The sequence below is a fragment of the Myripristis murdjan genome, chromosome 16 (genome assembly GCF_902150065.1).
Source record: "Myripristis murdjan chromosome 16, fMyrMur1.1, whole genome shotgun sequence".
Taxonomy (NCBI): Eukaryota; Metazoa; Chordata; class Actinopteri; order Holocentriformes; family Holocentridae; genus Myripristis; species Myripristis murdjan.
Genome location: NC_043995.1, coordinates 3173516 through 3317694, shown reverse-complemented (window position 1 = coordinate 3317694; position 144179 = coordinate 3173516). Strand labels below are relative to the sequence as shown.

General features: G+C 40.9%; 6 protein-coding genes and 1 long non-coding RNA gene across 9 annotated transcripts in view; 5 read left to right on the top strand and 2 right to left on the bottom strand.

The window, feature by feature from the left end:
- The window catches only part of wdr26a (WD repeat domain 26a), a 16925-nt gene extending 1754 nt beyond the window's left edge, over nucleotides 1-15171 (top strand). The window contains exons 2-14 of the mRNA XM_030072220.1: nucleotides 1-47; nucleotides 294-350; nucleotides 1640-1776; nucleotides 2262-2359; nucleotides 3840-3996; nucleotides 6240-6378; nucleotides 6516-6656; nucleotides 8566-8685; nucleotides 9439-9584; nucleotides 10621-10699; nucleotides 11029-11158; nucleotides 11743-11937; nucleotides 13359-15171. The exon at nucleotides 1-47 is cut by the window's left edge and continues 53 nt beyond it. Coding sequence (XP_029928080.1) covers nucleotides 1-47; nucleotides 294-350; nucleotides 1640-1776; nucleotides 2262-2359; nucleotides 3840-3996; nucleotides 6240-6378; nucleotides 6516-6656; nucleotides 8566-8685; nucleotides 9439-9584; nucleotides 10621-10699; nucleotides 11029-11158; nucleotides 11743-11937; nucleotides 13359-13381 — 1469 coding nt within the window. The 3' untranslated portion in view covers nucleotides 13382-15171. The remainder of the gene's footprint in view (nucleotides 48-293; nucleotides 351-1639; nucleotides 1777-2261; nucleotides 2360-3839; nucleotides 3997-6239; nucleotides 6379-6515; nucleotides 6657-8565; nucleotides 8686-9438; nucleotides 9585-10620; nucleotides 10700-11028; nucleotides 11159-11742; nucleotides 11938-13358) is intronic.
- Nucleotides 15172-15947: 776 nt separating this feature from the next.
- Nucleotides 15948-22290, bottom strand: cnih4 (cornichon family member 4). The gene is made up of 5 exons (XM_030072681.1): nucleotides 22145-22290; nucleotides 20735-20803; nucleotides 20444-20556; nucleotides 20147-20287; nucleotides 15948-17823 (listed from the first exon to the last, which is right to left on the bottom strand). Exons 1-5 carry the CDS (start codon nucleotides 22211-22213, stop codon nucleotides 17796-17798), a joined length of 420 nt encoding a protein of 139 aa, XP_029928541.1. The 5' UTR covers nucleotides 22214-22290; the 3' UTR covers nucleotides 15948-17795.
- A 4480-nt stretch (nucleotides 22291-26770) lies between these two features.
- stx12l (syntaxin 12, like) lies at nucleotides 26771-38055 on the top strand. Of its 2 annotated transcripts, XM_030072378.1 has the most exons (11): nucleotides 26771-26878; nucleotides 27451-27584; nucleotides 29311-29380; nucleotides 29513-29612; nucleotides 32661-32798; nucleotides 32941-32984; nucleotides 34346-34454; nucleotides 34557-34629; nucleotides 34771-34853; nucleotides 36716-36843; nucleotides 37691-38055. In XM_030072378.1, the coding sequence occupies exons 2-10, from the start codon at nucleotides 27485-27487 to the stop codon at nucleotides 36806-36808; spliced, it is 810 nt and encodes a 269-aa protein (XP_029928238.1). In that variant the 5' UTR covers nucleotides 26771-26878; nucleotides 27451-27484; the 3' UTR covers nucleotides 36809-36843; nucleotides 37691-38055. The 2 variants fall into 2 exon arrangements, with proteins under 2 accessions (XP_029928238.1, XP_029928236.1); XM_030072376.1 differs by having other exon boundaries at nucleotides 36716-38055.
- A 173-nt stretch (nucleotides 38056-38228) lies between these two features.
- LOC115373805 (uncharacterized) lies at nucleotides 38229-40335 on the bottom strand. The gene is made up of 2 exons (XR_003929565.1): nucleotides 40211-40335; nucleotides 38229-39643 (listed from the first exon to the last, which is right to left on the bottom strand). It is a non-coding gene; the product is annotated as an uncharacterized LOC115373805 (long non-coding RNA).
- An 11057-nt stretch (nucleotides 40336-51392) lies between these two features.
- Nucleotides 51393-56536, top strand: popdc3 (popeye domain cAMP effector 3). The gene is made up of 3 exons (XM_030072375.1): nucleotides 51393-52134; nucleotides 53766-53874; nucleotides 54276-56536. Exons 1-3 carry the CDS (start codon nucleotides 51632-51634, stop codon nucleotides 54552-54554), a joined length of 891 nt encoding a protein of 296 aa, XP_029928235.1. The 5' UTR covers nucleotides 51393-51631; the 3' UTR covers nucleotides 54555-56536.
- Nucleotides 56537-59004: 2468 nt separating this feature from the next.
- popdc1 (popeye domain cAMP effector 1) lies at nucleotides 59005-67227 on the top strand. The gene is made up of 7 exons (XM_030072374.1): nucleotides 59005-59257; nucleotides 60903-61027; nucleotides 61516-61703; nucleotides 62127-62235; nucleotides 62549-62716; nucleotides 62953-63094; nucleotides 66915-67227. The coding sequence occupies exons 1-7, from the start codon at nucleotides 59005-59007 to the stop codon at nucleotides 67046-67048; spliced, it is 1119 nt and encodes a 372-aa protein (XP_029928234.1). The 3' UTR covers nucleotides 67049-67227.
- Nucleotides 67228-69920: 2693 nt separating this feature from the next.
- On the top strand, nucleotides 69921-106501 carry hace1 (HECT domain and ankyrin repeat containing E3 ubiquitin protein ligase 1). 2 transcript variants are annotated; one of them, XM_030072339.1, is made up of 25 exons: nucleotides 69921-70218; nucleotides 72034-72088; nucleotides 73060-73149; nucleotides 73684-73788; nucleotides 77366-77441; nucleotides 77609-77740; nucleotides 80868-80950; nucleotides 82830-82926; nucleotides 83060-83161; nucleotides 84930-85036; nucleotides 85295-85445; nucleotides 87352-87426; nucleotides 91814-92124; nucleotides 95262-95330; nucleotides 95526-95613; nucleotides 97172-97283; nucleotides 98155-98252; nucleotides 98475-98562; nucleotides 99510-99659; nucleotides 100448-100644; nucleotides 101167-101298; nucleotides 102380-102478; nucleotides 103217-103287; nucleotides 103425-103538; nucleotides 104095-106501. In XM_030072339.1, the coding sequence occupies exons 1-25, from the start codon at nucleotides 70128-70130 to the stop codon at nucleotides 104195-104197; spliced, it is 2796 nt and encodes a 931-aa protein (XP_029928199.1). In that variant the 5' UTR covers nucleotides 69921-70127; the 3' UTR covers nucleotides 104198-106501. The 2 variants fall into 2 exon arrangements, with proteins under 2 accessions (XP_029928199.1, XP_029928200.1); XM_030072340.1 differs by lacking the exon at nucleotides 87352-87426.
- The last annotated feature ends 37678 nt before the right edge of the window (nucleotides 106502-144179 follow it).

Here is a 144179-nt window from a genome sequence, read left to right as displayed (position 1 = left end):
CTGCCACCAAGTTCCGCAATCATGTTATGGAAGGAGAGTGGGATAAGGTTGAGCCAAGTTATCTAAATACATAACCATATTCCTCAGAGACCCATATGTCAGTAATCTAATTCCCTTTATTTAGGCCTAGTAAAGAGGGAAGATGGCCATATGCCCTCAAATATACAGAGACAAATATTACTGTTGTATGATATACTTCACTTGAAATCAGTTGGGCAGACTGGGTCTGGTAATGAGTCAGTATGCAGTATATTTCTTCTTAATCTGTGCTATTTATGGTCTTTTTTATTTAGGCTGAGAGTGATCTGAATGAGCTGAAGGCATTAATGCATTCTCCAAGCGCTATAGTGGTAAGTTCAAGGCCGGTAATATTGAGACTGGTTAATTTTTTTTTTTTTTGTAGAACTGCTGTACTATAGATGATGTGTGATGGGCAAACCAGAATGGTCCAGTATTAAGTCTAAGCAGTAATCAGCTGCAAAGAAATGTACATTTTGCTCCCTTCTCTCATCAGTTAATACAACACAACAGTTGTTCAGTATATGAAAGCTTTTACATTTTCTGTGCTAAACACTCTGTGTCTGTTTTCTGGGGAAAAAGAAAAAAAAAACTAGCTCACAGGAAGTGATGTTTTTCTTGTTTCCTGTTTATTTGGAATAAATAGAGGAAGAACAGCGTAATTAGCATGAGCAGTGACAGCCATCATGGAAGAACAGGTAAAGAAAAGAGCACCACCAGCAGAAACTCAAACTTTATGGACAGAAAATAGAAGGAAAAAGATATCACAGAACTGGACACTGTTTGACTGACTGGTGATTTGTGGGAATTGCGGTGCAGAAACACTACAGCGATGGGTGCTTAGCACCAAAGCAAGAATCTTACACTCAAATACATAAATAATTTTAAAAAATCTATTGTTATATCAATGCAAAAACCATCAAGCTTTGACACAGAATAACTAGATTTTTTTTAACCAAAGGCACCATAAACTCTACATCATTATAGTGACTTTAATTGCTCCATGAATATTTGGAAATGCAGTGAGACTAAATGACATAATAAATCAGTAATTTGAGTAAAACTGGAATAATGTCAAATGCAGATCACTCATTTGTTACTTCTGTTGTCCATCTTTGTCAAGTGAAATAGTTCCATCTTTGGCTGCTGGTAGTTTAGTGTCAGGTTCAGGTGGACTGGGATCCAGTTCCAGATGTTGGTTGGATGCTGTTGAATGTTTTTAGCTGTCAGGCTCTGACTGCTGCAGTTCACTGTCAAGAGCCAGACTGATGCTCTCTCTAGTTCAGACCTTCTGCTTCCAGTCTGCATGTTGATGCACTCCAGAGGTGACAATGAAATGGAATTTCAGCTTGCAGAACACATTTGGTGAAAGTGTCAAACACTGAGAAAATTAAAAATCTAAATCAGTCTCTCACAGTAGTGTTGAAGAAGTATTGAAATTGTAGTTATTGTGACAAGCTGAGTGTGTATTGCCTCTGTATTCAGTCTTCATCTCATTTTTGTGGATAATTGTTCCAGAACACACACAACCTGTGATCATCATTATGGCTTCTGGTCATTGCTTGTCACTTTAGGCATTGTGCATTTGTCCTCTTAGTCTTTGCACCTTTTCCCTCTGTAGCGTATGAAGTTCTTGCTGCTGCAGCAGAAGTATTTGGAGTATCTGGAGGATGGGAAGGTCCTGGAGGCACTACAGGTTCTCAGAGCCGAACTCACGCCCCTCAAATACAACACAGAGCGCATCCATATACTGAGCGGGTAAGATGGCAGCCTTAGAGCTAATACATATTCTTGAGCGTTGCCGTGAACAGCTTACATTATTGCACCAGTATCCAAAACTTCAAACCTTTTCAGGCTCATGCCATAACTACAAGGATTCAGTGTTTCCCCCAGAATTGTATTCTTGTGAGGGTGGAGAAACCTCTGAAACAACACTAAGATCATCATGGGGCACCAAAACTCTCCACTGAACCTTGGACTAATGAAATTGTTAGGGAGATGCACACCATCTGGTAGGGAAACTCTTGGATACATTGATTTTACAGAAACCATAACTGAACAATAAGTAATGTGTGCAAAGAAAATAAAATTTAATTCCAGGATATACAGACAGTTTCAATGTTGCTGTGGCCAGTGAGTAACCTCCATCATATTAGAGGAGGACAATTTCTCGGTCTAACAACAATTTAAAGGCAAGTCTGAGTTTTATTGTTTGTAGGTGACTAAAATGTCTTTTTTTGAAGGTACTTGATGTGCAGCCATGCAGAAGACCTGAGAGCCAAAGCGGAATGGGAAGGCAAAGGCACCGTATCCCGTACAAAGCTTTTGGACAAGCTACAGAGTGAGTGGAATCTATTCTATATCATACATGAAAATAATTGTGTCACCCAGTTTACGGCCCCATAGTACCTTCACTGTCATTTTTGTCCATTTGTTGACTTGCAAGCGTTAAAAGCAATGGGTAACCCTCTTATATTGTTTGCTTAAAATGTGGCTTCTCCTCCACTCACTGTAATCCTCAAGACCACTTTCCATTTGGCATTAACATTCATCTCCTGTGTGGATTGTGTTCAGATATAATTTAGTTGGCTTATATTTACACCTGACACTAAAGTGTGTCTCTGGTATACAAATTGAATCAGAGTTTTCTTTCTCTCACCAAAACAAAACAGATAATATTTACATACATATAGTAAAGAGCTTGTTGTGCTTATTCCAAATCCACCTATGTTTCGACAGTTCATTTTTGGTATGTTTACTGTCTGAACTGCATGATGCCTGTCTGCTCTCTGGTTGAATCTGTATGTGGATTGGAGAAATGTTGAATTGATACTTTGATGCTGATGTGACCTGGTGCTGATGTGTCTCTGATGACCTCCAGAGACTGGTTTCAGATGATGGATCAGATCTTCATTTTGTCTTCAGTGCGTTTACACATGGATTTGATGCATTCAGCTCATTCCAGTGACAATCCAATCACATAGGATGCATGTTGTTGCAGGTGGAAAGGGGTCTCTCTTACCTCTTTTCAACCAAAATAGATCTCGTTCTTGAATCACTTCTGTTCGCGATTCTTGGAACCAAGGTGCTTACTAGAAAACTGTCCCATGTTTGCACCAGTTTGGAGTGGAACCATTGTGACTGAGGTCTTGCTAGGTTCTCCAACTCTTAAGCAATTTCAATGCAATTTACTGTCTCTAGTACTTCTTTCCATCTTTTACCCGAAATTCAGGAGGTTTCCAAACTGAAAGCAGTATTTAGTTTCTTCTGCAGACTACTGCAAGCTCTTCAGTTTCTCTGCTGACTCCACTTTTCTTTGTAGAATAATACATGCCTCCTCTTGTTGTCATTATGGTTACCACTTCAGGTCCTTATAGTTTTTTGTTCCAACTGCAAACCAATGTTTCATTTTCCAAACCAATTTATTGTTGGTATAAAAGCTTAAAGCCGTTCAAAATTAGGTTCACAAACTGGAATAGAATTAATTCCTTGTTGGTCGAAAAGGCCTGTTTAAGATTATAAAAAACTTATTTTATGTTCATGGAGATTTGAGATCATTCCATCAGCAAATAGTAATATTAGCAGCAAGAAAAGGAGAATTATAATAAGAATAGAGTAAATGGAGGTATTAGCATATCACAGCTGACAGTTTGAACCAGTCTAAATCATATTAAGTACAAACATGTACAGTGCTATGAGGGTGTGCAAAGATACAGCAGTAAAAAATACAGAGACTAAGAAAATGAAAAGTTATGCCCAATATAAAAGTACAAAACACATGTATTTTGAAATAAGTAGAAAATCTTCGATCGTGTGTCCAGCATACCTGCCTCCATCAGTGATGCTGCCGCCTCGCCGGCTGCAGACTCTGCTGAAGCAGGCAGTGGAGCTGCAAAGGGAACGCTGCCTCTACCACAACACCAAGCTGGACAGTGGCTTAGACTCCGTCTCTCTGCTGCTGGATCACGCCTGCAGTCGGTAAGCACCTGTTTATTCTAGGGTTATATGGGTTCGCCAGTTAACTGGGACTATGTTGATTTCTTGTTAAAAAACAAGGATAGTGACCAGTGGATGTTTCCCATCAGCATTATGATGGCATTTGATTACATACTTTATGTCAGGTTCTGAAATTAACACTCACCAAATGCCAAATATTGATAAAATATTGAAGTGAGTCACTTGGCACACTGACTGTTTTGGTTTTAAATAAATGATTTTGATTGGTAAGAATTCATCCTCAAATTCAAATGTAGTCTTTATCTATTCTATAATAAAAATGTAATCAATTAAACTATTATATCCATCATTTTAGCAACGGTTTTGATTGGTAAGCATGTATCCCCCTGTGCTCCATTGACATGCACAGTGTTTAGTTTTGGGTCTTATTTTATTTTCATTGTTTACGCTTCCCCATGGGCAAAATATTCTTGGCTTTGATGGTATGCTGTATCACTGCTATGCAGATGACACACTAATCTAGCTCTATAAGTCATTGTCCACTGTTAACATATTTTCAGATACTGTATTTTTGAGGTTCATGAAATATAGGCTGTAATCATCAAAACTGAAACAAAAAAGGCTTGAAATATTTCACTCTATGTGTAATGAATCTAAAATATATGAAAGAAGTTAATATTTATTTATTTTTATCACATCATGATGTCTCAAAGGATTTTCCAATGATTGAACCTACCTAGATTTAACTCCTCATCCATCACTTATAGAGCAGAATGATGAAAAACAAATACAAGGAACAAATTAAAGCATAAGACACGCAGGCAGTAGTGGACAGTATATTTACTTAAGTACTGTAGTTGAGTACATTTTTTGAGTATCTGTACTTTACTTGAATTTTTTTTTTTTTTTGGAAACTTAAATTATTGTTTACTACATTTCAATGACAAATATTGTCCTTTTGACTTCGCTACATTTCTATAAAGCTTTCTGTTACACATTACATTTAAGCATAACTTTGTAGTCAGCTGTTGGATTTTTTTTTTCTTTTCTAAAATGCGACTGGCCGCAGGCTGTGTTCCTCACTGGAGAAAAAACAATCACAGTACCCGCTCTGAGTTGGGTTTGATGTAAAAGTGGAAATACTTAAATGGCTAACCCAGCGTTGGTAGGTACATTTGTGCAGCAAAGTGGTTCTACAAGCAAGTCAGTGCATCATTAGGAGTTATGAGGTTCTGTCAGTTCATTGTGAAAACAATACAGCAATGCGTTGATATTAAAAAGAAAACGTACTTTTGAATATTTAAAGTATTTTTAAAAGCAGCTACTCCAGTACTTTAACCAGTACTAAGTAAAAAAATTGACTGAACAACTTTCACTTGTAGTGGAGTAATATTGGACCAGGAGGGTCTATATTTTGACGCAAGTAAAGGGGTTGTGTGCTTTGTCCACCACCTCAAGCAGGACATAACAAGCTAAAAGGTAAGATAGCCTACACAGCCTAGCCTATGCACCAGGTTTAGATCCTCTGTGCATACAAGGAAAACCCCCCAAGAAAGAAAGCCTTACTTGGAAAAAAAATGGAAGAAACCTTTGGCTGACCAGGTGAAAGAGGGATTCCCCTGGGAACGCTAAGCATACAACAGGTGCCTGGATAGTCAACTGGTCTGTAAGATGTGCAGTGACACTGACATAAGAAATAGATGAGACAAGACAATAGATAGATAGATATACTTTATTGATCCCAACCAGGGAAATCCTGGAAAATGATGCAGTGGAAAAATTAGACCACAGATGGTGCAAATGTCCACCACAAAAACAAGGGCAGCTCCTGCATCCCCTGCCAGATAAAAAAATAAATAAATAAATAAAATAAAAAAACGCATCCAAGATGGGACTATTTCCAGCACTAATGACTACAGAGGCCAGAACAGCACTGACCACTGTAAGAAAGAGACACTACACAGGAGATTGGACAAGGGCTGATGCTAACATCCTTAGAGGCTAGAACAGTACCAAAATACAGCGGCTGAATAGATGTAATGTAGTCAAGTTAAAGGTTTTTAAACACAGTAGTTTGGTATGCCAGAAAACAGTACAGTACAGTAAACAGGTCGTGATGAAACAAAAGCGTGCAATGCCGGTTTCAGCATCAGCAAAAGACAGATTTGTGTGATGTTGAGAAGGTGGCAAGATGCTATCAGATGAAGATGGAGCAGAATCACGTTACATGGCTGCTGTCTGACATTGATTCTTCAAATTTGCAGGAAACAGTTTCCCTGCTACACTCAGCAAATCCTCACTGAACACTGCAATGAAGTCTGGTTCTGCAAGTTCTCCAATGACGGCACCAAACTGGCCACAGGATCCAAAGATACCACAGTCATTGTGTGGCATGTTGACACGGTACTCAACTATTCCTTTATTACAAATCGTGTTTCAAAGCACAAAAACATGAAGAATGGATGTGCAAGATAGAGTTGAAGTTAAAGGAAGTCTGCCTTTCAACTGGTCCTTTTGCTGGTTTTGCTGCTGGTTGACAGGAAACCCACCAGTTGAAGTTGATGAAGACTCTGGAGGGTCACGCTTATGGTGTATCCTACCTGGCCTGGAGCCCCGATGATGCCTATCTGATTGCCTGTGGTCCAGACGATTGCTCAGAACTGTGGCTTTGGAATGTCCAGGTAAAATTATATTGCTAAATATTGTGATCATACTTATTAAAAATAAAAAAAAATCAACAGGCTCAGCTGCGACTCTCAGGCAAACTGTACATTAAAATGTGTACTTAGTTATTATCATCTGGTTTAAAATAAAAGTATATGCAGTTGATGGAAGTTGATTCACTTTCAGGGGCTATTTTCAGGAATTCACTCTTTTCCACTTTGGTCATCTCTGTGTTGTTCCAGAGACAGCTTATGTGAGGGTTCTCTGCCTGATTCTCCATCTTAATTTTAGTTTTGGTCACATGGGTGCACACTGCACATTGAATGGAAGAAGCTGACATAATAATGACCAGCTGTCATCGATCAGCAAATGGTACTGATGTCCATCTGTCAGACACTTAGCAGAAACTCCCACAACACAGCCAGCGAGTTTCATGCTGACTCTTTATGATCCGAGTAACAACTCCTACCAGCTCTTTATCCATTTACATTTCCAAACTGTCAGCTGCCCACAGAGTGAAAACTTGCTAAACCCTGTAGCTTCCTCCTTGTGATTGGCCAACTCACAAAAATGTGAGATGAAGCAGTTGCATTTCTCCCAAGCTGAACTTTTCTCAGCTTTATAAAACACTCCACTTTGTCTAAAATGACACCAAGCTCAGTGTATTTTCCCATCCACCAGGACTCCCACTCATCCTAGAAAACCTGGAAATTTATAGATTGGTTTTCAAGTCATGGAAAACACCTGGAAAAACAGATCAAAATGTCCTGGAAATTACTTAACATTGCATGTTCAAGTGCTTTCCTCAGCTCAGATTGTCCATTTTTAGCCACTAATTCACTGTCAGTGTCCATTCAAACCAAGCTGTCGTGTATTGGCGCACTGCAGGGTGTATGGCTCTTTGATCAACACGTATGACTCTTTGCTCAACAGTGTTTGCACATAAACAGGTTGTTTGCACATTGGCAATCCATTTGCACATTGTTAGCATGTTTTTAGCTTGTACGTTTTTTAAAAATTATTATTTTACATATTTTTTTTTTGGAATTTGATACATCGGTGTCACACTGTTTTGAGCTATTTGGGCACTTTATCTGTTTTGAATTGTTATAAGGTGACCTGTGACTAACACTTAACATGTACGCAAGCTATTGAATATGTCCTTGAAAAATACTGGAAAACTATTTCTATAGTGGGAACACCATTCCATTCCCCGTTTCTATTCACCTTGCTGTCACTCCACCTTCAATTTCAGGAAAAAAAAGAGCGGACATTTTTTTTAAAAACAGAGCAGTGTAAGTGCACCCTAGGTCACCAGTAGGCTAGTCTTTGACTGTCATCTGGACTAATAATAATCCATTTCGACTGATACTATGAATAAGGCTGCAGACATGTTGCATGACTTTAAGGCCGATTTTTACCACGTTTCAACATTTGAACTTATTGACAAGATAGGTGTAAGCCTGCGCTAATTGGTTATGGTCATCCAGATATTCTTGTGGTGTGTGGATCTTAACTTGTGGTGTGTGTGCTCTTGAGGACTCAAGATCCAGTTAAGAGCACCACCATTTCTTTTATAAACAGTTTAGAGCTGCACAAGTCTTAAACCCTCTTGTCCTGTTGTGTGCTCAAAAAGAAATATGTGCCACCTCTACTTGTTTGGTCGTTTTGTAGTTTTTTGCATTTTTGTCAGATTTGGGGGTGCATGATGTGAAAACCCATGAAGCATGTGTTCTCCAAAATCACTTGATCATGAAATCTGTATCATACCACTTTTATGCAAACAGAAAGAAATCTGTGAATGCCAGTCATTCAGTGTGTGCTGCGCAATCTTTGTGCAGGCAGTTCAGCTGTGTCGTGTTGTGTTTCCCAACCCTAAGCTGTGTTTCATTTCCATCTCCCACACCTCTTGGCTCTGATGTCCAGACGGGGGAGTTGCGAACAAAGATGAGCCAATCTCACGAGGATAGCCTGACCAGCGTAGCCTGGAATCCAGATGGCAAACGCTTCGTCACCGGTGGCCAGAGAGGCCAGTTCTACCAGTGTGTGAGTATCTTTCACAGCAGAGTGGGCTGAGTAAACTGATGTCGAGGCCCGTATCCACACAGGATTACATAAATCTCTTTGTTTTAGACGAAAAACGTGTAACAGAGGTGCACTGATAGTAGTAAGAACTGGAGTCAGTGCCAATTCAAGTTCCCACGTACTTCTATTCTTTTTGGCAAATGTGGTCATATAATAGAATAATGACAGGCAGTGTGGTGAATAGAAAACTTTCCCCTGACTGAAATGCTGCTTGTTAAGAAGAGGAGAATTAGCCGTATTGGCTAAATGACATTTTGTTTTATTTGCTATAACCTGCTGCACTGTTCCTCATATTTTAACCGATTCTGAATAGCATGCTTTTGAGAGTTCATCATTAAAGGAATAGTTCACCCATTCTACTTCACAATGGCAGGAGGCTAACAGTCATCATTTGGAGCATTGTGGGTGGGGTGAAGTTAATATCACTATATTTAAAAAAGTAGGTGAACTATCCCTTTAAATGTGACCAGCATAAGAAAACATAATAAAGAGAAGCTATATCATGTAATTTGTTTTATGCAGCCTATTTTATATATTATCATTGTCATTATCATATTATCATTCTGTATAATCTGTACTTAATGAAAGTACTCAGCGCTCCTCACTTCCTCAGCATAGTTCTGTTTAATAATCCAACTTGGTTGCCTTACAGTGGCATTCTGTTTGACTAGATGTTGTAAATGGTTTTCACTCTTGTTTTGTCCTGTCTCCCAGGACCTAGATGGAAACCTCCTGGACTCATGGGAGGGAGTTCGGGTGCAGTGCCTGTGGTGTTTGAGTGACGGCCGGACCGTCCTCGCATCCGACACCCACCAACGCATCCGAGGATACAACTTTGAGGACCTGACAGACAGAAACATGTGAGCCAGTCACACCAACATGAATAAGACAAAAAACCTTAATGTGTCAGATAGCAGTTTGTGACTTCAGAATTTCCTTTAGGACCATAAATTATTAAATACTGTAAATGAAAAGGAAGCCAAGCAGGACACTGGAATAGCTTGGCCAAGCCTGAATTTGACATGACATCATTTGTGCCTAACAGCCAAAGCGATTCGTCAGACAAAGAAACCTGTTTAGTACTGGCAGCATTTTTTTCTGGAAGATGGGACAAACATCTGTTTCTCTGGGCTGTTTGCTGCCTTCACCAGCACTATGCAAGACAAAGGCTAGGAAAATTCTATTTGTGACACAAAACTGCATCTGCAGGCAGGGTAAACGGCAAACAAGGACACCACTGGCAGAGCTTACGGTCATTCTCCTATTGAAAACATGAATCCATGCCGCACTCCACTGGCTGACCTGGTCAAAGGAATGAAAAACATTTTGACAGATTTTTTTTTCACACTTAACAAATATTGAGCATCTTCAAAGCAAAACTACAAAATCTCAAGTTGCCTCCAAGACATTTCCACCTAACATCAACAACATTCCTCCCTCCTTTGAGTTGGTAGGGTTGTATTTTAATTGTGGGTTTGCACAGCTCATGTACAAATTTGCTTTTATTTATTTATTTTTTTAATGTGAAGAAGCAAGTTTCCTTTACAACGTGGCCTCCATATAAGCCTCCACGTGTTAGAAGGTCTTTTAGTATGTTTGCGCCATAAAATAAGTCATTTTGTTGCTATAAAAGCCCTTTTAGAAAGGTTTTCTACATAACCAGGTTCCAGTCGTTCTACATAGCATCTTTATGGTGCTGTAAAGAATCTTCAAGAGCAGATACCATTTTCAAATTTTATTGTAACCATTCTGACTGTGGTATACCCTAACCAGAAGAAATACACAGAAACATACTGTACAAATGAAATTTGACTTGATCACCAGGAGCTGCATAGAAAACCCTGCCCAGCTGTGTTGGGAGTGGTTGTGCTTGACGCTGTGTTATGTGTGTTACAGAGTGCAGGAGGACCATCCCATCATGTCTTTCACTGTTTCAAAGAATGGAAGGTTAGCTCTGCTGAATGTTGCAACTCAGGTGAGCAGCTTGTGTGTGAAGGAAATAAGTGTGTATATATATACTCCCCCATTTTAGCTCCACATCATATGCAACCCATGCAGTTTAGAGTTTTGCCATTAAATGCAAGTTTTCGGTGTGGTGCCTAGCAATATCTGAGCTGTAAATCGCCAAGTAAACTGTTCACAGTCCAGGATGAACACTGTGCGATATTAAATCCATATTAAAAATTATTTCTTGGAATTTTTTTTACTGCTACTACTACCACAACATCTTCAGTCGTCTTAATGCCAGTGGGAGGGTTGTGCAGTGTGCTGTGGCCGGCCACACTAACCACTGAGTTTTGGCAGGGAGTGCACCTGTGGGACCTGCAGGACCGGGTGCTGGTGAGGAAGTATCAGGGTGTGACCCAGGGCTTTTACACCATCCACTCTTGCTTCGGAGGACACAATGAAGACTTCATCGCCAGCGGCAGTGAAGGCAAGGCCAGCGCTCAGAGAACTTCCTATAACATAATGTCCAGCACAAGCCTGAGCTGCTTCTTTCCTGCTGCCAGCTGCTGTTATTTCTGGCAGCCATGTGATTGGTTATTTAACTGCCCAGAGTTTACAGAACATCGTTTCTGTACCCGCATCCTAATGCTTCTGTGGAGAGAGGAGACTAGCTCTCTGACAGTTGAATGTTATCCTGCATAACTCGGGCAACAGAATGACCTTTTCCAGATTGTGACATTCTCTTGGTAAATTATGATCCATCAAGCAGCCCTTTATTTCAGTAAAATCTTGACTTTTACAATTGGTTCGCTGCTCACTACCGACCTCTATGATGTATTTTGGTGGAAGAAGATTGTGGGAATAAGTGGGACCAGTTCTATATGTTGAAATTTTATGAAAATATGTGCAGCTTGGTACGCTGGATGTATGCCTAACTGAAGAGCAGATTTTGTCTTAAGTTGTGCTCTAGCATGTATATAATTAGAATGTTTTGGCCTTCTGTACAAGGGAGAATGACATATATTGGGGCTGCGTGTTAATATGCCAATCACCTCCTGTGTCCCTTCACAGACCACAAAGTTTACATCTGGCACCGGCGCAGTGAGCTGCCCATCGCAGAGCTGACTGGTCACACCCGTACAGTCAACTGTGTGAGCTGGAACCCAGTCCTGCCAGGTCTGCTGGCCAGCGCCTCCGACGACGGGACCGTCCGAATCTGGGGACCCGCCCCTTTCCTGGACGTCCAGGATGCCGAGGGGCTAAATGGTATGAAAATGAGTTCATCCTTATGCTTTATTGTCACAGGAGTGATATAATCTGTTTATCACCAGTGCATTCATTTGTAATACAGCTGCATTTACGGTTTCCTTCTCAGTGACAGTGAGGCTCGTGGCTCTATGAGCATTTTAGGGTAAATGACCTTGGAGACAACAAGATCAAGAAAAATTGAACAGTTTTGAACAGGCCTGCCTGGCCTTTCTTTTATAATGTTACATCGTTTTGAGAAGTTAACAAAGCTAGCTAGCAAGTACATAGTGAGCACACTGACGCTGAGCTGGTAGCTAGTCTCCATGACTAGCTGTTCTGTGAATGGGCTAAAGCAAATTACAAATCTTCTAATTACACTGTGTTCAGACATTACAGTTCTGATTGTTTTATTTGTTAAAGTCAAGAAGGAAAATACATCATTTTTTCATGAGTTTGAATCTATTTATTTTAGAAGGCAAATTTACTGAAAATATTATTTAATAGTCAAAAAATTAGGCTCTTGCATTCAATAAGGTTTGATTCAACAGAGGTATTGAAAAAGTACCCTTTTGGTACTGGTAGTGAAAATATTCAAATGACATATATGCAGGGCTGATAGCATTCCGGCGCCGTGCCGGATCTCCAGCGTACCGATGTGACTGTGAAAAAAAAAAAAAAACAGGGGTTTGCTCAGATTTATCTAACAGACATTTCTCTGGATCCAATAGAAGCGCAGCTTTCGTTCTCAACCACGCTAACAATAGGCCTACTAGCCAATCAGAAGTAGGGCGGGGCGGGACTTTGGTGTTGACAGTCAGGCGCTCCACGTGCTGTCGAAAGTGAGCCTCATTAACCTTTAGTGACGCACTGCAACCCACAGGCTGGACTGCAGGTTCATGAAGCCCAGGGAAGACAGCACAGATGTTGATAAGGGCGTTTAGAATAAAAGCACTGGGCTCAGATAGAGGAGAATGGGAGCAATGTGGCAATAGATAGTTACAAGATAGTTAATAGGGTTATTTTCAAATGTATATATATTATATGTTGAATTGTGCCGCATACATTTCACTAGAACTCAGGACCAAATTATCAACAAGTTGAAAAAGGAAGGAGTGCAGAAACGAGGTAATATGGGGGAGGATTATGAGCTCCCTGATGGTGTGCTGGCTCACAGAGCAGCAGTGCTGGAGTCAGGGGCCTCCCAGCACACCAGTCACACTGTCATTCAGGTCCATGAGTCCTGAACGGAACCGGTTCAGAGAACCACAACTGTTTCAGTGGAAAAGAAGCAGTGAGAATGTAATATGAAGCAACTACAGAGAACAGGTCAACACTGTGGGTGTCAGGAGAGGGGTGGTGATGCATTTGCACCAAAGAGTCCCAGCTGCAGGTGTGATGCACCCAAATATGAACCTTTGCTCCTCTGGTTGTTGTTGCAGAATGTTGTAGCATGGACAGCTGATGGTGAGCTGGCCGCTCAGGACCTGCTGTACTTGTGAAACTGCAGAGAATAAGACTCTAATAGACTCTTGAATGGATGAAGCGAAGAACGCTTTCTGAGTTTTGACGGCTGCTTCCTGGAGACTGGGCCACTGGTGCTGTCCGTCAGGATGTCACAACACAGATGTCAGACTAAAATCACACTATTGAAACTGGGCCCAGGCAGACGAAGCCGGGCTCCGGGACCCTCAGCATCTGACAGTCATTGTTGCACCTCCTCCTGTATCTGGACCCATCCTCTCACCGCCACGCCAGGACCACCACCCTTATGTTATTTATTATCAGCATTATTTATTCTCATTATTAGTCCATTGAATAGTGATAGGCTATGAAGTAGCAGCGCACGGTGAAGGGCGTGTTCTATTCCTCCTGTGACGCACTTGTTTTCGTTAGTTTGACTCAGTGCTGCCTGAACCGCGCAAATGAAGAAGCTCAAATTTCTTTTTTTTTTTTTTTTTTGTTTCACCTCCTGAACCTTTTAAGAGAGATTTTAACTGCAAGTATATTTTATCAGAATTTAATGGATGTATTACCCACCGAAGAGAATCCTGGAAATGCTAAATACGAGGTTATCTTGTCATTGTTTTTTTCTTTCTTTTTTTAAATCAAGTACATTTAACTTTGAGTGTGTGTGTGTGTTTTTTTTTTCCTGCTAGTTTCAGCTTGTTTTCTTATGGTGAGAGACAGGATATTTGACGGGCATGTTTCATAGGATTGCACAGGACTAAATAGTATTTTATTATGCTGTGGTTCACATCGGTCTGTTCCCGCTATGCCTATGTTGATTTGTTAGCTGCCGTGTAGCAGCTACAGTGAGGAAAGATCTAGAGTTGGAGGGAATGATCTGTATGTGTTTGTCGTGGCTGTTCGACCTCCTTGCCTTCAGCGTGTTTTCCTCTCATGTTACATTTTATTTTGCTGTTTTGCTCTCGCTTTGTCTTTTCTTCCCCCAAGCTGTGGTGAACTGTATTGATTTATTTCTAAATCTTGAGTGTTCTCATATGTAATTTATTCAAGCTCTGGCATAAATACATCAGTCATTCACTGTTAATATGGACTGTTTGGTTGTTACATGTGTTGGGTTTCTCGTATCACTGCAATCATTTTGTCTCGTTTTTATTTGCTACAAGTGGAGCTCTATCATTTTAATAATTGCTGAACGTATAACACATTTGTACACAAATGTAACATACGATTATAAACTTGTACAAAGTGTTTCTTTTGGAGAGTCATATAAACAACCTTGCCTGATACTGTATGTTCTATGTAATATGTGCTGTATATTTCTATGTTATGGCATGTATTATGAGGCTGTGTACAAACAGCAGACAGGATGATTTTTTTTTTTTTCCTGCCCAGATGCCATCTCCACCATCACCAGCTTAAACGATGTCATCACAGAGCAGTGCATACTAGTGGTACACAACAAGTAGATGTACACGCACACACACAACACACACACACCTCTAATACACATGACAATATGAGTCAGTCACAGATGTGGTGTTCTAGTTTCTGCTTCTGCAAGGTTTTTGTTTACTTCTGAGTATTTTTGGGGCTTCTTGTGTTTCTCCTCCTCGCTGTAAGAAGCTGAAGTAAGAAATCTGTTTGCTTGCAGCCAATTTACAAGAATCCATTTTACATTTTAAATGTGCTATTACAAAAAGTGATTGTACTGTTACGTATTGTTGTGTAGGAGAAGTGTTATGTATGCATATTTTCAATAAAGCATTCAGGGTTTTAAAATGTTAAGTAATTATTTTGGTCTGTACCAAATACCAAGATGGAAAACAGCAATATGCATTTTTTTTTCCTCTTGTATGATCCAGTTTAAAGATGGGGACGAAATCCTTTCAGCTGCACACTGCAGTTTTTGTTTGTTTGTTTTTTGTGTTTTTTTTTTTTTTATTTTGCCATGCACCATAGTTTGTGATTAAATTACATTTAGGTTCAATTTTTAAAACTAAATCACATTTAAATTGCAATAAATTTTTATTTTTACCAGTTAAATTTCCTCAGCTTTTTACACATTAATTACATTCAATGTAAAAATAAAGTCTAAAACTTCCCTATGCAGCAATATTGAATTGCAATTATAGAATCGCAATACATATCCAATCAATATCATCCAGATATTGTGAATTGAATCGCATCAGTGCCCCTATTGATTCCCATCCGTAATGCAGTTTAATTTTCCATACTTTCAGTATATACAGTATTTCTACTTAACAGTCTGTTGTAATTGTCAGGTTAATATCCATCACTTTCCTCATTTTTTTCTTCATTGTATCCCACAGGCTTCATTAGTTTCACCTGTACACCAAAACGAGCACCAGATAGTGGTCAGTGGGAGAGCAACCACTTCAACTATCTTGTGTAGGTTTTTTTTTTTTTTTTTTTTTAAACTAATTTCCCCTAAAATGCTTACTTTTACAGTGTAGTGTCGGAGAAACAGTCTTACATTCTGTGCTGGTTTGCTGTCAGAATACTTCTTGCAATGAAGAGTCATTTCAAATAAAAAGACAACACACCTTAACTTTAAGTTTTATTTATGAAACTCCCCAACAGAAAAAAATAAAACAGCTCAAGACACGAACTTGTGTGTTAATCAGACATGAATTTCAAGATCAGCAGCCCTCCCAATTTACACACCACTGAAGAAATACGTAGAGGACATGAGCAGATGTGGCTCTCACAGCCAGAGAACTTGGATTCTGTCAGTGCTGGCGCAGGCTTGGTGGGTTCATCCTGTACAATCACTGTTGAACTGTCCAATTACTCAGGTACCAACCAATAAGCAGGAATGCAGAAGCATGTGTTCCCCTGAGAAACCTCTCCACCAATCAAAAATAGGAGCTTTCTGGCAAACGGGAGGTGAGAATTTTACTCTGTACTGTACAATTATCGACCAATGTAAACAAAAGTGGATTTAATCTACAGTGCAAGATTGAGTCAATCAACCATCAGCTCACTCGGGTCAGGTCACAATGTAAATGTAACACACAGCAGCCTTATGCTTTGAAACCTGTTTCTAGCCACTTCCAGATGAACTGCAAGTGAAATGACTCCAAGCATGCTGCGGTCGATATGCAACCTGACGTTCCTCCAGCGCAACAGTAGACTTTGGCCGATATATGGCGATCAAGGACAGGTGACTCAGATCTGACAGGTTGGAAACATGCTTGACAGACAGCGAGTACAAACAGTGATGAATGGCTCAGAGCAGAGGAGGAGTTAGCCGTGCTGCAGGTTTACACATCCAGTCAGTGCGATTGTCATTCCTTCTGCCAACAGGAGCACTGGCCTGCTGCCGCTGACCAGTCACACTGAGCAGTGTATGTAGTGCACACACACAGACATGGACACAAATATCAGGGCAGCTTTGAGGGAACTGGAACCAATGTCCATTTCTGTGGGAGGGGTGGGGGTGCTGGACCATGGCTGGAGACTCGGTAGTGGAGTGTGATGCTGCTCCGATTGGAAGGCCTCGTATGCAGAAAACCTCTCAGAACACGACTGCTGATGCACCATTATATGATAACTAGTGCTGTCACAAAAACCAGAATTTCAATATGACTTCAACACTCAAGACTGAATTTATTCTTGGGACACTCAGTGTTACCTTCAACAATGTCCAGCAGCCACCACACCTGGAACTGGCTGACCAAACTGGTGCCAGGAGCCAAATATAGAACTATTTCACTGACAGGGTTGTTGACCAGTACCACTGCCTCAAAACTTAATGGCCGGGTAATGACATTTCTGGCATTCAAAACCTGTACTATGACATTTTCAGCTGCTATGTACTTGTATTCCCATCAAGGCTTTTTCTTAATTCTAAATTAAAAACTGCTAGATGGAAACAGTTGTTGAATACAATTCCAAAATAACAACTAAAAGTTTATAAGCTCAACTGAGGTGGAGAACATTTTTATTTTTCTTAAAAAGAAATGTGATAATTTGCAACAGAAAATGCATTTGCTGAATAAAAACAGGACACGGGATATAATTACATGACTAGCGGCTCTTTGACCTCTGACTTCAGACAGAGCTGCTGTCATGCCAGGTGTCATGCCAGGTGTCATGCCAGCTTCAGGTGTACTGAGGAAGAAATCGGCGTACAGCGGTTGTTCTGGGACATCACTTAGTGTTTTCTCTAGTCTGTCTGGCATTCCCAAATCCTGAAATCAGCATTTGAACTTGAAACTCTGGTATCTTGGCAGCACTTAAGACCACATGACAGCAAACTCCTCGTCTTAGCTCAGCATCTGTATTCTGAAAGGTTTTGTGCATACGGGACCAGGACATGACGTTCAAAACAGCGTACCCAAGAGTTTGGAGTTTGGCGACTTGGGTTAAAAAACTTTCTGGGTGGGTCAATCATTGATCAGAGCCAGGATCATGCTGTAAAAGAAAAGAGAAGGAACATTAAGAACCCAGCACTGGCAGTCATGGATGGCAATCTGCAGATTACAGAGTGGATTAGACTAAATGTAGTCCAAAGTGTCTCAACATGAGCCATCCAAAATCTTTCACAAAATCTGAAACTCAGCGCACTGCAAGCAGTGGCTGCTTGACAATGTGATCTGAGGCCATGAGTTACTCTGTTCAGTTCAAACTCAAGTCAGACGTGAAAAAGACACTCAAGAGCAGGACCATCTCTGACACACAAAACTCCAAGTCCAGTGTGAACAGCATCCTAATATACAAGTTTGTTAGGTTGTTTGATCTCAATATCACTCTCATGGTGAAACTTGATCCACCCTGCTGGAGTTTTAACATTGAAATTTAACTTCTAAGTATACAGATTTCACACCAACCTGTTGTGTTTTCTATCGAGGCTTTGCAGTTATTTTGCAATGTTGAGATAAACACACACCAAAAAAAAAAAAAAATATATATATATATATAGAAAAGAGGAGACAAATGTCCCATCAACCATGTCTGGCACCATCATCGAGGTCCACCAAAGTCCAAAATGCTTGAATACATTACTATATTGTATGAAAAAGAGACCCCTGAAAATTTTTATTATGGTGCGTCTGTAAATGCACTCAGTGATGCTCTATCCAGACAAGGAAGATGTGTTTCCAAACATAGTTTACTGTGACACGACATCGTCTGTAGCTCTAGTCTCTGTTCCACAACACTCTTAGTTGTAGCTTGTCAAGAGTTAACCTGAACAAACTTAGGTTATCTTATCATCTAGCTAACAGTAAATGTTGGCTTATGATTACTTTCCACTTCCAACAGTCAGTTCTAATAGATACTGTAGCTGATGTGCTAATCCTATATGTTAACAAGACTGTGATGTTAGCTAACCAACAAGCTGATATAGTCTTAACTTGAAAAATACTAGATTTATCAGTGATGAAAAAACATTTTTCCCAGCAGCCATTTTGACATGAAACAGCAGGTAAACACAGGAGTTACTAATGATACTAATTAATATTTCATTCCATTCAGCTCCAACCGAGCCAGAGCCCTGCTGTTGTTCATGCCTCTTGCCACACATGTGCTCCACATCTCCAAGTAACACTCCTACTCAAGTTGTAAGAAAAAGCAACCAAATGTCAGTGACATCAGAGGGTATTTCAGAAACCAGGCTTACTGACTAACTTCATGATGTTAACCCAGAGTTAAATGATTATTCCGGCATTTTGCAACCTGGACCCTATTTTTGGGGTCCAAACGACTGATCAGTACAAGATTTTTTGGAACTGGTCCAGTATTGAGATTGCTTCAGTCGACAGCTGCAAAACAGGTTGCAATGCACGCTAACAGGGCATTACCCGCATCACATTACGTCCAGTAAAGGAGCTTGTTTTTGTCACTGACAGGTTCAGCACTCAAGGTTCAGTCCTTATCCTACAAAAATAGTCTCCTGCGCTAAGATTTTGCTGCCATATTTCAGACATCTGCAAACACAAACCATTTCTTTTTAACTTTTAGATAACCCTTAGCTACACTTTCTGTACTCCAAAACAACAAACTCTTCCTGATCAGTCCAACTCTCGCATTTTCACTGCTGTCTTCCTGCAGCAGTTCACCTCACATGAGATTTCAGAGCCAGACTTCCCCTTGAGTCAGACTTCTGTTAAGGTGGTACACACATCTATTCTGTGGAGCATCAGACACTTAAAATAACAATCTGAGTCTGTCAGTGACAAAATAAGCACCTTTAGAAGACAGAAACTGACGGACAATCTTGCCCTGTGTGGTCACACTGCAGCCCATTTTGCGGCTGCCAGCTGAAGCGATCTAGCTCCATACTGGACCAATTCCAAAACTTTTGGACCCCAAAAGGTGGAAAAATAGGGCCCAGGTTGAAAAATACTGGAATTATCTGTTAAGAGAAAGCTGATTTTCAGTTCAAGAAGTGAGATTAAACTCAACTTGTGCTCTGACACTAACCTGCTGGGTAGCAGCTGTACCTCAGCTTACTGCTGAGACGACCTGTTGAGCCTGCAGCTCCACAGGATAGTTCTGGACATGGCATGCCCTTTTCTTGGCAACCCGTCCACATTAAAGCCTAAATTATTCACAGTTAGCAGTTTTTTAGTTGAAAACTGTTATCAGGTTTGGCTTGACCAGACCACCGGTTGACTTGGTCACTGTAATGGGCTACACTGAAAGCAAAAACTCAGGGTACGCCATGTCAGGTTGAGGGTATGTTACGGAAATACCCCCCTGGAGGGTCACTAAATTGCAGCTTCATGTCTCTTACCTGTACAAATAAATGAAGAAGCAGAGCAGATGGAAGCCCAGTTTAATCATGGCTTCCTTCATATGGGACTTCAGCTGGCCCCGGTTGTGGATCTCGGTGGGGTCAAACACCCCCATGTTGCCCATCGGAACCTTCACGTACCTGCAGGGTTGACCGTTATCAGAGGAAATCCAGCAGCCACAGAGCAACGTGGTGACACAGACACAAAACCTGTGCTCTTCTTGTCTTATGGACAATGAGTGCCTCCAAAGCAGTCTGGAGACACAACAACAGCATGAGTGTGTGCAGGCTGCTCACCTGTAAATGTTCCAGGCTGCTACTGGCAGATTGAGCAGGAAAATGAACCAGTGCATGGAGACCAACATCAGCACAGTAGACAGACTCTGGCCAACCAATTCTGGAATGATCCACTAGACAGAACCAACATACCAGTAAGTCATGTGCTATAATAATGCCAATAAACCATTCTTCTGTAGTATTTTTTAAACTGACATTACAAACTGCTTTCACGATCAAACAAAAGCAAATATCAAACTCAAGCAATAACTTAAAACACCACCCAAAAGAAAATGGTTCATTTCAACTTACTTTGTTGAGCTTGGAGCAGCAAGCTCTGGCGTTTATGTAGTCACATTCTAGGTCAGACAGTGTGATGATCTGTGTGGTGAGTTAAGGGTCACTCTGCTGAAAACAAACTCGTTAAGCTGCAAACACACGGCTCAATCAAAACAAGGACGGCCAACGATGGAAATAAACAGAATGTTACTTTCGGTAAATCTGTGATTTTGGGAAATACTCACTAGCTTTATGGCATTTTTTTTTTTTTTTTTGCCAATTTTCTAATAGTTTTTTGAAATATTTTTGGTAATATTCTGGCAATTTTTTTAAAAAAACTTTTGCTAATTTCTTGATCATTTCCAGGTAATTTCTTGCGCATTTGTTTAATCTTTTTTCACCTTTCTGAAAGTGAAACAAGTGGATTTGCTCCAACAGAACACATTTGAAATGCAGGGTTTGTGGCCCAAACTGCATGAGATAAGCTTAAGGTGAGCATGTCTGCAAAGGAGAGAGCTGTGGCTGCCCATTTTTAGTGAAAAATGATGGACCCACTGTCTGTTCTGGGCAACCTCCTGTGTAGTGCTGGAGTTTACGTGACAACAGTGAAGGCAGCACGTTGGCTGTCAGACAGTGAATGTAACCTAGTGATGGAGGACAGGCAAAATCTGGGGCTTGAGTCAGGTTCAAAACAGAATGCCTGTCGGCTTGGGTTAGTATACTCTCGGGCTCGAGCAAAAATATGCATTCTGGTCTGCACTCCAGTGCCCGCATAATCTAATGTGATTCAGACATCTGGAGGTCAAAGGTCAATGGCCATACCTTTTTTCCCTCGCCAAACTTTGGCGCAATTCTTTACTCGCGTCAGTATTTTAAAAACTCGATTACAGATCGCGATACTTCAAATCAAATCTCCCCCACCCCAACTATAAACATCTTTTCCACAGCCTATGTGCCACAGAAGCTGGGAGAGCCTGCCGTTCTGTGATCAGTCTTGGGTCGTGCTCTACAAGGTGGGCCAGTTCAGCGGCTCGTCAGAAAACAAACCAGCTGAGATGTGCACGGGCTCGCGCTGTGTTCTCTCTGTACACGGGCACGGCGCGTCTCGACACCAGCTAGCTAACTTCTCTAATCCACAGTTAACACCTAGCTGTGTTAGGTATCTCCGGCTGTGGCTGTACTGATTTATGTCGACTTTTTCACGCACTTTTCACGAACCTCTAGACATTCTCGCCACCACCCGCCATACCTCATTCCTGAAAAGCAGGTTGGTCTCGGCTCATTCACGGTGTGACTGACACTTGTAGCTAGGCGGCTAACCGGTTAGCTGGTAACTTAACCCGCTAATTCGCAGAGACCTGAAGCTTCACAAACCTTCCGCCAGCCAGAGGCTTTTACAGACAAACTCCTCGCCGAGGCAGACACTCTGTGGGAAAAGGATACGAAATACACTGACAGAAAAATCAGTGCACAGCAGTCGACAAGTGACAGGATAAACACCGCAGCCTCCATTTTTGCTCTCCCTTCGCTGATTTGTTTTCAATTCCGGCCAATTACGCTCTCGGTCGTATCGATGACCGGTCGCTTTGTCTACCGCCACCTAGCGGCTTGGAGAGCACACAGCCATTCAACAATGGATTTGCATGCAATGCATTTTTTAATAGCACAAGGACATTTTACAAAACAATACATAAACGAATATGTGATGAATAATACATAAACTATAACCATTAATGTACAAATTGCAGGATAGAATTCAGTCAACAATGGTGGAAATGATGTTGCTACACAGTCAACAACACAGTAAAAAAAAAAAAAAAACTACTCTAGTACATGTGGTTAATCTCACACTTTCTCAAATCTCAAATTTCAAGATGACATGCAAATTTCTGAAGAAAAAAAATAGAGTTCCTTGTGTTTCTGAAAGAAAAAATAATTTCTACCTCTGTATAGAAATTTGAAAGCAATCAAAATGTTGACAGCCTTTGATATACAGCTGTTGTATTCTCTCACTTTTTTGTATTATGATCTACAATTGTACCTCTACTCTAACTTTGGTTATTGTAGTTCAAAGAAAGATCTTTGGACTTTAGATTGAAGATATCAACTAAATTAACTTACAAAAAAGCAATGCTGAAGACTGACAGTGCAACCAGTTGCAGAAAGTGAGAGTGACACTTGTCTGTTCTGGTTGTGCTCTAGAAACAGAAACTCCCCACTGTCACATGGGAATTCTTCACCACTCATTTGTAACAGTCACTTCAAATGTGAGAGTGCCCAGTTTTGCAACATAGACAAAATTACATGTGTAAAATCACAATAATTTTTAAGAAATTATTTCAATAGCAATATTAAAAGGTACACATTAAATATTCAAACTGATGTTCATCACTTTTGCTTGCAGGGTAATATCAAGATCATGAATGGTAATGTATTTCAAATCCACATGATCCACTGTGTAAGAAAGACAGTTTCAGAGTTGCTGGAAGGTTTTTGTTTTGTTTTGTTTTTTACTTTGACAGAGCCAGGCTAACGACTCCCATAGATGTCAAGTCTTTATGCTAAGCTAACAGGGAATGTTTCACACAGGAACTGAACCGCTGGATGCTCAGAGGTGAAATGGTATCCAACATCTGGTCTCAGTCTGGGGAAATCAGAAAAAGGGGATTTTGCCCAAAACATTGGAGTATTCCTTTAAGACACTTTGGAAAGAGGATTCTAGAAAACCTCCCAGTTTTGGAAAATTAGAGCGACACTCTCAAGCAGATACCTGTCCCTAACTGGTCCAGTAACAGCCATGTGTTTAGTCAGCACCGAGGAGCAAGAAGGGAGGAGCATCCATGTTTTGTCTGTGGAAAACCACTCCTGGGAGTTTAGGAGAAGGCAGAGCTCATTCTGTTATTGGGGATGTAAAGTGCAGCATCATCAGCACAACAGTATTGAGCCTTGTGTGGTCCACCACAGTCCAGTGTACAGTGATGTGAGTAATGTTATATTGTTGTTGCAGTGCAACACGTGGGTTAAGTGGTGATCCTCAAATGCCAGTGTAGTCAAGACAATTTCAGATGGCTGATTGTGCTGAAGGCAGCACTAAAGAATGTTGCTTTGGCTTTGGAGTGTGTGTTTGTAACTCTGTAGCATCGTTACGTGCAAGATGGAAAACCTTGAGTCTAGTCATTTACTCTCTCTTACAGGAGGGCTGTGGGAAAGGTCAGCAGTGTTTCCATTCCAAATACATTTGAAAACATGTGGAGCATCATTTTTGTCCTTGTGTGATCTTGACCAGTTGCGTGTCTTGTGCCAGGCTACATTCTGATTATTCCTTAGTCCACCTCAGAATCAAAATGTGGTCATTATCTGCTCAGTGTTTTGTCAGTCAAAATCCCACTGAGGTTCACAGGGCCACCAAATACACAGCGGTTTAAGCCCTATATTTCCATCGCAGCTTCACCCAGCGACTGAACTTAAAACAGAACTGAACTTTGGTATGTGTTAGGTTGTATAGGGGCATTCCACATAAAAACCACCTCTTCAGAAAAAAATCCCTCTGTCCCCCTCAAAATCAGCTGATTAGTTTCTGCAATATCTTTTGCATATTCAGTGAAGCCGTGCAAAACGTTACTATGAATATTTTGTGAGTTACAGGTCCTCAAAGTCCATAGAGGTAGCTCAAAATTTTGTGATTTTCTATTTATGTCATTTTTTTTTTTTTATCCCCCATAACTTCATTCACTGGTCTCAAAATGGAGCTAAAAATGAGACCTTTCATGTGCCGGAACTAAAATCAACCACCTATCCCACATGGTGATGACCCTTTAAATGCACTTTTTCAGGTTTTCTCTGATGAATTATCAGAAAACATATGACACATCCAGGATAGCAATGCATGAATCTATTACACTGTCATAGACATTAAACTGGTGCAGTTTTGCTAGTGAAACTTTCATTTTTCCCCAAGATATTGATGCTCCAAGTTGGTTACAGAAAAAATTGTGTTGAAGGAAAAACTGATTTTGGCTTAAGAGTGTGACACCTAGGATATAAAACTGATTTGGGTGCAGTTTTTAACAGCTCAAGTGTGTTTTTCTGCCCTGAAAATTTCATTTGTCTGTCTCTATTAGGAATGAAGTTATGAGGCTCAAAAATACTAGAAAAAAATGTCATGAATTAATAAAGTGTGAATTTTGACACACCCTTTGAGGACCTGTAACTCAGAAAATATTGACAGTATGAATGTAAAATTTTGCATGGCTACACTGAATATGCAGTGGATGCTGTAGGAAAAAATCAGCTGATTGTGAAGGGGTCAGGTAGGAGGCACCTGAATGTCAGTGTCCATGGCCTTGGTGTTATGAGTCCACATGGTGGTGAAACATCCTTAGCAGCTGCTCCGTGCTCCAGGAACCTCTGAGGAGGAGTCCAGGAGTGAAAAGTGTTGAATGTAAAAGATGAGACAGCAGAGGCAGCGCTCACTAGCAAAATGAAATACAACGTAGCATTTTCATAGAATAGAAAAATATCACCAACACTGCTTCTAGCTCAGGGTCAGCTAATGTCCCTTGTTCAATTTAAATTATCTTGGTCCTCAATCACTTTTATCTTTGTTTGTTTAAGCAACATTTTGGTCAGATGTTAAAAAACATGTATTTTTTCTCAGTAAGAGATTTCATATATTTATCATAGTGTAAAATAGGGGATGGGGGTGGGTCGGTGGGGGATCTGAAGCAAATGTGGAAAATAAAACTGACATGTTGAGATGGAAAATGTGTCTGTGGAAGAAAAGGTGAAGGAAGCCTTTTTTTAATTTTACATAAATCTGTTGCAGTGAATCAGTTGCAATGGTAGGATACAATTTTAGGACGAGGCCGAATCAAAACTGTCATCTTTTTCCCTTTTATAATAAATTCCTAGACAATATTTCCTTTATGTATGTGGCTTTTCTCTGCTACTCTGTCAGCAGGAATTTGTAAGTAGGCTCTGGAGGGTGAAATAGTGCGGGTCTGCTTAAATAATGGTATTGTTGAGTGTCATGTGAGGGCAGCACACTCCATGTCTGGAGCTCTTATTAAAGCCAATGTGAAAGTCATGGGACCAGCACACGTTTCTTCATCCCCATCTGAGGGAAACTTTGAGTGATAGCTGCCTTTATTTTAAAACAAAATCCATGTTAACGTCTCAAATTGCGCTTTTACTTTCAGATGAAGCTTCTAAATTATTGAAGCTCGAGTTTGTATCAAAATCTTTATGTGAAACTTAATTCAAAAGCACATTTTAAGGCCGAACATAGGTATTAAGCTGCACGGGAGCGGTGACGGAGCAGCGCCGCGCATGCTGCCTTCAAGTCCCGTGGGAAAAAACACACACGGAAAAGACGTGTCGGTTGATAGGAAGGGCTTTGAAGCGCTGTGATCATTTGAAGCCGTCAGAAGCATAGAGGCCTGCACAGCCTGAGGCCTCTCCTCGTCTAGCCTGCTGGAGCTTTATTAGAAGCAGTGGATCTAAAAGCCCACAAACGCCATTGTGGAAGTTTTTTTTGTGGACTTTGGTCGCTTCTTATCGGCTAGAGACTCACAGGCGCTGCCTAGTGAGTAAAAGCCATTTTTTAGTCAGGTGTTTACAGTGAATATTAAATTTTAATGTGATCCGCACACAACCGCAAAAAACCCAGAATTTATTCGTTTGTTTTCTTATTTATTTACAAATTTTTATGTGCCATTGTGCTAGAAGGTCTGTTGCCACCATCTATAAAGAATCTATTATAAACAAGCATTCCCAGTTTCTATGTATTTACTGTTGAAGTTGATCATGACCTCAAATGCACTGTTTCTTGTTGACAAAAAGGGCAACTGAATTATGAAAAATGAAAAAGCTCTTGTTTTTTAGTCAAAGCTCTCAAATGTAGGCTAATTGATCGGCGTTTCCCCATTTATATATTTATTTATTTATTTACTTACTTAACTCACTTTTCCAACGTTGAGGTGATCGTCACTCTTTGGTCGAAAAGTCCCCGTCTCCCGTCTTTCCCAGGGATCCTGAACGCTGCATCGCGCCCCACGTCGGATTTACTGTTTTCAACGTGTGACGTCACGCACGGGCTGGGTCTGCGAATCTAATTCCGACATAGGAATATTTATTTGGAGCTACAAAAACACCTCCGTCGTCAACCATCCCTGCCAAGTAAGAGCTTTATGGTGCTGCGGGCTGCCGGCGTACAGAAATGAGCGGAGCGGTGCTCGGTGTGCTGGAGAGAGCCGCTCATCTCACAGATCTGGGCTCAAACAGCCACTGATGCGAATCTAGAGACACACTGCAACCTATTAAGACCGCGGGATAGCGCCCGGAGCTGTCAGGAGACTGGGCTGTGATTGAATTCTCTTTATTCTGGGCCAGATGATGCGTGTCAGAGCTTTATTCTTGCCATAGGTTCTGTTTCTGCGGCTTGTTGACAGCCTTTCCCATTTAATCTGTTGGAAGGTTAATCCACGTGATTACTTGGGTCTGGCTCACGTTGGCCTTTGTTGTTTCCCCCTTTATTTATCCTTTGCCAGCCGGTTACATGGTGATATCTCCTGGGAGACGCAGCTCTCAGTGGCAACACAGCCTATAGTGGCTGCTTGTACGCACAAGTGGCATTTAGAGCCTTTTGAAAATCTGGTAAAGTTTGTGAATTTGGTGAAGATTTTACAAATGGATGGCAGTCATAAAGTTGAATGCGGACTTGATAAGGTGTGTTGATGTGCTGTGTGCAGGCCCAGAGCGTGGTGCTGAACAGCTGCAGCCGGGATGTCCTACATGAGAGCAGACAGCAGCCGGTCTCAACCACGAGACTTCAGCAACCTCACCCAGACATGCAGCAGCAACATCCAGAAAATCACCCAGAACAGTGAGTGCTCACACACACACACACACACACACACACACACACACACACACACACACACACACACACACACACACACACATCAAACGCTTGGCCCCGTCCTAGCCCTGTCATGCTTGAATGATTAAATCATATAGGAATCATTTTTATCTGAGGTTTTGTTTTACTTGTAAATAAATATAAAATAACCAAAAAAAAATCTGTTTTTTTTATTTTCAAGTAGTTCATGTTTATCCACTGTAGTGACATCATGCATAAATGGTATATAAGCTTCTAAACAAAATTGTATAACAAATGAGTCAACACAACATTATACCGTATCACCTTAACGGCACTTAAAGATATTGTGTATTGTAGAATTATTTCATAATTATAATCGCCACTATTGAGAAATTATGAGAATATTTTGAGAAATGAGAAATATTTTGCTGTGTAACAAATACAGTAGTGCATGGTTTGGTTTAGAGGTATAATCCAGTAGTCACAGACATACCTAATTATGCATAGTTATTTATGATGTGTAGGTACTGAGGTATACCTAAGTGGGTACAGTTAGGCAAGCAGTGTGATCACACAGTGACACTCTGGAAAATGTGGATTACTTTGGAATTACATAGTAACACACTGGAATAAAAACATAGCAAAGCTAAGTGTAGCCTAAAGAAAACATGTGCTGATGGGTTGAAAAGGACTATTAATTAACAAATCCAAGTGAAAATGACCTAATTATTTGATAATGAACCTCATTATGTAGCTAAATAAAACACCAATGGGTGAATGCATATCAGACCCAAATAGGCAAAATGCCACTACAGTGGGCAGATCATTTTTCAGCCATGGACAAAAAAATGAGAGGAAATGTGTTATGAAAATCTTGATAATCCTCTGCCTTACATATTATTTATCTGACAAATATCTATCTGATTCTCTGTGTACAATAATTAAATGGAAATGTAGACTATTCCCCAGTGAGCTCACCTAGTGGTGTTCTGGGTGTGGTAACACCAGTCGAGATAGTTAGAATGACCTTTCAGTGTTTGTCCACTGTAATGACATCATGCATAAAAGGGCTAGACTGGAATCTATTTAATACTATAACCATGTCACTGGTTCACTACTAAACCCTAAGCCGTGACAAAGTCCCTGCCTGTATATAACAACAAACAGTAGAGTGCACATGCTCAGAGAGGTGCAAACTCTTGATATTAGCAAACTTAAAAAAAAGACTGGGGGGAATGAAAGAGGAAATGTTGATGCATAAAGTATACGTCTCACATCTCAAAAACAGAGTGCAAATGTAGCTCTATTTCTCAGATGTCCCTGCACGTACAGTTATGTGGCATCAGAGCCTACAAACCATAGGAATAAGTGGGGCGATGACTGATGATGGAGCAGATATTATTGTTTTGCTAGTGAGATAAATTCTTACTTGTAGGTCAGCAATCTATTCAGTAAGAGAGAATATCCCTCCTGAATGCTTCGGTGATATTTTTAGATATGGCCTCTTGAGGAATTTTTGCTTGAACTTTGCTCTCCAGCATGCTGATAAAAGCCAAGCTAATATATACCCATTCTGTACATCATAAAGTCTTTATTACTGGGTATTCTATGTGCAGGTTATCACCATCACACATGAATGAACTGCACTACCATAACATGCAGACGGTAAGGTGTTGTATCCTGTTCTCACTTCCCCAGAGACTGAATGTTTCACTGTTTCTCTCTCCAGCTGGGCAGATCAAAAATATGCTGTACCAAATGGGGACAAGACAGGAAACCCCAGAGCTGCAAGAGAGACTGTAAGCACTGGCCTGTACTTCATCTGCACCTCACCAAATGCCACCTGGTTTCATTTTTTTCCACCTACCACATAAGTAGCATGTTTTGTGTTGAAATTTTGAGCAGAATTAAAATGGTCATTATCCCTCCAGTCAGCAGCTCCAGCACTACACCAACCAGCTGGCTAAAGAAACCAACAGACACCTGAAGGAGCTGGGTTCACTTCCCTTACCGCTCTCTCCATCAGAGCAGGTCAGTCTATTTCCACTTTCAGTTCCCATCACGCAATATTTTGTTTAATACATAACTTGCACGTTCAACACAGCATGCTGTGCGGCTTTTGTTGTGTTTGACCAAGCTAGAAAGCTTGGCCAACAGAAATGTCCATATGCAGTTTTAAAAACTGTATGCATGGCTGTTGAGGCTGGGTTATGATTAATGGATGCTTTGCTGCTATACGTCCATTAACCCAGCTAAACTTAACTCTGTGCATGCCCGTGAAAGCTACAGAGAGACCTTCTGCCTTGTTGTATCAGCCAGTAGATGCACAACTCCATGGAATTTCAGACGTAATGTTAAGAGGAGGAGCTTGTTAAACTAAGTAGACACTCGACTTCAAGATGAGAAAAATAGTTTGAGAAGTGTTTCAGGTTGTGCTTTTGGTGGCATGAGAGCCACTGGTGACAGAATAGTAATGGTAGCCACAGATACGTTCCATTCTACATGAGCAAATGTACTGGAGCATCAGACAATGTCAGTGAAAGATGATAAGCGATGTTTTAATTTTTGTGCCACCAACAAATGGCATTTGTATTTACGATCTGCTGACAGTGGCATAATACTGTTGTAAACAACACCTCCACATTGACTCGTACGTTTTGCAGCACTTGGCCAATCAGCATTTGAGACGGTATGGTTAAAAACCTCTGCTCAGCAGGTGCTGAAATTGTTTTGACAATAATCCCGGATACATTAACGATATTGCATTATATTTCATTAATGGTATTTCATTTGAAAAGGTAGTTCTACCTGCTATATCGAGAAAAACACAAACAAGTTTTTATTGAAGAAGAGTCATCTTCCTACTTGAGCAAATGCTAGTGGCCCACTGTCAGCTAACATGTATGCTAAAGTGTTAACATGGAGCCAGTCAGCATAGTGTAACTGTACTTCTGTAAAATTTTGGGTTGTGTAGTTCTCTGGATGTGTTGTGAGTCCACATTGTGGTGAAATCTCCTCATTAGTTGCTCTGTGCTCCCCTTGACTGATAATCCACAGTACTGGATTATTATCTCTCCATTCACCTCCATTACAAGTCGCAAACAGTTCTAGCACATAAATAAACATGAAAAAGTGGATTATGCCCATATAAAAAACAATAAGTCCCGATACCTATTCTTCTCGGGTGTAATTACAATTATTTGTGAAAGAACTATCATGTTGGTTCTTCCTGGTGCAAGGTTACTAAGCACACAAGATATTTCCTGCAGATGCTACATGCCGGATCTACTTTCCAATTCAAACAGGAAAATAACAAGAAAAGAAACATTTCATTTCTGCAAAAAATGGGTACGGTGACTTGTTGTTTTTTACTGGCATAATCTACTGTGTTTGCCTTTGTTTATGTGCTAAAAGTGTTATTTGGGAGCTGTTGGAAGTGAATGGAGAGACACAAATCCAGTATTGTGGATTAGCAGCCATGTCCAATGTTCTCATGTCTTCATTCTTATTTGTTGTTGTGCAGTTTGCTTTATGCACTAATTTATCTTAACTAGTCTTCATTTTTTTGTCTAATGTTTTATCTGTCATTTTGGAGCACTTTGGGCTCTGTCATTGTATTTAAACGTGCTGTATAAATAAACTGGCTTGACTGGGCTGTTACTCAGCATACTGTATGCCAGTGTTAGTATCCAGCATCAGAGCCAGCAGTCTACCGGGGACACGGCGATGACTCTGATGTCTGGGCTCTCTTTGCTTTGCAGCTCATAGGCTGACTAAACAGGACAGAGTGCCAAAACCTCCATGTATTCCTGAAGGAGCCTCTCCTCTCCTCCTCACAATGCTCCTCACTCTTATTATGTCTTGCTTTATTTTGGAATCGTTTTAGATTTTCTGCCGTGCCAAAAATAGCAGCGCTCTCTTTAGATGTTCTGTATCTGGTTGGTGATTATGAAAACACTGTCAATGAGTAGAACATGTAAAAACACTCCATAATGTCACTGTGATAATGTAATATGAAAAAATGTTGTTCAATTCAAAAGTTGGGGGAAAAAACATACAATGCATTTAGTCCAGTGACTCCCAAAGTGAGATGCAGAGCCCCCCAGTGGTCCTTGACAGGGTGTGATGGCTCCCCAGGAAATCAGCAACAACTGTATTTGGCTGTGATGTAATTCACTAGAAATTATTCCAGTGGTAGAATGTATGAGAATGACTGAATGTATACATTATATTTAATCATAGGTTTCCATTTTTTTCCACCACTGTTATCTCCTGACATGGCCTACAGTGTACACAGCTGTACAGTTCAGTATTAAGTCAACAACTACTATGATACTATGTAAATCTCTGGGGCTAAATCTGACCAAATGGCGTTCTGAGGATTAAAGAGTGTCTGTTTGGGAGTCTGTGCCATCAACACATTTGAAAAACACTGAATTACTCCACAGCAATAGATGTAAAAGTCGGTGTTATACTATTACACAGTGGGGATAGACTGATATTGATTTTTGTGGGCCAATACTGATACTGATTGTCAGTAAGCAAGGACACTGATAACCGATATTCAGGGCTGATATTTATTTGCAGTAAATTTGAAAATTGTTGTATCAAAAAACAGCCACTCATAAATAAAACAAAAACACTGAAAAATTGTAAATAAGTAAATAAATCAATAAATTAATTATAACAATTACAAGAAAACTATTATTTAAATTAGCTAAAATGTTTTTGATATTTATGTATTTTAAATGCTCATGAAAGGTGTCTTTCACAAGCATTTAAATAAAACTGAATAAATCCAGTCAAACTGCAACAAAAATAGTAACCTTTCTGTCCTTAAGGCAAGTAAGGAAGGCCAACGCTTTCTGTAAAACTAAAGTAAACACCTATCCAGTGAAAAGGGAAAATATAATGGTGGCCATTTTATCAGAAACAATGCTCCGCTCAACAGCTTTTGTTCCGCTGTAAATCATTATGTCAGTCAAAATTATGATACTAATTATTTAAGAAATGTGAATTCTGAATATTGGCCCTGTTGAACCGCTGATAATTTGTGGATCCCTTTATTCTCACCTACAGAGACAACAGAAGATCCAGAAGGAGCGGCTGATGAATGATTTCTCTGCAGCCCTCAACAACTTCCAGGTGGTGCAGCGACGGGCAGCCGAGAAGGAGAAGGAGTCGGTGGCCAGGGCTCGTGCTGGCACCCGCACCATGGTGAATACATGGCTTTTTGGTCGTAGTTGTAAACCTAATAATACTCATCATGGATAGACTGACTTCTCATGTGTTGCACTGACGATGGGAAAGTGACGGGTGCTAATGTCGAGTCTTCTTTTTTTTTTATGAATATCTACAGGGAGACGGTGGCAATGTGGATGAACAGCTGGTCACATTTGAAAAGTAGGTTATCATCAGCATACAGAATTCTCTCTCTTTTAGTTGAAGAACCATTAAATCATGTGTAGCACGTCCTTCATCCACCATGCTGCTCTTTGCTCAGTTTGGGTGTGTTTTTCACAGTTTTGTAACTCTTTGAAACCCAGGTTTTACTTCACAAAATAGACTTTGTACTCTGGCAAATTTCTTGTAAATGTTTTGTAATTTCTTGCTAATCTTCATGTAATTTCTTGGTAATTGGCTCATAACTTTTTCCCCTGTTTTTTGAAAGAAATCAAGTTGTTGCATTCAGATGCCTTTCACAAGCATTTAAACAAAACAAAGGTTAAATACAGAATTTTTGTAATTATGAATATAGTTTTTTAAAGTATGTTTTTAAAAATATATTTTCCCTAATTTTCTGGTAATGTTTTGCAAATTTCTGGAAGTTTCCTGTATTTTTTTCCCCATATTTATTTATTTATTTATTTATGTATTTATGTATTTATTTATTCATTCATTCATTCATTCATTCATAAACTAATGTTCTGATAATTTTTTGATTATTTGCGAATCAGCCTTTTTCCTATGTTTTTGGAATCTAGAATCATAGAATTTGCTCAGGTTTTAAAGTATCAAATCAGCCATACATCAAGTTTTTTGCCTTTATCTTGAAGATCCTTTTTCCTCATTAAAAGCAAAACCCCCAAACCAAAGAACAACCTCAACAAATCAGTCCACACACTACTTTGTCTTCTTTAATTGACTGCACTCATTATTTCATATAAAGCTGTTCTTAAAATGAAAATTCTGCACTAAAACATTTCTTATTCCTTTTTTGTTGTTCTCAGAGGGATAACTGGCCAAATGCAGGTGACAGGTTGTCAGATGTTTCTAGCAGCTACAGTTGAGTTTGAGAGCATAAAACGTTTCAGCAATCTGAAACATCAGTCATTTATCCACCCACAGTAGCCTCTCAGCCACAGGACATTTATTTTAATTACAGGCCACAGCTGCAATCATATGTATAACCCCCAGCTGTGAATGATAACACTTTGAAGCTATTTATATGCCCATCAGCCCGCATTTGATTGAAAGCAACACATTTATGCTCCATCTCTGGGTGCTGTTAAAAGGTATTTGGGGAAATGTAGGAAATCGAGTAGAAGTGGGCGAGGCAGGTTGAGGGAAAGTGGGTGCTCTGAAAAGTAAATTGCAACATTTCATCACAAAATAACTCCTTTGTGTTGAACATCACAGACCAGTGAGATCTAATAGTGTATTTTAAGGTGAATGTTTCCTTTAATATCATACTGCACTGTGTGGCTGACAGTAATGGAGGTTTGAGCGGTCTAGCGTTATCGTGGATGTGTTTTCTTGTGCAGGGAAGATGATGACTGGGGTCAGAGCCAGACTCAGACTCAGGAGCCTGCCATTACGGAGGAGGACCTGGAGATCATTAAGGAGAGAGAGACTAACATCAAACAGCTAGAGGTATCAGCCACAATCGTACATCCCAGACAGGAGAGGTCAGCCTGTTATCACCGTGATCCAGTTAATTCCACTGATTTATCCCTTTCTTTTCATCCTCTGCAGGCTGACATTATGGATGTGAACCAAATCTTCAAGGACCTGGCTGTTATGATCCATGACCAGGGAGAGATGATTGGTAAGTAGTAAGGAACACAAATTAGCACTACATTCATTTTCACCCAGAGTCCTCTGTTCTCTACCTAAATATGTCATTTACTCCTTTGATCTTCTGGGTGTACATCTGCCTCAGAGTTCTTTCTTTTTTTTTGTCTGACAGACAGCATTGAGGCTAACGTGGAGAGCGCTGAGGTCCATGTAGACAGAGGCACCGCCCAGCTTCAAAAAGCAGCCTATTACCAGGTAAATGGTGCACAGTACAGAAATAACAGAAACACAACATGAAAAACCACATAAACTCTGAAGGGACTCAATCATGAAGGCAGCTACAAAGACAATTAAAAGATTTAATCGGAAAGAATGTCATAAATAAATGTTTTACTGCTCTCAAATCGCTGATTAATACAACACAGTAGCAGTTTAACCCATAGTTGGTTTTTGAAAGCTTTTACATTTGCTGTTTTGTCTAGTAACTCTTTCCTGGGGAATAAATCCCCCTGACACACAGGAAGCGATGCATTTGACATTTCACATCTGTATGGAATACAGCGGTCCAGTGATGTGTAGGTCAACAGTGTGTACGTCAGCAGTGGTGCACTTTCACATTTTCGGGAACGACTCTGGTTTAAAGTTTGGGAATCGATGGAATCAGGATGACACACACTGAGCTTTCTCTCTTTTACTGCCATGTGGTTAGGCAACAAAACCACTTGGTTAAGATGAGGTTAAGGTTAGACTTAGTCGTAAAAAACACTTGGTGAAGTTGAGTGAAAGGTTAGGTTTAGGCAAAAAAAACAGTTGTTTAAGGTTAGAAATAGCACCAACACGGAAACTGGACACAGTTTTAGTCGTGTGTGACATGGTGTCACTCCAAAAGCGAAACATCTCGCTCTGCTCCTTCACAACTCGCTTTTCAACTCGCAGGCTGTGCTTCAGAGTCCTGTGACTTATACATTTGGCATTTGCCCTGGTGACACTCTACCCCGTCTTTCCCTTTTTTCATTACTTTTTCCATCACCACACCCCATGTCTCATACTGATGCCAGGGGGTGCCTAGGCTTCTAATGGCTCCTTTTTGTGTTTGTAATTGACGCCCTGGGAATGAGAACTGGCAGGTTGATCATGGTCCAGTGACGTCACGTCACCACCAGCCCCTTCCACATGTCCACCAGAGCGGCTACTCCTCTTGCATTCAGGGAGCTAGGTAGCTGTCAAATGCCAAGAATTCATAAACGTGCATTGGGAAGATTTGATAGTCAGAGCACATGAACCCAAGATGCAGCTATAGAGCGGAAAACATGGAGCAGAGCAGGGCAAGAATGTCAATTAATGTGCTTTATGTAATGATGTAATTATTCCAACAACACTTTGGTAGTTTCAGCACAGCAACTTGTCAGGAACTTACTGTTTTAAAGCAGACAGCAGCTTAAAATGTTGCAGCTTGGATGTTAGGCTAACAGGTGTCATTTATGTCACAAAGCACAACATCAAACTCACCTAGTCTTACATTATGGTGAGCTGGTTGACTCAGGGGCCACTTCCATCAGCATTTCAGAAAAAATAAGCACCACTCAACCAGCCTTGGCTCGGAACTTTATCGGGCTGGATGAATTTTTTGCTCTACCAATCAAACTACATGAGGCTTATGTCTGATCAACACATTTCAAGTAAGGTCATATGTCAGCAATGTTGCGGTTTGTTTCACTCAATCTGTCATTCATTTAACATGTTCTGGGTGTGAATTAATGACGTAGGCCTGTGGTGTTTGATTGGCTAGGTTAGTAAAGGCTTTGGTGCACAACTGTCCTCTGTGTCATGTATGAAAGGGAGGGGTTTTCCTCCCTTGTAGTGTTGGTGTTGTTGCTTGGTTTATTGTGTGTTTCTTGCTGCTCTCTGTCACTCTGTCTCCATCAGTGACCCAGTTTTCTACAGGGATCAATAAAGTTTGATCTTATCTAATCTGGCGTCCTGTCCTGAGCCAGTTGTGGAGATACCAGCTGGCTTATCTCTGTCCTGTCAAACACTCGTACAGCTCTGGGACACTTATTTTCTTCACCACTAGATGCCTTGCTTTGCCATAACATGTTGTTGTTGATCCTGTGCAGAGGAAGTCCCGTAAGAGGATGTGCATCCTGGCCATGGTGCTGTCGCTGGTGCTCATCATCCTGGTCATCATCATCTGGCAGGCCATCAAATGAGAGACGCTCGGAGAGAGGCTTTAAGGGGCCAGCTGGTAACTTAAAATGGCTTCCAATGAGTACTTGTTTGTGTGTGTGTGTGTGCGTGTGTGTGTGTGTGTGTGGCTGTGAGTGTGTGTGTGTGTTTATTTGTATAAGAAAATGAGCAAGGTTTTAGAAGGTCAATACTCTTGTTAGCTGCTGATGGCCGATGTTTTGCACTGATATCTTTAAATTTCACCAAATTCGTGTTGAGTAATTCTAAATATAAGGTCAATTTATGGCTGGATTGATACTGGCTGGATGCTCCAAATGCTAACTGTTAGCCTCGTGCCATTGAGGTGGACTTCCCCCCAGCTAACATTCTTCAAAACAACTGCATACCATAATATTACTACTAATGCATACTTGTTAAGAAAAATGTCTCATTAGAATCAATTGAGAGCTTTCTATTAAAAAAACAAAACAAACAAACAAAAACAGTGTGGTATTGATAATTTCAACAACAAATACTCAATCTGTCAAAGTGCATAATGTCCAATGAACCAAATCCCATTATTAATGAAAGGCCAATATCGGTCCCAAATATCGGTCTTACCTTAAACGACAGAGCCTGTGTGTTTTGGTGTGAATGTCGATGCTTTGCAGTCCGCTTGATTTGAAATATTGTCGAATAAATTTAACAGTTGCACAGCTTCAGCCTTGAATCATGCACTGGTTTCTAGTCACACAACTGGTGTATTCCTGGTCCACAGCATCCTATAGACTCCATTATTATTATACCTAGTATTATGCCATGCTTGACTACATATTCATCTTGAGGGGAATGCATTCATTAACTTTTTTTTTCTTTGTGTGTGTGTGTGTGTGTGTGTGTGTGTGTGTGGGTGCGTGTATGTACAGTATGTGTACATAAATGTGTAGAATTGGATACACCGATAGATTGTACAGTTCTCTGCACATCTGTCTACCAATATACCCTACATTCTAACACATCGGTAATTAACCGTTCTAACTAAATAACCATTACCACTATTGTAAGATTCTGGTCTATATAATGCAATGTTGCACAATTTTGTATGTAAATACGTAGACATGCTCTCTGGTTTAATATGAGTTTTGTTCTGGCTCTATGAAGTGTGAATGTCTTATAAAGATGTTGATAAAAATGATAAATGGTAGCACCTGGCAAAAACGCCTGTCAATGTGTTTTCACTGGTTATGCCCACTTGAATGAGATTTTAATAAATTTCCACCTATCAAGTGCTGCCAGTGTCATGTCTCATTTGGCCCACTAGAGGGCGAGCTAACCACGATGAGAAAGCAGTGCTACAGCAGAACCTGCACAACACAGGGTTGTACCCACACTGATGCTGGCTCACCTGATGTAAACAACTGACCTCATGTCACACACACACACACACACACACACACACTACAGTACAGTTACAGTACAGTTTATTTTCCTCATCTTAATGGTTCATGTATAATGGCAATAAAACAATAATATCACATAACTGCTACCACAATCAGTATCAACACTGCAACTATTGTTACCACCACTACTGCTACTGCTATACTTCTGTGACCACTGTTGTAACTGTTACTCATATTACCTGCACTACTATTACTACATCTGTAACTGGTATCTCTAATAATACTGCTGTTGTTACTACTAAAAGTGTCAAAACATATTTTGTCAAAGTGTGTCCCAGGACCCCCAGGGGTCCTCTAGGGCCTTACAGGCATCTAGTGCTGCCCAAGGGGAACTGAGGATTGTTGGACCGATCGGTGGTAACAATTAACGTTGATGACTTCTTTCAGAAAGCAGCCGCGCCACAACACATCAGTTGTCACGCTAGTGTGACACACATCACCTTAGCTGACCACAATAACCATTTTATTCTGTACCAGCCAAATGACCATTCAAGCTCTGTGAATTTTCTTGCAACTAAAACACAACAAATTAAATTGTGAGTTCATGTGATCTTCACATTATCTCACCACTGTGATTTGATTTGTCAATGTGCAAACATGGCATAACAGTAACACAATCCAAAATATCTTGAAATTAGGGTCCTGAGGGCAAAATTACTTCAAATGGAGGTTGGTGTCAACTTGGGGGTCCAGAACATTAAAAAGTTCTCATCGTTTAAAATAGATTATACAGTCTGGAGGATCTTGTTCAAAGCTTAGATATGGAGATAGGCACTAGTCCAAAAAAATCAGGCCTGACTTGCACTGGCAGCTGGTGAAGGGCAGCTAACTAACTGGAATACGGATATAATCTGCTGCTTGAACCATAATAGTAACTACCCTGGAGTTAACTTTACTTAAATAGTGACTAACAATAACATGGATTTAATCCTGGTAAATGTGTTCTGCCTGTTGCTGAACATTTCCCTCTGGGCTGTGCGGCAACGCTGGCATCCCACTAGTTAAAAGTCGAGGTATTCAAAAGGCACTTTAAGTGGAGGGAAAGTGGAACAAATAGCGAATAAGAAAGTGCACAGAAATAAGTGTAGCATGGGGGTTGTCTTGGTAACGTGATGTTTTGCTGCTGTGGAGGAGCACAGAGTGCTCCTCGACATCTCCATGAGGTCTCAGCCGCTCTCCCTGCACCCCCGCTGCCGTGACTCAGTGTTCGGTGTGAGCTCTGGTCCTCCCAGCAGTCAGTCTCAGCCGGGCTGGGCTGATGCACTGGGATGATATTGGCCTTTTATTAAATATCAAATATCAGCATGTCGAAGTCATTCACCTCTGATGTGGCTGAGGTTCTTCCCCAAGGACAGCTTGTTGAAGTCTCCCGCCAGCAAAAACCTGAGTTTATTTTATTACCTTCAGAGGTTTTTCCACCTGAACAAGAGTGACATTTTGGTAGAAAAATGGAAAGCTTATCATTTTTGAGCATTTTTGGCATGAGAGCGGTCAGATTTAAAGATATAGAACACAGGTGCACCCCAAACCCAAACTCTGCTGGCAGCTTTTTTTTTTAACACAGATTCTAAGAATTTTAAGAAGAAAGATCAAATGCTGATTAATACAGAGCAGATGTCACCATACTGGTGATTTTGCATATGTAGACTAATATCTACAAAATATACATAATTCATATTTCTGCTAAGCTTTTACTACAGCAAGTGGTCATATTTTTGGAATCATTTCTCCTCCCTTTTATCCAGCCATTGGTTTCCATTCAATCAACTACAATGTGAACATGAACTTTCAGAGGCTTTGAAATCTCTTCACACCAGTATTCCATCACCATAATGAAGTCATCCACATTAGTTTCCCTAAAAGCAAAAAATACATTTTTAAAGGCTGGATTTTGACCACTAGTATGGTCTAGTATGGTCTCTACATATGAAGATGTGTTCTCATTCTTTTCTGAGTGGCATCCTCATGATATTTAGAAAACTTTACCTGAAAAGCAGGTCAGGATGCAAAACAGGTCAAAAACACAAACTATCTGGGTATCAGAAACAGGTGGGTGGACAGGGGAACAGGCAGGGAGCTGATTGGCTGGGAGAAGGCAAATAAATAGGCAAACAAGGGGCTGGGCTAATGAGGCTGAAGCAGGGCAGGTTAGCCTGGGAAAAACAAGTCTGACTTACAGGAACACAAGAGGGACACACAGAACAAAGCCCACAAACAGCTGAGCTGACTGTGACATTCAAAGATGTGTGGACTGTCACCAGCTTTGATAAAAGTTGGCCACGGACATCAGCCAATCAAGTTTGTGTACCTCCTTGTATTCCTACTCTCCTTTAATGAATGATAGTTCATGAAGGACAGTTCTCTAAAGAACTCCCAAATGTGCCTCAAAGAACCATCAAAAATGGTTCCTTTAAGAGCCATAAATGTTTTTTTTTTTAAAAAGAACTGTAGTAAAAAATAAAGGTAGGAAACAATTTAAGAATGTATTTTATGGACCCAACTGGTTCAGTGAAGAACCTTTTTTTTTTTTTTTAATGGTTCTTTACTAATTTTGAGAATACATGGTTCTTTGAGCATTTTAAATTAAATGATTGTGGGCAGGTTGAAAACCAACATGAACATGTTGTTGGCTGTTTCTCGACGTTCCTTTTTCCTTCATTCAGTTCCAAACGAGGTATTAAAAAATAAAAATAAAAAATAATCTGCACATTAATCCAGAATGAAAAGAATTGTTAGCTACAGTCCTAATTTCATGCAGCCGCTATTAAATAACTCCAATAAAAATGCAGAACCCTTAGTACTTTAAAGAAGTAAAGGAACCAGCCCCTAAATAAAGAGGTTCTGGTGATTGTTCCTTGTAGAAGCAGAGAGCATTTTGAAGACCCAGTATTTTCCAGAGAGTGTGCTGGGTTGTGGCAGCTGCCGTTAAGGTTTCAAGGTGCATATGGAAAGGCTCATGCAACAATGTTAGCCTTCTGTCTCCTCTTTTAAGACAGCCTTTTGTGTGGGTAAGGTCTCTGTACGTTGGAAAGAATAGATGCTTCTGGGGTAGCTTCGAGGAAAAGGTCAGATAGAAATCTCCCGTCTGTTCCTGTCTCATTATGCAGGAAGAGCTAAAAGAGGCAGAGTGGTTTCCATATTCCCTTTTGTTGGAGGTTGGTCCCATCTTCCCTGCACGTCTTTCATTTCCTCTGTTATAAAGACTTGGACACAAATCATCCATACCCATCTGCCCTGCTGACAGACAGTCAGCAAATGGGACCAGCAATGATTTCCCCTCTATCTATTTAGGAGAGGCAACAGAACGACTGCACTATGGGTAATGAAAAGAGTAAACAGACTGCTATTCTCCTCCTTGTTTCACTTTTTATGGCTGTTGATGGATGTTTGATGGAGTTGGTGGAGCGAGAGAAGGGGAGAAGGGAGGAAAGGCCACGAGTGGTACTGATATTGCTTTGCTTCAGACTGCAACAATGCTCGTTCTGTGCACTTATCCAATGCCATTTGTCATATAGGCTCATTAAAGAAAAGCTTTTAAAGACAGAATAATGTCTAGTATACCACCACTTTCCTGTTCGCTGCCTCCTACTCTCTGACTTCAGCCTCATATCTGTCTGTTTCCTCTGCCCACGCCTCAGGTCGACCTAACCCCCCACCAACCACCATGTATGTCACGCTTTCCCTACCCTGTAGCTCCCTGTAAGTCCCTGTTCCTCTAACAAGGTACAACAGGCCTGTCAAGTCACATCTATAGAGGTAGTAGACGGGCTGTGGTGGGCTGCCTCCCAGGCAGGAAACCAGCTCATTGGTATGCCAGGAGTGAAAATCTATCACTGGAGGAGAAAACCAGGGTCAATCAAAGCAAGCCTGGAGGAATCTCCATCTCCATCCCTGCTGTCAGTTAATGAGCAAATGAGCTCCTCACTACCCTGACACCCAAAGAGAGACTGAGACTGTGGCCACATAATGTATTGCTGGGGTTGGGGCAATAAACGCATCAATGGTTTGTTACAAGTCTGTCCAAGTGATTCACTAAACACTCCCATGACATAGATTTAATGTTGCACATTCCATGTAAAATGCTCTTCTTTACAGTCTTAGGCTTTTCACTGATGTGTTCTCTACCACAGTCATTTACAGTGACTCTCTTTAATCTGAGAATAAATGTGCCCATGTCACCATGAAGGCGGTGCTCACAGATGCTTTTGGTCATATTACCAATAAAATGAAAATGTGTCACGTCTTCAATGCACACATAGCTACTATGGAAACAAAAACCAAATGAGAGTGTAACATTCTTGTGAAAAACTAACACTGGTGGCTGGGGAGGGAGCAAGACAAGGTTCTGTCAATTTAATTAGGATAACTTAATTAAAAATAATAACTTAGTAAATGAATAATTGAGACGATGGTTGAGATGATTGGTAGCTTGCATGCCACTCTTTCTTAAATATCTATCTATCTATCTATCTATCTATCTATCTATCTATCTATCTATATATCTATATATATATATATATGTATAGATAGATAGATAGATAGATAGATAGATAGATCTTAAATTGTAATTGTAATTGTAATTAATCAATAATGTAATAAATACGTTGTAATAAATAATAAACTGTCTGCTGGCACATTGGGGAGGCTTCTATACATTTCTCATGATTCCGTATTGGAAAACCACACCACCAGCATAAATAATTATACCTACATTGTTACCACGGCAACGCCCACAGATAGGTCGGGAATGTCTGGATGCACAAATCTGATCTGATCACTTGCAAATAAACAGTACAGACAGTCTGTCTTAAAGATCTGATCTGAGAAACAAATCCAGTTTGCCTGCAGTCTGAACAAGGCCTTTGGCTTCAGAAGGTTCGAAACAACCAAAACTATGTGTGTTAGTTTGGGATGTGCAGAGTAAGCACACAAAGCACAACAACACCGCAAGAAGTCTCAGAAAGCCCTGAAAAACTATGATTGAGTGGCAAAAATTACCCCCAAGATTCAGGCCAATATGCTAATCCCACATTAAGCCACCTTTTTATTTTCATTTGATTCATTTAATTTCCATTTCTGTCTCTGACACACACTCTGCTGTGAGGATACCTGGCAGAGGCCAAGCCATCCTGCACTCGCAGTGAAGTTGGCTGCTGCGATGGACCAGTACCTCATTAAAAAAAGCTCCAGCTGTTAGTGAAGAAAGCGTCCCAAATCCTAAGCCGCCACTAACGCAAAGAAGAGGGCAAAGAAAGCTGCCATCTCTACAGCGGAAAAATGGAAGACAGACTAGCTTCCAAAGATCCTGACGGAGCTTTGGGTCGACTGGCTTCAGTGCTTTCTGATGAAAGATCAAAAGTAGGATTTTTGAGAAAATCAAGAAAAACTAGCTAAATTTAACACTCAAGACCATTTGAGAAAAGGTGTAGTTGACTTGAGAGAATTAAAATGATGAAAGAATTTTGACGCAAGGCCAAGCTTCTTACAAGAGAACTGTGAAAAACGTAAACCTGATTATTACAGCGCCACTGTCATTTTTTGTGCTTGAGTAGTGGGTGGACTTTGCAACCCACCTGCAGCTTCACCTGGAGTTGTTGATCATAAAGATGTGTGCAAGTCTTCTATTGTTTTACATTTGCTTTCTGAGACGTGCTGACTGTCACATGTATCCTAGTGATGCTGATTCAATGGGGGGAAAACACACAAAAACATCCCACTCTAGAAAACGCCTCACACAAGAAATTTCTAAAAACAGTCAAAGTTAAAAGTGGAAATGTATGAAAACACAGAACATGAGCTATGAAGCAAAAAATGCAGAAGTGACTGACTTTATTGTCTCTGAACTGGATCTGTGAGGAGTGGAAGGATAAAAAGAAACTAGTTACTGATGTAGGAATGTAAAGGTAAGACTAATGGCTCTATGACAATCTCTGTTGAGTCTTTACTGCTCATTAAAAAAAAAAAAAAAAAAAAAACACAATACAGTTCTGCTACTGACAACACTATGCACACACACACACACACACACACACACACACACACACACACACACACACACACACACACACCAGTGCACAAAAGGACATTAGTAATTTGACTTTGTAACAAATTTGACTGAGCTGTATTTTTATACAGTGTGCTGCTTTATATTTTGGTAGGAATTGTGCATTTACATAGTTATGAGTACAATACTGATTTATATTCATATGTGTGTAATGTTTCAGTTTTAAAAACCAAAGCAAAAACCAAAAGAAGAAACAGGACTTCAGTAAAACACCAGAAAAGTCAAGCCTTGCGTGTTTTCTTTTGAATGTTACCTGGCTGTCTGTCTGTGCACAAGAGTACGCTCTGCAGGGTCAGTACAGTGATCGTTTGGATTCTCACCCATGTTGGAGTATTTGCTGATCTATACATCCAAAACTGTTTTGATGCATAATAACCCACACCTGTAATCGCTTCAATGATCTCCTCAGGTCCCTGGTGTCTATATCAGCACACAGCACAGGTCCAGTCCCATATTCAACCAACAGGGTGACACAGTGGCAGTGCGTACGATTTCCAGCCAGGTGAAAATAGTAGCCAGCTGAGGACATTGTGTGTGTGTGTGTGTGTGTGTGTGTGTGGAAGAGGTGCTGAGCCCCGTCCTCAGTGCAGTCAGACAGAGCCAGCAGTCACAGAGCAGAGGCTGCAGCAGCGTACATGTCATCAAAACACTCTGGAGAATCTCACCGTGTGTTTCTTCCTGATCATTCAGCTTAGCTGCTGTGGAAAAAAAATCATGGTTTTCATGAAATGATCGTGAAATCATGGGTTTCATGCATTTTACAAAAATCTTGAACAACCACGCTTTTTGTAAAATGCATCAATATTTTGGCAAATTTCACAATATTCTGCATTCTACAGTTGATTCTTCTTTCATGACCAAATTCTGCAATTCTATCTGTGTTGTCAGTTTTGTGAAAGTTATAGGGCCCTACGTTCAGCATGAAAAGCAGCTCGCAATAAAAAACAAAACAAAACAAAACAAAAAAACACGTCTGTTTTGTTTGCAGGAAAGAAGCAGAAACTATTTAAAGTTAAGTTGGCAAACCCCACAAATTTATGTGAGTGACAAACACGTGGCCTACACACACACAAACAGATTAGCTTCTGCTTTCATGATGTAGGCTGCACTCAGTCAGCTGAAAGCACCTAGCATCAAAAGGGCGGGAAGCAGCTCACTCTTAGAAAACAGTGAAAATGGTAAGAACGGAGTTGGTTGGAAGCTGGTGCTTATGGAAAGCCTTGTATATGTCCAAATACACTTCAGTGAGCGCATTAATGGCTGTGTGAAGAAAAGGGATGGGAATTTAGAGTAATTCTAGTAATGAAAAAGGAACTGATACATACATAAATTTAAATTATATGCATAAAAGTTTGCTGTTTAACAAACAAAAATAAGCAAACTATCACCGCTGTGTCGCCATATTGCATCCCACCAACAAGAACAGGTGGACTCAGCTGAGCTTGGGAAGGCTATACTGCCACCCCGAGGATTCATGTGGAACTGCCAGATTCAAGTGAGGGATTTAAACTTTTTTCTGTTCTGTCTTAGATCAGCAAAATCACTTTGCTGATTTAGCAGGAAGTAATGTTTTGATAGTTGAGTAGGTGGTTAAGTAACAAGTAGAACATCTGAAGAATATTCAACTTGTTATCAAAGCGTATCTGATGAAGTCACCAATAAGAGCTTTCCTCTGGAGAACTTCCAGTGATGTGGCTGCCTCCTCTGGATCTTCACTGAGGTGGACAGCCAGGGCAGAGGTGAAATCTGATTGGTCACTCGGTTGGAGGACAACTCTGCCCTCAATGGACAGCATCCACCATTTTCTGTAGAAGCTGAGCTCAGATCTCAGTTTTCATGAACATGACTTACTTGATCACATGAGATCAGCCTTGACACCACAATTAGACTTTTGTTGTCAGTGTGACCCCTGCAGGTTTACTTCACCCAGAAACCACATGTGGATCAAGTCGTCACCATGCGCTGCCTGGAGTCCCTGACAAACAAAGTTTTAGCTACAAGCCTTCAAGGAAATCTCATTTTCCAAAAACAAAAGCCATCTCTGATCCAGTGGAAAACAAGAGGCTCCATGCTTTCACAGCAGCAGCTCACACTTGTCCTGCTGTGTAATCCAAATCCAAGGAGCTGATATGGTGAGGTGGAAGTTGTTGCATCTGGTGTTGCACAGTACACCTGAAGCCAGCTCATTCATTCAGCCAGTCTCTTTCCATGGTTGCGATGGCTGGATTGCAGTTTGAAATCAGCTTCTGAGGGCATGATGGAATCTGTCAACAGCTCCAATTGCAGCTGGATCATAAACTGATGTTCTGCTAGAAGATATACCTCAGTTTTGCAAGAATGAGACAAAAGCTGTATGTCTGGGTTACCGTGACAACTTCCTGACAGAGGTCAGGAAGTGAATAGAGTCCTCAGTGGTGGCATTATGTGAAAAGGCAAGCTCAAGTCACTTGGAACAATAGTCTGTCAACATGATGGTATACCTGCAGGCAGGAACAGCTGTGTCAAAGGGTCCAACAATATCAAGGCCGAGTTTCTTCCATAGCCCATAAGGCTATGTGTTAGCAGTGTTAGTACAGACTGCTTTATCATTAGACTGGCAGAGTATGCATGAAGCTATGCAACACTGTACTGGCGAGTCATGTTTTGGCCTCCAGAGGTCCTGCAGGGGCTGCTTCGTTGGGAAAATCTCTTGGAGACGCTCGTGTGCAAGTGTGATCGGTGAGTGCCGTAGAGAGAGTGGTGCAAAGAGTCTGGAGCCCCTGAGGATGTTCTTATTCTTGACTGTGACCTCATCTCTCGTCTTGTAAAATGCAGACCACGCATTACTTCCTGATTTAATGGAGGAAGGACAAGTGTTTTCCATTTGAGAGCGTGGGGCTGATAGTTCAGGACAAGAGATAAAGTCAGCCAGTGGGAGGAGGCTCAGAGCAGCAGAAATCTGTGCCACCAACTCAGGTGCAGCATCAAACACGGAGTCAGAAAGTGCAACCAAGGAAAGGCATGAGAGGCAATCAGCCATGGAATTCTGGGAAGCTGGACGGTGGATGGCATCATAATCAAAAGAGAGGTGTGCAGACCAGCAGGCAACACGCATTCCAGTCTGACTGATTCCTTTTGTGCCCTGCAGTGTTGCCATCATGATGGCATGCCTGCTGATCTGTATGTTCTCATATGTCTACAGCCCACACACAGGCAAATGCTTCTTCTCCAACATTTTCGCTCTGTTACTGACAGTGTGCAGGAAGCAAAAGCCTCAGGCTACTCTGTGCCATCAAGCTGAATTTGTGTAAAGACAGTTCCACATCCGTAATCGCTTGCATCTGTGGATATCACAGTGCATAGAGAAGGGTCCAACAGAGCAAGAGTATGACTGTCCACAAGGAGTTGCTTGACTTCTCAAATCTGATCTGAGATTACTTTGCACATCTGTGTGTCCATGAGGGTCCACGTTGGTCAGTGTGATGTGATTGTTACACATACACACTCATACACATACCGCGGATTGGGAAATGTGCATGGGCACCCACAATGACCCTTAATTGTCCTCTAAATGAAACTGTGTTTGCATCCGTGCGTCCGGCACAAGTCTGCAGTTGTCCACAGACTCAAACGTGGAAAGTAAGTTTAGGTCTTCAGCTTCCAGCCATGAGGTGGACTTCCACCCAGCGAACATTCTTAACAATAACCACCTTAATCCATTCAGACTGTTAAATAAACAGTTTGGATTTGATGATGTTGCAGAATTTTTACAGCTCAAAATAGAGTAAAAATGTTGACGTTTTCAAAAATAAATAAAAATCAACAGCAGAACTATTTTCTTGTGCAGTCTAAGCTTTCCGAGCTGGTCCTCAGTCACAATAGTGACTTGCAGATGTCTGAAAGGTGAATGAAATGTGATTGAGGGGAGTGAAGCAAAAGAGGAAGATAGCCACGACATTACTCGTGAGCCATCTTTTACTCCTCCAGAGAAAGTCGTTATTTTTGTCCCCCAACATGTGTACATGTGTTCAAAGAAGAAAAGGAATGACAGCAAACTTAAGCAATCTACTCCAATACTACTCAAATTCTTAAAATTTCAAAAAAGTCAACAGTCAAGCTAGGTTATTGTGTGGCCTTAGGTCTATATTTATATACTTACAAATAGTGGCTTTGATTGGTGGAACTTTAACTGATGCATGCTTATTGGCTGCCCCCTTGAGTCAGTATTAGGTCACCTCTGGCTGAGAGAAGCTGGGCAGGCAGGAGAGTGCAGCAGGTAGCTGTGAAGCTGTTTGAAGCCTAGGTCATAGATAAAGTATGTTCCTGTTGATCTAGTGTTGTTTTTCTGACTGACCTGACCTACACTTTTCTGTCAACGACATAACAAAAAACAATCTACTTCCGTCTTTGTGGTGGCTACTGCTGCTCTGTAGCGAAGTGCTACAGGAGGTGCAGAAGTCTCCGGATCTTTCTGGATGTTGATGACGGAAAAAATACACTTTTAAAAAGTAATTTGAGCAAAACTATCATCTGTGTGCACTCAGTAGTCCTTTTTATTTTAGTTTCAGAAAGTGACACTTGTAAAGTGATGTTAAACCTTCTTTGAGTGGATCAGCACAGTTATTTTTAAGTATATTAGCTGGGGGGAAGTCCATCTCAATGGCAGGAGGCTAACAGTTAGCATGTGGAGCATCCAGCCAGTATCCAGCACTCATTAACAATGAGAGGAAGATAGCACCACTACTGTGCTACAGAACAACTAGGGGTGGGAAGAGAAATAATAACAAAAAATTCAAAATGGGTGAAGTATCCCTTTAATACCAGCTGTAAAGAGGGCCAGTGAGTGAACAGGTGGGGTTTCAGAGTCCTACTTGAGGGTACCCCAGCAGGGCACTGGTGGTTGCTGCTTGCTGGGACTTAAGTGGAGACCCTCTGTCAACAGGATGGATCTCTCCAGCCCCTATTCTGCCAACAAAATTAATCTTGTCTCGGGACGGCCAAAAATAACAGAGCAATGACAGATAATGCCAAAGTACGTCCTCTGAAGGAGATTAATTATTGCTGTTTGCCTCTGAGGAGTGTGTATGGGCATGGACATGGGCATGTGAGTGTGTGTGTGTGTGTGTGTGTTTGGAAGCAGTTCTATTCCCTGCATACAAAGCAACATTATAGTGTTAATTGGCACTTTGTCATCTGTCACCCAGGCTGTTTGAGGACTGGACATGAATGAAGGTATGCACACACACTTACATTTCCTGTACGCACCCGCACACTCATGCACACACACAGCCTAGCGAGACTCTCCAGGGTGAACTGCTCTATAAATAGCATGGTGTTAGGTGTCTGGTGATCCCTCAGGCTGGCATAGCAGGGATAAAAATTCAATCCCTTGATATTATCTTTGTACATTTTGTCAAACGCGTACCGCACTCCAACCCCCGACACACACACACACACATTTCTCCATTTTGCTCTCTCACCCCTAACAAAAATAGCTTCAGTGCTGCCACCCCCCACCCCCACCGCTGTCCTCAAACATATCTGCAGTTGTTCCAGTGCCTCCCATTGTCCTTATTAACCCCTGATGTGAGAAAACAGGGTCAGACCCAGGGAGAGTACTGCAAGTTGCAGCTCCGCATGTCTGCTACGATGCGAAATGGACCCAGGGGTTCTCTGTCCTTCGCTGCTGTCCCAGATATTTCACCCTCAGACTCAGCTTCTCTCCTCCAGCAGAGAGTCAAAGTCACCTTGACCGGCCAGGTACATGATGGGAGGGCCTGTTCTATTTCAGCTCAGCCCCCCCACAGCCTGTACCTGTTCTGATTAATGAGGGAGCATCAGCCCAGGCTTACAAACACACACACACACACACACACACACACACACACACACACACACACACACACACACACATTTAGCAAGGAATATTCCATTACTAATTCTATTTCTTTGACTCCAGCTACAACTATAACCATTCCAATATGAATGGTAAACCATAAAGATCTTTTTCTTTTGGGAGGGCCTGCAAAAACACACACAGACACAGCTTTACTATTCTTAACTTTCCCCAACTATGCAGTTTAACAGAGGACAGCTGCAAAAGGAAGAACTCCGGGACCAAGAAAATCTCTGCTGTCATTTTGTGTCATTTGGAGTCTGTTTTAAAGATCTGTCAAGCTAAGACACACTGGAACTGAGGCTGTGCAACCTTCAAAATAACAGCACAGCCACTCAGTGAAAGCACTGCCACTTGAGTGTGTCAGTTGAGGCTATGAGGTGCAATTTTTGCCCTTGCAGAGCACCACTCTTGACCTTTGACACTAGTGAGGAAGTCAGTGTTGTTCTGTAACTGTCACACCCTGCTCCTGAAAGATGATGGTTTATTTATTTATTTTTATTTATTTACTTATTTGTGTATATGTGATAGCATTACTTGAGACAATAATGTTGTGGTATCACAATAGCAAACACATTGGGGCCATTGTAGAGAACAAAATTACATAGTCAGGGGAAGGAGGGAAATATTCTGAGAAAAAAACCCCTCACATTTCTGAGATTAAACTCAGAAAAAACTCACAAATTTATGGGGAAAAAAAACTTCACAAATTTCGAAGAAAAAACACATGAAGCGCATGTGTTGACTGTGTGAAGTTAGATCAGCCTCAATCTGCTGCTCACCGTGTCTCAGGCCTGCAGCTGATCACCTCAGCACATTCTACTCTGACATGGGATTTAGGAACAAGGAAATGCTGCTGATGTGAGCCCAGAATCACAAGATTGTTTTCTTCTGAATCGGTCCAAGTCACGGCAACGTCTCTTTAAAGTCCAGATGCTGATGAGAAGATTGAGTTTCTGGGCTCAAATCACCAGGATTTCCTTCTGACTGAATCCCATAGTTGAAGAAAAAAAAAATATTACTATTTTTTTTTCTCATAAATTTGTGACTTTAATCTCAGAAATTGAGCTTTTCCTCCCAAATTTGTGACTTTATAATATAAGAGTTTTTCTCTCGCAAATTTACCATCATAGAATAGCGGAGTTTTTAATCTCTGAAATTCTAACTTGTATCGAGGAATATTATGCCCCCTCCCTGGCTCTGTATTTTTTCTCACACAGTGACCCTAATCCGCCGTGGTCTTTGAGGCTTTCATTTTGAAGACAGCGCTCGGTGCTCCCCGGGCTGACTGCGGCGCTCCTGACGCATCTGCTGTCCACTAGTCAATTAACTCCTGAGAGCGTCTCTGTTTCCAGCCCGGAGCTCCTGCGGTGTCCGAGAGAAGTCTGTGAGATAGTAGCTCACGTTGAGAGAAATGTGCTGATTTTTTATTTATTTATTTTTGATGGTTTTATAGTGTTTTGTAGACATGGAGCCTCCTGATTTCGAAGCCATGAACTTGACGCTGGAGGAGGAGGTGTTCTACCCGCTGTGTGAGGAGTGGAGGGACGGCACCGAGGGCTCCGTCTTCCACCTCGGATCCATCTTCCTCGTCCTGGGCTTCATGGGCGGCAGCGGCTTTTACGGACTCCTCTACCTCTTCACTTTCCTCACTCTCGGCTTCTTCTGCTCCACGATCTGGGCTTGGTCGGACTCCTGCACCACGGACACGTTTCTGTGGAATTTCGCCCTTTTCGGGGTGTGTGTGGGCCAAGTCCTGCACGTCTCCTACCGGCTGAGGAGCGTCACTTTCGACAAGGACTTCCAGGAGCTTTACAGCTGCATGTTCCAGAAACTCGGCGTGTCGCTCGGCCACTTTGGGAAGATAGTCGCCTGCTGTGACGGGGACATCCACACCATAGAGAAAGACCACTGCTTCGCCATGGAGGGGAAAACTCCCATCGACAAGCTGTCGGTGCTCCTGTCGGGCAGGTGCGGCTCAAGGCCCATTCATACCCTTTTTTCGTCCGTCCGTCCTCTACGTGTATACACTTCATACTTCCGTACGTCTTTTGTGTTGGCGTGCGCGTTAGCACAACACTTCCTCTAGATGGCAGTGCCGAGCGCCAATAAAACGGCATTAATAAAACACGGCGACTGTGGAAGAAGTTCTTTTATTGTATTTGCCCCGCAAACGTAAAAAAAACAAAAACAACAACAACAACACACATTTCGGTGGAACGTGAGGCCACTAAAACCTCAGCTGCCCCTTCTATGGGGAGTTTTGGTGTTTGGTGCTGCCAATGCGGGAAATGGATGATGAGCGGCATTTCCAGTATTTCAGGATGTCCGCCCCAACTTTCGACAAGTTAAAAAAAAAAACAAAAACAAAAAAAACTTTTGACAAGTTGCAACACCACGCTCCATTTTTAAATGCCTTTGCAGATCTTCTTCGTGACTCTGTGAGCTATAAACTCAATACTGCCCCCACGAATTCCGTTGGTATTGCTCCGTTTCATCCGTAATCGTAAGCTCCCCCGCTTCGTGCAAAATGACGGACGAAATGATCGGACAGGACGGATGAAATGCTCCGTCCGTCTCCGTTTCCGTCTTTTACGTAGGGTATGAATGGGCCTTCACACGCCCCTGACACAGCCTCTCAGAGACCGTACAAAACTCCGTTCAAATATCGGACAGTTTCATGTTGCGTTGCTTTTCGGCAAACGTAGAACCACATTGAAGGCATGTCGCGAATCACGAGGGTCTTGTGGTAAAATCGGCACACATGTCATCCACCCAGAAGTTTATTTAATTAAAAACCACAACTTTTAGAATTGGTGCACCGCTGGCTACCGCCCACCACGGCTGTGATAGGATTCTAAAAATATAATTAAAAATAGTGAAATTTGGTGGCTAAAGTATGTCGAGTCTAGTTCTGAGTGATGGTCACGTTGTATGACGTGTGTATCTGAGGAGTGCAAGGGAACATTAAACAAACAGATTTTTGATTTTTTTTTTTTTCATGCAAGATTGCGGACTCCTCAAGTACATTATTTTTGCATAACAGCCAAAAACCAGTTGTTTTCAAAGTAAGGTCCGAGGACCCCAAGGGGTCTTTGAGGGTCATCCAGGGGGTCCTCAGAAAAATGAGGAATATTTAAATGATTGTGTAAGCCATCTGAATGTCAGCACAAGAAATCTGATCCAGCGTCACTGTTGTGACCTTTAAATGGACTACTTAGACTAATTATAATTGTAAATGTAGTTTTCTTGTTGCTTTAAAAATGCTAATTTTCTTGTCTCATTTTTGGACAATTTTCTGGTTATTTTCCAGTAAATTTATACTAATTACTTGGTAATTTTCAGGTCATGTCTTGCTAATTTACTCATTTACTACCAATTTACTACTTTTGCCCATATTTTTGAAAGAAATCAGTTGGATTTGCTGGGGGAAAACATTAATTGAAAAGTACCAAAAAATGAGAAAAAAAAAAAAAAGAAAATACTTTAAAAAATTTCGTCTGGATTGACGTCAGATTTCTTATTTAAATCTTCTTGATGTAACGGTCTCACATTAGAAAGTGCTCCAATTAATTTAAACTTTTCATCTATTTTCCCCACAGAATCAATGTGACAGTGAATGGGGAGTTCTTACATTACATCTACCCTTACCAGTTCCTGGATTCACCTGAATGGGACTCCCTAAGACCGTCAGAGGAGGGCGTGTTTCAGGTTAACTGATGTGCAAGTTGGGGGGTATTTGGGACACAATAACCTTTTCATGCAACACTAAAACACTCACATCTGCTTCTAGCTATTAAATGTATGGGGCTAAAGAGGAGCAGTGACTGATATTAGTGAGCATATTATCAGGGAAGAAATGGCCCTTGAATGCTGCTTTGATGTGGACTTTACTGATGTGGCTTCCACAATATTTCTGTCATTTTTGCTGGGTCTAGATTTGCGATTCATCAAGATCTGTTCAAGACATCAAGATCTGTACTGAATCTGTACTGTACAGATTCTGAACTGCCAGAAATGATGAATGGAACCCTATATTTGCCAGCACCCACAAAATATCCCTATTTGCTTGTTTTCTCTGGCACCTGATCTCTTTCTTATATTGTCAACAGGTGACGCTGCGTGCTGAGAGCCGCTGTAGATTTGTGGCATGGAGGAGGAAGAAACTCTATCTGCTTTTTGCCAAGCACCGCTACATAGCCAAGATCTTTGCCCTGGTTGTGCGCAACGACATCGCAGAGAAGCTGTACTCTCTGAACGACAAGGCTTTCGACAGCCAGGGGCACCGGTATGATCTCCGGTTACCCAGCTACTGTCACATGTCCAGGCCCGAATTAGAAAAGACAGATGGCCTCCTGCAAGTGCCGGTGCAGGCAGGAAGAACTGCCTGACCAAACAGACTGACTGACTGACTGTGTGTCTGCCTCAGCTGGGCATGGCAAGGTGTGGCACTTCCCATATCTTACAGCCTGACTTAGTCCACATTTGATATTTTAGTCGCTGTTATAATGGAAAGCAAATGTGAAGACCTGTTTGGAAGTGAAAAAAAAAAAAAAATCATGAAAGGGTCAAATGAGGCAATCTACAACAGCAAATAGTTTAAGGACCATCCCAGTGATTTTGAATGTTGGGCCTTCGTTACTACAATTTCCAAATGTTTTACATTGCGACAAGCCATTTTTCAAATGTTGCAGGAGTACTAAAGATTTCACAACATATTGTCGAAATCCCTTCGTTTTCAAATTTGAAGTTTTGGTTGAAACACTCACCTCATAATGTGAAAACAAACAAGTGATTTCATTTGTCTGAAAGTTAATTTCATATCATAATGGAATGAATTGAAACCAATGGCTGGATAAAAGGGAGGGAAAATACCTTGGAACTCTAAAAAACATCAGCTTGCTTTAGGAAAAGATTAGCAGGAATGTGAAGTTTATACATTTTTTACACTAAAAAGGTAACTTACTGGTGTGGTCTTTTAAGTTTCCCCGCGACAGAGCTGTTCTGAAGATACAAGTAATCCTATTGGTTGAGTTAATTAAAGGATAATTCTGGTGTTTTTCATCATAATGTTGTCTGAAACTTATAACAGTCTGAGCCAGTCAGTGGCAAAAACAAGCACTTTTTCTGGACGTAATTTGGCGGTGAACCTGCCCTGTGCGATTACATTGCAGCTCATTTCACGGCTGCTGACTGAAGCGTTCTCGCTCAATACTGGACCAATTCCAAAAATTTCTGTCCCTATCAGTCATTTGGACCCCAAAATGTGGAAAAATAGGGCCCAAGTTGTGGGCGGAGCGTAAAGGATAAAGTGTGAATGCAAAAGAAAATGGCAGTGCTTTCATTGCAGATTTCACACTTCTGATTCATGTGCTTGTTGTTGAATTCATCACCATGGATCTTCTTCCCACCACACAATTTACAGCCACCTTGTTATTTCTTAGTTTTAGCTTTGTGAATTTCTGTATTGGCCCAAATAAGCACCTCTTGTTTTGCCCTCCTCTCCGTCCTCTTCTTCTACTTCATTCAAAGTATCTCTGAAACGTCACATTCTGCAGATAAACATATCCAAATTTCAGATCAGTCGCCTCAGTTCATCTGTCGCTGCAATCAGCACTGTGGCCACAGAAAAAGCTAATTCAGAGCAGCTTACAATGTAGCTGGAAGTCTGCAGTATCACCACATGTAGAGATTGGTGAGACAAATTAATCCTACTAATGAAACATGAGTGTAATCCTCATCTCCAATGCAGAGGTCTCATAGCACCACTTTAAGTAATGTTAGACTGAGGCCCAGTGAAAAAAGCAAAGGGCAGGAGAGGAGCTATTATGAAGCCTACTGCACATATTAAACAAAAAACATGCAGTCAAGACATTAAACTAACTAACTAAGTTAGCTGGTCTAGTTAGCCTTGCTGACCTTCCAGGTTTAAGAATATCATGGTCAGAAGTCATAAAATAACAGAAATGGTATTAGCCATTTAAATGTTTTTTTTTTTTTTTTGTTTGTTTGTTTGTTTTTTTACTTCCATTTTGACCAGAGTCTCTTGTGTGCCATTAAAGTCTGCCAGTTAGGTAACTTGCTCTGTGAAAAATGGTGGGTCTTTAGCTCTGCCCTTTAAGGTGTAGCTCGCCCAGTGAGATTATTTCTGACAGGCGAAATGTTATTAAAATAACTCTTAACAAAAACTCCAATTTGCCATTGAGGATCAGTCTCAGCTGATAGCCTTTCTGCCCACAGATAATAATTTACCACTCAGCGAGCTCAGACATCAGTAATTGCTCTGCTCTGTCCCAGATATCTAGTGGATATGTGGAGGTTTGAATGGCAAATCATATATTTTTCCATAGTGGAGGGTTTAGTGAAGTGGGAGTTACAGACTTACCGTATTTCACCAATTAATCGCCCGGGCGTTTAATATGCAAAATCGACTTGGACCCTGGGCGTTTAAAAGAACCAGGCGGCTATTCGCTGCAGGCCTTTATTTATTTTTGTACCAGGTCATTATCGTGATGACAGCTACTGTCCAACATATTTTCAGTCTGTCGGTTTAATATTACGGTACACCCTTTTGTTCTAATGTTAACTAGCGCTCTTATTTTGACAGAAAACGGAAGCGCCGCACAGTTATTGTGCGGCTAACTGTTTACTTATGCAAAAATAAGGTGAATAGCCTTATTTTGGGTTACCTCAATATAGTGCAAATAATCGCCCCGGCGGTTATTCGGATGGGCGTTTAATACGCAAAATGCGTGCAGACCCCAGGCGTTTATAAGAACCCAGCGGCTATTTGCGGCCGGGCGATTAATTGGTGAAATAGTACGGTATGCCACTAGTGCTACATGAAAAGGTAGCAGACAACAACAAATACAAACAAAAAATAAAAAGTTTTCCAAAAATGTGTCCTTAAAAGTTGCTGTCTTCAAACATCAGACAGTTTGGCGCAAATATGTTTACTATAATTGCACATTAAAAATGAAAGCATTGACGACGATGTCTTTAGGATGCCACTGTTTTTAAATCAACACTGTTATTGTTACTAGCTGGAAATTTTTCAGTGGTTTACACGTGTAGTTTATATTTCATTTAATTTCATTTTAATTTATTGTGCATTATGTAGGCCGATGTAACTACTGTTTTATGCTACTGTTCATTATTTGCTTCTCCTGCCAATCTTGACCAGGCCTCCCTTGAAAAAGACATCTTAATATCAAAGGGATATTCATTGTAAAATAAAATAAATAGCCATAAGGTCATAAGGTTACACAAAAAAGTGGCAGTAGGTCTTAACTGTGTGGTCAGTGCAAATGTAAATTTCAGATGTATGATTGTACTGTTGTACAGATAATGTATCTCTACTGTGTTGTAAATATGTGATAAAGTTTATTTTTGATGTGCAGACTTTTTTTTCTTTGCAGTCACTGTTATAAATTGTGAGTGAAATATGAGAATACTTGCTGTATGGCACTTAAGTTGTGACAATCAAAGAGGTCAGGGCTTTCCTCAAATTTACCCTCATTTTAAACCACAGAGAATTTCAAAAAGATTCAAATGTCCATTCAAAATTATTAGAAAACAAAATACTTAATTAGCATTTAATTTTACAGGAAACTTGTTGCGTCCAGTTGCCCCCGTCTTTTCCGCCCGAGACCCAGTGCCTTCCGATGTGTAACGGTAAGAGAGGGTCACACCAGACACCATTAAAAAATGTAGCATTTTAATCTTGCCTTGCAATTTCGATTAACAAACACACCCATTTTAACTGCAATTTGATGGTCAACCAGGGATCACTTAAGTGAGTAAATGAGAAGGTGCTTCACCTTTTCCCACATTCCATCTCACTAACAGTGTGAAGCAGTTCTAAAAGTTGAAAATTAATTCAAATTACGTTTTACCCGGTGGATCAATTATATGCCGAACATACCCGAAGAATATACCGATTCTTAACGCGTCTGTAATCACGTTTTATTACGCACATAACCTTGCCGACAAGCAAGGAAACATCGAATTGTAATTTTTTTAATGGAGTTTGCTCAGGCTCTCTTGCCATACAAGAGGAAGGAGCGTCTTGGTGCTCTATCTCCCCCTGCCGGAGCTTGTAGTCCCTACAGATGCGCTGCTGGGCGCTTCTTTGCCCATTTTAGTCAGTGCCTGTCAGCGTGCTGGAATGTGCGGCTCACATTGTGCAGCCCCCATCTGAGGAACCGGCCTACATTTATAACCTTACTATCTTAGCACTTTTATAGCAATCCTTCTCTTCTTTTCTCTGTCCAAAGACATATTTAATCGGGTGCCGCAGAATCGGTAAGTAAGCATTTTCCTCTCAGTACTTTGATGAGCAGTTAGAAAGTTATTACTTGAAGAAATCCCAGTGTAGCAGGCCTTCATGTGTATCCCCACTTCTATTTTTGAAAGCCCCGTTGCGCTCGTTTGCTGGACAGCGCTGGCCTGAGCCAGATACACGTACAGCTGAGAATATTGCGTTTAGTTTGACAGACATGAGCATTAAATGTGTGCGTTTCATAAATTTGTGGTGTAATTCCCTGTGTGTATATACTTTGATGAAAACAACAAATTCAGCTTATAGTATTTTTCCATGTACAGACATACACTTGGTTGTACATTAAATGTGATATGATTGCAGTTGTCTTTCATCATCATTTAGAAAAACAGAACATGGATCAGGAAACAAACATGTTCCCAGAAGGCCGCAGTGTCAAGCAAGATTAATTTGTGAGAGTGAAACTGGTTTTCCTCTGGCAGATTTCACCAAACCCTCCCTTACAACTGTGTGTGTGTATGTGTGTGTGTGTGTGTGTGTTAAGGTGACCCTGCTGCAGAATGTCTTCCGCCCCGGAGATCTCCACGCTCCTCTTCCCCACCCTGGCTCCCTTTCCTTCAGCTTCTCCAGCAGAGTCCAGTGGAGGAGGAGGAGGAGGTCTGGCTCTGGAGCCCAACACCACCTCCTGCCAGGAGTGGGAGGAAGCCCACCACCTCCTCTTCCACCTCGGCAACCTGTCTCTGCTGGTTGGTCTAATCATTCCTACCACTGTGGCCCTGCACATGATTCTGCTGCGCCTTCTCCTGATGACAGGTCAGTGCACAGCGCCACCTGCTGATTGCATTCCTGTGCCTGTGCTGAGAATCAAAGCACAGCTGATAGAAGCCGTGGGGTATTGGGGAATGCTAAATTTACCACAGCCTCTTGATGTGTGTCTGTGGCCCCTCATCTCCGACCGTATCTCCATTCTAAATGAAAGTTCTACCCCCACTGTGTGCGGTGTCAAACTCGTCGTCAAATTGGGCGAGGAAGGTGCTTAGAAGCCAGGGCAGGGAACATGCCACACAGTGTAAGAGGCCATTAGAGCAGTGCTTTTCAAAGTGGGCTCCTCCCGTGTCCCAAGAAATATGAGGAATACTTTAAATGCTTGTAAAAGTCATGTGAATCTTTAAAGACCTTTAAATATATCAATCTAATACATAAACTATAAACACAGTTTCCTTGTAATTTTGTATTGTAATTGTATGTACATTTTTGCTGATTTATAGGTATTTTTGGCAAATTTCCGCATCATTTTAATATATTTTTTCCATTTGTTTTTGATAATTTCATTTTTTTTGTTGATAATTGGCAAATTTTGTGGACATTTTCTTCTTTTTTTTGTTTTGTTTTGCTAATATTTATGTCTATGAGATAAATCAAGTGAATTTGCTTTGGTTTCAAAGGCTTAAACATTGTTAGAGAAAAACAGAAGGAAGAAGCCAGAAACAGAAAGAGAGAGGGGCACTGCCTCAGTAACTTCCAAAGCAAAAAATTGTGGTCACTTGTTGAAGAGCCTTGCCTGCTACAAAGTGTTGCTCTCGAACCAAGATCTTTTGGCCGCAGCGAAATACTAAGCGGTCTATGTACTGTATCATCAGTGAATCATTAAGTAAGACAGCAAGGCTCTACACTGCATTTTACCTTGTATTTCACTGGGTCACACTTAGAGGGAAGTCTGCTGGACTGCTGTATGGCACAAAACATGAAGAAGACACTGTTCATCAAAAGCAGACAGTACTAAAGCGTTCAGAGTTCCTGTTTGTCCTGTTCAATAAAGACAAAGACGCCAGGGTGGACAGGACACGATGGGGTTTATGGGAATGGGAACAGTCCCCCTGGTGAGCGACAGAGGCCACCAGTCAGCTCCACCATGGTCTCATTTGTTAACAGTAATTATACCAAAGTAAAATAATTATTTTGACAGTGATATATTACTTTAAAAAAAATGTTAGAATTGTGTATTTAGATGGCACAAACCTCTCCTAGGAGCACAAGACCTTTCCCGTTTCTGAAGACATTTGAAAACCCCCAGCCTCGTGATACTGAAAAGTCAGTGGTTATCGCTATGAAAGATGCTGTCCATATGAGTGGACATAAACATGAAAGGGAAAGGGAATTGAATTTATTTGAGGTTGGATATTGAATAAACATGTTAATGTGCAGTCTTCAGTCACATGTCTATGTAGGTCCTCAGCCATCCAGGTCATGGTTATCCACATAGAGTTGAATCAAGGTCAGCTGGTCTGCTTGTTGATTCTTGAAGACGTGTCACTTCTCAGCTTCTTCTGTTCTGTTGAAGCTTCTTGGATGAGTTGTGGAATCTCTTCAAGAATCTACATACAGTCCAACTGACTTCATTTCCTCTCCGTGTGAAGCTTCAGTCAGTGAATTGTTGATTGTTTTTCAACCCCAACAGGATGCTCTCTCTTCATTGCGTGGGCAACGCTGTACAGATGCAACCTGGACGTGATGGTTTGGAACGTGGTCTTCCTGGTGGTCAACTTCATGCACTTCTTCTTCCTTCTGTACAAGCGCAGGCCAGTGAGTTCTGCATCGTGATGCATCACTATGCCCTCATTCAGAGTCTTGCAGTCACTTTAGATTCAGGGCACTCGAGTGTTTCCCAAATTGAAATGCTCACTTAAGGCATTGAGGGAGTGGTGGGCTCAGGGTTTTAGTTTTTCATTTCTGTCTCAGGAAGGAGAGAGCATATTCTCCTGGGTTTGGTCCTTCTTTAACATAATGAAATGCAGGTTTTATGAAATCCAAGGAAAACCACCAGGGGACTTGCAGTAAGTAAGGGGCCTCCAACGAGTTGACAGAATGAGACCAAGACTTTTCATAATGAGACAGCCAGGAGACCTGTCTGCCGCAATGGCTACCCTTCTCACTGCTCCTTTCCTTAAAACTTGTTGAATTTGTGTTTTCAATTAGACTAAAAGTTGTATTATTTAAGTCTGGTCTTATCAGTCTACTTCAGTGGTTTCTGACTCCTAGGATTGGTAAAGGCTGTCATTCTGATCTGTCAGATCAAGATCGACAGGGAATTGAGGGCCGTCTACAAGCGGATGTTTGAGCCCCTCCATGTGCGAGAGGCTCTGTTTCAGAGGCTCACAGGCCAGTTCTGCACCATTCAGACTCTAAAGAAAGGCCAGATCTACGCTGCCGAGGACAAGACCTCTGTGGACGAGCGCCTCAGTATTCTTCTCAAAGGAAAGTAGGTACTGGTTTATGCACAACATGCCATTGTTTTGCTGCATATGTTTGAATATTTTGATCAGATTTCTCATGAACATGCAAGAAAATGTCTGACAGGAACGTAAACTGGGGGTAACACTGAATACATGCACAGTAGCCTTCATTTTGTTGGTGTTCATTAACATAAAAATGGTCCAAGATATTGAATACCAGCACAAAATATTATCTATCAGCTGCTTCAGTCAAAAATGCCTTAGTATCACCATCAACTTACAAAACATGCACCATAACAATCGCAGATTATTTCCTCAGTTCTTATTTGGTCTGAACATGATGTCACTGTGAAGCTGTAGGGCTTACAGTAGATATTGAAAGATATTGAATACAGAGTTATTTTCTTGAGATTCACTGGGGTTTTGACTTTTAAGTTGCTGTGTGACAGGATGAAGGTTTCATACCGAGGCCATTTCCTTCACAACATCTACACCAATGCCTTCATCGACTCTCCAGAGTTCAGGTCGACAGAGATGCACAGAGGAGAGAAATTCCAGGTAATAGCAGGAGCTATTCCTGTGTCTGTGCTGAAGCCTCTGCGTAGTCCATGTCTCAAATCTGTCTTCAGCCTGAATCCTGCCAGGCATCTCCATCTAACATTCAAACCTGAAGTTGATGTAATAGGAATTCAGTACAAATCAGAGATTTCAAACAGGATTCACCTGCTCAGTCAATTCCATGGAATGAGCAGAAGGGCTTAATGTATCATTAGATACCGCCACTGTTTTGTGCTAGAACACTTTACCCCAAATTACTTGGAAAAACACCCCAGTGTGATGTGCCCTTGTATATGTTGTGATTGACCAACAGGTGACCATCACGGCAGAGGAGAACTCTAAATTCCTGTGCTGGTCTAGAGAGAGGCTCACCTATTTCCTGGAGTCAGACACTTTCCTCAATGAGGTGTTCAGATACCTCATTGGCAAAGACATCACCAACAAACTGTACTCTCTCAATGACCCTACACTCAGTGACAAGGTGAGCTCAGCCCTGCCATCAAATCACAGCACAGAGTCACACATGATCACTACATTTAAAGAACATCAAAATGAGAAAAGCAACACTTTCTGGTAGTTTTGTGCTTGCATAGGCAGTATAATGAAATTCAAACATGGTCTAATATGTAGATGATGGTGATAATAATGATAATAATGCTGATGATATCAGTATTGATGGCAGTGATGATGATGTTGGTGGTTGTGGATCCGTGTCAGGCAGTGAAGAAGATGGACCGCCAGCCTAGCCTGTGCTCCCAGCTTTCTATGATGCAGATGAGGAATAGCATGGCGAGCACCAGCGACACCGATGATGTTCTCAACCAGATCCTACGTGGAGGGTCCGCTGGCTCTTCACTCCGTGAGTACCACCAGCAACTAACAAGCTCTTTCACCATGGTTGCATCTTAACTGTTAGCACTTTTCAGGTCATCTTCCTTGTTAAACCGATGAGAATATGGACACTAGATGCATCCACATTAGATTGTTGGTTCTAGTGCCCCAAGCACTTCAGCATACATTACCATGTTGAATGACCAATGACCAATTAAGATGACCAGAAACTGGCGTGATCGTTTCATTTGGGACCAATGAGTAATGAGTCTTATTTAACCATATTGCTTATTCTTTTCTGCAAGAAAAGACAGATGCTGGTTCAGTACTCCTACCCTCTGACTTTACCACTATCATGTCTACTTTCTTGAGTATCCTAACTTTTCTTCCTTCCTGTGGTAATCTCCCTTTCCCACAACACTGAATGAATTCCACACCCACCCTAACCCATTTTTAGAGTGTAGCCATTCATATGTTGTGTGATGCATAACAAATCACACTTTATTGTGTGTGCTGGGCAGGTGTTTCGTGTCAGCCTTCTCTGTTCAGTGCATCCCTTATCTTCTCTCTAGTATTTGATGATGAGATAAAAATCTAGGTATTAAATTTAGAAGGCTTAAGTTTTGTGTAGAAACATTTGTGGTTCTTACGGTACAAACAGGATGGTTGTAGTGAAGGCTAAACCCACATCAACTCAGCTGACCCACATTTTTATTTGTAGAACAGTTCTATCAGTTCTATCAAACTGGTGTATGCTGTATGACGATAAGGTCCTCTACGGTAAATCTAATGCTTTTCTAAAACTCAGTTTTGTTATTATAGACGGTGATTTGCCTAATGATGATCACAGGCTGCAGGTCATAGTTTATGAACTGTAAGAAATAACTCTAGACAGTACATTGTTGTGTAAGACATGGAAAGGTCTCAGTAACTGATGTTGTTTGGATATGATTAATAATGGCTTTGCAATTGCATCATAGTCAAACAAACATGTCTTGTGTTATCATGGAGGTCCACTGGAGATAATGCTTAATGTTGACATATTGCTAAATGTATAGATACCTGAAAGATTTGCTGTTCGGTGGATATAAATCTGTAGATAAAAAGATTTATGGGATAAATTTGTTTCCAAATGTAGCTTACTGTGACACAGTAAACTGTCTTGTCTTAAGCCCTAGTCTCTACTCCGAAACACTGAGGTGTAGCTTGACAAGTCAGCTCAAGTAAGAAACAAATCTTTTATGAGGTTTATGCTGCACTAAAGAAAACACAGAAACAGTACTGTGCTCCTGCCCCACAGCGGCAATTTTGGTAAAACCTAACTTAGTAATATAGGATTCATCTTTGCTAAATAATTCACGTGTTTATACACTGGAAATGCACCAACATGTATGATATGAAATTTTTTGTCATTTTACCTCATATTTAAAAAATACTTTGGCAGTTATGTAAAAACATAATTACCTCTTGCACCATGTGCTTTTCTTTTTCGTAGACAGATAGAAATGATGGTTGCTTCCTGAACATATGGTCACAATAAAGTTTGCTTAACTTTAACCATGTCAAAAATTGTGCTGAATATATAGTCACATGACAAAAAATCTAATTGCCTGGACACAGGCTTATCTTACACCACTCTGCTCTACAGTATAGCATGTACTTGCATTGCCAGAGTGTCAAATTTTTATTTCCATCTCCTATCTGAAGATTAAATCTGCTTCTGAAAACAAAGTCAGACACAAGTGGCGAAGGTCAGTAATCAGCCTGTCACGAGAATTCAAAGTGCCAATGATTAACTACCAGCCCAGCCAATCAAAAAGTTGCAGTGATGGTAGCCTAATAGACAGGTGAACATTCCTGACCACAGTTTACCTTGAGTAATGGCCTTGCTAGATCACTTTTTCCCAAGAAGCCCTCCAACATGGCCGCTGGAGAGTGTGTTACATCACTTGAAAGCCCTCTCTAAGACCAGTGGGTTGTTTCCTGATCAGATGCATGTTTTTACCGAAAATGTGTGAGCCTTTCTCTGACCATTTTTCCTCCTATCCCTCCTCCAGCTGTGACTCAGCCCACTCCCTCAGATTGAGCCATTCCCTGACAGGGGTGTAAGACCATCTCTTTTATCTCACCCTACCATTTTTCCCTCTCTTCCCCAAACTCCAATTGACTGTCCTGATTCCTTGTTCAACAGTTGTAATCCCGTCATACCAACTCTAGAGGAATTAACCCTGAAAGCTCTGTATTTTGCCTGTTCTAAAAGTGTGTGTCCCTTTTTAACCTGGCCTGCCATTTTAACATCTGAGTTTAGCACTCACAGTCATTTAAACGAGTGTAGATCAGGCTTAGACTCAAGCCTTTTCAGTAAAATTAAAATGTTAGCCACTCCTGATGCAATGGAAATGGAGCAGTTTTATTGATTACGTGGTTCTTGTAGAATCAATACACTAGTCGCCTATGTAAAGCCCATAAAGGACCATCCTGGTGTTTTTGCATGTTTAGTGGAACATCTCCAAAATGTATACTTCACGATTCTGCTAATCTTTCCCCAAAGTAAACAGTCATATTTTAGAACTCCAGTCTCATTTTTCCTCCCTTTTATCCAGCCATTAGTTTCCATTCATTCCACTATGATATGAAAATGGACTTTCAGAGACTTCAGCCTTTCTTCACAGCAGTATTCCATCACTGTAATAAAGTCGTCCACATTAGTTTTCCTAAAAGCAGCAGCACTGTTGTGTTTTGATGACTTGAAATTGGGCAAGATGAAACAGTCCCTCTGCTGGAAAACAGTCCTAAGTAAAATATTTGCTTTACACAGCCAGTTATCAGGTTTATGAATGTTGACGACAAGTCAGAACATTATAAGGTGGCTGTTTGAACCAAAAATTCAGATTTGAAAATGGAGGGATTTTGATTAGATGTTGTAAAAGCTGAAGGACCCCCACATGATTTGCAAAACGGTTTGTTGCAATGTAAAATGTGGGTAAATTGTAATAAGTGGGCCAGTCATTCACAAAATCACTGGGATGGTGCTTAACCTAAATTTGTTCAAATGAGACATCTTGATCAAATTCCACAGAAATATGGCTCAGTGTATTTTACTAGTATCCTGGGTTTCTGCCAAGTGTCCTATGGTCACTTTTCCACCCTGATGAGAATGGTACTCTTAGAATTTTTTTAGTATTTTGGCATAAAAATGTGCAAAGTGAAAAATACTGAAGATCAGTACAAAACATTGGCTATTGGCACCTTCATCCAAAAAAAATATCATGTGTTGAGCCCCATGTTCCCATTCTCAACATACAGTCTATGATACAGAGTGAATGCTGCATATGCATTTGGACGAGACACTGTGGAAAAGCAAGTATAGTCTCAACATGGACTAAAAGCAATATCAGTGGAGTGTTGTCTTTTAGTTCAGGCATAGCCCTATTTGTATTTGCAAAAAAGTCTCTTTAATGCAGATAAGGGTCCATTTTGTAGTAAAAATACAGCACCTGTCAGGGATAATTGCACATGCTACAGCTGGAACCTGGATAAGCATTCACAGTGCTTTCAGACATCCACATCCTGTAGCTGTCTCCATCTGATCCACTCATACTGTGCTAGTGTCTGGGGTAAATGTGTGTGTATAATATGTGCGCATATTTGATAATAACCTCTTCTAGTTTGGATTGTTTGTCATATGGATGGAGGTTTGTGTATTTGTGACCTGTGACTACTTCTTTTGTGGAGCCTGGACGGTGCATTTTTTGTTCATCCCTGAATGCACATGAGCGAATCACCAAGCTATTTACATATGAAAACGCTTAACATGAATCAACTGTAACACTGCTTTTTCTTTTCAGAAAAATCACCTGGCACCAAGGCCTCTTCCGCGATGAAACCCATCGAAGAGGGCATGGAGGATGATGTTTTTGAAACAGAGTCTCCACGCTCCAAATCTCGCCATATTCCCAGCACCTCCACTGAGGAGGTGTAGCCAGTACAGACTAAGTTGCAATCACATCATATAATGTCATCATGTAGTATTGTTTAGCCACCTTAAAGGGATAGTTCACTCATTTTGAAAAATGTGATATCATCTCACTGTCCCTTTGCTGGTATGTAGGACAGTAATGGGTTGGGTGGTTATTTTTCAGAGTGTTAGCTGGGGGGAAGTCCACCTCACTGGCAGGAGGCTAACGGTTAACATTTGGAGCATCCTGCCAGTATCCAGCACTCAATAAGTAATGAGAGGAAGATAGCACCACTACTATCCTACAGAACAGCTACAAGGGAAGTTTTTTTTTTTTTTTTTTTTTTTGCTTCAAAATGGGTGAACTATGCCTTTAAAATACCTGATTGTGATCAAGACTGTCCTCCAGCAAAAAATGACCTCATTCGTTATTTGAAACAACCTATAGTTCCTTTTTAAAGTTCATCGACCTCTACCGCTCATGTATATAAAAACAACGTGGTGTGTTGGGAGATGCTGTAGTATAACAAGCAACAAAATCCGCACTGGGAGGTCTTTGGGGGCGGTGGATGGGTCACCCTACACAGGATATGTTTAATTCCCATGTGAAACAAGGCTAGTGTTTGTCTCTGTGTGTTTTGTTTCGTTTGTTTCTGCGTGTTTGTTATTGTCACCATGACCTTAACCTCCACCGTACCATCACCTTAAACAGGTACTTGTGGTGCCTAAACTCATCCAAACTGTGACCATTCTGAAGCATGCACTCCTTGTCTGCTGCCGGTAGTGGCACTAATTTATGAAACACTACTGTGGGTCGGGTTAGACCCACAGGACCAATGGCCCATGTGGGTGTATGGGTTGGAGGACTTGTTGTAGTGATCCTACAGTCTTGTGATCCTGGAGAAATCATTCTAAAAAATAATTTGAGACAAAAAGCTTATCTGTTCCTGGAAAACATTACTGGTCATTTTCTTCTCTCTTTTTTCCGATTGTGTGTTGAAACATTTTTTTTATTACATTAATATAATTTGTATTGTGCCACAAGCTTCTATAGTGCTGCAGTATTCATAACAGAACCTTTGTTACCAAGACTTTTCCTACAGACCCATTCTCGTATATAGCAATTTAATAATGGTTGAGATAAAAGCCTGTGCACTGTGTGTATTTAATGAGCACTGGGAGTGAAATGCCTTGTCTGTTGTTCACTGTTTGATTTGTGTAAAAGCTCATTTTTTAATACAGTTTCACTGTTGCACCCCATTAAATAAATTTGAAAGATCATTTGTTTGACTCCATTGTTGGACCCACAGAACACTATCATTATTAGCTCTGCACCAAGTAATAAGTCAGCTAAGTCAGATGTTTTGAATAGGAGGATAAAGGGGTGACAATCGTCGAGGACATGCCAAGCAACAGTTGGCATTCTAGTATTTGTGTGTCTACAGTGCCCCCCTGAGGCTCTACGTGTATTGTATGTAAAATGCTTGATTTAATGAGGCATTGTTTGAGCCTGTCTCTAAAAAGCCATCAGCCTAAATGGAGATTATTCCCAGTTTAGTAAAGATCAGTCAGTCCTAGGTGTGAACATGATTGTCTTTCAGTATAAGTATATAAAAGCAGTGGCAGTTCTTGATTATCTGTGGCTGTTACATTATAACATTATAACAACAACATCCTGCATGAGCAACAAAACTACTTAGTTCACCTCAACATACTGTGATTCATCATTAGTTGTTAGCACAGATGTGGTAAAGCAAAAGGGAGGCTGAGCTGGCTTACAATCAGTGATCACCACAAAGCAAACAACCAGTAATTTGATCAAAAATGAACTCCTGAGTAGGTTGTTATCACTTACAATACAGACAGTCCACAGGTGAGAGAATCTGGAAGGACCACATGAACTATGAAACCAGGCAAGCAGAGGATGAAGCCTAGATATGACATGGTAAGATGAGATAAAAGTTGACACTAGTAGGCTACTACTACCTCCACTAAGACTATGATTACCACTATCCACCATCTGGCCTACTGGTAGCCTTTAATATTTGTCACCTGGGCAGAGTTTGAAATTATCTGTCAACTTGATGCTTGTTGCTGGAGGCAGTAGACCTATGGTTTCTCAGCCGCAGGTATTTGTGACAAGATGTACTACTACAGCTACAACAAGCTACTACTACTACTACTACTACTACTACTACTACTACTACAACTACTATGACGACTGCTAATAATAATAATCATAAATTTGCACTGGGGGTGAAATGAAGTAAATTTGCACATTGCCCACATCTATGCACATCTATGCACATCTATGCACATTGTATACATCGATGCACACTGTTTTTTTGGTTTTTTGCACATTGTTTTTTGCACATTGGGTACTTAGATCTTTAGAGCTCGAGTGTCATCTTTTATTCTTTATTTTTTTTTTTATCTTTTATTCTTTATTTTTTATTTACTTAATCTTGTACTCTGTGGATACTGCTGAAAACTGTGAATTTCCTTCGGGATGAATAAAGTATCTATCTATTTATCTATCTATCTATCTATCTATCTATCTATCTAATCATAATCATAACCATAATAATAATAATGAGACGAGGAAGGGGAGGAAGAAGAAAAGGAAAGCTTTCTGCCTGGATCCCTGTAAAATCAGTATGTGTTGATAGCAATATCTGTATCTACATAATGTATGTATATTTAATCTATCTATTTAAACAGACAGACAGACAGACAGACAGACAGACAGACAGACAGATAGATAGATAGATAGATAGATAGATAGATAGAGTTTTTTGTGTGTGTAATATATATTTAAATCGGTTTGACAGCGTCATCCTTTAAAAACTACATTACCCATATGGCATAGCGTTGAAACGTCAGGAAAACAGGAAGAATGAGGAACCCCAGCAGTAGTGTATACAGAAGTAAGAGCAGGGTGGCTGGATAATGACTGTACAGTAAATCAGTGTGGCTGAAAAAACGCTTCCCTCTTCTCCCAGCGCTGATGGACGACGCCCAGAAACACGGTATCCTCATTAAGGACAAATAACCAGACAGTCGAGGTTCGTTCCCTCGGTTCCTCCCCGGTCCACCGTCACCTATGATGGAACGGGCGATGGAGCAGCTCAACGTACAGCTCAACCGGCTGACCCGCTCCCTCCGCCGGGCCAGGACTGTGGAACTCCCGGAAGGTACACAGCAACGGCTTACCGGACGGCTAACAACACCGCCGCGGCGTGGCTAACATGCTAGTACAGTGGGCTCATACAGCTAGTTGAATGAGATGGGCAGATGTCGGCTTTCATTGCCTCGGCCTTTATCAGTATCAGTATACACACAGAGCAGCTTCCATTCTTTAACGTCGGGCCTCTGAAACGGACTCAAATTCACTTTGTATGCTGTAGCAGACCCCCGGACTGTGGTGGTGTGAACGGCGGGTGAAGGTGTCAGCTCTGACAGCCCAGCACACAGTGTATAGCCAGCACAGGGAATTGTAGTCGTGTGTTATTCACACTCAGTTGACACCAGAAGCTGAAGCTCCCATTCGCCAACCACAGAGAGGCTGCTGCCACTAGAATGAGTCAAAATAGACTTAAATGAGATGGAAGACACTCTGTGATGTTGCATGTGAACTTTGCCAGCTGAGCATAAAAAGCAAGCGTTTCAGTGGCGGCTTGCTCAGACTGATCTGACATCAGGAGTAGGGACTACAGCCTTTTGTCAACCTTTGATTTACTAACCTTTGTCAACATCTGATAATCAGCATCTGATAGATAACGTTTTCATTCTGTTCATTATTTCACATGAGTCATTTTTATTGCAGCAAAATGGGATTGTCTGACCAACTCTGGAGTAAAAACCTGTCATAAGTGTTGCATGGATTTGTAGCGATACAGTATCGATACTTTGTGTCTGTCCATCAATATAATATTGCCACACAAATTATCACGTTACTATGATGTGTGGAGTTTTTTCCCCAATCCCTGCTAAGTACCCTGTGAAACATGAGCAAATTCACGTGATTTCTTTCGAAAACATTATATATCTAAAATTAAATTACAAGAAAATCATCACTAAATCACCATAAAAATAGAAAAAAGCAAGAAATGAAAAAAATGCAAAAATGAAAAGAAAAAATACAAGAAGATCATGAAAGAGATCAGAAAATTAGTAAGAGAAAAAACCGAAAATCAAAATTACATCACCCCACCCAAAAAAACATAAAATTGGCACAAAATTACCAAAAACAAATTGTGGGGAAAAAAACAAAAAAACAAAAAACTTACATGATTATTAAATGTATCATTAAATGTTTCAATTTTGGACCTTTTGAATCAGAATCCAGTCGACTTGGAAATCAGTGGCAATACCCAGCCCTAAATTTTGTTCAGAGGGTGAAATAAAACCTTGTAAAACAAAAGCCTGCCCATGGGCTCCTGGGTTTCAAAGTGTTAAATAGTGCAGATCCTCATAACAGAACCGAATTTTCCAAGTTGTCTCACATAAGTGTGGTGTTTGATAATTCTTTTGTCCAGTCTTGGCAGCTCTGTATGTGTGGCACCTTGCATAGGCATATATGGCTATTCATTTGTACTGTGAAAAGGATATTATTTAAAAACATGTATTTAACAGTTTCAGGCCAGTGGCTCTGTATAGACTGGTAACCTCTTTGTGCCATCTGGCTCATAGAAAGTCCTAGTAACTCCTAACCTGGATACAAAGAATGGCACTGATTGGCCTGTATGGGGCAGTATAATAGCCCTGTAAGTGTGATGGTCCACTGAATATGATTGCCCAAAGAACCACTTCCACCTCCATTCATTCTCTATAGGATGCCAGCAGATCGGCATGCTGGGATAGCTTGCAGGGTGGCACAAAGGTCAGAATGGATGGGGCAAAAGTGCAATTCAACTATATGCAAAGAGGCACGGTGATCGTGAGAACACTTGAGTGCACCTGTTGTGTTTTGGTAACCTCTTCACTGGTATATTTTTCTCCCTCCACAGACAATGAGACTGCAGTATACACACTCATGCCAATGGTGATGGCTGACCAGCACAGGTAGGATAACACTGCATTTGAAAACATGCACAGATAGTAGGGCTGGGACCATATGCTTATCTACCGTTTTGATATGTATTGTGATTCTTAAGTATTGGGATTCGATATTACAATTTATTGTGATTTTTGTTGTTTGAATTCTCCTCTACTTTGTGGTTGTAAAGTTTCATGAGGCTGTGATTATCCCTGAGGTCACTATAGGTCATTTTATACAATAACATCAAGTTTTAAAAAATGCTCTCACTACTATGAAATGGCTACTATGGGGCTAACATCATCACACATGAATCCACAAGAGTCTCAGCTTTCCAGTCAAACCCAACTGATGCAGCTCCAAGACTGTTTAGGCCCCAGTCTGCACAAACACACTATTTTACAACAGGCCACAAGAACACATGTGGACTGCAGGGTTTGTGGCCCAAACTGCATGGGATTAGCAGAAGGTGGGCATGTTTGCAAATGGGAGAGCCGTGGCTGCCCAGAGAACCCATTTTCATTCTGAGATCTGGAGGTCAGAGGTCAAGAGACAGCACTGAAAATGAATGTTTTTCCCTTGCCAAAATTTAGCCAAACTTTGGAGCGATATTTACTCCCTTTGCTGACAACTGAGCATGACTTGCTTGGTGCCAACAGTTTCCTTAGGTTGTCTAGTTTCTATTACACCAACATCTTTACTTAAAATGATTCAGTAATAAAAAACATCGATTAAAAAATCCTAAAGAAATGAAGCGTGATGTTTAAGTGAGTCAAAATTTTTCCCCCACACCCAATTGATTGTGTTGTCATGGTGTGATCCAGCTTCTCAGGATACAGTGCTCATGCATGGCTAGTCCTACCTGCTTTTGCCAGTGGTCTCCAAGTATTCTTACATTTTTACTGCATGGCTGTCGCTATTGCAGAGATTTTGTGAAGTTGTGATGTGGCTGAAATCATGCTGAAATATTGTTTTCGTGCCACTCTATCCCCTGAAGGTCGGTGTCAGAGCTGCTGCTGAATTCAAAGTTTGATGTGAACTATGCCTTTGGACGGGTAAAAAGAAGTCTGCTACACATTGCTGCCAAGTAAGAAATTGTTCAGTCTGTTCTTACTAAGCACTCAACCGGTGAATATGTAACGCAAAACAAAGCCTGCTCAGCCTTTCAAAGTCAAAGTGAAATGAGAAATGTTGTTGGCTAATTCTCTGTTTCACAATACATTCCTGTTTCACAAAATAAAAGCCTCGGCCTTGGCCTTGCCATCATATAAAACCTACAGCTTATCTACATTCATAATGAAAGAGTGTCAGCATGCTATGGTGGAGAAAACCTGCTTTCTTTTTCCTAAGACACCATGGTTGGAACCTGGTGGCTGAAATTTGTTCAGTTTGGAGAATACAGAATTTGTACATAACTACTACTATCTTCTACATGAATCACTGTTCAAAAGTAGCAAACAGTGATCATTTTGTTCCAACCAGAGAAAGACTGTTTTACAGAATCACTTGTGACTTTAACCACTGACATCCTTAAAATGTGCAGCGGGGATTTTGTGGATGTGGGACAATTGTCTTTTCTGTGTCTTCTGTCAGTAAGTGTAGTGTATTTGTCTATATATAGCTGCGGGTCAGTGGAGTGCCTGGTTCTGCTGCTGAAGAGAGGAGCCAACCCTAACTACCAAGATATCTCAGGCTGCACCCCCCTCCACCTGGCTGCTAGGAACGGGTATGAGCTGTGTGCTATATTCACTGTGCAGACACAGAGGATTTTAGATCACAGGATGCCTCCATTTTCATTTCACAGCTCAGTTCTAACATCAGACCCCAGTTCCCAACCATATTCCTTATATTCTTCTTGGCATGATATAGGAGGCAAACACAGGTGTTACAAATGATATTTAGGTTCTGTTCATTTAAATTAAGCAGAGCCTTTCAGGTCAGCCAGAATGCACAATAGCAGAGGCCCGGCTCTGTTAGACCGAAATGGAACAGCACCGCCATCAGTATCATTAATAACACCTGTCTTTACCTGTGTTTACCTGTGTGTGGTAGAGTCCCTAGTAATGAAAAATCCTGCGATGCTTGCTCACATGAACTCATTTTGTACATCTTGTGCAAGCACCTTTAAGAAAATGCCCCCCTGCTGGTGCCCTGGTGGCTCACCGGATATGAGCGTGTTCCATGTATCAAGGCTGAGTCCTGATTGCAGCATCCTGGGTTCGAATCCAACCTCAGGCCCTTTGCTGTGTGTCATCTCTCTCCCTTGCCTATCCTGTCTCTCTACTCTAACTGTCAAATAAAGCAGAAATGGCAAAAAAAAAAAAATCTTTACGAAAATGAACCTCTGGAAGCTCATTTATCAAAGTGATGTTGGTTGTTGATGAGTTTTGGAGAGAATAATATAATATATAATACATATAATATGAAATACAAGTATAAGAGTAAGTATAAGAAGCATAATTTCCATTCCTGTGTTAAATGAACAAAATGCATTCTCACTGATCTCACTGTACATGTTCAGTAAATAATACCATAAGTGGTGCTGGCTGCTTCCAAAGATACTCAAAGATAATCAAACACACTTTGTTGCCATTGCAAAACATTAACAAAGTAGGCATTAGTGTTGGAACAAGCAACATTAGCCATAGACACAATCCCTCAATGTAGAAAGAGGATTTATGTCCATGTGGTCTAATACAGGGGTTTCCAACCTTTTTCACTTTAGGACCCACATGCAGAGGTACTGTTTTTCCTGTGAGCCACCACATATTTTGTGAAGTGAAAAAGCCGTTAAGCTTCTTTCCTTTGAAGAGTTTTTGATATCTCCAGTTGTCTTCATTTCTGAAAATCCTGTTTTTTTCTTGTTGATAATATCAATTCAATCATATCAATTTTTGATTTTGCATTTAGAGAGAATGTGGAACTTTTCAGACAACAGTAAGTTCTTTTCTCAAGAATAGAATTGTCTGTGTTTGCAGATAAATGAAAATAAATGTGTAATTTGTCAGCATCAAAACATTAAGCTTTAAACATAAAAATAATTTTAAACAGGTCAGAAGACTGATATAAACCATTCATTACACTTCCTGTGTGGTGCATTTTTGATTTTGGAGCAGATGATATATCTTATTATTTTAGGCAGCACATCAGCTGCTCTGGGTTTTAAAAATGTGTCCATGTTGTGAGCTAGTTAAGAAGGCTGCTTACGCTCTCAAGTCATTGTCTTTTTGGCAGGACGTCATGGTCAGAGGAGATTTAGTGATTTTGAAATTTGTATCTGCCATTATTGAGAAAAGAATGCATTTATGTGGCATTCCCAAGACCCCCCTGTCTCTAGACTGGGACCCACCAGTTTGTCGGGAAGAGAGTGTGGATCAGGCCTTATATTTTTGTCTGAACCTGACCCGAGATGGGAGCACAGTAACCGAGCCTGACCTGAACTTGGCAGGCATTCTATTTTTGTCTCAATCTGACCTGAGCCCGAGATTTTGCTTGTCCTCCACATAGACACGCCCCTGTAGTCACATGATGATATTTGCTCTGCCGTTCAGTTGCTTGGTTAATTGTTAGTTAAGTAACAGTTGGTTCGGGTGAACTGAAGTGACTCTTATCCTGCTACAGCTGACAGAGTGTTTTACAGAAACTAGAACGAAAGAAAAAAACAGTTCACTCTTCATTCGCCATCCTAGCCCACCCTTTACATGGTTGCTAGGAGACGCAACTGCAAAGCCTCCGTCACCTGAAAAACAAAAAAGTAATTTTCAGTATTTGTCTGTAGTTATGTGATCCTGTTTGAGATGTTACATCCCAGTTGTTATGTCTCAATTAACTAATCAAATGTTAAGAGCTTGACTTGCATACACAAATGCTATCAATGGGGCACTAACAAGCTACAACAGAGTGGCTGTGAGAACATGGAAGTAATAATAAAAATTGGCATCAGGGTGCATTTTTAGACAAACAACAGAGGCTTATATAATCAGTGGATGATGATGATGATGAACATGGCAAACAGCCACTGAAATAGAAGGCACTTATTAAATGCTTGAAAAATAGAAAGTAGCACACCCCGCTGAATTCTGTTCTGTGGTGTGGGGAATTAATCACACTGAGCTGCATAGGAAGACACAAAATTTCATTTGCATGCAAATCAAATTATAAATACACCAACTACTCCAAGTTCTATCAAAGTTCAACTTCAAGTTAGATATTTCACGCCTTGTCAGTATGTCTGATGCTACTGCGTACTATGAATTTGGGCATTTAAGTGTGGTCAGATCTTAATTTGAAACTAGCTGTAATATCATAATAAAGATTACAAGATCATTTTGTTGCACATTAGGGCTCCGACTAACAACTATTTTCACTGTTGTTTAGTTTGTTGATAAATGTTTAAAAAAATTATAAAATGCCTATTCCGAGTTCCCTGAGTCCAACATGATGGCTTCAGATTGCTTGATCTGACCAGCAACCAAAAAAGCCAAAGTTTTGATCTAAAAACAATATAAATGAAAAAAACAAAAACAAAAACAAATAATCCTTAGCATTTATGACACTATAACCAATAAATGTGTGGTGTCATCAGCTGATAAATGACTAAAATGATTAAGTGATTATCAAAATTATAAGTGATTAATTTTCTGGCAGTTCATTAATTGATAGTCATATAACTGATGGTCAGCTAATCGTTTCAACCCTAATGTACATTAAGTGGTATGAACTGTTGTATTTAACCCTGGACACATTCTGATTTACCCTTAAATTCCCCATGAAATGACCCCACATGATTTCTACTTCCTGTACAGATGATCTTAAATAGTGGCATCATCTGTACTAGTGGGTGTACATTAAAATGTCAACTAACAGAACCTTTGCATATCTATGAACATCCTCTCTCGTCCACCTGTCCCTTCAAATAAAATTGTGTTTCTCTCGGAAACAGACATCGTGTTGGTTTGCACTTCTGAATGATCCAGAAAATAGAGTCCATTTCATGGGGTCTTTAAGTAGCATCAGAGTTAGAAAAAACGTTCTTCATATTGTACATATGAAAGGGCATATTTGGAATCAGCAATAACAAACCCACTGATGGGAGCAGCAGCATTGAAGAGGTTAATGTTCATGCAATTTTGCAGCTATGGACAATCGTGTTTAAACTGTGTGTCATTACATTGGTTATACACCTTGAAAAAAGTTCATCTTGTAAAATGTGGACAAGGAAAAATAATGCTGAGATGATGCTGTATGTGTGTGACTTGATTTATGTTTCTATAGACTTACTAAATGCTTTCCTTTAACTCCAGACAGAAGAAGTGCATGGGCAGACTACTGGAATATAACGCTGATGTCAACATCTGCAATAATGAGGGGCTGACTGCTGTAAGTAGCCTATAATCTTCTGGCTCGGGTTAATGGCATATTGATTGTCTAATATGACCATAGTCATTAGCAGAGTGTTCATGACTAATCAGGTTGATGTATTTTGCTCCACTCGATAAAACTGATATGTAGTTTAAGCTAGGCAATATATCGGCTGTCCTTTTTAGATCCACTGGTTGGCGGTAAATGGCCGGACGGAGCTCCTCCATGACCTGGTCCAGCACGTGTCCAATGTGGATGTGGAGGACGCCATGGGGCAGACAGCTTTGCATGTAGCCTGCCAGAATGGACACAAAACTGTGAGCTGATTGAAAATGTCTATAATGATGAAAAGATACACTGTTCAAAAAGTCTAGTATCACTCACTTTGATACAGAATGTGCCATGTTACTTGGTGTCTGAGAAAAGCATTTTCTCAGTTGACAGCCTTTACTGGAGCACTACTGCACCACAGTGCAGTACTAACAGATTATATCCGGATTAAGATGGCTGTACAGGCATTTTTTTGGATTTGGAGAGGCTGCCATCCAGAAAGCGATGCATATATCTGACTAACCATTAATGCTTTGAACAGACCATGTATGTATCTCAAAGCTCTGAAAAAATCAAGAAGCTGGAGCAAGTTGTTTTCTAAAGGCCCAAACATGGTCGACCACGAAACACGTAATTTTTTATTTTTATTTTTGAAGGGCTGGCATGCCTACCAGTTATGATGTATGACAGATGTTTTTGTATATTCTGAGAGAATAGGTGGAGGTGTATTATCGTACCAAATTTCAGTTTCCTATGTGGTGTAGTTCTTGAGATATTGACACCTGAAAATGGAGGAAAAATAAGGACGCGCGAAAATTGCACCAAAATTGACACATACTCCCCTCACTAAATTGGCCGTATCTCAACAAGTATCCATCCGAGCAAACTAAAAATTTACAGTGTGCCTATTGGATAAATAAGGAACAACTGGTGAATTTTTTCAGAATTTTTTGAGACCCAAGTGCGTGGGATGTCCTGAAAATTTGGTGAAATGACATGGAATGACCCATATATATATATATATATATATATATATATATATGTGTGTGTGTGTGTGTGTGTGTATAGATAAACAGATAGATAGATAGCTCGATAGATAGATAGATATAGATATACACATATATCTGGTGTTTAGCTCTGCATCATATAGTTTTAAAGAGACTGAAAAGACTACAAACTATGTCTAGATCCGTTATCATCACAAGGAAGATTTGTCAGATTTATAAGCTTTATACATAAGCACAAAATAACAAGAACATTGAATGATCAGGCGTTGTGCCCCATATGCCCGATTAGTAATCTTTTCCAGGTTCTCATCACTCAACAGCTAGTGGGTCAAACCCCCAGCTTGATGTGTTTCTTTCAGTCTCAACCTGTAAGAACAAAAATATAGTGCTACTTATCACCATCATTCCAAACTTTTTGAAACCCTTGTATGCAAAGTCATTATTCTAATCTTTGTGGTTGAAAGGTGACGCTGCCTACTCATTTCTGTTTGAGGGGCTTATTACACGAGATGCGACAGCTGCCTGGTGATCATTGCTTTTCAGTGTGAGGTGAGCGGCGGTCTGTCAGGTGAAGCAGCCAGCCAGCTCGTTCCTGTGAAACTGTCCGCTCAGCTGAAGTAGAGTTGGTGCGACATGGAGTGCTGCCACACATTTATCAGTGAATGCCATGTTGCCTGACTTGGGAATGAAGAGACCGTCTTGTTGCCATTCAGTTTGAAAAATGGTGGGAAGGGGTTCTATATTGACAAAATGTGTTTAGTTTGTGCTCTGTTTTTTTTTTTTTTTTTTTAAATTCAGAGGTATAAAATAACCTTACCTCTAATGGTGAAAAGCAGGGTGCCAGGTTTTTGGTGGCCACCCATAGAGAACAACAGCTGGCTGCATCACCTGCCACGAAATACCAGGCCCCCCTTCTTCTAACCATCAGGGGTCAGGATTCACTGACATTGGGGTTGGGATTTTGTTATACTTTTAAGCTAAAATTTGTGTCATCCTGCCCCTTCATCGCCCTCTTTCTGTTCCCAGGCTGCCATGCGGGCTGATGTTCACTTAGCCTGCACTTAGCCTGGTTCACTGCATTTCCTCTTGCATGCACCAGGCTGCCATTCCTCCCTGCAGCCACACACACACAGACACACACACACACACACACCTGATCCAGTGCGTGGCCCATATATAGATTATAACATTGTTTAGAATGGATCTCTCATGTTACATTATGTTCTGTCAGAGCAAGGCTGTCTAAACCATGAAAATGAAAGTGAAAATGAAATTCTTCAATGTCCTCCAAACTGGCAGGTCATGCATTCATGCCATATGGTATTTACTTAAAGTTCCACCCCACAACATGTAAACAGGGTTCACATCAGCATCCAACTCAAAATTACAACTGGGACTTTTTTCTGAAAGCACAGATATATCTGACAAAAAGGTAATTAAGGTGAAAGTATCCAGAAAATGTAGGCTGTTAGACATAGCATAACTAAATTCAAAGTTAATTACACTTTTATCATACTTGTTTTTTAACCAACAAACCAACTCTGCTTGTCTTAAAACTGAGCACATTTTGTCAAATTAACAGGTTAATAGTGTTACATCTTGATATGGACTTGAACAATTGTAATGTGAGCTTACTTTCTTGTTAACACTTATTTTACTTTCCAACTGACATCAACACCTACAAGTCGTGTCTTTTGACCTCTACCTTCTTTCACGTATGACATGTACTAGTAATGGTCATTGTACATTGGAAGTACACCATTTTTAACTTACCAAAGATGTTTAAAACTATCCTGCATTCACAAAGATTTAAAATGGATATAGTACAAGCAGTGGCATATTTCCCTATGAGCAGGCAGGCCATTAGTTTCCACTGGACACAGTGCTACTGCTGTTACTGTAAGTGGAGATAAAAAATACATAAGACCTGACCATTGTCAGCCTACGGGAAACACTTCAATCACAGCGTTTACTCATGGATATTAATTAATAATGGGCAGTTACTTCTGCTTAGTAACAAAAACTACTGTGTGTCAGAGACACACAATAGCAGAGAAAAACAAGACAACTTTTATTGTTAAAAAAAACATTACAGAGGTGTTTAATAGACATATATGGTGCAAGAGTGGATGTACCAGGTCTGCACTTACAAGCCAGTAGCTAACTGTAGTTATAGTGGCATCTTGTAGTGACTAACCAGTTGTGCATTGCAGCCATTTCCATGGTTACCACGTTCTTGCCACCTTAGGTGTGTGCAGAGCAGAGGTGGTGTTAGTCAGCATGTAGCAGTTGCATCTCGTGTAAAAAGCCCTTTATCCACAGTATAAATCAGATCCTTTCTACTGTGTCAGCTGAGTTTATATTCATTGTGTCTTGTTGTGGCCAGACGGTGTTGTGTCTCCTGGACAGTGGAGCCGACATCAACCGGCCAAATGTCTCTGGAGCCACGCCTCTCTACTTTGCCTGCAGGTGATGTTATGCAAAGTCATTCAGCGATGTAATCAGAAAGCTGCTGATTCTTACTCGAGTCACCCCTTATCGCTCTTACACTTCACTATGTTACTATAAGTCCACTGATACCAGCTTATAAGAATGAACAAGGACCAAAAAATTGTCACCCTGCACAAGTACTGATCCGAGTACCACATAATTTACAGTCATTCATGCTGCCTGTATGGCCATATGTGAAACAATCAGGAAAACAAGTGCAAGTTTATTTGTTCATATGATCACATTTTGCACTTATTATTGTGCAGAAGATATTAATAAATAATGATACAAGATAAGATATACTGTTTCTATTTTCCACTTTGAAAAATGTGATATTATTTCTAGTGGTGTCAAGAGATTAAAAAAATTGAGAGATTAATTAATTATGATCTGTAATTAATTGATCTAATTAATCTGTTTTTTAATCTCACCTAAAATTGCTGAGAAAAGCCCTCAACTTGAGGTATTTCCCTTTAAATTCATTACATTATTGTAGCAGATCAGTCCGATGCGGGTCGGGGGGACGACCCCTCTTTTTCAAGACCCTTTTTTTGGGGAAAAAAAAATGTCTGGTCTGCCGGATCTGACAGGTGAGCGGCGCACACATAGCCTACTGCCATATCAATTTTTGTTCATACGCGGCTGCAATGACTGCGCAATGCGGCCATTCGCCGGTAATCGCGGCATCAGGCGAGCCTACCTACTGGTTTACATATGCACAATACATGTGTATTTGCTTAGACCCCCAATATTAGACGAGAGCGTTTTTCAGGGCATTTTCAATGGAAAAAATATCGTCTTATATTCGGATGAATACGGTAATGTATTAACTTCGATCACGCAACCTTTTCTTCCACCTCCTCTCCTCTCCTCCACAGTCAGACACACACACACGAGTCGCGACACCCCCTCCTCAACATGCGATGCCTGTTTACAACGGACTCGGACTGTTGGGGCGGGTGTTAATCAAAACAAACCAATCATGTCTTGACCTCTTCACAGGTTGCTGGCCTCTGATTGGCTTGGCCTGTCTCTCTGACTTAAAAAAAAAAAAAAAAAAAAAAAAGATCAGACTGGTGAGGCCAGCCGGACCGGACCGACAGCTGATTGGCCTGGCCGGCGACCTGTTTAAAAAAAAAAAAAAAAAAAAAAAAAAAAGACGGGCAGGCCACCGGGCCAGTGACAGGCCGGCGCTTCGGGAAATCTCCCGATGTACAGTCCGGACCTGACAATAGGAGCCTATCAGCTTATGCTAAACAAGCCCAAACACAATGACAGCCAATCAATGTCCACTTCAGGGTGTCACTGACCATTGTTTTCCACCCCCAACAACTTAAGCACAGGAAGCCCAACGCCTACAAACCGATTTTATAAAAAGTAAAGTTAGAGATTAAAATTAGATTAACTCGATTAAAAAACATAACGCGCTAAATATGACTGTAATTAATTAATCTCAATTAACGCGATAATTTGACACCACTAATTATTTCACTTCCCCCCCAGCTGTTCTGTTGGTCAGTAGTATCTTCCTCTCATTGTGCTGGATGCTCCAAATGCTAACTGTTAGTTTGTTATGGTGGAAGTCAAATAATGCAGGAAAGGTGAATAGATGAAAACAGTTTGTACTGTGTAGGTTAAGAGGTAAAATGAGCTTATTCAGAATAGTAAAACCATTAAAAGCAGGACAGCTTCATTTGCCAAGCTGTTTTGGGAGTGCCAGTCCCCAAATTCCAGATCAGCACACCTTTATTTAGCACTGCAGACATACTTAACCAAAAATTGACCTCATTATCTTGTTTTCACCAGCCTACCTGGACTTTGTTTTGGCCACAGTATTGACACCCTACTTATTTTACAGCCACGGCCAAAGAGACACAGCACAGATTCTGCTTTCCCGAGGTGCCAAATACCTTGCTGACAAGAACGGCGTCACTCCCCTTGATCTCTGTGTTCAAGTGAGTCTTAGTTAACGAGCATTTCAATCTTACTGCCAGTTTTCATGCTCTCTCATGCTGTGCCCTTTTAACCCTGTCTTGTTCACTTTGTGCTGTCACTGCTTTCATGAATTTTCCTCCTGTTTGTGTCCAGGGTGGATATGGGGAGACATGTGAGATTCTCATCCAGCACCACTGTAGACTGTTCCAGACCCTCATCCAGATGACACAGAATGATGACATCAAAGAGAACATGGTATTTTGTTGTTGTTGTTCAGTAGTTTGTCAGGCACACAGTTAAAAAGAAGGGCATGTTTATGATCTGAATGTGGGACAAGTGTCCTCCTAATGCTAGAAAGATTAGGAAAATCATCCCAAAGTGAAGACAAATTGCTGCTTCTCACTTCTATTAGGTGGTGATTTTAGGATTAGGGGCCCTATCTTGTGCCACCCGCTATCCGCTGCCACGACCCGCTACCCGCAAATTGCGGATTTAGGAACTTCTGCTATCCCTAAACGGTATTTTGCACCACCCGCTACCCGCTATCCGTTATGCCGACTGCATCATTTGCGCCTGGAGGTGCGTCGTGGGCGTGTTTCATGCGCTATCCCTAAAGTTGCTATCTTGCGCACACACTTAAGGGATAGCGGATAGCGGGTGGTCAGGACCACCCGCTATCCGCTTTCCCTAAAGTTTGGGCTGTTAGGAGAGCGCGCCCAGGCGGCTTCAATGCGCGCCCCGACGGAGCCTCACCACGCACACGGTCGGACTGATACCGGGACGCCGCCGGAATGGACTGAGTATATTACTCATATAGACTGTTTAGAGGAAAGACTGTTTTAATTGGACACTTACGCCAGCACGTTTTATTGTTTTATCATAAGCCAGCAGCTGTGCTATATTTTTATTTTTAATATTTTATTTGCCCAATCTACCTTGTCAATAAATTAGTTTACACATAGTTCCACCTCTGCCTCTTGTGTGTGTGTGGTGTGACCCGGGGATTTTACTCAATCAGTACAACCTTGTGACACGCCCACTTGGACACATGTGGCTCCACCTCACGAATTAACTCGCCTATAATATAATTGCTTTAGCCTCAGTAGAAGCCCTGAGAAAATCTACCTCCCTCTCTCCATCGCGGGTTTAGGATTTAGGATTTAGGATAGCGCAGCCTGCCTTTAAAGGCAATGGCACCTGGCACACTGATTGGTTTAGCTGGCGTAACGCCCAAAACACGCCTATTCATAATATAGCGGGTAGCGGAGGTGTTTTGCGGATAGCGGGAGGTGCACAAGATAGCAACTTTTATGGGGGAACGCCTCTTCCTAAATCCTAAATCCGCAAATAGCGGGTTTAGGGAGTCTGGCGCAAGATAGGGCCCTAGGACTTTATTTAGAGGTAAGATTAGACTGGGCCAGGCTTAGATTAGGGTAGGAATAGATGTAAAGTGATAGGCCTATTAAACCTTCTAATTTAAGCAAAACTATCATCTGTGGGCATTTGATAGTTCTATGTGTGTTTTAATTTGGGAAAGTAACACTTGTAAAGTGATATTTTAAACCTTCTATGAGTGGATTAAGGCGATTATGTTTAAGAGTGTTTGCTGTCCACCTCAATGGCAGGAAGCTAACAGTTAGCATTTGGAGCATCCACGCAGTATCCAGCACTCAGTAAAAATGAGAGGAAGAAAGCACCACTGCTGTCCTACACAACAGCTAGAGAATTAATATCACATTTTTCAAAATGGGTGAACTATTAACTGTTAACTGTTAAATTCTGATTCATCGCCTCTATAGAGAGAAGATTTCCCATCAGTGACTGTAGTGACACCAGAATTTAATTTGGGCGCACAGAGTGAATCTTCATTGTCTCAGTTAATTAAGATTTAACTTAATTTAGGGTGAGAACCTAATTTTGGTCTAAGATTTGGCATGTAGCAGTGAGCAATAAGTAGGGATTAGGGAAAAGGAATGAGTCTCTTCAGTGGAAGGGTAATAAAAACTTGCCTGTGTGTTTGCAGCTCCGGCAGGTTCTAGAGCATGTGTCTCAGCAGAGTGACAGTCATTACCAGAGGATCCTGACCAGTCTCGCTGAAGTGGCAACCACCAATGGACACAAGCTCCTCAGGTAGACAGTTTGGATTTACATGTAGTTTGCATATTTTCTTATTTTCCTATAATTATTTCTGCCAGTAATCTCTACTACTATTATTACATTCAGTGCTGTGTTTCATACTATTTAGTCATTAATGCATAGAATGTGCATGTATATCTCTGCAAAGAAACGCATCACACTTGCCTTACAGTTTGATAAATAGTATCAATTTCTGATGGCTCAGTGATGTTAACAAATGTTAACATAAGTTGTCCCCTTTTCTCTTCACAGCCTCTCCAGCAGTTATGAAGCTCAGATGAAGAGTCTGCTGAGAATTGTTCGTATCTTCTGCCATGTTTTCCGCCTGGGGCCTTCATCGCCTAATAACGGGAATGACATGGGATACAACGGGAACAAGACTCCTCGCAGCCAGGTCTTTAAGGTTAGTAGTGCAGACTTATTGGAATGTCTAATGTTCATGGGATTATGGAGGAAATTGTCCTTCATTGTAATACCACTAGAGTATGATGAATATATTGTTAACGTATGTGTAGTATGATGTGTGCTGAAATCAAAATGCAATGAAATTGCAATAATGAATTTCTTTGCTGACAAATGTATATCTTATTATACTTATAAAACTCTTTAATTTAGGACCATTTATTGGTTTTGTTGAGGAGTTACTAAACCCCAAACCCAAATCTGTGTGAAGCCTGACCTCTAAAGATGAAAAGCATGGTGCCTGGTGTTTGGTAGCAGGTGATGCCGCCACTTGTTGTTCTCTATTGGCGATGACCCGCCACCAAAGCCCTGGCACCCTGCTTGTCACCACTAGAGGTCAGGTTTCACATAGATTTGGGTTTGAGTTTAGTTTCTCTTTAATGCCATACTTGGTGCTCCATATGCCCGTGACCCAATTTGATGTAGTCTGGTTGGACTGACAGGTCATACTTCTCATAAACCCCCTTGCTTCCTGCCACTTAGATGCCACCCTCCCTGAAGATGATAACCATATGGAAGTGATTTTTCTGTCAGTAATCAATGAACTCACCTGTGCTGTGTGCTTGGAACAAAACACTGCAAAACACTGTACATGGTAACACTGTTTGTGAACAGTAACATGACACTTAGTTCTCAGTGATGTGTGTCCAACACTCAAATGAACAGTTAATATCAGTGCAATACAAAGACTTGTATATTGCCCTGTCACCATTAATCCACGACAGGCCATATGATAACATTCATCACAGTTACGCTGCTGCTGTGTGTAGCTTTTTGTTTAGTCATTGCAAACTGGGTTCTAGTTTCCTGATAAATTAGTATCATTTACATTTGAAATACTGTAAATCCTCCTCACATGCCACAAATAATTTGTCAACCTGTGGGAAACATTTCCATTTTTAGAGTGTAAAGCAATCCAGCAGATTTCCTGCCATATCCTAAATGCTGACTCGCAGTGCTAAATGCAGTGTAGAGACCAGTTTTCCTCAACAGTTGTCTTGTTGTTTTAGAGTTACTGTTTTACTGTCTTAATATCGAGATAATAACGATTTCTTGATGTTAAAGTGCTACACATAACTTTTAAACATGTAAATATGCAATTTTTGCCAAAATTTAGCTACTTCTCAGACTTTCTTCCAACCTAGTCATTTATTAAAAGTGACTCGGAATCTAGCAACTTTTTCGACAACTTAACTTTTTTTTTTTTTTTTTTTTTTTTTTTTTTTTTTTTTGCCATAAATTGATAAAGCTAATGCTTATTCGCGCTGCTTGCTTATAATCACTTGCTGATAATCACTGCCCCAGACACTGCTCAGCCCCTCCCTCTGCACAGAGGTAAGGTGGGGGAGGGGCTGATGGTTGTCATAAATATATTCATATTCAAATTAGCATGTCATCGGGCAGTTTGTGGAGTAGCCGATAGCAAACAACCAATAGCTTTCCGTGGAAGAAAACTTGCAACAATGGCACCTTGTTAGCATTGTACTGAACTCACATATGTCTTTCCTTTAAAGGGATAGTTCACCTGTTTTGCAAAAAAGTGATATTATTTCACTTCCCCTCTAGCTGGATACTGGCTCGATGTTCCAGATGTTAACTGTTAGCATGATATCATTGAGGTGGATTTCCCCCCAGCTAACATTCTTTAAAATAACCACCATCATCCTAAAGCTTAGCATCTGTAGCATCCAGCCAGTATACAGCACTCAGTAACAATTAGAGGAAGATAGCACCACTACTGTCCTACAGAACAGCTGGGGGGGAAGTGAAATAATTTCAAATTTTAAAAATAGGTTAACTATCCCTTTAAAACAATGCAAATAAAAAATTCACTTCATTGGATGCAGATCTGTGTAAGAGAGCTGCATGAGGAGAGGGCACAGACGGACCAGTGTTCCTGGAGAGGTTTTGGTGCCCTAGATGTGAGTCTTATAGATATTTAACATTTGAATTACAAAGCTCTGAGGGTCAAATATATCAACATGTTGTGATCTGGGAAATGTAATCCTGCATGCTCCAAATCTATTAATTATTATTACTATGCTAATTAATCTCTCTCAAACTAATCAGATTACTAATAACGTCTCTTTTGTTTTACTCTCTAAAACTCTGTTCATCCTGGTGATCCCTATCTCTGACTCTTTCCTGATCATCCTGTGTGTGTGTGTGTGTGTGTGTGTGTGTGTGTGTGTGTGTGTGTGTGTGTGTGTGTGTTGAGGGGTGGTCTCCATGCTACATTGTCCAATTTCCTATCACTGTGAAGTGTATTGAGATATTGTGGCATTTACTTTAACTTCATTTTACTTTAGTGAAAGTGTTTTCCAATGAAATTTTCTTGATTCAATATTACCTATGCTAAATACCCCATATGGATTATTCGTAACATTATTAACAGTGTCAAGTGCAGCAGCCCATTGTTGATGGATGCGAGTTTTTGACATGTTAAATTTGCCGCAATAACTTCATAAGTAATGCAAGTAATGAGACTTTTATTATAACAATAACTGTGATGTAAGGATGGAAAATTAAAATATTATCCCTTTCATTACTTTATCAGGAAAATAATCTTATTGCCAGTCCTATTGCCTCTGCCAATAATGCAGTCAGAATTAATTTTATTGAGACATCTGATGTACTACGAGCTCTGAGCAATGACAAAATTGTTAGAGAAATTCTCTTAAGATGAGCCAGCTGGATCAGAGTGGCTTGGTAGATGTTTTGAACACTTCTGACATCCTTATTGTGTCACAAATAAGCACAGAAGCGGCAATTTAACATGCAGTTCTACTCATCTAGTTTCCTGAAATGGCAAACATGGAGAGACAGACATAGCAAGTGGCATATTGAGGTCTCCTTAGCACATCAGGTGAAGTTATCCAAGGTCCTGCTGTGAATAAACAGCATAAAAATTAAAGAGATTGACATGAATAGTAAAAGAATGAATATTGTGCTGCATAGTGGGAGCAGAATAGACTCAAAAATCCTGGCATTGCTCATTTCTAGCAGAAAAAAAAGCAAGGGGGAAAACAATAATACCGTAAATAAATAGTTCTAGAATGCTTGAGGTTTGATCTTAAACTGAACTTATTTTGAGTCTTTGATTTCTTTTGGAAATGTTATTATTATGATTGCATGTCTGAAACCATCAGACAGGCAGTGTGTGGTTAAATAATGTGATAACATGATAAGTTGACATATATGTGTGTGTGTGTGTGTGTGTGTGTATAATGAGTTGACAAATATCTATCTATCTATCTATCTACATATACATATGTGTATATATATATATATATATATATATATATATATATGTGTGTGTGTGTGTGTGTGTGTGTGTGTGTGTGTGTGTGTGTGTGTGTGTATGTATATGTGTGTGTGTATGTGTGTATATATATATATATATATATATATATATATATATACATATATATATATATATATATATATATATATATATATATATATATATATACACATATATATATATATATATATATATATATATACATATATATATATATATATATATATATATATATATATATATATATATATATGTATATATATATATATATATTTAAATGCAAATTTCTTTGTAATTAAAAAAGCTTTTTTTGCTAATTTTCTGCCATTTTTTGTGTTGTAATTTTCTGGTAATTTATTTGCTTTTTTAACAATTTCTTTTTTAAAAATTTGTGAATTGCCTTGTTCCCCATGTTTTTGGAAGAAACCAAAAACTGCTGTGCTTAGCTCTTATTGATTGAGTGAGTCCACTGTCAAGAACTGCTTATTTTAATCGTTTATCAATTATCAGTTTCTTTCCTCAGTTGATAGTGAGAAAAGAATACATTATTTAGAACATTCAAATCATGGTTTTTACAATTTTGAGGAGCACTTATATGAAAGTGAAATATATCTGAATATTTTATCAACGTGTTGAGACACTATATAGTTTATTTAAATATTAACACATTTAATTTTCCTAATACACAGTTTGAGTTCTCTTTGTCTCTTAAAACTGCAACATATTAACTAAATGAATATAGAGAGATAGAGAGATTTTCACAAACCTATTTGTTTTCATGCAAACCAAGACAAGGCAGACTTAGAGTGAACACACCATCTGAAGACCAGCAAAGCAAGCTAACATCTTAACCAAACAGAACAGCATCTGCAAGATACAAAACCAGCTGAACAAAGAACGCCCATATCCAGTTGATTAAAGTACACTCAAATGATGAAGTGGTAATCTGCAGCTTTAAGGGGAAAGCAGCAGTGACTCCACTTCTTTGATGGCAAAACAAATCTCAGTGTTTCATAATGGCCAAACAATACCAAAATATCACTGTTGAAGACTGGAAGAAAAGTGCTTACAGATGAATTGAAGTTTGAATTTTATATTTGCAATCACAGAGCTTGCAGTATGTGAGGAAACAGTATGGTGATGGGGAAAAAATAGGGCTCTTCAAGAGTTCTTTGGCTTGTTCTGCCATGGTAGGCCAAGAATCTGCAGGGTTTCTTTCCAATCAAAGGCTACACTGGCCAACCTCACTTACTAAAGGTGAATATCAACTCCAGGAAGTACAAATTTGTTGGTCCCTCTTCTTATATGGATGTGTGAAAAATAAGTTAACCGCACACACAGTTCTGCATATTATATTATTTTTCTTGTATATAGAACCAACCATCAAAAAACCCTCTGATTGATTGAAATTTTTACAATTATACAACATGTAGATCTGACCAAGCAATCTGATTGGTCAGTCAGATGTTTAGAATGCTCTCAAATGAGCATGACAGCACGGCTAGCCATCTGCCTAGCCATCACGCCTCTAATGAAAAATACCTCATCACTGAAAATATTACTCTGTCTGTATCTTATTGCCAGAGTTGGTGGTTTCCATGGCAACAAGAAATGTTTGACTGAAACCCGCATCAAAAGCCGCTGTCAACTTTGTTAGCCTTGAAATTCTATAACTCTGTGCAGCCTTAATGTTACTGGTTACTTTTGTTACTTATGCTGCTTAGTCGTCTTAATCGCTAATGCAACTCGGCGCAAGCGCTTTGTTCCTGACTGCATCACTGTTGTGACAATAATGACGGTCAAGCACACCCTCGAGTGTAATAATACTTAAATGGCAAATCAGGATAGGGATGCCAGTGTGGTTCTTAAAAAGGTCTTTTAATACTGTTGATGTGGAACATTGAAAAATTCTTGTATGTATGTTGGGTTGTATTGTCACCTGGTGGTATAGTCACCGCCACATGGTGGTGAAATATCCTCATTTATTGCTCCATGCTGCCAATCCACAATACTGTATCTCTCCACATTCTCCTCCATAGTGCAGTAAAACAGCCTTCAAAAATAACACTTTTAGTGCAGAAATGAACACACACGTAGTGGATTATACCAGTATGAAAAACAAGCAAGTCCCAGTACCCATTTTTTGAGGAGATTAAATGGCTCTTTTCTTGATACTGTCCTGTCTGAACTGGAAAATAGATCCGGCAGGTAGCGTCTGCAGGAACCTTGTGCATTGTAACCCTGTGTCAAAAAGAAATGGCTTCAGAATACTTTCCCAAATAACTGTAATTACATGAAAAAAATGGGCACTGGGACATGTGTTGTGTTTAATGTATTGACATAATCCTCTTTGTTTGTGTTTGTTTATGCACTAAAAGTGTTATTTTGGGAGCTTTTTGTTTTGCTGTGGAAGTGAATGGAGAGACACACATACTGTATTGTGGATTATCAGCTTAGGGAAGCACAGAGCAACTAATGAGGATATTTCACCAACATGTGGACTCGTGTATTAATATATATAATGCGCAGTTGACTGTACATCTAGCACTCAGCTAAAGTTGAGTTTTGCTGTAAAGAGCTCTTTACAGCAGCATCAAGGCCCTATGTAGAGCCATTTAGCATGGGGCTATACAGAACCTCTCTAAAAGAATATTTCATAGCACTATGCAGGCTTGTGCTTTGGCATACATCTCAAGGACCATGTTCTCATGCTATATAGAACCCTTTAGCTTATAAGCATACATCTGAGCTAATTCAGGTGACAGGGTGTCTGTGGGCCCTTGAAAAGTCTGAAAGTTTGCTCAAAATGGCTTTCACAACTTTAATTAGCTACGCTCAGTAGGACATATGCTGTCCTATGACTGTCGATTTCATATGTCAACAATCTTTCTCCAGAAGCGATGACTCCATCTATAAATCTGGATCTTTTCATTTGCCTTTTTTCTGTCTGTCTCTCACTTCCTGCTCCTCTCTCTCTTCCTTCATTTCCTCTGACTGTCTTCCAGCCATTGGAGTTGCTGTGGCACTCGCTGGACGAGTGGCTGGTGTTGATTTCCACAGAGCTCGACAGGAACAAGAAGAATCCCTCGTTCTCCTCCTCCTCAGGGAGCGAGATCGCCTCCCTCCTCCTTAAACAGCGCGAGGTCGACCCCTCTGTCTCTGCGCCCATGCTCCCCTCCTCGCTGGACCCTCAGGTTGTCATAGAAACATCAGAGGTGTATGCCGATGGGGAGGATGTCATCTCCATGACAGCCAATCGCCTCAGCGCCGTGATCCAGGCCTTTTACATGTGCTGCTCCTGTCAGATGCCACAAGGGTCTGTCCTCAACCTTCTTCTAACATCAATGAAATAGAAAATAATCAGCATTAATAACAATACAGGGCATTAAAGCATAAAGTAATGAAGGAATTTTACAATATATATTTTATATTATAATCCAGTGTTCAAGTTCAGGTTTATTTAGAGCCCAGTATCACACAGTGTTTGATCAGTATGGTTTTGGAAGGCAGATACTGACACTAAAATTTTTAGATTGGGGCTGCAAATAACCATAATTTTTGGACTATGCTGTGCTGCTATGCAGTATCTTTATATTTTACCATTTTGATGGTCAAAACCCTAAAAGTACAAGGATTCAGGAATTGAATGGAGACTAAGGGCCCTATCTTGTGCCACCCGCTATCCGCTGCCACGACCCGCTACCCGCAAATTGCGGATTTAGGAACTTCCGCTATCCCTAAACGGTATCTTGCGCCACCCGCTACCCGCTATCCGTTATGCCGACTGCATCATTTGCGTCTGGAGGTGCGTCGTGGGCGTGTTTCATGCGCTATCCCTAAAGTTGCTATCTTGCGCACACACTTTAGGGATATCGGATAGCGGGTGGTCCTGACCACCCGCTATCCGATATCCCTAAAGTTTGGGCTGTTAGGAGAGCGCGCCCAGGCGGCTTCAATGCGCGCCCCGACGGAGCCTCGCCACACACACGGTCGGACTGATACCGGGATGCCGCCGGAATGGACTGAGTATATTACTCATATAGACTGTTTAGAGGAAAGACTGTTTTAATTGGACACTTACGCCAGCACGTTTTATTGTTTTATCATAAGCCAGCAGCTGTGCTATATTTTTATTTTGAATATTTTATTTGCCCAATCTACCTTGTCAATAAATTAGTTTACACATAGTTCCACCTCTGCCTCTTGTGTGTGTGTGGTGTGACCCGGGGATTTTACTCAATCAGTACAACCTTGTGACACGTCCACTTGGACACATGTGGCTCCACCTCCCGAATTAACTCGCCTATAATATAATATATAATATGTATATAAAGCCAACTTGCTTTAGCCTCAGTAGAAGCCCTGAGAAAATCTACCTCCCTCTCTCCATCGCGGGTTTAGGATTTAGGATTTAGGATTTAGGATAGCGCAGCCTGCCCTTAAAGGCGATGACATCTGGCACACTGATTGGTTTAACTGGCGTAACGCCCAAAACACACCTATGCATAATATAGCGGGTAGCGGAGGTGTTTTGCGGATAGCGGGAGGTGCACAAGATAGCAACTTTTACGGGGGAACGCCTCTTCCTAAATCCTAAATCCGCAAATAGCGGGTTTAGGGAGTCTGGCGCAAGATAGGGCCCTAAGGGCCTTATTTATCAAGCATGCTGCAATTTAGCATCGCCACAAATTCCAAATTTAGCAGGTAATTTACCAAGACTAGGTAAATGAGGACAACTGCATTTGACTTAATTTGAATGCATTGCCGCTAAAATTTGTGGCTGTAAGAGTTGCCTGGTGCATTTCTGTGAAGCAACTTCGCTTTGCAGTACCAGCTGCCCCCCCCCCCCCCCCCCCCCCCCCCAAAAAAAACAAACAAACAAACAAACAAACAAACAAAAAAACAAAAAAAAACAAAGGCTATTCCTCAGCTCTAATGATCCCACTGGAGAGGGGAACTGTCCCAAAAGCACAGCCAACACTGGTGGGAACACATCACTTCTGACATCCTCACACACTGTGGATGAATTACTTTCATACGAGAAAACACATTTCCAATTTTGTGTGCCTCCAGTTTGCAGATAACAGGCAACACTCACCTTTTACGCATGGATAGCCACGGTATCTGTGTGTACAAAGGGAGGAAGAAGGAAACACAATTCCAATTTTGGATACCTCCAGCTTTGAGATAGGAGAGAAAACACATGATTTAAGCATGGACCTCACCATACCTGTGTTTAAAAGGCTGACTGTGTTTTTTATGTAATTAATTAATAACATTGCTTTCTGTATCCAGATTGTTGCCAAATCTGTATGTTCCCACACTAGTGAGATATGATGGAACCACGATGCTAACCTGACAGTTAATGTGAGCTGGCTGAATGAATGCACCAGGTTGAATTGAAAGGCAGACCCAACGTGTTAAAGGTGCCGCAAAGCAGTTAAGATGTGCTTTTCAAAGGCAGGCAAATAATAGGCACAATTTCCTCTGCCACACCAGACACCAGTCATGATAATTCATATTTAGTGCATCATTTTAATGAATCTCCATTCCCTCCTCCCATATTTTTGTAGTCCTATATCACAGCACCCCAATGCAATTGGCTGCACATGCTGTTTTCAGCAGTGCAGTTTTTCTTTGATTTTGCCTATGCTTTTGTCTCGTTTTGCACATGAAAAAACTTTGCAAGTCAGGCCCTAGAGCCCTCGCTGGATAATACAGTAATTCAACTACAACTATTACTGATCATAATAAAAATGAACAAAGCAATAATATTTTATAATATTATATAATATTTTTTTGCATGCTTGGAATCAATGCAACTGCATCATAGCAATGATATCAGTAGTGGACAACACTGACAGGCTCATATCTGATTTAGTTATTAGTTTTTTATAAAAGACCAATATCGGCAAACTGATATATCGGTCTAACCCTGGTTTCCATAGTTCCCCTGTTGCTCTCTTATCATCTAGTTTCTAAGTACTTAGGCAACTTTTCCTCCATCAGCTCCCACTGTGACCACCCTGACTCATCTACCTCCTGTTTGTTCAGGCATTCATCTCTTTGTATAACCCCCCACCTTCCCTTTCCCTCTTTTCCCTGGTCCATAATTGCTTGCAATTAGATCATTAAAGAGAGCCTGAATTAAGAGAGAATAGAAGCCATGTTATTGGCATGCCAGCAGAAATTAGATGTCGTGTTTTTTTTTTATTTCCTGTTCTTTTCCCTTCCTAGCCCTGGTTTTCATCAGCATTCCAGTTAAGTGATTGTCTTCCATTATAAGCTGGCGTAAAGTTTAGTGTAGAAAGTGTGTCAGTTGGGAGATAAATCAGCAACCACCATCTCATTGGGAAACAGCTGCTGTAACGGAGCTGTTGTTCCTCTCCATCTCCCCTTCCTTTCACACTGCGTTCTCCTTGGTCTCCAACTCCCCCCTCTTTTCTCATCCAGAATGACGTCCCCTCGCTTCATTGAGTTTGTCTGCAAGCATGACGAGGTGCTGAAATGTTTTGTAACCAGGTGAGTCAACATGGCCCTCTGCCAGATACCAACCTAGAAACTTGGTATTGATCGAGCAACTCTTTTTCTCTCAATTTGTTCACTCTCTCATTTTCTCTTTTCTTCCCTGTCACTTCCCTTCTCTTATTTCACTTACACTTGTGTCCCTGTCCTTGGTCTCTCTCCCTTACCCATCGATATATGGCCCTCTGTCAGGAATCCAAAGATCATCTTTAACCACTTCCACTTCCTTCTGGAGTGCCCAGAGTTGATGTCACGCTTCATGCATATCATCAAAGGCCAGGTGAGATGCCTTATTGTCTAGTTATTTAATGTATGTGTGTAGACTGGATACTGGATCACTCATCTGTTATCATTTTCTATGAATTATTTCTGTTCTGAAATGAGTAGTATGAGTAGCACCCAGTGTGAGTGTGTGTAGCTGTATGAATGTTAAAGGACCATATCAGTGATTTTGCATATTCAGCAACCATCCATGCATGTACTCGCTCTCTCTCTCTCTCTCTCTCACACACACACACACACAGATTACCTTCTCCTATTCAGAAACCATGCTTTACATACCTGCTCCCAGTATTTAAATTCAAATTAAAGGGCCATGCCAGTGAGTTTGCATATTTAGCATAATATCTACAAAATGTATATACTTCACGTTTCTACTAATCTTTTCCCATAGCAAGCAGTTGTATTTTAACACTCAATATGATTTTTCCTACCTTTTAGACAGCTATTGTTTTCAATTCAGTCCACTACAATATGAAAATGAACTTTCACAGCCTCCCCATCTTTCTTCACAGCAGTATTCCATCGCTGTAATAAAGTCATCCACATTAGCTTTCCTATAAGCAGCAGCACTGTTGTATTTTGATGACTTGAAATTGGGTGCAGTGAAATTGGCTGCTTTACATCGACATTTATCAGTTCTGCAGTTTATGAATGGTGGCGACTTTGTATTTCAACCAAAAATTCAGATTTGAAAAATTAAATGTCATTCTGACAATGTGTTGTGAAATCTTTAGTACCCCTGTTTGATTTGGAAAATGGTTCGTTGCAGCGTAAAATGTGGGTCAATTGTAGTAAAAGGGCCAAATGTTCAAAATCACTGGTATGGTTCTTTAAGTACCATGTTGAGCATAAAAACAAAGAGCATTTGTGCCTGGTTGGGTTTCCTTGGATAAATAAAGGTTAAACAGCATTCTTCCTGCCACTGCCTGCCAACTTGACAAGTTGCTCCCTTTCTCACTTTATATTTCTGTCTTTGGGGACTTTACGGAAAGTGACTTTGAAACGCCCGTGTCTCCACCGCAGGATCATTTAACAGTGTTACAACCGCGGCGATAACACTTGTCTTAAGTTCCGTTTATATGGCTTCATAAATTTTAAGTGCTGCTCCAAGTTGTGTGGTGTTCACTCACTCTTCAGTATTCATATTTGAGCTGTAGTGTTCGAGCCTCGTTACCCGTGGATTATGGCCCGCCTGGGAGTAGGCCCTTGTTTTAATTACAGACTTTAACCTGGTGAATTTGATTTCATCTCCTGATTCCTCTCTCAGCATGCCCTGGAGGCCCTGAGGGAAAAAGCCTTTTTCTCTTCCACGCTCTCTCTCTCCGCTCATCCTTCACTCTACCTACATCGCTTAGAGAACAAAGGCATATATTATGCAAATAGACGCCAGCCTCATCTCTGTATTACAGACAAGTATTTCAACACTGAAGGCTTTTGGAGCCGACAGTTGAGACTTAAAAATCCACAGCCTGAGAGTTGAAAGCGAAGCGAAGCAGTAATTAGTTTTGGAAAGTGCTGTGCTGTGTGGATTGAGGAAGTCTTGTTTTCCTCCTCAGCCCTTCAAGGACCGCTGTGAGTGGTTCTATGAGCATCTTCTGGCTGGGCAGCCCGACTCAGACATGGTTCATCGTCCGGTCAATGAGAACGACATCCTGCTCATCCACAGAGGTACCAGCTCTGTCCTCACCAGAGTATAGGCTCCCATTTCTTAAGTATGGAGAGAATGTCACGCCATTCAGTCCAATCATTTCAATATTGCCTTGGTTACTGGCAAAATTAATGTACACAGAACAATAGGAGTTTCTGAAGGCTGATAGTTGAAATAATGCTGCTGAAAGCTGATATTTTATATGAACAGCTTTCATGACAAAAATTCTGCATTTAACCAGCATTGTATTCTTGTGGAAAAACCTGCAAAACAGCATTTCAACCATTATGGGCCACTAAAACTCTCTACTAAAAGCCAGTGGAGAGTTTACAGGCTGAGACCTGTGAAGCTGTTGAATAGAGAAAGCAGGAATCTCCTATCAAATTGGAAGCATAGCTATCAAACTGGAAGTGGACAACATTCACTGGCTCATAGCCAATTTCTAATCAAAGGTGAATAGTGGTCCAATAAATCAATCTATATCTGCAGAACATGACCTCTTAAGACTTTTTAAAGTGATTGTTGTACTTTTCATTTGGGCAGGCATCCAATACACTAAGCAGCACTTATTCCAGTAAAAATCAGTCTTTAAGAATTGGTTAGCTTGTTCTCATAGTGCTCTTACTCCAAAATCACTGCAGGGATTCATAAAACATAATATAGTACGAAGTGTGGATGTTTGCCAATAAGCAAGGTGGTATTATATTGCCAGTCTTTTGACATTCTGTCTGTTCTAGAAAGAGAGGAATACATCTAGAACTGACCCTGACTTCAAAACCTCCATGTCTGTTCTCACCATCTTCTACTCCTTCTTTACCTCTAAAAGATATTAAAGCTGTGCCTTTCTCTGACTGTGAAATGTCCAATATAGTTTTTGCATTTCATCAACAGACTCCATATTTAGGAGTAGCTGTGAGATGGTTTCCAAATCCACCAATGAAAAACTCAAACAGGGAATTGCTGTCCGGTTCCATGGCGAGGAGGGGATGGTGGGTTTCACGTTCTTTTTGACTGGCCACTCAGATAACAGCTGAAAGATCAGCAATAATCCAATTCCATGCCTCATTCTCTTCTTCCAGGGTAGAGAATTGTGTTGTGGTGATATGTGCTTCAGGTGTTTTATTGCTACTTGGAAGTTTAAGTACGGGCCATGTCCTCACATGGTCTCCAGAGGTTTACAGCTCTTATTTAACTTTGACTTGGTGTTGCAGGGCCAGGGTGTTGTTCGGGAGTGGTTTGACATCCTGTCCAATGAGATCATCAACCCAGACTATGCTCTCTTCACTCAGTCCGCTGATGGTATACATATTTATCTTTACTACACTGATAAACACTGATGTGTCCAATTTGTGCTATAGTGTATTTTAAACAACTTTGCTTAATGGAATTGGAGTGCGTTTACACAAAGACATTTTCTGTGGTCTCATGGATAAGTTTAATTTGTTGCATGTGTGTATTTGTTTGTTTAGGTCTATAAGACAGGCCTTATCAATAACAATCAAATGACTCAAAATTTGCTTGTTTATTGGACAGAATTTTGGTACTCTGTCATCTCGTTAGGTTAGAGAGTTTGGTGGTGGGGTGAATCAAAACAAATGTGATTCCAGTCCCTGTAACTTAAAGCAAAATTGAACTTTGGTAGTGTTGGTTTGTATAGTTACCTCTGCACTATTGGTCCACAGGGTGGTGAAATATGCTCATTAATCATTTAACGGATTATGCCAATATAAAAAAAAAAAAAAACAGCAAGTCCTAGTATGCAATTTTTGAAGAAATTAGACAGCTTTGTTCTTGTTATTTTCTAATTTGAATTAGAAAGTAGGTCTGGCAGGTAGCGTCCGCAGGAAAGTTCCAGATAGTAATCTTGTGCCAGGAAGAAACAACCCGATAGTACCTTACCACATAATTGTAATTACACAGAAGCAAAAGGGTTCCAGGTCCTGTTGTTTTTTGGCATTGTTCACAGTTAAATATGTGCATCAATGTAGACTTGATTTTGTGATGCCAGGCTTCTCAAGAAAGAACTGCTGACTATCAAATGTTCAGTGTCTTGTTATACCCATAGAACCTTGCAATTTGGGTTTGTTACATGTGGTTGGTTTGCCACTCACATTAAATGGCATTATCCTCACCTTTTGAAATGAACCAAATGTGAACATGAACATGCTTTGGTTTGACCTGATAGAAAGTGGCAGAATATGTGCTAGGTACTGACTGTTTTGTGTTTGTTTGTGTGTCATCTTTAGGCACTACATTTCAGCCAAACAGTAACTCATCAGTGAACCCAGATCATCTGAACTATTTCCGGTTCGCGGGCCAGATCCTGGGTCTGGCACTCTACCACCGACAGCTTGTTAATATCTACTTCACCCGCTCCTTCTACAAACACATACTAGGTAAAAGACAAACAAATATAGCGTGAGGGTGGGCCTGATGTGTTGGTTTAAGATAGGAGGCTGATACTGTTGAATCGATCAATACCACCATGGGCATCTGTGGGAAGTCCTGGATGTGGATTGATTCTAGTAAGACATTTTGATCAGATTCTGCACAAGTGTGGATGCATATGTTTATTATTTATAGCAGTGCTAGTAGGGATATTTTTACTGTTACACTGGGTTTCACTGGACAGTCCCATAGTGGTCTAAATCCTGTAAGAATATCAAACTTAAACCCAAAGAATATTGGTATTAGCATTGGCTTATACTATCCTCAAACATGGTGAACATGAAAATCAGCGTTTTGTGTTATTAGCTACATTATTTTAAATGACTTTACTTATGGACTCTGTGTACAGAAATGCATGTAGACGAGCTGTATTCTATTGTACCCAGAGCCATGACCAGTTTTAAAACAGGACAGAGAAAATATGACTACAGCTTCATTCAAATAGACATAAATGGTAATCAAGAATTCAGTTGCACAGGCATCATGATCTGGTATTAAGGCACTTAGGGTAAAGGACAGGTCTTGATATGTGGAACAATTAAAGGTCAGGTCTTGACAGTGTTATTTATGATGCCAAAATTGTGTATTTGACCTCTGGCAGGTTTGACATAGGACCATTATTGTAATTTTTTTACACTGTATTTACATTCCATATTTTTTTTTTTTTTGCATTTGTGTTTGGGCTCTTTTTGTGTTTGTGTTTATATGTATGTGTGCTTAAATGTATATTTTCCAGGAATCCCAGTAAATTACCAGGATGTGTCGTCCATCGATCCAGAGTATGCCAAGAACCTCCAGTGGATCCTGGACAATGACATCAGTGACCTGGGCCTGGAGCTCACCTTCTCCGTGGAGACAGATGTGTTTGGGGCAATGGAGGAGGTGCCACTCAAGCCTGGGGGCACCAGCATCCTGGTAACCCAGGACAACAAGGTCAGTGAACAGAAACACATTCAGAGGCAGAATGTAATGCAGTATGTTGCCAGCTGTCAACATAATACAAGGACGAATGAGTAATACTCTGCTTCACTATTTTGGTATATCACTGTTGTAGCTCTAAACCAAAATATCTCAGTATTTTTGTCTTGTCATGCTGCAACAATATAGCTGAATGTGGTAGTGATGGCTGGCTCAAGTTCCTATCCTGCATATTCATCCATAGTTGGTCCCCAATGAGCGATTGATCTCTCTCCTCCAGGTTTCTCACCGAGAGCCTTAATTAGAGAACGTAGTACCACAACTTCCCTGCAGATGGCAATGTCTAATAAGGTAGAGAAAGTCAGGCAGTCTAACAGGCTGGCTAAATACCAGACCACTGAATAGAATAGGTACCATTGCCTGAGCTTTCTATCTTTCTCTTGCCCCCTCCCACCCCCCACCCCACCCCACCTCCACCCCGTCTATCAATATTTCTTCAATACTTTGATCTCTCTTTCTCCTGGTCTTATCTCTTAGGCGGAGTATGTCCAGTTGGTAACGGAGCTGAGAATGACACGAGCCATCCAGCCTCAGATAAACGCCTTCTTGCAGGGATTCCACACATTCATTCCCCCCTCGCTCATCCAGCTTTTTGACGAATATGAATTGGTTAGTCCTCTTTCTTTTTGTCGTCCTCCTCTGACCTCTACCTCGTTTTTCCTCCTCCTCCTCTTCTTGCTCGTCTTTTACAATTTTTATTCTCCTTGTTCTCTTTTGCCCGCCCGCCTGGTTGGGTCTGATGCAGGGATTGATTAGCCTTGCTTGGGCTTGGGGTGGAACCAGGATGTTGGGGTCACCTTGAAGCCCCTCCCTTTTCTCTGGCTCCATCAGATGGATTTTTTTCTGTGTGTGTCGGCAGATTCCATGTCCTTACTCGTGTTTGGATCAATAGTGTACCACGACGATTATCCCACCCTGGGTTTGTTGAACATGCTTCGGTCATGCTGTCATTGCATGGCAACTGACACCTCTCAGAGTGGAGATGCAAATAGTGTGTTTGATGTTTTTATAGCACAATGAGCTTGCATTCCAGCCTGGTTCATTTGATTTTGGAAAAATGGATCTTGGAAAAAAATGGGCCCATAGCCCATATTTTTATGGCAATGATCAATCTTTGTAAATGTAATCGCTTTTGTGCCTAAAGCATTCCAAAATTTTTATGCTTGCCAGAGTAGAAAACCCTTGAAACAGCATGGTACACTACAAATTGTCAATGAAGCAAAGGATTAAATGTGCAGCACTACTAATAGTACTACTACGAATAATTACAACAACAACAGCAACAATAACAACTACGACAATGATGATGATGATGATGATGATGATAAATGCCCATGCATACTTTGATTCTTAGCAAATGTGTCATTATCTTTGATTCAGGTTAAGTGCTGCCCAAAGACAGCCAGCATAATACTGATTAGTTGAAAAATGAATGTTTAATCAGTTGAACTGCATCATATCTGATATGGACAACAATGACTTGGTGTTATGCAATACATAGTTTAAGGTTGGTATCAGCCCAGTATAATGTATTAAATGTGTAGAATATGGGTTGCACCTAATTTTGCCTTTGCACCTTTACACAGTGTTTTCATCTTTTTAGTATCAAACGCCTACGATTTTTCACAGTATTTCTTGTCCATTTATGGAAACTGCATGTTTCTCTGGCATTTGTTGTGTGTGCGTGTAGGAGCTACTGTTGTCAGGGATGCCAGAAATTGATGTACAGGACTGGAACAGGAACACCGAGTACACCAGTGGCTATGACATTCAGGAGCCAGTTATCCAGGTGGGGTGACCTTCTGCCGACTACTGAACAGATTTTGAATACTGCCTTTTTAGGTTGTCATTGGCATTTTCAAAAACCAATCAGGAGGAGTTGTTGCTTTGTTGGATTATGTATTAGATTGCTTGCATTTCACACTGCAGAGTTTCAAGCAAGCCGCAATTTACTAACCAAAGCCAAGTGGGAGCTTCATTTCCTTCACTTGTCAGAAATTGGGTGCAGGAAAGGATTTTACTCTGAGTAAAAGTTGTCCTTCACCACATATTGACTGCATGATTAATCTGTAATGCTCAGTTCCCCTTTAGCAGCGGGCAATGACAGTTGGATCATGTTCTCAATCATGTTCTCCAAACAACACTTTCCAGGGTTGTTTTTGAAACCTGATCACTCTATCAAGAAGGTCTTGATCCAACTGGTTTCATTCAAACCTGAAGGCAATTGATTTGTACATATTTGACAACATAGCTGTGGGAGAAATATTTCAAAAGTTCAAAGTAACTAACCTAAAATACTGTAAACTGGTCTGTCAAGATGATAAAGATTGCAAGACGTGCACTTGAATTTATTTAAAGATTCCCGACCATATTCCATCCCAGGTCTTCTTTTACTGTAACAATGGGTATCTGTTTTCTTGTGAAGCTTCTTCTGTTTGGATGCCACTAACACCACTAACCCTAATCCTTCTGGCATTAGTTCTTTTGAGAGTTTATTCACCTGAGCGTGTCCTGTCTCGTGTTATAGTGGTTCTGGGAAGTGGTGGAGAGCCTTACCCAGGAGGAACGGGTTCTGCTGCTTCAGTTTGTCACTGGAAGGTTTGTCTGCTCCACTTCCACTGCAGCTTCCATCATCCCAGAATGGATTAGTAGCTTCCGTAGACCCCTGACTGTAGCATTAATCTTGGTAAAACACCACAATGCTTTTTTCTCCCCTTATAATCCTTCTTTATCAGTTCCAGGGTCCCTCACGGCGGCTTCGCCTTTCTGATGGGTGGCAGCGGGTTACAAAAGTTCACCATTGCTGCAGTGCCATACACCTCCAACTTACTGCCTACCTCCAGTACCTGGTGAGGAGCACATACAATCTTTTCTCTCTATTTCTCTCAGTTCAGTTCCATGTATCCTGCTGTAATGGCATGAATGCTTGATGAGCAATGTTAACCAAAATACAAGGATTCTTTAGAGGAAAAACAAGCAAAAGCATTTGAATACTCAAGATCATTGTCTTTATTTCTCTCTAAAAATTTGGAGATGAATACACACATACCACACAGACCTAGTATCACTAATTCACAAGTGAAACTACAGTGTGAATTGAGGGATATTTTAAATAGCACTAGAGGGCAGTATGATTCCTCTGTGTAGCGTTCCTGTGCTGTGAAGGACCAGTTGTGGGCCGAGTTTGAAAACAGGGAGAGGTCTCTGCGTGGCGGAATGAGCGACAGGTAATTCTTATCACAGCAGGTCCTTTCTTTTGGGTAGCAATGAGACCACCATGGAAACTAGCACTCCTTCATCAGCTGGATATGAGCCGTCATCACATGGCATCAATCCACCGTGGACTGTGGCACTCCACCAAGTTGACAGTGTCCCCGCTTTTCTTCCCTCTTCTTCCTTCCACAGCATCAACATGCTGAAACTCCCCGAGTACCCCAGCCAGGAAGTCCTCAGAGACCGCCTGCTGGTAGCGCTGCATTGTGGGAGCTACGGGTACACCATGGCGTGACCATCATGTCAATTCTTGCTCCTGCTCAGCACAAGTCATGTATCGTGGGGTTTGCATCTGCCACCGTGGGGAATTACTCGTCAGTACACAGACCCTCTTCCCCTTTTTGATAAGGCGCTGCTTTTGCTGGACGAAACATATGGATAGAAGAGGGAAATATGAATTCTTAAAGACTTGCTGGAGAGGCACAGCAGATGGAAAAGGAGACAACCAGGTTGTGTTGCAGGCTCAGCCTCCAACCACTCCGTGGTGGGGTTTGACCTATACCAGTGCAGTGCCGATACCAATATTTATTCATTTGAAAGCTGCTGTAATAGCCAGTTATTTGTGCAGATGCCCACTTTTTTATTTGGTTGTTTTCATTCCAAAAAAAAAAAAAAAAAAAAAAAATACAGGTCAGGGTAGAAAAGCCTCTGTAGCGTTGATACTAAGGGACCGTATCACTTTGCTGAAACCCTGAATTAAAAAACAAAACACATATTCATGGATACTTGTGGGATCAAAATACTGCATTAAAATTAATTCAGGTTCTAAGCTGCCAACAAACAGCCAGTGTAGTATTGATCAGTTCTACAGTAATTATGAAATCAGTCAAAACTGCATCATATCCATCATAGAAGAGGTAGACAGCACTGATTGGACCAGATCCCATTTTTAATAAACGATCAATATTGGCTGCATCTATCCGCATATCAATACATTAGTCCAACTATGAATGATATTTAGTCATTACCTAAATTTGAGATGGAATTTTGTGTCATTTCACTCCTTCCTGTGTCCAACTCTCATGTTGAGGTTGCACAGGCCCTCTTGTCCTCTATCTTAATGTATTAAAGGGATAGTTAATCCATTTTTAAAGATTTGATATTATCTCACTCCCCTCTAGCTGTTCTGTAGCACAGTAGTGGTGCTCTCTTCCTCCCATTGTGACTGAGTGCTAGATACTGGCGGGATGCTCCAAATGCTAAAATAACCCCCTTAACCACTTCACAAGTGAGGCATTTTAAAACTAAAATGCACATAATGACTACCACGTGCACACAGATGATAGTTTTGATAAATTTACTGTTTAAAAAATTAAGTTAGTTATCTGGGGGGAAGTCCGGCTCAGTGGCAGGAGGCTACCAGTTAGCATTTGGAGCATCCAGCCAGTATCCAGCACTCAGTAACAATGAGAGCAAGATAGCACCACTACTGTCCTACACAACAGCTAGGGGGGAAGTGATATAATGTCAAATTTTTCAAAATTGGTGAAATATGCCTTTCAGATATTAATATAAGGCCAGTACCATTCCTATACATTGATCTAATTCTATGCTGAACTGCCAAAACAGGTTGTCATGGCCAACCAAATACAAGGATTCAACAACAGACCCAAGGCACAAGCTCTGCCAAACCATAGCAGTCTTCTTTGCTGTGCTAAAAGAGGATGTGTGTGAGTGTGGCTGTCTGTGAGTGCATATGCATGTATGTATGAATGCAAGGTGTCTTGTCCTCATCCCCTTTTACCTAAACCAGGAATGCTGGTACTTGTGTGTGTCTGAAAAGAAGCGGTAGACTAAATGCTTTGATGTAGGTATTTGAAATAGGGCCGTGCTGTTTTACATTTACATTCGTCTACATAGCTGCCTTTCCCTTTCCCCGACATAAAATGCATGCTGCACATTGTTTACTTTGTGTGAGATCCTCTGGCCTTTCACTGCTTTTGCTTTATATTTGAACTGATTAGTCTGCTGTCATCTATTGCTGTGCTTGTGTGTCTGTGGCCTTGTAGTTGTGAATAGCAATCCTCTTGTGATGGTTTTCTTTTCAGACCTGCGCTGTATTTCTCCGTGTTCAGTACACTTTCAGGGCTGGAGGAGCAACGCAGCGTATTTACATGACAAATGTTTGGTCAGCAGTGCCAAAAAGCATAGCTGGATTCCTTTTGAATAGCTTTTTTTCTTCTTTTTTCCCGCCCACACAAACATGCTGAAAATTTGTGGTTTTATTCTTAAAAGGGACAGGGATTATATGTCATGAATGTATCAAAGGCAACGCGACCAGACTTGCTGAGTGAATCGACTCCTCTTTCCTTTTGTATCGGGAATGTAAATAGTCATTCATATTTCATATTATCTATCAGTATTGTTTTGAATGCCTCGCCTATTTTGCTTTTTTAACCAGATGTTAATGTTTATTGAAAACAGAGCCTTTATAAATATTTCTGCAAATGTCTTCAATATCAAAGTATGTATTTTACCATAAATATCATATGTTGTGCTTAGAGATTTTATCCAATAAACCTGTTTTTTGACAAGCAGAGTTCACCGGTGATGTTGCCAACAAGCTGGTGTGAAAATGTGTGAGAATGAGACATGAACGACGTGTGAAAAAGAGAGGCGCTGAACGAGAGAGGAAAAGGTACAAGCACATGTGCAGCCCTCTGGTGTATGTATAAAGAGCCGTGTGTTTGCCCGGGCAGACATATGCGGCCTCAGCATGTGCTGTGTTGGGTCACCAGTTTAGAGCAGCAGGTCTACTGGTGCTAAATGGCCCCTAACCAGCTTCCACCAACCACAACATCTGCTGCAGCTCTTCTAACAGCATATTACACCTTATTCTTAACCATTACTGGCAAACCAATATGGGCTTTTGAAGTCTGATATCAGTAATTTTAACGAGAGGTACTTGATAGTTATTTTTTTGCACCGATATTCAAGTGCTGGAGAGTTGTGACCCTCAGACTGTCATGGGACACTATGGGACCCTCCTCAGCCCTTTAGTGTTTTGTGTTTTTTTTTTAACAAATCACTTACATGTTTTAAGCAATCACTTACACATTCAGTTACCTCTTGAAAAATCCCTGCAGCGTAACTGAAGCACTGAGAACTGGGACAGCTATACATTTCTATGTCATCCCATCATTATTCATTGATATTAGTCATTTGTGTTCTTTTTTTTAATTTATATGGACAGGAAGTGATTGGTAAAGCTAAATATAACCCTAAAATGTTCTCATTTAAAAAAAAAGAATTAGTCAAAAATTATAAGAAAACCACCAGAAAATAATAAATAAATAATTGACATAAGTCCATCAATAAATAATTAAATAAATAGTTACAAAATTGTTTGCCGAAAAAATACAAAAATATCAGAACATTTGCAATAAAATGACAAGAAATTTATATTATATCTATAATTATATATTTAAAATTAAATTGCAAGATAATTGTCAAGGAATTATCCCAAAACAACAGATCTCTCCAGGGAATTCTGGAATGAAATGTATTCAAAATGTCACACGTCTGGTAGTTAGAGTTTGCCAGTACAAAAATATATGATCAGTCACAAAAAAAAAAAAGAAAAAAAGAAAGAAAAAAACATTTTAATACTAATGACCCAGGGCATTAAAAAAAAAAAAAAAGTAATAATAATAAAAAAAAGTACAGAGCTCTTTTTGTTGTTGCTCATTCCTTGGTGGTAACATTAAAGGTTTAAGGCTCAGATGTGTAAAATAAAGATAGTAAAACATCAGTGCTTACTTATGCAGATTCTCATCACACATGCTGACCTGGAGCAGCTGTCACTCTGGAGGAGGGTGACGGACAGGACAGCATCTAAAAGGCAACTATTTTGACAAAACCATACATCTGTCTAACCCTATTCTTTACCGCACTACCTGGTGCCCATGGCAACCCTTCCTCCTCACCAATAATGGACAGCACTATTCTTTGAAAAAGGAGATGCTTGCCATGGCAACAACTTCCTCACACCATTGGTAGTCTGGTATTCCCATGGCCACAGCTTTTTGAAATGCTTCCTCTTTCCTGCTGGCAGGGAGAAAGGACAGACAAAATGAGCGAGCCATGAACAAAAGTAAGGCTTCCACAGAGGACTTGAGGTTGGCTTGGATTTATGTCCTCATTACAGATGTATCTTCAAGTGATGAGTTTCCTGAGGGTTTTTTTTTTTTTCCACTGTACTTCCCTAAATCTTGTTTTTCCTTAGAGTTTCTGTGGGTGAAGGTTAAAGGGACAGTTCACCCATCTTGAAAAAAAGTGATATTCCACTTCCCCCTCCAGCTGTTATATAGGACAGTAGTGGTGCTCTCTTGCTCTCATTGTTACTGAGTGCTGGATACTGGCTGGATGCTCCAAATGCTAACTGTTAGCCTCCTGCCACTGACCTGGACTTCCCCCCAGCTAACACTCTTAAAAATAACTGTCTTAATCTACTCAGAGAAGGTTTAACATCACTTTGCAAGCGTCAATTTCCAAAACTAAAATGCACCTAGAGGATTTCCCCAAGCTCGCTATTGTTAGTTGTCTTCAGTGAAGCAGCTACATGAGGCTAGCTACGCTGTGGCGAGCTCCTTCTTTTCCTCCACTCCCCTCTGTCACACACGTTTCACATAGCTGTCAGACACCTGCCTGCCACCGCTGCAGCAGAGGACCCGCACAGAGAGCTTCTGCTGCATTCCAGACATCCTGGGAACAGGGAGCAGTCCCAAGATCCCATTAGGAAAAGTGTTCACGAATGCCCCTCCTAAAGTGAACTCCCACTGGGGAGCTTGGCTATGATTTATGAACCCCACCTTGTTCAGTGTTTATATGAATGTTAGCCGGGGGGAAGTCCGTCTCAATCCACTCAAACTGTTAAATAAATGTTTTACAGTGAGGAATTGGGGCAAAAAAAAGGGATGACCTTTAAAAAAAAAAAAAGAGGAAGCATCAGAAGTATAACCATCTTCTTGTGCAGTCTAAGCTCTCTGTTCTAGTCACCAGACGTTACCAGATCTTTCTAGATATTGATAACAGGAAAATTCCAGTTATAAACAGTAATTTGAGCAAACTATCATCCGTGTGCACTCAGTAGTCATATGAGCATTTTAGTGTCAGATAGTGCCACTTGTAAAGTGATGTTAAACCTTCTTTGAGTGGATCAAGGTGGTTATTTTGAAGAGTGTTAGCTGGGGGGAAGTCCAGCTCAATGGCAGGAGGCTAACAGTTAGCATTTGGAGCATCCAGCCAGTATCCAGCACTCAGTAACAATGAGAGGAAGATAGCAACACTCCTACAGAACAGCTGGAGGGGGAAGTGAAATGATACCTCATTTTTCAAAATGAGTGAACTGTCCCTTTACGTTTCTGTAGGTGAAAATGTAAAATGCATCACTTCCTGTGTGCCAGAGGATATTTCCCAGCAGAGAACGGGATTTAACTAAACAAAAGGCTTTCATCAACTGGGTATTAGGTTAAACCACTACAGAGAGAAGCAAAACAGGTATTTATTACAATAAAGTTTTGTGGCTGTTTACTTACAGAGACTCGACTTAGCCTACAGTTGCGTATCCTTGTCAGTTTTTAAGCGCTACACAATCTAATCACTTGTGACCGCCTGCCCCCCTGCTCATCTCCAAACTGGGAATCCCACACAGGAGCTCCACTTCCTGAAATGCATCGCGCGCCCAACCTTTGAACTCCTGCTTCTTCATCTGCTGGCTGAGGTTTTTCCTGATTGCTCCGTGTTCACATGACAGAGATAGATTCACTTTCTCCGGCTTTCCCTGTGGAGTTATTACCTCTGCATCCACACGCGCTGATTACATCTGTTCAGCCTCGCTCTCACACACACAGAAACACACTCAGGCTGCTGCGCTCCCTGTGTAACACTCTGTTTCATTCTGCAATATCTCGTCCGGTTTCGTCCTCGTTTCCTATCGTCTGATTTTCTCTTCCTGGACCCTACAACCCCTCCCCCCCCCCCCCCCGCCTCCATTCTTTTTCATGCTCTCTTTCTCTCTCTCTCTCTCTCACACACACACATATGTACTTGCTATTCATCCCACATGCTCAGAGTCACGCTCACATCAGACAATCATTGCACACATATGTCCCCTACGCTTGGAGTGGCGCAAAGCAATGAGGCTGAAAATGTGGTCGTGTACGTTGTAACTCCTTTGTTCCAGTAGTGAGACTTCAGCATATTTCACAAAGGCAATGACCTAACAGCAGAAAACTCAGATAACTGCATATACACAGCACTGTTAAACTGCAGTCCGGCCCATGTGGGGTGTTGCAGGCCCAAGTAGACTCCAATATTTTTTGTACTGTAGCTGCTGATGGGCGATATTTTGTTTGTGTGTGCTGACATTCAGAAATATGACCATTTCATGCCACAAAATTCCCAGTATTCAGTGTTAGACTTCAGCCATCATGGCACACTAACTCTCTCCTCTGACAGCCCGACTGATGAAATTCAAGGTTTAAGGTGATGTTTCTTGAGCAGTGTGAGATGGGAATTGGCAGGGACCCCCTGATACAATTCGATTCACAATACCGATTCAATATATATTGCGATCCTTGAGTTTGGATTTTTTTTTTTTTTTTTTTTTTTTTTTTTTCAACACTGGACTATGAAAAGCTGACTCATAGTTACAATGACAGTCATAAGCAGGTCAATCAAATTCACTCTGAGCTTTGAACATTTATTCCAGGCTTCAGTGCACAAAGCTCAGCTGTGTGTTTGCCAGGCACCATGTGCTTTTTTCTTGTGGCTTTAAATCACACGATGATCCAATGAAGCCACCAGAGGCAGATTGTTGTTGTAACTAAGAATGGGATGCTATGGAAATTTCATGGCACAATCTTACTGGCCAAAATAACTGATGATATTATCCCAGTAATCATTAAAATATGCTTAACTGCTATTTTTATGCTTAAAATGGCACTAAGATATATTGGAATCTCTTTACGTTACATTTTGTTAAGAAACAGATATTTTTATTGCATCACAGGTGGGACAACAGAAGGACAGATTCAAACTCACCAACACTACAATAATACAGGACTGCACGTCAGCTAGACAGCTTCTTACTTATGAGGATATTCACCATTATCCTGATGTACGGTTATCCCGATAATGGAAATTCAACATAATCAGCCTTACGGAGCAGTTTCTTATTTCTTGTGATCCACAGTAAAATCCTATTTTGTCCCAAGCCTATTTGTATACATTTATTTCCACCTCAAATAAAATAAAATATGCTTTAAAATAAAGACAAAATTTTGATTAATGGTCAGTGTGGTGACATGAAAATTGTCAAATGAAAAAAAAAAATACAATTGAATCGATTTTTCGAATCGAGTTTAAAGTTTATGTGGGAGGCACTCTTTTAATTATATGAAAATGTGTCAGATTATTAGTTTAACTTGATTAAAACCCATGGGATCACTATGACAAGGATGCATTCTTTCACCCTGTAAATTTTCCAAGCATGCTCATATTTCTGCAGCGGTCAGAATGTTGATTGCCAGCCAAGTTGGTGGGCATGTTTGATAATGGCATCACAAGTTTCAGACTATCGCCCCCTACCTGCCCTAGTAATTCTGCCGGTGGCAGCTAAGTCCTCACTGGGGGAGAATGAATGGTTATCAAGCTTCACCTTGTCCCTTTGCTGCCTTTGATTTGATTATGGCTGAAAGACACGTGAGGGGATGCGTGCATCGTGGTGATACATAAGAGCTTAGTAAGCATTTAGGAGGTTAAGATGCACTTAGAAAGTCAGCAGTTGCTTGCAATTTGCATGCATTGATCATGGTCACTTGGCTGAAGTCATTGCCTTGGAGCTTTAATATGTGGATGGCACAGAATATTGCGTGAACCTCTTAAGTATACATTGGTGCATTTCCACAAATTCACAGAATAACATACATATGATATGTTTCATTGATGGAAAATAAAGACTAATGCATCTCATATTTACCTCAGCCCATTTTGGAATATTAAAAATGTGATTTTGTGGTCTCTCTTTAGAAATATTCTCACTGGCTCTTTGGTTAGTGTAGTGGTTCCATGCTGAAATGATGGAAAGAACCACCCAAACTGGTCAAATGAAAACCTTGCAAGTAGGCTGAACAATTGATGAAAATATCATTGAAACTGCATATGGCCAAGTTCAATATCCACATTGCAGGAGCTGCAATTTTTTGATAAAGGTAAAATATGCCAAAAAACATTGTCAATAAAGTATCATGGTTCTACAAGGATGCCCTGGCCTACAAATTGTATTTTCCAGGTATAAAACATACAAATGAACAAATCACAAACCCAGCAGAAATAACACCATCATCATTTTAATGGCTTTTTCAGTGAAAATAAAAATTATGACGCAAGAATGATCGTTAATAATCATGAATCATATTGCAATATCAATAAAATTAATCATAATATGATTTTCTTTTCCATATCATTGAACCCTACTTGGCATTCAGAAGAGGAGGCTGTGTGGTTCTCTTAAATCTGATCATACTGCTTATCTGAAGTATTTTATTCATTCTTAAATGGTTCTTGGTAACACCATAATACTTACTTGGCTGCTTTGGCATGGTTGCTTTAAACTCTTGACAGTGGAACTTTGACAGAAATCACTCATGTGAGACTGAACAAAGCGTCCATGCTTCCATGATCAGCATCACCAGGGTCAGCTATGTCACTGGACACGGCCGTGTTTTCAGGCTTCTTGTTACGACAGAGACAGCGATCACATATATCTATGCCAAGGTATAAATATGAGACGTGGTGCTTTTGTCCAGAGGACAAGCATAAATTAAGCTTGAAGATGCACTATGCAAAATTGCCAAGGATCGATTGAAGTGAGGATGTTTAGACTCAACTGAATAAGCACATAATCTGCATAGTCAGTACAGTGAGGACCAGGCAGACCAAATCATCAAATTATGAGTTTATTCCACTTTATTCCATTTTTTGTCATTTGAGTTCAAAGAATTCTCACTTCAATTGACCCTCAGCCATTTTGCATAGAGGAACTTAAAGGGTCCTGTTTCAGATCCTTTGAGCATGGCACTGTAAGGTCATAGTTACCAGCAAATGAGTAACAATTTGAGGTTCCCTGCCAGGTATTTATTAAGCCCCCCAAAATAATCTCTGCTCATCAGTATTACATATTTATGTAAGTCCCTGCTGGCAAGTTTTTTTTTTCCATGAAAAAACATGTTCCTTAGTGCCTTAAAATGGCTTCAGTGTAACTCAAAATCTTTCCCCTTATTAAATATGTGCAGATCTATGAATATGCAAATAATCCCCGCCCACATTCCTACCTACTGGCACACTGGCTCGTAACCAGAGCTCCATTCACACAACCAGGAGGTTCTGTCCTGCCACAGTCATGAACACTCTGCCATATTTGATCATCTAACCATCAAAAATGTACTTTTTTTTTATTGAATCTCTTAGTGACACTAGTATTGTTCATGTGAAACAGCCATTTCGAGTTGGTCTATTTGTTTTTTTTTTTTTTTTGAAAATATAAGACCAGCAGTCCAACAGTGAACAGGAAGTTTGGGCGGGTCATGGTGCAGGAAAGGATCATTCACACGTGTAAACCAGCAGGATGTCCGTTTGGGAGAGAAACACAATTTTACTTCTTGGGATAAAGACGGATGAGAGGGGATGTTTTAAGATTTGTAAAGGCTTTGTTGGTTTAAATTTTAATTTACAACCACTTGTGCAGGAGGATGTCACTATTTTTTTTTATTTTTATTTTTATTTTATGTTTTACAGCAGAAGTCATGTGAGGTCATTTCACAGGGACTTGAAAATTGAAAGCTGCACTAAGTGATTTCTGACCACTAAAGGGGGGTTGAGAGCTCAAACAGAGTGAGACCTGCATCCAGGCTCATGGCTGACTGTTTCAAAACCAAAAAGACGAAGGTTACGGGGCGGAAATGTATTTTTGTATGAAAATGAGGGATACATTTCACTTTGACAACACTCTTGTTGGATTATTTGGATTATTCTGTCTTTGACCTCCAATTGGAAAAGATGCTGAGGCTGCAGACTTTCAGCTACAGGGAAGCTGAATGAACTTTGCATGAACTTCTGCACTGCAGCCACAGAGGCACTCTCGCCACTGACCTGAACTTTGGATACATGTATCTGCAGAATATGATGTATCAGAGGTGCTTTGAATGCAGCTGAAGAGGCGAGGAGGTGAAGAGGAGGAGCTTATTCTTGGGCTGATACAGAAATTTAGAAAGCTCAAACCAGAAAATAACAGAGTGGCTGTGGATTGTATGATGGAAAGAAGACCAGTGATGATTTTCACATTGTAATGAGTGATTTTACTGTAAAAAATGCATTTAATATTGCTTAATGTAGCTTTAAACCTCTAGTCATGTTATGTATGAGAATAGTGGCTCAGTTATAATTCCTAAAATGCTCCTTGTGCAGCAGCATTAAGAGTTCTGCTGTCATCCAAACCTCAAGGCCCATTTTCTCGTCAGCAGGGCTCTTTCAGCTGGGAGCACACATGCCCTGTCCTCTCTGGTGTGCTTTGCTCACAGGTCCTGTTTGCAGAAGAGGTAAGTGTTGGCCCACACTCTCGTCTTCCTCCTCAGCTCCCTTGGTTGGCGGCCCCTGCAAGTGTTCCTCATTGAAGCAGACTGCAGCTCTCACCGCCGGTTACTTGGATTGGAAGGCAGCCTTAACGTGCTCTGGCATCCTCGTTACAGGAGCTGCTTTCACTCATTAATTCACTCAGAGCTGCGCCAACCGGGCCAGGGAGATGAGGCGGGGTGCTGGGGCGCGGTGCAGTCGGAGCCCTACAAGAGAGCAGGAGAAACAAGGCCTGCCAGGACGCTGCATTTCCACCCGTACTGAATATTCAGAGTCTGTCAGCTTGTCTCAATAGCACTTGCCAGTCTGTAAGTTCATATCCACCAGAGTGTCTCCTGTTGGCATCCAGGAGCCCAAACTGTTGTTTAAACCTCTCCATAATAAACACACTTGTGTTTTCTTAATCATGACATTTAGCTAAGTCAGGATGGCAGAGGAAACCTGTGTCTTTGCTTCATGCTTCACCAAATCTTTCAAGTCTGTCTAAAAAAAAAACAAAAAAAAACAGTAATTGGAGTCAAGAGCCAGACAAAAGGAAGCCGAGGCTGGCTACCTGTCTTTGTGCACAGAAGTTCAGAAAAACTTCAGCTTCTGGCAGCTGGAATTTTAGTTCTGCACACATGGATGCAGAAATAACAGCACTGGTCAAGTTAAACAGTGACTGGGGCCAAACAAGCACACATTTTCAGAGGCATGTTAACCAACTGAAGGATCTCAAATTCTAAATTAAAAACAAAAATGGCAGCAACTCCCATAGATGACTAGCTTAATGTTACCCTCACAGCTCTATAGGTTGGGATGGCTGGGCTGAACTTGGAAGTTCAGCTTTGCCGCCAAGTTAAGCTACCATTTTCACTTATTTATTTTATTTTATTTTATTTTATTTTATTAGACAGCTTAGCAAGGGGTTTCATAATATTAGCTACTTATATTATCCCTATTAAAATATTTAAACCTAAGTGGTGCTAATTGACGTTTGTTGCTTTTGATAGTTGCTTTCTTATTCATTTTTACACTAACTGAGGTACACTTGAATCAATTTTGAAGCAGCTCTTAAAAAATACCGGCCATTGTTAGTCCAGCATAAGCACTGCTCACCGCTGACGTCTCCAAGGCTCACTCATGACCTTATTAATGTTAACCTACTGACCTGCACTGCTCCTTATCAACACAACAACACACTGAGGCTTATAACAACATTGCTGAGCAAAAAGGCTGGAAACAAGTGGAAAATAGAAAGAGTGAGAGAAGTGATGGCAAGACTAAAGATATTTTCTGCTAAAAATGTGTTTTTGTGGAGCTACGAGGCAACATTTCTACAATGTTTATTAGCAAAATCATTTTTATTAATTCATTAATAGGCTAAAATATGTACTACCCATATTATATGAAGAGTTTGCAAAAACAGATATCTCCATTTCAATTTATTAAACCTTTTTAAACTTTTTGGAATTTTTTTGAAATTTACTTTATATTTATTTCTATTTTTATATGTTTATGAAAACATTTATATTTATATTTAGCCTGGCATAATTTTTTATTATCCTAAATCATGCTTTGTGTGTGTGTGTGTGTATATGTGTTTGTGTACTCCAAGCAGTATCAGTGAAAAAGGTGTATTCATTTTAAGAATCGCTTTTATCTGTTTTTGCAAATGAACTCTTCATATGTTGTTTCAAACTTTATTGCTCTGTATATTTACACAGCAGTGTGATCGGCCAACAGGATCCACAAAGCCTATTGATTTTCACCATATAGGCAGAAAACAGACGGAGCTGGAAGTGTTCCAAAGAGCCACACGACGATGGCAGCACTTCACAGGCCTGCTCCTGCCTCCTCTGCCTCCAAAGAAATCTGACTCTGAGACTGAGCTTCTAGGTGGGTCTCTTTCATCTGTTCTATCATTCTGGTTATCACCACGCAGACTAACTAAACATGCATACTAAACATCCTCTGTGTTGTTCTTCTGTTTCCGCTGAACAACCTGGAAATGCAGCACATCGTCACCTCCTGCGCACAAAGGATTTCTCCTGGGAACGAGACACGAGACACCGAGAGTTTAGAACAGTAAATACAGAACTTGCTGTGAAGTGACCACATATTAGATCACATTGTGTTAGATCAATCAGACAGGGAGGGGCAAAAGAGATGTGGAGCTTTCCACTGAACTTGGACCTAGAGTAATGCTGCGTTCCAGGTGATTTACCGGTTAAAAGTGGGCGGGGCTATAGCCAAACCTGTGAATTCCCGCCTGTGAACTCGATTGTGCTCAACGGACTCCAACTTCCTCGTTCGACGTCACGCAGTTTATGTTTTGTACACAAACAAGAGACGGTTGTTCTTCAAGCAGCCAACGGTGAGAAATATTGTATTGGGTGGAGATAAAAAATACTTTTTTAACCTTATGTTGTAAATACTACATATATCATTACCTGTTAAGTGTATGAAATTAAATAACATAAGCATGCTCACAGCACGTTCCGTCATTGCCGGTTGTAACAAGAATGTTTGTTGGTTATGCCCGGAACGGTTTGAAGTCGTGACTCGTGACTTTGAAGTCGTGATTCACAGGTACAATTCCCTGCTGGAACGCAGCATAAATCCAACTCCCTGCATGGAAAAGCGCAAAGGAATGCCACATAAGTTGGAACTCCAAGTCGGAATTCCAGAAAATGATCTGAAAGCTCCAAGTTTGCCAAAAATAGCCATATATGACATTACAAAATGACTGATTTTCGATGAGGTTTGTATTTGAAAGCATTGTTCTTTGTAGCCTCTGTTTTACAACTCTATAGATTTATAGCAGTGTGTTCTTTCAATTTGATGAACAGACTGAGCACCGGCAGTGTGAGCCTCTAACATTAGCTGTCACCATTGGCTGTCGTTGGCGAGTCATTTGCTGTCAGCGGGTAGATCAAAGTTTCAAAGAGGAAAGCTCCACCTCAGAGGACAGAACATACAACAGTGAGCAGAGAGCTCCATTATTCTCCATGAAAATATCACGGACTATTACTTTAAAAAAGCACCGTGCACAAAACTTCAAAGTCCAGCTGCAGAGGCTTCAGCTGAATGGTCAGGCACATAGTGGTTTATGTTGCTGTGGGTAAACCAATTATGAAACAAAAGTTCTTAAGGCCAACCAGTGGCTCTGAACTGTTACTCGTGGTGGCAGCCTTGACGAAGAGGATATTATGTGGACACTGGAGGGCAGAGAGGGGAAGATAATTCCTTGGGTTGCTTTTTATGCATGTATCTCCCTCCTCCTCCTCATCCACCTCCTCCTCCTCCTCCGCCCTTCAAGCCTCTGGCCTCAAAGGAGAAGTCAGGGTTATGGTCAGGGTCAAGCTCCTTGTGTGTGTGTTTTTTTTCTCTTCCTGACTAAGAGCACCATGAAAGGGGCAGCCCATCAAAGTGCAGATTAACAACTCTTTAATGCGTGTGTGTGTGAGTGTGTGTGTGTGTGTGTGTGAGCGGAGGATTCTCCCACACCCTGGCCTCGCCTCTCCATGCCTCACATTCATGAATACACATCAAGTGCCGGAGTGAGCCGGCGGGTCAGTGGGCCAAAGCAATAATCGTGTTTCTGTGTTTGAACTCTCTCCACCTCTGTTTGACATTGGCTCTGATGTTGCCACTTGCGAGCGTGCTGGCTTGCTGTTCCGCGATGCCGTGCCCCGCGCCCCTCCACCCCCCGGCCCCCCGCCCCTCTCTCCGCAGCTCAGCCCTAGGGTGTGTTTGGCAGGTCTTGGGGCCACTGACATGCCATATTGATCCGTCCATTCTGCATTCTAACTTCCTATAAACAAACTGCATACTGTTTAGACCTTTGAGGCCCCTCCGCTGCTGCCTTTGTCTTGAAATGTTTTTTTTGTTTTGTTTTGTTTTGGTGTTTTTTTTTTTTTTGTCTGTTTTTTTTGGGGGAAAAATTTGCCTTTCTTCCATATAAATGGCATCAGTCCAGCTTTGATGTAATTGCCGCTTGGCTCTTATTTTCCTTTCATCACTCCCTTGTTCTCTCACCTAAAATACTTTAAGTCTTTAGTATGCAGAGCCCATGCTTTTTTTTCTAGCGATCCTTCGCCGGAAGAATTGAATGTTTGCCAGTTTAAATGTCACTTGAGGTAGGCTCGTCCTCTTTTCAAATTTGGGGTGGGTTGGGGTGGAGGTGAGGGGGGGTGTAAAGACAGTGGGAGACAGGGGGGCAAGGACATGGATTTCCATTAACATATGTAAAAAAAAAAGTGTTTGAGGCTCCAAACCCTGAAAAAGATAACAGACAGCAGCCCTTGACACTTGTTTCCAGGCAATAAAAACGATGTATGGAGCTTTCGCCTTCCTTCCTTTCTTGTTTTCCTGAGAGAAATATGCTTACTCCTGGTGAACAGGGGGAGACATATTGTCCCGTGCCAAGTGGCGATATCTTGTGGAGTTCTTTGATCCATCGAGATGGTTATAGACCTCTGATAGATCTCCCTGCTGGCCACTGTCCTTGGCTGTGGGGAAACTCCGGATTAAAACATCACCGCTCCTCCCCTCGCCAAGGTGATGAGTGGATGGAGGGTATAATTGGGCTTTAGACATGAACACCACCACTCTGAGCTCCTGCCGCCGCACATTCCCTCCACCAGGCCTTTGTGCAAGATAAAGATAAAATTGATGGCTAGAATGGTAATGAAACCTCCTCCCAAGATGGACTGGAGATGGATGAGTAATGAGAGTATATAAGTGACTAAATAACTGGATTTCGTTGAGTTAAATCACCTCTGGAAGCTTGTCTTATTTTCATACTGGGTTATTTTTTTTTCGGCGTATGTTTGCTCATTACCTTATCATCAGTTTCGCTGAGAGGAAAGGGAAAAATGCTGATGACTTTTCGGAGGTCTGAGGAGTTTTTGGCAGTCTCAGGAGTTTTGTTCCAATCGTTTACCATGTGAAGTGATTATGCGGCAACTGGCCCTTTTGTTATCTTGGTGAGGCAGTCAGTTGTAAATAGCTCTGAAGTTATCTAGGCAGCACAGTCTCTCGGAGTGGAGTAATTGGATAATTAATTTAGTCCTGGACAGGTCAAACGGATTTTCCTCATCTGCCTTTCCATGGCTCACAAGGTCTCCAGGACACATGATTGATGTGTGCCACCACTGGATAATTAATACGCCTCATCTGCCCCTCATCCTTCAGACAAAGCATAGGCCGACCGGGTAGTGACTGCAGAGTACCAACACAAAGTGACTAGGCTTAGACCAATATACCTATTGTGCATATATCAATACATGGTTTAGAAAACACAAGGGGCAGTCCAGTCAGTGTATTTTATCTCTGAGGTGATGGATTGATTATATATTTATTGTATCATTGAGGCAAACCACACTAGTTGTCTATGGGAAGCTCAGCTTGAAGTGATTGGATTCCACTGCATTACTGCACGTTTGGATGTAGTATTCTCAGTATAGCAGTAGCAGTAGTACATGTTATAGTATTAGTGGTAGTATTGTGGTCACTTTGAGTGGTCTCCATGCTGGTTCAGATGCTTTTCAGAGACATCAAGAGTACAGAATTATATTTTTGACATGAAAATGGTCAAAGTTAAAGGTGCTCAATATTACCCAAAAAGTACTGCAAGGAACAGTGTGGCAGTTATGAGTGAATGGTGTGTAGACGTTTCCATGCTTTAGGAGCGTCAACAGAGCATGATTAGCTGAAACAAAGCAGGTCTCAAAGTAAATGACTTTTCTCCAGATGAAAAATGCAAAATTACGATGTGCATGTTCTGAAGAGCTGTGGCGTGTGAAAAATGGGTCCAGAATTTCTTTCAGTGGCTATGAGATATATGAATCAGTCATAATCTGTATTCATGTATGTCTCAGGACCTGCTGCTTATCTCTTGGAGATGGAGGGGCAGCACTGTTAAACGCACGTGGCACAAATACAGCAAATGACTGTGCCATATGGCTTCAGAACCACCGCTGCTAGAACCTTGTAAGTTGTAGCTTGTGAAATATGAGTAATGCTGGATCCTGGCCTGCTCCCCATGCATTTGCTGCATGTCACAATTTTGGTTTAACTAAAACTCTCTCATTGGTAAGCTAAGGCAGTTAAACTAATAATGATGATCAGTTGCAGGAACAAAAAAATTGCCAGGATTCATCCTATAGCCACTAGTCACTAGTCACCAAATTTCATGGTGATCGACCAAATAGATTTTGAGATATGCTGCTCTGGACCTAACTGCTGACAGACTGACCGACCAAAACGGTGACATATAGGCCCTAAAAAAGTAAAGATAAAAAGTAAAAAAGTAAAGATAAGAAAGTTTTATGTGCATGCAATGCATTTTCCTAAATGATGTACACGGCATAACAGCACAATAACACAATCGCTAGGCTAATTACAGACAACAGAATAATGTGGGTTAACACCTAAAGCTATAGGCCTTTAGTCTGAGGGTGTTGCCTTGTAGTCAGTCTTATAACAGGAGTCCTGCAGCAGCAGAAGCAATGGCCTGCTGGGTCATACAGCGCTGAAGCCTTCCTTCAGATCAGTTTTGCTGTTTTCTCTCTTTTCTACATTCCAAATCAACAACCTTTATCATCAAGCTGTCAGCACAGAATATGAGAGGCATTACTTTTCCTTGTAAATCCACAATATAATCTTAGGAGTAATCTGATGAACTTTCATAGTTCATGTAAAAGAACTTGCTGCAAGATTAGGAGTTGTCAGGAAGAAGTCGTGTGTGCTTATTTGGTCTTTCCCACAACCTCATGTACTGTAGATATGACATTATTGGAATGGCTGCAGCGTAAAGATACCAGCATTTCAAATACAGATGTAAATACAAAGCAGGCATGGGTTTTAATCTCTGTTTTTTATGGATGGATCAAAGGAGGTATCAGTTTTTTGCCACAGGATTATTGGGAATTATTTGGTCTTTATGGTAGATAGAGCAGGTTAAACCCTAACAGCGCTATTATTTGCTCTGACTCAGCTGCTGCCTTGTTGGCTTTGATGAGTGGGACATCAAGGGCTTGCACTGACCTTGTTCAGGAGATTCTATTATGTTTAACTACAGAGCAGAAAAAATGGAAGTAATATCCAGTTTTTTGTGTGTTTCTGGGCATCTGTGAGTTGAGGGTAGTAAATTAGTGGACAAAATCCACTTGGAAAAGGAAATATTGACCTCTGGCCTTGTTAGGAGTGTTACAGAGTGTTATCAGAGCCAATAGAAAATATAGCTGCAAGCAGGAATGAGCAGGGTCCTTCTAGCAGATGTAGGTGGTTGTTCATTTTTCCATTGCATTGCTATACATTTGTCGGCTGTGATAAGGGCCATTCTAATACATTAGAGTTTTTTTTTTTTTTTTTTTTTTTTTACTTTTATCATAGATCTGTCACCTAGTAGGGTCACTCTTGGTTTTGTGAGGATGGTTATTCCTGTGATGTCATTAAGCTCATTGAGTGTGGAGGTACAATATGAATTTAGACATGGGCAGGCCCAGAATATATACATCAGTGTTCCTGTTCCAGTTTTACATCTTGGGCAGAACTGGGCTTTATTCTGTGCGGCCTGTCAGGGGTATTGTAAAGTCTATGAATGAGATTGTACTGTGTACTGTGTTCTTGGTAAGTATGAGATGTAAACTGTCTTACTCCCTGTTTGTCACATACAGGTTTATCTAGAGGTATCTCTTCTAACGATTGTAGACAGCCATCTTGATGATAAAGTGACTAACCTGAAGGTATTTGAAAAAGTGAGTGTGGGGTATTGCAAACTCAGAGGAGAGTTCTGCAGACGTCTGAAGGACTCCATCTTTAAATAGATTCCAAAAAGCTATGAACCGTAGCTCTGTGATACCGTCTCTAAGGGCTTCGGGTAAAGAGGGATTTATGGGGAAAGGGGATTTGGCATCAATAGTTTGAATACGACCTGTTTTCTTCCAAACTTGTTGCAAAATCTTGCAATTATGGACAGTAATTGGGTTTGTTGTTACAATCAGGAGATAATTTAAAGAGCTGATATAGGGTACTGATTTCAATTTCGAGTTATTTAGGTGATGTTGTTCAATTTGTTTCCATACAGGTTGGTGGGTTTTATTCATGCTGCTCTAATTTGTGCTGCCCAGTAAAAACACTCAAAATTAAGAACTTTAAGTCTTCCTTTCTCAATAGGGCTTGTAGCATTGACAGTTTTATCCTGAGTGGTTTGTTTCACCATATAAACTGTGTGAGTTAAACTGTGTGAATTATTTGAAAAACAGTTTAGGGACTTGAATTGGTAGCACCTGGAAAAGATGCATGTAAGTTGGCAATGCTGCAATTCATTTTTATGCAATTAATTTGCACAACTTAAGACGATTAAAGACCTCCCTAATCCTCTAACAATCCTCTTTTGTCTTTTTAGAAATGATGTGTAATTTAGAGAGAATACATTTTGCACCTCATTTGGAATTTTGAATAATTTTGAATGAGTAGGTGATGTGATCAGGTTTCCACTGAAACAGAACATTAGGCTGAACATTAGCGGTGGTTTTAAGAGGCATGACTACACTTTTCTTTATATTAATCTTGTAGCCTGATATTTTACCATATGCTGTATCCATCAGAGTTAGGAGAGATTCATCCAGACTTGAGAGATAAACCAATATATCATCTGCGTAAAGAGACAAAGTATGGACACAGTCACCAATTTGCACAGCATGAATGACTGGGTTACACCTTATAATTATTGTCAACAGTTCAGTGGCAATGGCAAATAACAGCGGCAAAAGGCCACAGTCTTGTGGCCTTTGTGCTATTGGGTGTCAGTAGGGCACTTTCACCTAGTTGGTGAATTTGGGGCCTATGCTTATTCATGTTTTAAACAAGTATTAACACTTGACAATGTTTGGGAATAAAACAAAATGGGCCTTCCACTCCATCTCTAACACACACAAGCACACATTACTTATACATTCACATATACCTACTGGTGAAAACCTCAAAATGGACTGCTCAGTCAGGTACGTGTTAGGGCAGGGTCTGCACCAGAGTGTCCGGTCCAATGTAAGTTGTTTTTGTGGAGAAAGTGTCCTCACCTCAGCTCCATAAGTCACATGGTTCAGCATGAATGCCTTGAATTGAGCTCACTTTCCCTCCACACAGCATCCAGTATTCCAGTGGTATCTCAATCAATCAAACTTTATTTATATAGTGTCAAATCACAACAGAAGTTATCTAATGACGCTTTACAGGCAGAGCAGGTAAAGACCACACTCTACAGATTATAGTAGAAAAAAACAAGAAACCCAACAGATTCCCTCCTGAGCATGCTCTTGGCAACAGTGGCAAGGTAAAACTCCCCTTTAACAGGAAGAACCCTCAGGTAGAACCAGACTCAGGGCAGGCGGTCATCTAACTCTACCACTTGGGTGGGAAGGGGAGAGAGAAAGACAAAGAGACAGAGACAGGGAGATGGGGACAAACTGGGACAGCAGACAACAACAGAAACAGCAGGGTATCCTGAACAGGTAGTCTAGATGGAAGTGACACGGAGCATCCAGCCTTCTCGTCTGCAGCTGGATGACCTTCCAGGATGAGCAGGGTAGTATAACCTAGACAAGACACAAAAAGCACAATGAAGACAAAGGGGCAGAGGACTCTGGAACAATAGCATGCACTGAGTAAAAAAAAAAAGGGGGGGTGTACAGGAGGACAGGAAGAAGAAGAAAGGAAGAGGGAAGAGGAAGATTAGAAACTAAGGGCTGGTCCAGGGCAACCTGGGCTGGCCCTAACTATAAGCTTTGTCAAAAAGGAAAGTTTTCAGTCTATTCTTAAAGATAGAGGGTGAATCTGCTCTCCGAACTGAGATAGGAAGTTTGTTCCACAAACGTCGAGCCTGGAATTGGAAGGATCTGCCTCTCGTATCTTTTTAGTGGAGAACCTTAATGGTAAATGCTCTTGACATTCCACTCTCCTGTGGCTTCCTCTGCTGCACTTTCTCTATCTCAGGCAGAGACTCCATATCGATGGTAATCATTTTTCTAAGGAGGCATGGACTTGTTACCTTCAACTCCCTCTGGGAATCCTGCAATTCTCAGATTTTTTCCTCTCTTGGTGATTCTCCTTGTGGTTGAATTGGACCCTGAGTTGAGACTCAGCCCTGGTGTGTTCTCCAGCCAGCTCATCATTGTCTTGTTGCAAGTCAGTAATTGACTGCTGTAGCTCCGTGCAGTTTTTGCTCCAGTTGAGCCACTCTGTCTGTGTTAGATTGCAGCCCCTTCTCCAGCTTTTTAATAGATGCATCTTCTTGGTTGAGATGGGTTGCAAATGCTTGCTGGATCATATCAGTCACTTTTTCCATTTCTCTGAAAAAACAGACTGGAGGCTGGGTGTCCAAGCTGTTGCTAGTGTCATCTCATGGGGCTGTGCTGTTTGCCATGCTAACGTTAGCCGATACAGCCTCCTTCTGTTCACCATTTTTCTTCTTCTCAACTGCCTTTTTACTTGGCATTTAACAGTTTGTTTATGTTGCCATCTTATCGTTGGCATATAAGAGGTCAAAAACACAAGTGCAAAACAAGATTGGCGATGTGGTAATGGTGAAGTATTGTGAGAGCTCTCGAGCATGCTGCCATTCACTCTGCCACCATAACCAGAAGTTGGAACAGTAATTGTATACAGCTCCCTCTAGATATGGTGTGTGCCAAATATGGAGATTATACAAATCTTTGTGCAATGATGAAGTGACCAAAATTTGAAGTGAATTGGACTCATGGTTAAGAGGCCATGACTATTTAAAGTTACTATTCTGCTATAGCACCACTTTTTGGCCAAACGTCACCATTCTGGTATGCTGACTCAGACATCAAACCTGAACATATCCACCATATTGGGTTGCAACAGAAGCGTTTATTACTTATGGCAGCTTTTATCAATCAAGTCCCTCCCACAGTATTTGAGAAAACTCTGACAGTCGGTTATAGAGAAGCTTATCGAATATCTTCGAATAACTTCATGTTGTTTTCTATTCACATATCTTTTAATTGGAGCTAACAAATGGTTGTGTTACACATGCATGCGAAAACATTTTAAAATATATACCCATACATGTCTAAAAAAGAAAAAAGAAAAAACAAGTTCCCTTATTAACCCCTTGAGTTCTCTTGTAATGGGAAATCATTCCTCATGATCAAGGATCACTGGTATGGTCCTTGAGGAGGGAAATGACTGTGACACTGCTTGCCCTGCCTTGGACAGCTTGTTTGTCATTATGACAGTCACAGTTGGTGAAATCATATAATTCAGGGCTGGCAGACACAGTGTCACTATATGAGGCGCTGTTTTCCTTCGGAGCGCATCAAAATAGGATCGTTTCCATCTCGGTGTGCACCTGAGAGGGGATGAGTGCGAGACGCCTGGAATGTAAACACTGCTTTCAAGACACTTCAGCACCACTGAAAGCAATTAGAAAAAGACGCCTGCTTGAAGTGCTGCGTTCGTCACCATCACAGTTGCTGCAGTTTTTTTGGCTCTGGAGCGCTCAGACTGTGTCACAGGGTTCGTTTGTCTGACTGGATGAGTTCGCTAATGATAGACAGATGATTGATTCAATCACCTGCTAGGTATTTTTGTAAAAGTACTTTTGTAAAGGTAAATACTGCCCCTTTTCTAAACATTTGGAACCCGACAGCCCAGACTCTGTTTGGTGAAGTGAATAGAAACAAAACTGGAGTATGCCTATGCCAGGCTAATTTTGTTACCAGCAACAATGTCTTTCAAAATTTAATTTATACTTTATATGCAAAGATAGCATAAACACTGGACAGATTCCTCCCAGTAAACTTTTATATCAACCCTCCATCCATCTCTGCCCAATGTTGAAGAATAATTAAAAAAAAAAAAAAAAAAGATAAATGTATTAAACATATATCTGTGTACACATACCAGTATTAATCAAGGTGATGCACCTTGAAGTGAAGTGTTTTTTTTTTTTTTCTTTTTTTTTTTTCTTTTCTTTTTTCCCCCCAGTATGTGTTCTGACGCATGCAGGCATCATGAAAATCTTCCTCGGTTTTGTCTTGTCTGGCGTTCATCCCATTCTCATCTCATTAGGTAGAATAAAGCTGGACCACACAGGAAGTTGAGAGGCTCCCCGGGGCTCGGTGGTGTGCCTCGGAAAGCGGCATCATTAAAGTGATTATTCTGATGAGTCTCTGAATGCATTCCGCAGAGAGAGCTCTAATGATCACACACTCCCACATCCACCCCTGATTGACATATAACCCTCACAGTTTACACAGAAATAATACCTACATCAATGTTGTATTCTGGAAATTAGCCAAGCCGGCTGGTCATTAAATCCCTCTATTGAATGCTATGCAGTGTAGAGGGCCTGCAAGTCCCACAGATCAAAGCCTAGCTGTCTCAAGGCCTTATTAGTCTTCTCATGCTGGATAAATTTTATACTATTCTGATATATGTTTTTGTTGCCTATTGTATCTTTTGAGAGCCGGAGGAAATGACAAAATGGTCTATCATTTTACACACATACACACACAAACACACACATTCATAGTTTAAAAGCCTGCGCCATTCCCCATGGCGATAATAGAAGTAAAATTACCCTTCTTCAAGGTGTAGCCTTGATGTGGAACTGCAGTTGGAGGCTTTTAGTGTTTTGTTGGTCAGATGTAAAAACAGTCCAGGTGAATGCAGGTAAAGCTGAGCTGTGCGCTGCTGACGGAGAGGGCTTTTAATCTCCATTAAGGCTGCATAATGCCACCTTTCAGAGCTGATTTGATTTGACGTGCCTTGCCTCGGCCCTAATCACCTGCCCGTGGCCGCCACCCCGCAGGAGTGCTGACATTACTCCTCGCCGAGCACAGCGGCAGCATCTCAGAAAGCAGCTGTAATGGCCTCCTATTGTTGCACGCTGGACTGCTCGGGAAAAATAGTGCCGACCCTCTTGTGGCAAGTTTGAGGGAGTCTGGAGGGGGGAAACTATTTTCTTTGAAAATGTCTTTGAAAGGGCAGTTGTCAGATATGAATGAATAAATACTGGGTGAATAAAAATATATATGGTAAAATATAAGAAAAAAAATAAATTAATACCTCAATTTATGAATAAACAAATTAGTGAGTAAACCAACAAATGACTGAATTTCTCCATTGTCTTAGAAGTGTCCCAACTCTTTTTTAAAAATGTCTTTTCTTTTATTTTTTTCATTTATTTTTTTTTAACTTCTATTTTATCTTTTGCATCCTTTTTTAGATTCTTTTCCTACTTTTATATGTGTAAGTGCATTTTAGTTGAATTTTATTATTATGTCATTTTAATCTTCTCTGTATAACACACTGAAGGAACCTCTGTGTATGAAACGTCCTCTATAAATAAAATTGCCTTGCCTTGAATGGATGAAGAATCAATAACTAGATGAATAAATGGATGAATGAATGAATCCTTAATAGATGAGAAGTGAGTAACTGAATAAGTGAACAAGCAAAAAACAAATAAAACACATAATAAATAAATAGGTGAATGAATGAACAAACAAAAAGTCTACAATGACTTGTGACTTGTGTGTGCAATTTGTCTCTTTTTTTTTTTAATGTACGGGTACTGGCAAAGGTAAAAATTCATTATATTTGGGCGGGTTGTGAGTGAAATAAAAATGTGGAAGAGAAAACCACCAGCCTATGATTTTTAAAATCGTGAGGCACTCCCTTGCCCTATCTTGCGTCAAATAGGTTTGAAAAAAACATATATACATGTATGTATGTATGTATGTATGTATATGTATGTATGAATGTATGTATGTTTGTATTTATATAGTATATGTGTAAAAAACCAAACCTCAATTCACAGTTCAAAACTGAACTGTAAAAAAATGACCTGCTCAAAACACAATACACTCTACACTGTATGAGAGCCATCTAACCAAATATGGACATATATAGATATATATCTTTATATAGATAGAAATAGATATGTAGTAAACATATGGGTCCAATGTATACATATGCACTGGGTATATGTAGATATATCAGGGTGTATAACACCAAACATCTTGTAGAATGCAGCTCAGCGCTTAGTGAAGAGTGTTATTTGATGTGTAATGATGCCGTGCAGGTCAGGCCACAAGAGACGGTGTGTCTCACCCTGCACAGTGAGTCCTGCGCTTGTTAACAATCAAAACCAGAGATTAGGTACAGAGGAAGAGGCAGGATCACCCTCTGTAGCCACCCAGTCTGAGACAGAGAGGAGGAGGAGGAGGAGGAGCAGGAGGAGGAAGAGGGGGAGGAGGAGGAGGAGAAACAAGCCTCTTGTCCTTGAGAGAAAAAACAAAATGACTACATCTGAGAAAGAAATATTGCTCTGGTAAACAGGACTGTGAATAAAGAACACATGCTTCTGCCTTATCTGCTGGGTGCTGAGAGAAACAGCAACAGGGAGGGACGAGATGAGATGAGGAAGTGTGTGTATGTGTGTGTGTGTGTGTGTGGGTGTGTGGGTGTGTGCATGTGTGAAAGAGACGTAGAGGATACTATCAGACATTTACAGTATTGTGGAGCCGCTAAAAATATTAAAAGGAGAAATTTAACGGAATGGTCTGCCACTCTCTGGTGCTTCATCAGTTTACAGCAGAGAGAGCGAGGGGGAAAAAAACATGGATCAAAGCCAAGCAATTGTAACACAATGCCAAATGAGATCAATTCGGACAGGATAACTCACAAATTGAAATTTGCAAAGTAGCTTTAGGCTTTCTCAGGGAATAGATCTTTTTTCCTTTATGCAGAAAGCTGTGTGGCACCAGTCAGGAGGTCTTACTGGGACTAGATAGACATTTTGTGCTGTTAGTCTTTTACCATGAATGCCACATATCAGTCAGTGTTGTTCACCTCTGATATGGTGGAGGTTCCTGCCTGACCACAGCTACACAAAAGCATTCTCTAATGAAACGGAATTGTTTTTGCACATTTGGTTATTTATTAAACTGTTCAACTGTGTTTTCATGAATTAACTTTTTTTTAAAGACAGCAATGTGTAACAAAAGGCGCTGTGGGGAAATGTTACAATGGTGCTCAGGCACAAAAACCTATACAAACACACCATATGTAGTTGCCACCATATATACGAGCAAAAATAGGATTTTTTTTGGATGCTAAATAGAAGTCCCCCAAAATATTTTTTTCAAAGACCAGAGGAAAAGGGGTGATGTCCCTTGTGCTCATATCCTATACCATTAGATGTTTCACAAAGGTTTTTTCCTATATTTTTCTAACATTTAAAGTCTGCACATCTTGTTTATGTCCTCATATCTTTTGCTTTACACCTTTTAAGTGTAATCTCCTGTGGTTACCAAGTGTGGTGCAGGTGTGCCCTGCTACTCTCTGCCTGGGCCAGAAGCTTCTCTTTACTTGGAGAAGCTGCGCATTTCATTCCCAAGCCTTTTCCTCGTCCCTTTGAAAAGATATTTTTTAGGACTTTAAGGCTGTTTTGTACCCAAATAAATGTCTGCTTGTATTTTCATATATTCTGGTGGCTCCTTCGTTTGTTTGGTAAGACAACAACATATCCCAGAGTTTCTCCATTGAGAGAGTCCATTGAATAAGTCACCGTGCTCCTTCATTAGCCTGGGAGTTTTTGTGAACCATAATGGTCTCTACTGTTTTGGAGGGTTTTCCACAGGAAAATATTGACTAGGGGCCTACTTTTAATTTTTGTTATGAAAACAGCCAAATACCAGCTATAGCTGACTTCAGAATCAGCTTTCAAAATGTATCGGTCAAACCCTTGTGCACGCAGTAGATCCCAGAGCACATAACAACGGATGTCAGCGGGCAGCACAATTGTCATCGATGCAGTATCAAATTGACAGATCACAGCGGTGGACAGTGCAGAGTAAGCAGCAGACTGAGTGAGGCCCAGCAGGCTTTAAACAGGCAGCCCTTTCATGGACAATGTGTGTGATTGCTTGCATGTGCTGAATAGTCTCCTGGGTGGACAAAGGCTGTAGCCTGCCGGAGTTTCCTCACTGAACTTGGGTTGCATATTACTACATCAGTAGTCCAAAGATAAGACCATTTTTCCTCACAGCACTGTGGTCTTAAAGAGCCAAATTCACCCAGACTCGCCCAGCTGGGTGCAATGAATCTTCATCATGGTGTCAACTCTGTTCTTTCTGGAGCAGCATCTAATTAATAGAATAAAGTCAAAGTTGTAGTACTGTAAAAGAGTATTTGATGTTATTTCACTAGCCCCCTACCTAACAGTTAGCATTTGGAGCATCCAGCCAGTATCCAGCACTCAGTAACAATGAGAGGAAGATAGCACCACCACTGTCCTACAGAGCAGCTGGGGGGGAAAATGAAATAGCATCACATTTTTCAAAATGGGTGAACTATTCCTTTAACTCTACATTTAGCTATTTCTGATCTTATCTGATTTTCTCTCATCTCACATAATCCTGCTTTTGTATTCACGTCAATATTTTTTAAATGATGTTAGTCTGTGGAAGAACGTCTGGCTTTTCCATCTGCTGTGCTGAATTCCACAGGTGCCGATTCTGAAACTCTGTCTTCCTACAAGGAAAAACATAATGAAACAGCATCAACAGCTCCCCAAGCGAACAACATCGCCGCCAATGTGGCAACTGTATTGAATGTGAACTTGTTTTCCAAGATAGGCCGCAATCACTTGCATCATGTCTTAGCTTGAAATTTTTTTTTTTTTTTTTTTTAAATGCTTGTGCCTAGGGGGAAAGTTGGAAATCCTTCCACAGCAAGTAGAAATGTTACCTATGGCACAGTTCTGTGGTAGCCTTGAAGAAGAAATGAGATATTTATATGAGTGTTGCAATGGTAGAGATGTGATGCATTGTTTTGTGTGTCTGTGGAAGGTTCAGAACGGCCTATCAGGCTCTTGGTGTTTGCCCAGCCCGGATATGAACTCTCTGTCCAACTGAGCTCTTTGTTCAACTAAGCAGATAAACGATCCTTTGACAAATCACCCAAACCTTCCCTTTATCACTGTTCCCCACTCCACACACACAAACACACACACACTAACCTAACTCCCACCTGCCTCCCCCACCTCAATCACTATTATCTTTATGACTAGACACCGCTGGAGGTCACGTTCAGCCGCTGGCACAAAACAGTTCCCTCCTACTTTCTCTCCTTCTTTTCTGTCTCTCTCAAACCTCACAATCAAACTCTCCATTACACCGATACAAGGGGCTGATGTTTGTCTTTTATTAAAAACGGGATATCATTCAGTCAGTGTCATCACTTGTGATAGGATCAATATGATGCAGCTTGATTGATTACGTATTTATTGTAGAATTGATGAACACAACGCTGGCTGTCTCTGGGCAGCCTGAATTGATTCTAATGAGCTCTTTTGATCAGATTCCACCTTTCTCATCATCATCATCATTACTGCTGCTAATATCCTGGCTGTCAGTGGAGTGTTTTAGCGTCCCACGACAGTCCAAATGCGGTTTTAGAGGCTTTTCCACCCTGAGGAGAATTAAATCAAAGGACCACAACAGTGATTTTTGCATGATTAGAGTAATATGGACAAAATTTATATACTCCACCTCCATCCACACATCCATCCAGCCACTGGTTTCCATTCACTCCACTATGATATGAAAATGAACTTTCGGAGACTTCAAATTTTCTCCACACCAGTATTCCATCACTGTAATAAAATGAAATTAGGTGGAGTGAAACATTCTCTCTGTCTGAAAATAGCTCCTAGGGAAACATTTGTTTTACACAGGGAGGTTTTTCTGCTTTATTTGACAGTCATAGTGGAGAGACAGAGGATGACATGCAGCAGCTGGCCTGAGGTCAGCTTCGAACCCAAGATGCTGTGATCAGGACTCAGCCTTAGCACATAGTACACGCTCTTATCCGGTGAGCGACCGAGGCGCCCCCACACAGGGAGTTATTAGCTCCATGGTTTATGAATGGTGATGACTCTGTTAGCTGCAGAAACACAACATTATAAAGTGGGTGATTCAGACACAAAATTCAATTCCGTAAATTTGAGATTTTGATTATATGTTGTGAAATTTTTAGTACCCCCACATGATTTGCGAAATGGTTTGTTGCAATATAGAATGTGGATAAATTGTATAGGAAATGGGCCAAACATTCATAATCAGTGGTATGGCCTTTGAACATGGAAGACCTTGAATTTTTGGCATGGAAATGGTCAACCTGATCACTGTAAAAGCTTCAGCAACTTCACTCCCAAAATATCTGTTGGAATCGGCTCCAACAGCCCATACTCTCCTTCCTTCCTTATGATCTCATGCTCTGTGTAATTTCACTGTGGCGTGCACAGCACATGCACATGAGCAGTGTGCGGTGTTTCATTTAGTGGGTCAGACAAAGAGCAGGTTGTCAGAGTGGCAGGTTTTGCTGTGGACGCCATCGCTAAGAGCTACGCATTTATGTGCAAATGCACTGTGTTTCTCAGTGCGAATTCCCGTGGTGATTTTATTCATGGAAAAATCGAATCCTCTGAGGGTTGTGACGGCTGTCGCCAGCCTCTACCTTCTGAGTTATTCATAGACCCTTTAGAAAGCATGGCGCTATCAAAAATCAGTTTGTTCATAACTCGCACCAACATCAAATGCCTGGCTACCTTCATCCTCTCCTCTCTCTCTTTCTGCTATCTTTCCTCCTCTCACTGCAGTAGCTGGGGCTTAGGGGGCTGTCGATAAGCAACCTCGTAGAGCAATTAATGTGAATAGTTTAACCTTTCATTTCAACTTCCTAGAGAAATCATTGTGACTTCATAACCCAGGTCATCAATAAAGCCTGAGCCCATGAGCCATTTCAGAAAGGTTAATAAGTATAACCCTCTTTTCCCCGACTCTCTCTGGCTTAAATCATGAGCCCATCTGATCCACGTCTCACGCTTCATTGAATCCCTCCTTCCATCCACATCTATTTGTATTTTCATTAAACACACATCTTTTATGAGCCGGGTGCCGCTCTTACAAAGTGATAGATCATATGATCAACTTGTTTCTTTTTGCTATCTGGGAGTATCTGACTGAATCAAATACATTGTTTTTAATGAGGCGATGAGGGGATTGAGAGGATTGACAGTCAGTGACAACCTCAAGCTTGGGCTCACCTCCCGTTTCTGTCCATCTCTATCCTTAGGCTGCATCTTCATGGAAACTTTCATGGAAACTTTCAACTTGGCTGATACAAATCCATCTTTTTGTTCTTGCACCTGGCTTGAAGCGGGTACTGTTACATATTTAATCAAACCAAGATCTTCAATTTGTTTAACAAAGCTTACGTCCGGCTTAATGAAACAGTTGACGGTAACACAGCGGCACCATGTCCACCTGTTGGAGGCAAATGAGGTTGTTATTTCCCTAATAATGATGCATTCCAGCGGAGTACCTCGAGGCCTTTGGTGGGGGTAATTTATGGCTTATGCGGAGCGAACGGTAACACGCCGGCGAAAAAGGCAGCTGATCATTATTCATCTTTCTGTGGGTTCTCAAACTTGTCCCCGCAGATTGCAGATACAGATACAGCCTGCTTCATTTTGCTGAGCTTTCAACTTAAGTGGAGCAAAGCAGAAAGATTAATCCTGTGAAAACAAAGATTTTTTTTCTTTTTTTTTTTTTTTTTGAAATTAAATGACAAGACGCAATTTTCCACCCCGCTGGCCTGATACCATGGTGGTGGAAGAGGCAGACGGCTGGGAGGAGGGGTTGGGACGTTGGAGAGATGGGGTGGGGGCTCCATATGAACACTTGCCATGCACCATCTGATTAGCTGTAGTCAGAGGGAAGCAGCACAGTGCAGCGCAGAATAGACCTTACTAGTCGGTAGAAGTCAAAGTCCATCCACCGCTGCAACAATCACCAATCTAAACTCAATTCAAGCTTTATGGGAAGTAGATTTCCACCTCCTTCATACTGACAAAGACCTGCAGGTTTTCCTTATTGAAGAAAGCTCCAGTCGCCCACTAGACACAGGTCAAGATGCAGTTTGACAGCAGGACAAGGCTGATTGAACCTGTAACCCTGGCGTGGGCCCGCGCCTCATCAGAGATGTATGAGATAACGTACAGCCAGGCAGCTTTTATTAGTCTTGGCTGCACATTATCACATTTGTTACATGACTACGTATGAAAGTAAGCAATAACACACAAATACTATTGAAATAATTTCATTACAGGGTTGATATAAACTAAAATGTGCAATATTTCGTGGAAATGTTTTTTATTGTCATCACTGGGTATAGAAATCATGACACTGTGAAAGTCCTCTCCATGCAGAGAGAGACCCATTGGTTGGTTTCTCCTGACTGAAACAAGCAGTTTTGCTGGGGGGGATTAAAAAGTTACTTTCAGGTGAAATAGTGGAGCGATCCAATCAGAGCATGATCTTAGTTTTTATTACTCCTGCCCCCATTTGATTGACTCTTCACCTGCTATCCTGCACCAGCATCTGCTAGTTTACCGTAGCCTTTTAACAGTAATTAGCAAAGGCTTCCATCTGCATATGAACCTCACGATGGAGTCAGTCATGGACTTTCTCATGTCACCTATTAGTACAAGCCTCCAAAATGTAAGATTTTATCAAGTGATATTTTCACTGCCGTTGGTTGGTCTTAAAACCAATGTCACTCTAAGGGAGCGCCTACTCAGGCCTGCTGGAATGGATTACTGTAGTAAATGCAGCCTTTAAAAACTCTGTTTTATTACAGTTAGTGACTTTCAGGGAATCTTGGTAGATGAGAATTGTACTAATAATAACCCTTTGGTAACTTACATCCCTTTAACATTCAAGACTTCACCTAATAATCTACAGATTCTGTTTGCAGCCTTTGCTAAGTGTTGATAAGATTTCAGCTATGTTAGCCAACTGCACATTAAAGTCTACATAACTGTATTATTGTCTACAATAACATAATATGTTTTCTTGTGTATATGCTGGTGATATTTAATCCGGTGATGCGATTTTATTATGATATTATGATTTTTTTTTTTTATTATGATATCCATGTTGATATCCACTTTCTGGCTCCAGCAGGCTCCTTTGTTAGATATCTCAACAGTAGTAAATGGACCAAGACGACCATTTACAAAATTACAGTGATTACAGTCTGTTTGACTGGTAGATGTGATACTGCATTTATCACATGGATAAAGAACCAACACACAAACACATGAATCAAGTGAATGACATGCAGGGTCGCCCCTCCTTACATACAGAACACACAGCACGCGTAGGGCCTCGCGATCCATGGGGGGCCTCATTTTGCCCGCGGGCATGGCACAATTTGGCCAGGGGCGGCCCTAATGACATGCATGGGCTAAGGTGTTGTTTTTGCACTGAATGTCGTCTGTAAGGCTAAACTGTCTTCCAGGCTGGATTAAGGTTAGGATTAGGCTTCGAGATGTTGTTTACAGGCTGTTTCCAGGCTACTTTCAGGTCAGAAATGCACCCTGGGCTACAATATACTACACCTAGTGTTAATTCAAGCTGCAGACTGGCGGGAATAATCAGCCCCCTGGTGGTAATTAGAAGCAGCATGTGAGAATGTTGTTTTGTAGTCTCCAGTGTCTGATGATAAAAATTGACACTAATGCAATTATATTCACACTAATACAGTCAACTCTATGAAAAATGAGCAATACCAGTTCATGCAGGCCAGTCTGAAACATCTGAATGTGCTACGGTCAAAGCTATTTTAAGATGCTGGGCCACTCAGGCTGGGATGCTGTGTGTGTGTTCCAGTGCCCTTTCCTAGAATGCTGATTTATCATCCCTGCAAAGAGGAGGATTTGTTTATTAGTTTTTTTTCTTGCTTTGCTTTCATCCTCTTTTTACTACAGTCATCCTCCAAAACCATGTCCCAAGCTTAGCTTTCAATTTAATGATCTCACTTTTGTCAAGTATTTCAGTTCATTACTCTGTACTCAGACTGGTTTACCTAAGTGGAGACGTTTACATTGTACACACACACTACAGACTGCTGGCTGTGGATGATGGCTGTTCAAAGTCTTCCAGAGGTTGGAGAAAATGATAATGGCTGGTCTGTTGTCCCTAGAGGTCTGACCCTTAATTAGAGTTCTCATTTTCTGCCCGAACCCGACCCGACCCGACCCGACCCGACATTTTCGGGTCGGGTCGGGCCTAAAATTTACGTGAATTGGGCGGGTCGGGTCGGGCTTCGGGTTTTTTTTTTTTTAAATAAAAAAATAGAATTATGTGTTCTGTTATTGATTATGACGTTTCATTTTTATGTGACTGGTGGAGAGAGTGAGAGACTGCATTGGATTTGGAGGCTAAACTTTCAGTGACAGACAGACAACCAGCTGTGCGAGCGCAGCGCAAACAAGTGAGAGAGAGTTGCAGCAGTATCCCGCTGTGCTGGCAGACTCGACAGCAGGGACGGTTTTTGCTATGGGCAGTGCAGCTGCCCAGGGCGCAATCTACTTGGGGGCGCACGAGAAAAAAAAAAAAAAAAATCTCCAGTTTTCTAGACTACCGTATTGACCCGCACATGCCGCGGCACCATCAGTCGGTATCAGGCGGGCCGGCCGCAGCACCGTCCGGTACTGCGCCCACCGGTCAGGTCTGCCGGATCTGACAGGTGAGCTGCCTCATGCAGGCCGGTGCCGCGGCCGGCCCGCCTGATACCGACTGATGGTGCCCCGGTGCCGCGGCCGACCGGCTCTGTTAAATAATGGCGAATTTGGCGATTTTTTTTTTTTTTTTTTCGGGCTTTATCGGGCTGTCGGGCCTAAAGTTCGGCTAATTAGTCGGGTCGGGTCGGGCCTCGGGCTGGCCCAGTCAGGCCCGGGTCGGGTCGGGTCTTAATTTTCAGGCCCGATGAGAACTCTACCCTTAATGCATTGATTAATATTAATTTGCTCAAAAGATCATTAAAGGAATCAAAAATCAAGTGAAATCAAGTCCTTCCACAACAGGTTTGAGGTGTTTCAGAAACTATGCAGTCCACAGAAAACATACTTTTTCACTGTCAAGCTACATGCTAGATTGTGGCTAAAGGTGGAGTTAGGCCTCCTGATGTTTACCGTATTTCCCCAATTAATTGCCCGGGCGTTTAATATGCAAAATCAACTTGGACCCCAGGCGTTTAAAAGAACCAGGCAGCTATTCGCTGCAGGCCTTTATTTATTTTTGCACAGACCTGCACCAGGCCATTATCGTGATGACAGTTACTGTCCAACATATTTACAGTCGGTTGATTTAAGATTACGGTACACCCTTTTTTTCTAATGTTAGCTAGCGCTCTTATTTTGAGAGAAAACGGAAGTGCAGCACAGTTATTGTGCGACTAACTGTTTACTTCTGCAAAAATAAGGTGAGTAGCCTTATTTTGGATTTACCTCAATATAATGCAAATAATCGCCCCGGCGGTTATTCGGGTGGGCGTTTAATACACAAAATGGGTGCAGACCCCAGGCGTTTACAAGAACCAGGCGGCTATTTGCGGCCAGGCGATTAATTGGTGAAATACAATATGTGGATGCACTTCACTTGTGCACAGGTACTGCTCACTGGCTTGTGGTACAATCTCAAGGTGTAATCTCTAAATGTAAGTGTCAAAAGACTGTCAAGAGAAACGTGAACCTTTTGGTGTCAGAGCATCACCTGTGTTTTTATTACCTCTGTATTTTACATATTTTATATGATTGAAACTGAAGATATTCAATAAAAAAATTCACAGATTTTAGTTTTTGAAAGGCCAGCTATCCACCTGCACATGACATTTAAGGAGTGAGAAGACACCAGCAGAAAACTTCCAGGCATGTTGCCACAGCTGATGAAAACTATCCGGTGGTCATCTCTTTAAAGGGGCACTGCGCCAAACTACAGGCGGGCAAGTTAAGTAACAATTGAGTCTACATAGTTCTCACCATTGTCTTACGTTGCTTATTCCACATTTTAGCACTTACGCAAGAGGAAAAGAGTAACGCTAATGTAATGATGTAGCGCTTTCACACGCAGGTTTTCAAAGTTTTCATGCCTCATGTTGACGTTGACCAAGCCGCAGACGCCCATCTGAAGTGACATCAAGAGACATTTTAGTTCGTGTTGTGAATTAATAATGTTGTGAAAGGCATCTACACCTTTCACAAGCATTCAAAAACAAGAAATGTGACATTGATCCAGTATCACTGATGTGATGCTTAAATAAATATTTTTAAAATAAAAAAAATATAATACAGCTCTAGTTTTTAAAAGATTTCTTTGGGAGTTTAAATATTTTATGTTTTTTTTTTTTTTATAATTTGCTTTTTCTGGCAGACATCAAATGAATTTGTTCAGGTTTTGAAGGGCTAAATTGTTTTGCTATCATAGTTGAACACTGACAAATTGTGGTGGGATTAAACCAGCGAGAACAAAATGATACTCTCGTACATTTTCATCATTCTAACAACTTCTAGTGAATCAAGTTACATTGACATTTAACTGATCATTCTGCTGAGGACTCCCAGGAATCCTCTCAAGGACCCCTGACGGTCCTCAGACCCCGACTGCTTTAACAGACTGGCTGTAGCAGCACCTGGCTTATCTGGGCTCTGTGTGGCGCTCGGTGCAGGTGGTGCTCTTTTCCGACAAATTTCTCTGTGTGTTTTCTTCATGTATGTGTGCATTCTTCATGGAGTGAGGTGGGCGAGGCGATTTCCTCACCCTTGAACAGAATGCCATTCATCTCTGACAGTTCATCTTTATCATACCAGTCCTCTGCTCTGCTCTGAGCACTTCAGGGCACTTATCCTTCTCCTCGGGCCATTCTTCTTTTAGTGTTTCTCTCAGCTTGGACAGCTCTACATGCTCCTCAGTCTCCTCCCAGCTCTGCCTCAGCTTTGTGCTGCTGACAGATAAAAGGCCGTGTATGGTATGTAACTGAATGTCTATGTTGTCTCTGAGGCTGCCATCGCTGTTACACTGATTTCCTGGATATCTGTGAGAGGGAAGAGCCTGGCCTGATTGTTGGAGGTACTGCTGCAAGTGATTTTTGCATGAACAGCTTTAGGGGTTTATGGTCACTTTGTACAATGAGCCAGTGGCCATAGATACACAACTGCATACACAAAATGTTCATGTAGTTCCTCAATTTATTTTACTCTCAGTGGGGGATTTGTTGCCCAGCCAAAGACTTCTGCAACTACACTGCAAAAACTCAAAATCTTACCAAGATTATTTGTCTTATTTCAAGTCAAAAATGTCTTATTTCTAGTCAAAATATCTCATTACACTTAAAATAAGACATGATCACCTCAGAAGTAACTTGTTTTTAGACAATTGTCTCTTGTTTCAAGTGAAAATTTGCTTGAAACAAGTGAAAATTTGCTTGTTTCATTGGCAAAATTTATTTCTTGTTTCTAGCTAATTTTCACTTATTTCAAGTGATTTTTCACTTTTTCCACTGGCAAATTTTGCCAATGAAACAAGCAAATTTTCACTTGAAACAAGTGAAAATTGTCTAAAAACAATTTACTTCTGTGGTGATCATGTCTTATTTTAAGTGTAATGAGATATTTTGACTAGACATAAGACATTTTTGACTTGAAATAAGACAAATAATCTTGGTAAGATTTTGAGTTTTTGCAGTGTAATTGATACTTTGCTGGGGTCACAGCTGTTTCATCCTTCATTGTACTATGCATCCCACATAAAGACAAGGATTCATTGACGTCAGGGACCCCACAGGACCCCACTCATTAATATGTACATAGAAACGGTCTTACTTTATGTGCAGAATAAGTGCGCATGAAAATTTACAGCCAGAGTCATAACACATGTGCACCAGACAATTTTGTTCTCACCCCCTCTTGCATATGTCAGAGAACTGGGATCATTTCAAATTGTCAGTTTGTGGGAAACTATGAAGAAACAGCAAATGAAATAGAACAAAGTGATGGCATTAGAGATTCGTAGAAGCAGCTGATCAATGTTGGTCTATAGCCTCACTGGAAAAAATATACATGATAACCAGTCAGAGACATTAACCCCAACATGATTTGCAAAATGATGTCAAATGTGCGGAAATTGTAGTAAATATGTCAGGCATTCAAAATCACTGAAGTGGTCCTTTAATAAATCAAAGCAGCTGATATTGATTCACCATTTTGCACCCTGAAATAATGTTGATCTAACATCAGTATTAAATGTTCAGCCAGGGTTATTCAGGCATTGATTTGACACTGAATTATTACTGAAACAATGTAACCTTAACCCTGCTTTCCATGCGGCAGGATTCCTTGGTGACTTGCAAATAAAACATCAGGTCAGTGTCGGCTTGTACAAGCGAATGCAAATGGTGAAGCATTGTAAATCTGTGCAGGACATTTTCTGGCGAGTCAGTTCCCTCTTTCTCATACATGTAATCCCACCAGTGTTCCGTCCCTGCTCTGAGACCCCTACCTTCCAGAGGTGTCCTTGGGATAGCCTTGTTTTCTGAGAAGCAAGGGGGCTGGGGGTCAGCGGGGGCCTGTACCTAGATTGTATTTCAGTCGGTGGAAACAGACCCAGAGCTCCTCTTCCTCTCTGCCTTGCTGGTCACATCCTGTTTGTGTTACTCCTAGAACTCGTAATGCCTCTCCTCCCACCTCCTGTATCCAGAGGCACCTGTGGTAATGAAGGGTGGATGAGCTGTCCAGCTGGGGGTTATGTTCATCCTCTCAGTGGACTTCTATAATGAGACCTTTGTGGCATGTGAACAGCTCTGTCCAGGTTAGGGTCTGGGAAAAGGTGTGACTTTGGCCAAAGGGCAGAAAAACAGCGTGTTTTTAACAATTGTGGGAGGCTGGCACAATAATGCTTGTGAAATGTGGAGTGGTGCACTTGCTGGGAATTGTACAGCCGTCTTTCCTGGCCAAAATCACTGCAACATTTTCTGTTATCACATTTCTTGCCTTGATATGTTTTTTTTTTGTATTATGTATCTATTGAGTCTTTAAAATCTGTTGTTTTTTTTTTTATTTTGCTGCTTTTTTTAAAGACTGGGAGAGGAAAAAGGTCTGCGGCAGGTAGCTGGCTGTTAACACTTGCACCAATTACTCTAATCTCACCGCCTTTTACTCTTTTTCCTCATCTTCGTCAACTAAAGACTAAGACACGACATGGACTGCAGAACAGACGGAAATTGGTCCCTTGGAGGCCTTCTTGGCCTCGTTACTGGTTCTCCCAGAGCCAAACAGAGGCACACTCACACAAACACACAAACACACTCTCTCTCTTTTGCGCACACAGACACAATCCCCTGAACAAATGACCAGATTTATGCCACGCTTCAAGTGCTGTTGCCAGGTTTGTCTTAGGTTTGTTCCCATTACCGGACGCCTAATATCTTCCCCTGCCATCGGGTCTGGACGCCTAATGTCCTCCCCTGCCTCTGAGTGCCTAGAATGCCGCCAGCGGAGATTGCTGCCAAGGTGATGACTGAATATGACCACTCACAAGGCCAAAACAGTGAACACACTAGCTAGAGACCAGGATAGGCAGTGCTGGCTGTGTTCCCCTCAGCCCAAAAACTATTCATTGTGACAGCCATCGTATTGGCGCGGGGAACTTCGATAGCACTGCAGATTAGAGGCTGTACTGCAAAGAACAACCAACAAGACAACAACAACACTTGTGATCATCATCACAGAGATAGACCCACCAAGTAACTCTGTCACTTTCCTCATCATCCACTTTGTACTGGACATGGCACATTCTTAGTTATATCGTTGGCACAAGAATGATTCATGGATGCACACCGATCAGATTGCACAGCAACACACCAGTCTATCATGGTTTCTACCAATGTTTTCTCCTCCATGCAGGACTTATGTTATTAGCCCAGCCCTTGTCTTCCTGACTTGGTCACGTTCTTGTCACTCAGCTTGATGCACTACCTGAGGCTGAACACTGCAAAAAGTCAAAATCTTACCAAGATTATTTGTCTTATTTCAAGTAAAAATGTCTTATTCCTAGTCAAAATATCTCATTACACTTAAAATAAGACATGATCAGCTCAGAAATTACTTGTCTTTAGACAATTTTCACTTGTTTCAAGTGAAAATCTACTTGAAACAAGAAACAAATTTTGCCATTGGAACAAGCAAATTTTTACTTGTGACACAAGTGAACAAGTAAAAATTTGCTTGTTCCATTGGCAAAATTTGTTTCCTGTTTCAAGCTAATTTTCACTTATTTCAAGTAAATTTTCACTTGTTTCAAGTGAAAATTGTCTAAAGACAAGTTATTTCTGAGCTGATCATGTCTTATTTTAAGTGTAATGAGATATTATGACTCGAAATAAGGCATTTTTACTTGAAATAAGACAAATAATCTTGGTAAGATTTTGACTTTTTGCAGTGAAGCCGCAGGCATTCAAAAAGCAGACGGGGAACATAGCCTATATGATACATCAACAGCAAATGGTCAAAGTCCCAACTTGTCCTAACATCACTGAAAAGCAACTCCAGGCTTCAGAATATCATATTTATTTGTTGTCATTTTAATGCGTAAAAAGCTGTATATTGCAGGTTTAAAAGGATAGTTCACCCATTTTGAATTTTAATTTCAGAAAGTGACTCTTGTAAAGTGATGTGAAACCTTCTTTGAGTGGATTAAGTCGTTTATTTTTCAGAATGTTAGCTGGGATGAAGTCCACCACAATGGCAGAAGGATAACAGTTAGCATTTGGAGCGTCCCTGATGATTTGATTTGTGAAGTAGAAACATAATATGCTAAACTAAAAAAAGAAATTTATTTGCTCCAGGGCAATAGCACAAAATAAGAGAACAACTTAAAAATATTTCAGTTGTAGTCCTCAATGAAAGACCAAATATCAATAACTTACATACAATATATAACACAAGCCATAATTTAAAAAAAGTCAGAATCGGACACAACAGTAGCTAAACTGTCTTAAAACTGGCTTGTTCTGAGTTTGTTTCAAAGTTCCATGAAAGGATAACTGCACTGCTCAGCTGCATTGCAGGCTTTTAAGAGAGTGCGAAGCCGCATGAGAATGACTGTGCACTGCAAAGTATGAGTTAGTAACGAGTGCTGGTGTGCCTCACCACGAGTGCGTGTGTGCTTGGGCGTACGCCGTAAAGAAACCAAGCGGGAGTGCTTTTCTTTCCCGACCTCATAAAATATACAATAGCAGCTAGAGTGGAAAATTTGTTTCTTTACGACGTGCCATTTAGATCGCATCTCTACTCCCACAGTGCGCGTGTTGGTTTAGCCTTCCTCCACAGGTGGTCAGTCCTTTTCTCCTCTTGCTGATCTGGATCGGAGATGACAGGGACCCCGCCGACTGCCAGCGGCCACACCTTCCCTGAAGTCTCCGCGCACCTTATCTATCTAGTTCATCACCTTTCTCTCCGCCCCAACCTTTCTGCCGGGCTCCCATCCGTCTGCTGCACACCTCCCTTTGTCCCCTCTTCCCTTTATACTACACCTGACCCCTATTTCCCTTTCGTTCCCTCTGTGCTCCTCTTCCGCCAGTACCTTACCTCCTGGGAAGGTCCTCTACACATCAAAGCGATCCACCACCATCCATTCCAGGACAATCAGCAAACATGGGATAAT

Excerpts from the sequence above, each read along its gene's own strand:
- cnih4 (XM_030072681.1), bottom strand. The coding sequence starts at position 22,213 with ATGGAGGCTGCGGTGTTTATCCTGTCACTTGTCGACTGCTGTGCACTG. Across the intron at positions 20,804-22,144 it reads TTTTTCTGTCAGTGTATTTC|ATCATCACACTGTCTGACCT; the intron begins GTATCCTTTTCC and ends CTCACCACACAG. Across the intron at positions 20,288-20,443 it reads GCAGCCTGGAACATTTACAG|GTACGTGAAGGTTCCGATGG; the intron begins GTGAGCAGCCTG and ends TCAACCCTGCAG.
- stx12l (XM_030072378.1), top strand. The coding sequence starts at position 27,485 with ATGTCCTACATGAGAGCAGACAGCAGCCGGTCTCAACCACGAGACTTC. Across the intron at positions 29,613-32,660 it reads CGCTCTCTCCATCAGAGCAG|AGACAACAGAAGATCCAGAA; the intron begins GTCAGTCTATTT and ends TCTCACCTACAG. Across the intron at positions 34,455-34,556 it reads CTAACATCAAACAGCTAGAG|GCTGACATTATGGATGTGAA; the intron begins GTATCAGCCACA and ends CATCCTCTGCAG.
- popdc3 (XM_030072375.1), top strand. The coding sequence starts at position 51,632 with ATGGAGCCTCCTGATTTCGAAGCCATGAACTTGACGCTGGAGGAGGAG. Across the intron at positions 52,135-53,765 it reads TCGGTGCTCCTGTCGGGCAG|AATCAATGTGACAGTGAATG; the intron begins GTGCGGCTCAAG and ends TTTTCCCCACAG. Across the intron at positions 53,875-54,275 it reads CAGAGGAGGGCGTGTTTCAG|GTGACGCTGCGTGCTGAGAG; the intron begins GTTAACTGATGT and ends TATTGTCAACAG.
- popdc1 (XM_030072374.1), top strand. The coding sequence starts at position 59,005 with ATGTCTTCCGCCCCGGAGATCTCCACGCTCCTCTTCCCCACCCTGGCT. Across the intron at positions 62,236-62,548 it reads ACAGAGGAGAGAAATTCCAG|GTGACCATCACGGCAGAGGA; the intron begins GTAATAGCAGGA and ends ATTGACCAACAG. Across the intron at positions 63,095-66,914 it reads GTCCGCTGGCTCTTCACTCC|AAAAATCACCTGGCACCAAG; the intron begins GTGAGTACCACC and ends TTTTCTTTTCAG.
- hace1 (XM_030072339.1), top strand. The coding sequence starts at position 70,128 with ATGATGGAACGGGCGATGGAGCAGCTCAACGTACAGCTCAACCGGCTG. Across the intron at positions 85,446-87,351 it reads CTCGCAGCCAGGTCTTTAAG|ATCTGTGTAAGAGAGCTGCA; the intron begins GTTAGTAGTGCA and ends CATTGGATGCAG. Across the intron at positions 98,563-99,509 it reads CTTCACTCAGTCCGCTGATG|GCACTACATTTCAGCCAAAC; the intron begins GTATACATATTT and ends TGTCATCTTTAG.